Source organism: Balaenoptera ricei, chromosome 2 (genome assembly GCF_028023285.1).
Source record: "Balaenoptera ricei isolate mBalRic1 chromosome 2, mBalRic1.hap2, whole genome shotgun sequence".
NCBI classification, from domain to species: Eukaryota; Metazoa; Chordata; class Mammalia; order Artiodactyla; family Balaenopteridae; genus Balaenoptera; species Balaenoptera ricei.
Window position 1 is genome coordinate 155,634,709 of NC_082640.1, and position 143,265 is coordinate 155,777,973.

At 45.0% G+C, this 143,265-nt stretch overlaps 4 protein-coding genes and 1 long non-coding RNA gene across 7 annotated transcripts; 2 read left to right on the top strand and 3 right to left on the bottom strand.

The window, feature by feature from the left end:
- Positions 1-1,878: 1,878 nt before the first annotated feature.
- Positions 1,879-17,872, bottom strand: ERH (ERH mRNA splicing and mitosis factor). The gene is made up of 4 exons (XM_059915762.1): positions 17,763-17,872; positions 14,058-14,145; positions 8,818-8,938; positions 1,879-2,385 (listed from the first exon to the last, which is right to left on the bottom strand). Exons 1-4 carry the CDS (start codon positions 17,763-17,765, stop codon positions 2,283-2,285), a joined length of 315 nt encoding a protein of 104 aa, XP_059771745.1. The 5' UTR covers positions 17,766-17,872; the 3' UTR covers positions 1,879-2,282.
- A 348-nt stretch (positions 17,873-18,220) lies between these two features.
- Positions 18,221-67,912, top strand: SLC39A9 (solute carrier family 39 member 9). The gene is made up of 7 exons (XM_059914507.1): positions 18,221-19,032; positions 38,808-38,916; positions 51,663-51,857; positions 60,273-60,341; positions 61,441-61,526; positions 62,036-62,170; positions 63,893-67,912. Exons 1-7 carry the CDS (start codon positions 18,937-18,939, stop codon positions 64,121-64,123), a joined length of 921 nt encoding a protein of 306 aa, XP_059770490.1. The 5' UTR covers positions 18,221-18,936; the 3' UTR covers positions 64,124-67,912.
- A 6,874-nt stretch (positions 67,913-74,786) lies between these two features.
- On the bottom strand, positions 74,787-78,049 carry LOC132359824 (uncharacterized). Of its 2 annotated transcripts, none has more exons than XR_009500955.1 (3): positions 77,785-78,049; positions 76,185-76,311; positions 74,787-75,543 (listed from the first exon to the last, which is right to left on the bottom strand). It is a non-coding gene; the product is annotated as an uncharacterized LOC132359824 (long non-coding RNA). The 2 variants fall into 2 exon arrangements; XR_009500954.1 differs by having other exon boundaries at positions 77,718-78,049.
- A 188-nt stretch (positions 78,050-78,237) lies between these two features.
- Positions 78,238-107,787, top strand: PLEKHD1 (pleckstrin homology and coiled-coil domain containing D1). 2 transcript variants are annotated; one of them, XM_059914510.1, is made up of 14 exons: positions 78,551-78,635; positions 87,206-87,802; positions 91,569-91,662; positions 91,985-92,074; positions 92,305-92,381; positions 93,237-93,328; positions 94,324-94,376; positions 99,441-99,535; positions 101,939-102,032; positions 103,538-103,716; positions 104,223-104,355; positions 104,735-104,879; positions 105,210-105,359; positions 105,650-107,787. In XM_059914510.1, the coding sequence occupies exons 2-14, from the start codon at positions 87,744-87,746 to the stop codon at positions 105,817-105,819; spliced, it is 1,431 nt and encodes a 476-aa protein (XP_059770493.1). In that variant the 5' UTR covers positions 78,551-78,635; positions 87,206-87,743; the 3' UTR covers positions 105,820-107,787. The 2 variants fall into 2 exon arrangements, with proteins under 2 accessions (XP_059770491.1, XP_059770493.1); XM_059914508.1 differs by lacking the exon at positions 87,206-87,802 and having other exon boundaries at positions 78,238-78,635.
- Positions 107,788-139,527: 31,740 nt separating this feature from the next.
- Positions 139,528-141,624, bottom strand: CCDC177 (coiled-coil domain containing 177). The gene has a single exon (XM_059915763.1). The coding sequence runs from the start codon at positions 141,622-141,624 to the stop codon at positions 139,528-139,530; it is 2,097 nt and encodes a 698-aa protein (XP_059771746.1).
- Between the last annotated feature and the right edge of the window lie 1,641 nt (positions 141,625-143,265).

Below are 143,265 nucleotides of genomic sequence, written 5' to 3' on the forward strand. Positions count from 1 at the left end.
ATTCTTTGTTCATTTTTGTAGTCAACTATGTACTTCCCAATGTTTAGTCAGATTCATTATTTACTGTACATCTAATACACACCAGGCACTTTCCTATGTTATCTCCTGGAAAGCAGTGTGGTGTAGGATATCTTGCCTCTCAACGTGTAGGCACCTGGAAGTTTGTTAAAAATGCAGAATGTCAAAGTCCACTGACCTAAATCTGCATTTTAGGTGCAGATTTAGGTGCAAGAGGTATGCAACATTCAGAATGAGAGGTAGTGCTAGCACATCAGAATCTCCCGAAGTTTTTCACTCCATATATTTTGAGTTCCATTATTGAGTGGCATATTTAAGATTATGTCTCTTAGTAAATTTACCCTTTTATGATTATACAACATCCCTCTTTATCCCTGGTAACGTTCCTCATTATGAAGTCTGCTTTTGTCTGATACTGACTATATCTGTCAGTTTCTTAAGCTTAGTGTTTGCATGGCATATTTTTTCCCCATCTTTTTACTTTTAACCTGTTTTTATATTTTTATATTTAAAGTGGGTTTAGCATATAGTTGTGTCTTGCTTTATTCATCTAGTCTGACATTCCCAATCTTTTAATTTAAGGGTTAAGACCATTTACATTTAATGTAATTACCAGTATGATGGGATCTAAATCTACCATTTTGCTATTTGTTATCTATTTGACCACCTGTTGTTTGTTCTGGGGGTCCTGGAACAGAGTAGATACTCCACAACAAATGCATGTGGGTGAGAGGGAGTTAGCTTTACCATGGCAACCCCTCCAACTCCAGGCTTCCACATTATCCTGCCTTCTTTTGAATTGAGGGTGGTTTTTTTTTAAGTGATTGCACTCAGGTTTACAGTATCTTTCACTTTTCACAGTACATCTTCAATTATACTACTTCATGTCGGTGTTAAAAATCTCTCAAGCATGTATTTCCATTTCGCCCTACTGTCCTTTACACAATTGTTATTTAATTCTAGATGTTATAAACACACAGTACATCTTTAAACAGTAAGTTATCTACTAGAAAATTTAAAAACGAGAGGAAAGTCTATTGTATTTGCCCACATATTTACCATTTCTGGTGCTTCTCATGTTGTTGTGTAGATCCAAGTTTCTGTTTTTATTTTCCTTCTGCCTGAGGAACTTCCTTTAACATTTCTTGTAGTACAAGTATGCTAGCAACCAATTATCTCAGATTCTGTTTGTCTGAAGAATCTTTTATTTTGCCTTTATTTTTGAATGATATGTCCAATGAATATACAATTTTAGGTTGACAGTTTTTTCTCTTAGCATCAAAAAAATGTCATTCCATTCTTTTGGCTTGTATAGTTTCAGATATTACTAGCTATTGGTGAAGTGTGATAATAGTAGAATCAGGGAATGTTCTCATATATGACTGGAGGTACAATGTAGTGTATGTTCAAGTCACAATGTGACCACAATCTTTACACTAAAACCAAGATTATCTTGTACTTTTCTGTGGTCTTTCCCTCATCCTCATAGCTTCTATACAGGGGTGGTAATCAGCATTCAACTGCTGAAGGCTATGAGAAGGCACAAGGACCTTCCAGAAGAAGTACATCACCAAAGCTAAGGAATTAACCTGGCTGCTGTTGTAGATAAGCTATGTCCCCAGAAAGAGCTTCATAATGTTTGCATCAACAGTAGGTACAAACCTTGGAGATACAACTGAGATTCACTTACAGCTCTTTAGCTTCATATAAGCCACAGCAAAACATATTCAGCACATATATAGGTTTTCTTCAAATTCACTGTGTAGCAGGCTACTGGTTTAGAAACTGATAATGTTTTGGCAAGAAAATCCAACTCAGTTCAGAGACCAAAAAAAAAAAAAGAAATCACTCAGGGGAAAATATAACTAAAGGACATTTATTTGTTTTTCACTACGACTTCGTCTTGATGACATAAGTAAAGCGCGTCACCACCCCCACCCTGATTTGAAGAAGGGTTAGTACAGTGAATGTTGTAAAGCAGATATGAACAGTCTGAAGGACTGGAACCAACATTAACCGACAAAAACCAACTTCCATCTAAATCATCATAAAAATGTTTAAGTAAAAAAAAAAGGAGTGGAGAGAAGGGGGCAAAGGGGGTTTCAGATTGAACAAGATCCTCATATTTATCTAATACATTCAATCCTGGCTAGAGTGTACCAAAATGGAAACAGGATTACTATAATACAAAACTTCTACTACAGCACACTGTACACACCTGTGTTCCAAGCCCACCCCCATCCCCCTAACGCTTCCAAACTCAACTATTTCCCGGCCTGTTGGGCCTGTCGACGAAGGAGCACGTAGATCTTCTCTTTAATCCAGTCTTTGTTATAAGGCTGGTATGTCTGGGTATCAGCTCGGTAACTGAGGAACAGAAAGGTAATAAGCAAAGTTACAATGGTCAATTACTGTCACGTTTTTAAAACCTGAAATCATAACTGCCCAATGATCGCACAGATGTGCACATGTTCATACATGAACTTAATGAAAACATAAAAGAGCTGATTACATAACTGTTGAATTTTAAGCGATATGAAGTTTAGATCACCTAGTACCATCTTACAGCAGAAAAAGAAACCAAGGCCTAGAGATCTTAAGTTAAATGTGTAATGTTACACATCTACTTCTTGACAAAGTATGACCAGAAACCATGTGTTCTTTCTCCTACATAGTTACTATTTTTATGGTTCTTTTAGTGATTAAAAAACAAAAATTGAACACTAATTCAAATTTGCTAAATTTACTTTGAATCAACTTAAAAAAAAACCTTTAATACGTTACTGCCACAAAGATTTCTTCCCTGAAAAGTATCAACAGAAGGAAATACTTTTATACACATCCAATATTTTAGGATTTGCTTTTTAATATAAACAATGCTAGAGGCTGGGAGGGGTCTGGAGTACAAGGAGTAGCATTAGCAATGAAGCTCCAATAGGATTCCAGGGTTTTGGGAGTACAAGGCATCAACTTAATAGCCAAATCACTCAAGGTATCTTTAGAGGACTCAAAAAATAGAAACATTCCAGCTGACCTACAACTGAAATCTAGCTGGTTAAGCAATAAATTCATTTTTTTGGAGTTAAAAAAAACTAAAGCTATAGTATAAAAAAAGCAGACAATAAGTAAGCAGAGATTGCACAAATACAAGGCACATCACAGTGTTTCAAAGCCATGTGCACCATCTGGTGGAAACATTGCATGGCATTCAAGAGAGGCAAAGGACGCAACTTGCCTGAAAAAACAACAACAACAAACCCTTAGGGATGCCCTAGAAAAATGAAATATCTAATTTATCAATTATTGTTTCATTTTACCCAGAAGTCTCATTTTTTAGCTTCTCAGCAAAAAATTATATACATATAAATACAAATGATAGTAAATACCTATTAAGAAGTTGCCAACTGCTAGGTATTGCTTTAGGCACTCATCTGAATCAACTCACTTAATCCTGTTTACATTACCACCCTGTGAGTAGATAAAATTATTATCCTTGTTTTATAAAGGAGGAAACCAAGGCTCAAAAAAGTTCAGTAACTTATTAGCTAAGTGACTTCAGGCAAGGAGTGAAAGCTTAAACACTCCTGACCAGAGTCCTTACTGTGAACCACTAAGGTAGAAACCTACGACCCAATTTTTGAAGAGAAACAAACTCCAAAGAAGGAATGCTTTACACCATTATCATATTCTTCCCCTGAATGGTAAGGTCAGAATCTGGTTTATTAAAAATGCATAAGCTTTCTACTTTTACAAAACATTTGGCTTTTTACTAATATCCTTTTGTTACAATGAGAAATACTCTAAAAAGTAAACCAATTTTCTTTGACTATCCTCTGTTCACACGTCCTGATTAAATAAGTGCTAATCTAGTCTACTCCAAGGTAGGGCAGAATAGACTACAATATTTATATTAACACTGGAACAGAAATAAAAAAGGAAAAGAATTTTTCAGAACTATAATATCTGGGTGGGACAGCCTTATTTAGATCATTCCCCCCACCAAGATCACTTCAGAATCCATCAACTTGCATGCTATTTTCCAACTTAAGAAATAGTTAATAATGCCTTCTTTATGGAAAGCTGTATGTTGATGGCTGTTAACTGACACTTGAAAATGAGACAATTAAATGTTAAGTACATTAATAAAATCCCTAGCTGTTGGCACAGATAAATCTTTTTAGCCTACTGTTATGGTCAGTAAGTGCAGGTTTAGGGACTTCCCTGGCAGTCCAGTGGTTAAGACTCCACGCTCCCAATGCAGGGGGTGCGAGTCTGATCCCTGGTCAGGGAACTAAGATCCCACATGCCCTACAGCGTGGCCAAAAAAGAATAAAAATAAGTGCAGGTTTATGCAAGAACAGAAGCTGTGGATCTGAGCAGGGAAATCAGCTGGGGTCTTCACTGATATCAAGCTCTCTTCCTGATTAGGAAGGAGTACCTTCCTTATTACAATAACTAAGGATAAAAATGTCCCTCTGTCTCTAAGCAAACAAGAAAAGTCCTCATCTTTGAAAGGCCAAAAGGCTGTTATCTTAATCTTAAAAAAAGCCTATTTAAAGAAGAAACAACAAAAAACAAAAAAACCCACCTAACAGATCACAGAACTGTGAAGAAATTTGTACTCTGATTTCAAATATATGAAATACAAATCCTTCATGAATAAATTTTACTATTAATGCATGGTTAGTTTGTTTTGGGTTTAATTATGTCAACAAAGTATCTTACTTATTCCATTCTTCCTCTACCGGTTTAAGGATAAATAATAAAAAATGTCTTGCCATTTAAACTTAATACAAGCAACGAGTACACAACAATTACAAACCAAAAATGAACTCAATTCTTGGTCTGAGGAATAACAGGCCAAGTCACAATCCCTGATTAAGGAGAGGGGCAGGATGTGCTGTCACAGGAAATGCCATGGCAATAGGTGACCTCTTCAGAAGCAATTTTGGAAATCTTATTTCTCTGGAACATTCAAATAACAAAGTCATATGGGCAAAATGGTTCTAAATCCAAATTTGATTCTGAAAGTTTTCAAAGGCCAAAAGTTCAACATTAGAGATAGAAACATAAATAGCTACAGTTTACAGTTTTTCAGACAAGTAAAAACTATAGATTACCATTAATCTCTCTTTTATACTATCTGAACTACTACAACATAGAAAGAATTACCTATAATAATTAAATAATTATTGTAATATATATAATTGTATATAATATATATAATTAAAGATGTCTTTTCTCTGTTTTGCTTTAATAATGCAAGTATTAGAAATCATTTTAGCATGCTAGACGTAGTTTCTGGTTTACACTTAACGCCACAAAGTTAGAAATGTTATGTTCTATCACTAATGACATACCCGTAGTATGTCCCTATAAAAGCTACTATTTTACTCTGTGTAACTTTCACTGTCAAAAAACCAACATAATACCTCTTTATTCGTTAACAGTACAATTTAACTCACTTGTGATATTTGAAACTATCATTCTACTTGTGGCAAATTTTAAAGAACCAACCTACTCACTATAATTAAAAATAAAACCCTGCCTGATGTCAACCTAGTTAAAAAGGGAGTTCCTGCCATACACCTGATACTGTTGTGCTAAGTAAGCACTGCATCCTCACCAGTAGTCCTGTGAGGCAGATGTATCTAAATTTTACAATTTACAATTGTAAATTTTACAAATAAGCAATCTGAGGTTTAGCAGTATTAAGCTAACTTGCCCAAGGGAGCTAGCAAATGACAGAGTCAGGATTCAAACTCAGCTATGTCTAATCCTAAAACTCCAGTTAGATCTTAACCATAACCTCCCAAGGTTGTAAGTAATTCCCCATCTGTTGCGAATAAGTGCCACATCCTAAACCATCAGGATTAGATACCCAATGTCTCAATAAGTGATTTTTATAGAATCAGAAAGACAGCCATTAATTTTTAAAATAAAATCAACAATTCATTTAAAGAATGAAATGAGAATATGCACACTAGCTCTGTTAAAATTTTAAGTTCCAACTGAAACATCCAATGTTTAAGTTCAAGTGTGAATATTTCCCCAAATACACCTAGAACAAAGATATATTAAAAAACAAAACAAACAAACAAACAAAACCCTCCATCATAGTGTAAAAATAAAATAAAATAAAATACCCACAGCTTAATCAGATAAATAACTTCCAAGATTTCTGAGAATATAAGACACTGCAAAATTTAGCATGAAAGAAGTCATATTAGATTCTTTCACTTTTATTTAGACCATCCTATCATTTCCGACTATAGCTCTGTAATGCAGATGAGAGAAAAGGAAGATTGCCAATAATTTTAAAAAGCTATGCCTCAAATCATATTATATTGGTGACATGTATTTTAACAACCAATATTTACTCAATATCAACTATGTGCCAAATACTATTCTAGGCACTGGGGATACAGCAGTGAACAAAAACAAAGCTCCCTGTTCTCAAATTCTAGAAAGTAAATAAACACATTATTGGTGATTTCATATCCACTAGATGATCCTGCCAACATCTGGGCCTCTCAGTTCCTTGAACTCCTCTCCTCCAATGATCTCATCTCCTGCCCTTCCTTGGCCAGATCCCTATACCTTCTCATTACCAGCAACTTCAATCTCCCAATTTCAAGCACCTTGTTCTCTGATCACTACTTCCCAATAACCCACCTTCAACAATCCTTTGACCCCACTGTGACCCGTAATTAATTGATCCTATCTGTCCCCACCCCATCCCAACCCCTACATGGTCATTCAGTCCCTTGCATTAATACTCCCTTGCATACATCCTCAACTGTTCGCAAAATCTCTGCTGATTCTCTACCTGTAGAGACTCACCTGTAACCACTCAGGTTAAGAGTGACTAGGAAAAAACTATTATCACATGATTAATTTAACTTTAAATTCATTATCAAGTACCTCTTAAACCACACATTCCCTAATCCCTTCACCCTCATAGATAATTTCTTACCTCTTTTCACAAGCCTCCTACACCTCCTCCCTCACCCTTAATTTCAAATGGTGTCCTTCTTCCTATTTTCCTGAGGTAACTAAAGCAATTAGAGAACAACTTCCCCAAGCTTCCACCATATCTGCCCATCCTTCCTACTTTACTATTAATGTACTGTCCAAGATCCTACCTAAAGCCATCAATTTTTCCCTCTACTACATCATCCCAACAGCCTGCAAACTTACCATTATTTCTCTCAGCTTAAAAACAAAATTAAAGCGAAAAAAAAAGTATTCCTTTCTCTAGCTATAACCCCATTTCTCTGCTCTCCTTCTGAGCTAAATTCTTCAAAAAAGTTGTCTGTGTTGGCTGCCTACAATTTCTCTCCTCATTAACTTAAACTCACTGGAATATATAAAGATTTTACTCCTGTCACACTACCAAAACTGCTCTGGAAGTCACCAAAGACTTCCACACGTCTAAACCAAGAGTCAGTTCTCAGTCCTCATTAATTTGATCTACCAATAATATGAAGTACTTTTGAATTGGCTTCTAGGATATCACCCTCTCTGCCCCACCAAATTCATCTCCCTCTACTCTCCCCCTCACTTATTCTTCTGCAGCTTCACAGGGTTCCTTTTAACCTAATTTATTCACTGCTCAATCCCCAGTGCCTAGAACACACATGGTACATAGTTGGCACTTAATAAATATTTGTTAAATGAATATGTATATGTCTCTTTCTGTGTGCGTCAGGCAATAAACAGATCAACTATAGTCATTACAAACCAACATAGCATAATGTATATAGCTCTATTGGCCTCAACAGTTTTCTGAGTTTTTATATTAAAATAATAAAATTATAAACACATTTCATTAAAGACCAGAACTGGATCACTTGAATGTTCTGAGTGAACAAAATGAAATGGCTATAACTGAAACACAATGAAGAGATGCAGAAAACAAAACTCAAAAATTGCAAGGAGATGCTTATTTTCACCAGCAATCTTTGGTGAGAAAGCAAGTCCAGGCTTGGCTCCAGTGGTGATCCAGGAAGTGCCTCAGAGTAGGACCTGTATGTTTTTCACCATTGAAAAATATTTTTTTCTTCTAGCACAGTGTCTGGCATGTAATAAACATTAAGGCATCTGGTGACTGAAGATCTCATTGTAAGGTACTTCCATTTTCCTCTTTAAAATTAGCTGTACTTATCCTCAGGCTCTTGTCCAAAAATGCTGAGACTGAGTTAAGCATTACAGACTCACTTGCTCCTTAGTAATAGTGGTGATAAGTAATTATTGAAATAAATTATAACAAGAATATGTTAGGAAAAAATTTTTAATTTGACAAACCTCTGAGAATAGAAAACATAAGGGTCTATAAAAAAAAAATCTCATTCTAACATGCCGAAATATACTTGATTAACACTGGGTGGAATTAAAATTAAATTCCATTTCAGTCCTACATATATTTACATTCTAAAAATAATGTCATGAAAACAGAATAATCTTAGTTTTAATCCAAAGCCAACCGCTTTAGGATAAAGACTATAACGGGGGGAAAAAAAAAACTAAGAAAAAGATTATTAAGTTTAAGGAACAAAGTTCTCAGTTCAAAGTTGATGCATACTAACTGCATCAATTAGCAAAGTTGTTAAGATTTTCCTGTGCCTTTAGCTTTATGTTGACAACTTAATTTATGAGCCACATGCAGAAAAAATATTAATACATAGTAAGCAAAACACAACGATCAGTGTCAGGCAGAGTGAGTTCCCAATACCATAAATCGCCTCAAACAAACAAACAGAAAAATACAATTTAAAAGATATGGCGGCTAATACTTACACAAGGCAGCTGAGGTCTGCCAGGTCATCAATGAAGTCAAATAACTGACTGATATCATATGTGATAGAGGGGCTGTTGGGATTCATTCTCTTCAGATGTTCTTCATACATTTTACAAACACCTAAGAGAGAGGGGAAAACCAAGATCTTACAATTGTATGAACTTTAGATATGAGTAGCGTTATATGCTAATATCATAATATTTATTTTTACAAAATTGGGCTGGGAAAAGAACAGTAAGTTGATCACTTTTGTTTTCACTGTTGCCACTAGCAAATTTTTAAAAATTTTATAAATTCACCAGAATGTTGGTATCTTGTGCCTTAATAATAAAACTTTTTTTTTTTTTGGCTGCACCGTGCACAGCTTGTGGCACTTAGTTCCCTGACCAGGGATTGAACCTGGGTCCCCTGCCGTGGAAGCGCAGTGTCCTAACCACTGGATCGCCGGGGAATTCCGACAGTGTGTGTCTTAGCAGGTTTTTCAATAAATAAATATGTTCTATCCTGTACATACAGGTCTTCATGTACCTCTAAATTGACTTCATAAATTTCCTAAGAAAAAGTAATATTCAACCACAGAGTTGTCAAAAGCCATCTTAGTAAGGGTTTTTGATTGGTACTGGTACACACACTGTGATCAGAAACATCACTCATAAGTTCCTTCATAGAAAGGGTGAAATGGAAAGGAAGTAAAAACCTTTTACAATGACGGAAATTTCATTGTAGCACTGACCCACAGTTACCATCATACTTAGCGGTGAAAGACTGAATGCTTTCCCACTCAGATTAGAAGAACACTAGAATATCCGCTCTTGCCTCTCTTATTCAACATTGTATTGGAGGTTCTAGTCAGGTTGATTTGGCAAGGAAAAGAAATAACAAGCATTCAGATTGGAAAGGAAGAAGTGTACCTATCTCTATTCACAAATGACATGATCTTATATACAGAATATCTTAAGGAAACTACAAAACACAAACTATTAGAACTAATAAATGAGTGCAGCAAGATTGCATGATATAAGATCAATATACAAAAATCAATACTTCTATATCCCAACAATAATCTGAAAATGAAATAAATAGCATCAAAAAAGAATTCTTATGAATAAATTTAATAAAAAAGATGCAAGACACACACTGAAAACTATAAAATGTCACTGAAAGTAAAGATTTAAATAAATGGAATGCTATCTCATGTTCATGGAATGGGTGACTCAATATCAAGATGGTCATACTCCCCCAAATGATCTATAAATTTAATGCAATCCATATCAAAATCTGAAGTACTTCTGCAGAAACTGAGAAGTTGATCCTAAATTTGATACAGAAATACAGGGGTCTAGGATAGTCAAAACAATATTGAAAAAGAACAAAGTTGGAAGACTCACACTTCCTGATTCCAAAACTTATTCCAAAACTACAGTAATCAAGACAGTGTGGTACTGCTTATGCATAAAGACAGGCACACAGATTAATGGAATAGAAGCAAGAGTCCACAAATAAACCCTCACATCTATGGTCAACTGCTTTTTGACAAAGAGACCAAGACAATCCAATGGACAAAGAGTAGTTTTATTAACAAACGGTGCTACAACAACTGTACATTCACATGCAAAAGAAAGAACTTGGATCCATCTCACGCCATGTATAAATATTTACTCAAAATGGCCCCGAGACTTAAATGTAAGAGTCAAAACTATAAAACCCTTGGAAGAAAATACAGACACAAATCTTTTTGACTTTGGATAAGGCAATGGCTTCTTAGATAAGTTGGACTTCATCAAAATTTAAACCTTTTGTGAGAATCTGCCTGCCAATGCAGGGGACACGGGTTCGAGCCCTGGTCTGGGAAGATCTCACATGCCGTGGAGCAACTAGGCCCGTGAGCCACAATTGCTGAGCCTGCGCGTCTGGAGCTTCTGCTCCACAACGAGAGGCCGCGATAGTGAGAGGCCCGCGCACCGCGATGAAGAGTGGCCCCCGCTTGCCACAACTAGAGAAAGCCCTCGCACAGAAACGAAGACCCAACACAGCCATAAATAAAAATAAATTAATTAAAAAAAAAATTTAAACCTTTTGTACGTCAAAGGACACTATCAAGAAAGTGAAAAGACATACCACAGACTAGGAGAAAATCTTTGCAAAACATATATCTGATAAAGGACTGTTATCAAAAATATACAAAGAACTCCTAAAATTCAACAATAGGAAAACAAACAACTCAATTAAAAAAATGGGCAAAAGATCTGAATAGACACCTCACCAGAGAAGATATACAGAAGGAAAATAAGTGTTATGAAAAGATGCCCAACATCACGACATGAGGAGATTGCAAATTAAAATAATGAGGTATCACTATACATCTATTAGAATGGCAAAAAAATCCCAAACACTGACAATACCAAATGCTGCCACAGGAGCTCTCATTCAATGCTGGTGAGAATGCAAAATGATATAGCCACATCTGAAGACAGATTGTCAGTTTCTTACAAAGCTAAATACAGCCTTACTATAGGATCCAACAATCATACTCCTCAGTATTTACCCAAAGGAGTTGAAAGCTCAGGTCCACACAAAAACCTACACAGTAATGTTTATAGCAGCTTTATTCATTGCCAAAGCTTGGAAACAACCAAGATATCCTTCAATAGGTGATGGATAACCAAACTGTGGTATATCCATACAATGGACTATTATTCAGCAATAAAATGAAACGAGCTATCAGGCCACGAAAAGCATGGAGAAACCTTAAAAACACATTGCTAGGTGAAAGAGCTGATCTGAAAAAGCTACATATTATAATTCCAACCATACAACATTCTGGAAAAGGTGAAACTATGGAGATATTATAAAGATCAGTGGTTGTCAGAGGTTTGGGGGGAGAGATGGATGAGTAGGTGGAGCACAGGGGATTTTTTAGGTAGTAAATGGTCATTACACATGTCAAAATCCACAGAATGTTCAACGCAAACATTAATGTAACTACAGACTTTAGTTAATAATGTATCAGTATTAATTCTACAATTGTAATAAACGTGTCAAACTAATACAGGATGTAAATAATAGGGAAAACTGGGAGGGCATGGGAAGGAAGCACGGGTATGATAGAACTGTACTTTCTTAACCAATTTTCCTGTAAACCTGAAACTACTCTAAAAAAAACTAAATCTATTAATTTTGTTTGTTTTTTTGTTTTTGTTTTTGGCTGCGGTGGGTCTTCGTTGCCGCACGCGGGCTTTCTCTAGTTGCGGCGAGCAGGGGCCACTCCTCGTTGCGGTGCGCGGGCCTCTCACTGTGGTGGCCTCTCTTGTTGCGGAGCACGGGCTCTAGGTGCGCAGGCTCAGTAGTTGTGGCGCACGAGCTTAGTTGCTCCACGGCATGTGGGATCTTCCCGGACCAGGGCTCGAACCCGTGTCCCCTGCATTGGCAGGCGGACTCCCAACGACTGTGCCACCAGGAAAGCCCAAATCTATTAATTTTAAAAAAGGAATGCGGGGAGGGAAAGCTCTGTATTCGAGAGGAATATTAACTACTATAACGAAGAAAATTACCATTTGGCAACCACCATGTGAGAACTGATTCCAGTATTTCCATTTTAACTTTTAAAATGGAAAATAAACCACCATTTCTAATTTTAAAAGAAAGAAAGAAAAAAAAGAGCTATCAAGCCACAAAAAGACATGGAAGAACCTTAAATACATACTAAGTGAAAAAAGCCAGTCTGAAAGGGCTACATATGGCAATGATTCCAATTCTATGACAAGGCAAAAACAATGGAGGCAGCAAGGAGACCAGTGGTTGCCAGGCAGCAGGGATGCGGTGAAGAGGGATGAACAGGTGGAGCACAGGGGATTTTTAGGACAGTGAGCCTATTTTATATGATACTGTAATGGTAGATACATGACATTATGCATTTGGCAAAACCCACAGAACTGCACAACACAAAGAATGAACCCTAATGTAAACTATGGACTTTAATAATAATGTATCAATACTGGTTCATCAACTGTAACCAATGTACCATACCAATGCAAGATTTATTAATAGGGGAAACTGGGGTTAGGGAGAAGTATATGGGAACTCTCTGTACTTGCTGTTCAATTTTTCTTTAAACCTAAAACTGCTCTAGAAATAAAGTGTATTCATTAAAAAGACAGTGTATGTACAAAGTCTACCTTAATGGCAAGTAAGGATATCAGCAGAGGAAGGGACCTGAGAAAAGAACAAGAGCCTTGCTCTTCTAGAGCAGAATCTGATGGCAGGATCAGGAAAGCTTAGAAGCTGTCTCTAATTACTACAAGTAGCTTTTTTCCCCCCACAGGTCTACCCATTGTTGGTTTTAAATGAAGAGATTTTAAGTCTAACCCTGTTAGTTTCAGATAATCAACAAATTCAGGGACATGCCCGCAGCAAAAACACCGACTATAAAATCTTTATAGGAAGAAGTGAAGAATGTGCAATTTGCTAGACAGGGTGCAGGGTGGTTTACTTGATGTAATGATTAAATGTAAAGATGAATCCAATTTGCAATGATCCAATCTATGTGCTCTCATCTAATGGTTTACTGAGGGCTAACACTTCCCTTCAGGGTGGTGCCAGCTTATCAAATGTACAGGAAAGTATACTGATTTGGTTCCATCTGCCTTTATTCACTGAGGTAATTTTTTACTTTTTAACATTCTGATGGACTAGCTTTTAACATTTATTTGTTTAATAAGCAGACCATTAGGTTCTGTAGGCACTATTAGGTTCCTCGGGCCTGCCTTAACAACTCTATGGTGCTTGAGTTTAACCACAATATATAAGGAATACCTGTAAAATATTTACATAACACAGTAACAAAATAACATAACAAATAACAGAACATTTACATAACAATCAGAGGCTTGGGAAAGTCATTATATAATGAGCTTGATTAAAAAAAAGTAAAGTAATATTTGCAACAGAAAAAGACAATATATATAATTTATATTTCAAATATTCAACAAATACGGTCCTAAATATCTACTTTCCTTGCTCAAATTAACAATGCAAGAAATCTGGAGAAAAAAACAAACCCAAGACACCTGAGAGTTGCAGCACCTACCACTCTCACCCCGGGCCAGCATCAACAAGCCGGTGTGGACGCTAGCGTGGGAGTGGGGAGTCTCTACAGCCCGGCCCCCCCTACCCCCCAACACCTCCCCACCCCCGAAACAAACTCAAAGATTTCTACCCCTCGACTAGTGTTTAAACTTACCTTCCATGCATTCATTCACAGATTCATAGTCAGCATAAGTTCTGCCTTCTGGTCTCTTGGTAGGCTGTACCAGCAAAATGGTGTGAGACTGTGGAGGGAAAAGTGATTTCAATATAAGTTTCCAACTCATATTTGATAAATTCGTAGTATGAGATAGAATCTCCATTCATGACAAATGATCATTGGTTATTAAAACACTATTAATCAGGGTGCTCCTTCTACAATACTTATGCCTTTGCCCAAGTGTAGCACCAGAAGCTGGGTTACCTTCTGTAAGGTCTCTCTTAGCCTCCCAGTCCTTAATGAGTGCTTTCTCAAACTTTTACTGCACTTACTGACAGCAAGTACTCAGCATAAGCTAACCTGTACTGTTTTTTCTCTTTTGCACCTATCTTCCTAGCCTGATTATAAACCTGCTTAGGTGTTCTATCTCCATTGGTCACTTTCTAGCTCTAGCCCTACTAAGTCCCTAGTAAAAACAGATATGGGCTGATGAAAGGAGAGAAAAAGGAAGACACTATAATGACTGCAAGCACTGCATCAATCTATGTTCTTTTTCTAACTTTAGCGCAACAGTGAAGTCACATCTTATCCAGGGATTAGATTCAAGCATTAAGGCGTAAGATAAATTGGCAATATAAAATTAGTATATATAGTTAACATTACCCTAGAAGATCCATTAAATTATTCACCTAGTAGATGACTCACCTTAAGGGGCTATGTTGTACCAAAATAATGTATTTTTAAACTCTAGAATCACACAAAATAGCTAGAGGATCACATTGTAGGAGATGTGAACAGGTCTAAAGAACAGCAGATAGACTTTTATCTTCCATCTCACCCTCACTGGGGAGCACGTTTTTGTTAGTGGGTCTATTTCAGGGTTTCTCAACCTTGGCACTATTACATTTGGGGCTGGTAGATTCCTTGTTGCAGAGGCTGTCCTGTGCATTGCAGGATGTTCGGCAGTATCCCTGGTCTATTCCCACTAAATACCAGTCGTATCTGCACTCCCCTCTCCTGGCCAAGGTGTGACAACCAAAAATGCCTCCAGAACACTGGTCTGTTGAGGGTACAACCCCTTCTAATTTTTTGCCAAGTGTGTTAAGGCTTATTAATTAAATTCAAGTATGATGTAACCTCACTGTAAACCCAATCCTAAATCAAACTATTCATATTTTTCTCTTCTGCTGTACTATTATTTTTGGGTAAAAAACAAACAAAATCTCCTAATTACAGGAAGCAAACTGTTTTGAAATGATCCGAATTTTTAACCACCAACAATCTGCAACTGAAATAGCTGATGCCTAGACTTTCTGAACAAATCACCCCCAAAATAGTACTTTGAACAAAATATGAAAAACAAAGGAATTTATCGTACTCCTCCCTCCCCATCAAGAGCTGAGTCATTCTGATTAAAAGTTTGAGGATTTGAAATAAAACAGAACTTGATGACAAGAGATGAAAAGTAATTCTCACCTATAACGACCTGAACACAATCAAGGCCTTTCTAAAATAGTGAGTAAAAGCTAAAGAAAGCAGTATATTAGATTACTTGTTATTTATAAGTTTTTATAAGTCACCAGTAGTTTCAATAGGTCATATGTTGAGAAGAAAATTAATTTATAAACTACATTAGCATTCCTGCAAAAGGGCCTGCCCCATACACTAGCCATACCAGTTGCTACTATATTACTTTTGTTCTTATTCTAATGCAAAATAAAGGATTAAGTCACTTAAGAGAGTAAAGATATGGAAATGCCTATACAGTATGCTTTTTATATCTACCCTTAAAGTGAACCTGAGCGAAGTTTACTGTTTTCAGTACTTACTGCCCAAAGACAAGGCTTAAAAATTAAGAACAAGAAATGACTAAATTTACAGAACTGTAGTCAAAAATGGTTATTATTCTTAAGTGGCAGTGCCTTTCTGTCACCAGTTTAAGATCATAATACCTCTCAAACCAATTCTGGTCACTTTCTTCTTATTGGAGCCATTTTTGGAACTCTTTCGTTTTACTAAAAATCCAAATATATTTGCCCTATCAATTTTTTCCTTCTTCTGGACAGATTTGGTCCTGGCTTTCCTTAGGGTACTCTTTCTCAGGGGAATGACCAGTTCCATATATATATATATGTATATACACACACACAGACACACACATACAAAACATAAGTACATACAGTTAAACATATATATTTATATTTGCCACAATAGGAAGATAACATTGTGAAACCTAAATCAGAAAAATAAAATTTATGCAGAATTACCTTAATAAAATCCTTATTCTGATTACCAAGTGGTTTTGACTCACTCTAATGAATAGTTAATCCGGCTTTGTTAACTTTTTTAAAGTCTCACAAACATGAACCCTAAGAATAGTCATTCTACTGCTGCAGAAATACTACAGTGCATAACATTGGCTCTTTAGCTTCAAATGCTTCTCCCCAACTACCAAAAAGAAAAAAAAAAAGAAAGTGAAGCTGGTATCTTCAGTAAAGCAAAAGTACTTAAGACTTTTGAACCAACAATTGTTCACTTTAAATACAAATTCCAATTTTTAATTCTATTTGAAATGATAAGGAATTATCACTGATATTTGTTCAACGAGAATGGGTTGTTGATATTAACTTCTGTCATTTTCCCAGATTTTGATCTAAGCATTTTAATACAATACCAAATAGTGACATAAAAGGCAGAGAAAGAAGGAAACTCAGAGATGAAACGACTTGCCCAAGGTCACATTGCTAGTTATAACAAAACGGAAACTGGAAACCCAGTCTTCTAATTCCTAGTCCTCTTTGGGAGATTATGTTGGGTCAAACATTGAAATTCAGAAAAGGACAACCTGAAGAAAGTTCCTTGTTAACAATAGCTGCATAATCTGTTAATAACTGCAGCAACCAGAAAACGAAAATTGAAGTGTGGAAGTATCCATGACTCCTCAGAATCCCTGTGAGCGTCTCCTTTTTGCGGATTACAAAATACACACACACAAGCAAAAACCAAAAAAACCACCAACAACCCTTCCCACCCACTCCACTACCAACCCGGTCAGATTCTAAAGAACCTGGACCTTCAGCTGAACCTATCTTTTCAGCCTCCAGCCCCAAGAGAATATAAATAACGATAAGCACAGGATTAAGGGCTGAAAAAACAAAAAAAACCCCCAAAAAACCCACACCAAACCAGGCCTCTGGAGATCTTAGAGAAAAGGAAAAATATTACATATTTTTCCAAAAAGGCAGAGCACAGAAAAACAAAAGCGAATAGCTGAGAGAGCACGCTACAAAGCAAAGACGACCCCTCCTGGCCCACACGCTGGGTGCAGTAGACTCAATCTGTCAGCTTCGGGACAGGATTGTCATACATCCCTCGGCCATTGTTCACACAGGAAGCTAGAGAGTTTGGAGGGAAAGGGCAGCCTCCCCACGCCTGCCTCTACCAAGCAGCAATCGGGAGAAAGAGCATCCTCCGCACCGCACGCTTTGCCCGAGCCAGCCGGCGGGCGCGCAACCGCAGGGCGGACCCTGGCTCCGGGGCCTACCGCCAGGCCCAGCGTCTCCGCGGCGGGAAGGGGAAGGGTCGACCCACATGCCGGAGGGCCGAGCAGCAGCATGCTCGAGCCGGACTGGGTGGGGAGATGTATGGGCTGGGGTCACCCTGGAGGTTGGGGGCTCGGGGAGCCGGTTAGGCCTTTCTCACCATCGCGCCAAACTGTCGCTGCAGCCGTTGCCGACTCCTCTGCCGACTCCGCCGCAGCCCACGAGTTTGGCCGCAACGCAGCCAACAGCCAATGCCCGCGAGATGAGCCGCCGGAAGTCGTCAGAAAGACACCGCGAAAGACCCTTTCGGACCATAGAGACTAACATATTTCCGGCAGCTAGAGCAGACACTGACTCTGTTTCAGCCATCTTGGAAAAGGGCGACGAGACCCACGGAGAATGTATCGGAACTTGAAAAAGAATCTTTTTTTTTTTCAAGACACTGTCTTCCGTACTCTCGTTATTATGCATGCGGCTAAAGTGATCACTGGTATAGAGAGTGATACAAGTCATCTTTCAATGGCCCCACTCAAAAATGGCGGCAGTATAAGAATTCCCGGGGCATAGGTCAGTTGTAACCCGGAAGTACCCTTCTAAAGGAGGGGGTGGTAAGGCAATCCGGAAGTGGAGTAATGAAGAGGTGCCACTTGGCGGCCATGGCAGCTGTAGTATCGGTGGCTCCGGGTCAAGGCCCAGCGGAGTGGAGTAACATGGGCAGCACTGGGTATAGGGCAGAGACAGCTTTGTATCAGCTTCGCTGCTGAACCCCTAAGGCCCATCGTTAGAAATCTGCAGGACTCCTCTTTCCTCATTCTAGACTCGGAAGAGAGTTTGCCGGGATTGGTGGGCTGGTCCCAGACCTGGGAGGATCACAGGCGGGGCGGCTCCAGGGAGATAGGGCCGCTGGAAGAACGAATAAGTTCGCTTGGGTTTTCATCCTTTTCTGCTGCCGTCTGGAACGCTGTTCGTGGAGGAAGTAGGCCCATTGTGCCACCCTTATTCCGACGACTGAAGAAATCGCTCACTCGCATATTTTCCCATTGACTTTTCTCATCTGTTAACCCACGGGAATCCAGTGACTGGTATCGGAAAATTTACGGGCAGGGACCTAAAATTGTTGAAAGTTCTCTCTGGTGCTAGTATCAGCAAAAAGGGGCTGTTTCCAGGTACGTTCAAGAGAAAAGTGCCTCGTGAACACATCTGCCGGTGGGGAGGACCAAAGAACTGAAAGTCCACTTGTTATCTTTGAACAACCACACGCGTTTAAGAACCTAAGCACCCCTCGAAGCCTCGAGAATTTGTAGTCTGGTGGTGGGTGAATAAAGGAGGGCAGGATGGATGATTTCATCTCCATTAGTCTGCTGTCTCTGGCTATGTTGGTGGGATGTTACGTGGCTGGAATCATTCCTTTGGCTGTTAATTTCTCGGAGGTAAGAAGTTCTCAATTTTCTGTTAGCTGTCAGGATGGCAGCTGGGAAGTAGTGACAGTTGTAAAGGGAAGCTGCTTCCCCAGTTAATATCAGAGCTAAAGGTCTTATTAAGGAAGACTATCTTTTCGAAAGATGCATAATATGTAATAATAGAAACAAACCTCCTCTTCATCACTAGAGTTCTTAACGGGGGTGGGTGGATCCACTGAAGATTCTGGAATACTCTGAACTCGCTGAAATTGCATACCAAAATTTGAGACTGTGCATTTTACGGGAGAGAGGCACCATAATGTTCTTTTGATACCCAGAAGTTCCAAAGAATCAAGATTCTAGATTGCAATCAAAATATAAATGGAGTATGTTGTTTGTCCATACGAGTTGAAATCAATATAACTTCTCTTTTTGAGAAAATCAAGCATAGCTTTTTGGGAAAAGGTATTTTTTTGGATACCTGTAATAAGAATGAAGTAAGAAAAACACTAAATTAGATTGTTCTTAAGTCACATTTCCTTTTAAAGAAGGAGAACATTGAATGGGTTTTTGAAGTTGTTTTCAAATGTTTGTTTAGAAATGAATTTTTTTGTTAATATGGTTTGACATTTTGTTTAATTTCTTTGATTCTTTATCATTACTTGGACAAACATTAACAGGGAAGAATGATGAAAGCATTGTTCAATGAAAGTGCAGATAGGTTCTTCAGGTTGTCATAAGGAGTTCACAACATGCATAGCGCTCAAAGATTGAGGGAGAAAAACTACTACATTCAGGATTTCTTGAGTATACCTTGGGGTTCAGCAGTAAGATAGTTTCACTGCCAGTCCTGAAAGTGCTTTCAAAGAAAAGGGGAGTGGAGAATGGCCTGAAGTATTGATATAAAGGGAAGGTATAGGTGAGGTGTGAGGTAGGCCTTGAGGAAACCTGAAGAAAGAGGAGGCATTTATTGCTGGTAAAGAAAATAACCTGTGGGTGAGAAAGAAGGTGGAACTAGGCATTATGAGTTTGAGAAATAAAGCCCATAGCCAGATAGGGGGACTTGAATTGCTGCTGCTCCTTTTCTGTTTCCTTTTTTTATCCGTTCCTTTCAGCATCTAATGATTGAGCATATACATTACCTAATTTCATTTTAAAAACCCAGTGAGGTACAGATGAGTAGACTAACACTTAGATCATGTAACTTGGACGAGTTCATGAAGTGTGTTAGAGTCAGAGCTGTTTTTTCAATCTCAGTTTTTCTGACTCAGAGCAGTTCTTAGCCACTGTGTCCCTTGTGGCAGAGGTAGCAAACTGGTAGCCCATGTACCAAATCTAGCCCACAGACTTACTTTATTAGATTAGCAGAATGTTAATTTTATTGTTATTGGTATTTGTCTTTATTCCTCAAGGTAACAGTTGGCTAGAGCTGAGTAGTGGTAGATTGTCATGGTCCTTCTTGGCCGTGAAGCCTACTTCACTCATTTGGGCTACCTGCCTGCCCAGTCCTTTGTGAGCCTGCTATCTCTCCTCTGGCATAAATCATATTTTCTTATAACTACAGTAGAATTGAGTTGATATTATTAGGGCTGACATTTGTGAAGTTTAAGTTGGTTTGTATATTTTAAAACTTATTGAGATAACATTTATCAAGAATTATAATTAATTCAAATGAAGAACTGGTAGAACTTTTTATTTCTATAAAATTCTTAGACCTTTTCCAGTTTCAGTATTTTCTCAAACTGTCTTGAGTGATTTTTGCAATATGCAGGTATATGCTATCTTCTTTTCTTACTGAAGGAAATGTGTACGTGAGTGGTGTAATTAACTAGGCTATTAATAAAGATAATTAGTATGATATGTCACTTATGGCTTTCTAAATGGATGATCGAATGGTCTTTTTCCAGATGCAGGTCTTGAAATGCTATAAATCATCATTCATAATATCTGTTCATTATTACAGCAGTAACTGCATTTTGAGCTGTTAGGACAAAAATAAAAGTTATGTATAACTTAGTTAAAGACATTTTAGAATTCAACTGGTGATTTTTATCTCCAAGGAATTAGCATTTTTTTCTAGACAAATTATACTATTATTATAGATCAATGTATTGTGAAACTAGTGAGATGATAAATGTGTAAAAAATAAACTTTATTCATGGAGACTAGGAAGCACAGTTTCTACCCTTAGAGAATAGCTCCCCAAACTCCTACATTGGCTAAACAACTTTTCTTTTTAAGGAAGTCTAGCTTTTCTTGGGGACTGGAGTTATTATAAATAAAAGGACCAATAAACCTAATTAATTTTGCAGTTCACTTTCATTTATATGAAAAGATAACGCTTTTTATTCATGTTCTTAATCTGTCTGCTGCTTTGTCATGCAAAACTTTTTTCTTCAGAATTTCTCAGAGCAGGAATAAAAGATCAATAAAGCCATTAATTATGGCAGGATTAGTATTTGGAAATGAGTTAAAATCAAGTAGTCTGAAATTGCTGTAGCAGTGGTGTCTAGCTGCCATATCTGACCATCAAGAGGTATGTGTGGCATTGATATTTTTGTCACTTTCTCCACTGCCTTGCCCCCCAACCAACTTTCTTGACGCTTCTGTAACTTCCTTATGCCTAAATGACTTCTAAAACAAAGGAACAAAATCTCTGATTCTCAAATGCATTTATAAGTGACTGATAATCAAGATGCTTTCTTCTTCAGCATACGGGCAGGAGAAAAATTAAACTTGTAAAGGCAGCCAAAACATACTTTACACAAATGAGGTTTTGTCGGAAAAAAGAGTTGGACACACTAGTTTAGCACTATATTGTGTTTTTAAGATTCAGTTGTTAATGAGCAGTTTTCTTTGACTCTAAATGAAAATGCTACATAAGTAGGTTGAGAGCCTGCAACTTAACATTACCTAGGATAAACCCAGCTTATCAGGTGCTCTGACTGAGGAATGAAGTTCAGATATAAATGATGGCCAGTGTGAGATTTTATATTGATGGTCTGAGGATTGTCATTTACCTGAGCACATCTCCTCTTTGTCACAGAGCTGGGAAAGCAGTGTTTGCACCAGAGCTCTAGGGCAGCACTCCTCAGATTCTCTGGTGCATGCCAGTTTTTGTTTAACTTCCATTCCATTGCAGAGCAATATACATGTGGAAATGAAATACTAAGAAAATGAAGTGGAAAAAAGGCATACAGGGCTTCCCTGGTGGCGCAGTGGTTAAGAATCTGCCTGCCAATGCAGGGGACACGGGTTCGAGCCCTGGTCTGGGAAGATCCCACACGCCCAGAGCAGCTAAGCCTGTGAGCCACAACTACTGAGCCTGTGTGCCACAACTACTGAAGCCCACATGCCTAGAGCCCGTGCTCTGCAACAAGAGAAGCCACCGCAGTGAGAAGCCCGTGCACCACAACGAAGAGTGACCCCTGCTCGCCGCAACTAGAGAAAGCCCGCGCACAGCAACGAAGACCCAACACAGCCAAAAATAAAACAAATAATTTAAAAAAAAAAGCATACAAAATACAAGCCCAAATGCAGTATTGTGAGATTTAACAGACATACAATTACTCCTATAATTGTAAATATCATATTGCTATAAAACTTTTTGAAGGCTTTCTCTCATTTTGTACTTTTCTTATTACAGACCAGTTTGGATTATAATGCCACATTTTTCATGTGTTGAAACAGTATAGATCCATAGATACGCAGATGAAAGTAGTGCTATTCTTACTTCAATAAAGTTTTTTTTTTTTTAGAAGTTTATTTATTTTTGGCTGCATTGGGCTTTGGCTGCATTCCTGCGTGTGGGCTTTCTCTAGTTGTGGTGAGTGGGGGCTACTCTTCGTTGCGGTGCGCGGGCTTCTCATTTCGGTGGCTTCTCTTGTTGCGGAGCACGGGCTCTAGGCACACGGGCTTCAGTAGTTGCAGAGCGTGGGCTCAGTAGTTGTGGCTCATGGGCTCTAGAGTGCAGCCTCAGTAGTTGTGGCACACGGGCTTAGTTGCTCCGCGGCATGTGGGATCTTTCTGGACCAGGGATGGAACCCGTGTCCCCTGCATTGGCAGGCGGATTCTTAACCACTGGGCCACCAGGGAAGTCCCTATAAAATTTTTAAGGCAATTAGTAATGCACTAATTTCAAAAGGAACTGTCTGAGATGGGTAGTGTAGGTCAAAATCAGTGTCACTGCTTGAGCAAGCTGTTGAACATCCAACTCTTCTTGTCTTAAATGACTTTATAGGATTGTTGTGAGGATGTAAGGAAATAACATAAGCACAGGGCCTAACACTGTATCTAGAACATAATAAGAACTTTAAAAAACACTGAGGATTATTCTCAGTACTGATTGTGAAAACTTTTTTAAGATTTTCATTTTTATAACTTTGTTCTAAATTATAGTTTTTAAACCTTTTATTTTGGAACAGACCTCTATTAAACTCCCCGCCTCCCCCAATCATGAAACTTCTCAGCAATTTGGAATCCAAAAAGTCTTGTTTAGGGGTTGGCATTCCTGTTCACCATGAATGTTTCATTTGGAGAGGCCAGGGCTTTTCCTTTGGTCTCCCTGCTTTATAGTATTTTTCTTAGTAGTTAACTTTCTCTTCTTCATTATACTTATTCTCATTTTAAGCTTTGTTTTGTTTTTCATGTGTTAAAGTTTTTATTTTGTGTCTAATGATAATAACTGACTCATTCATAATAAATCTCTTTGGCGCTTTGAGTTACCACCAAATCAAAGGTTTGTGTCTAAAGAACGAATTTGTTCAGTATGTTTTTTCTCTGACAATTGATTATTTTTAAAATAGATTTGACAAAGTTGCATTTTTAAGGACTTTTGCATTTTCTGGTGTATTAACCTTTTATTCTTTTATGGTAATACAATAGATTTTACAGTTGTTTGGAATTTCATTTCTAAATTTTAGACTTTGAAACTTTGAATTCTCTGTAGTTTATTCGTATCTGGAAAGCAATCAGTAACTTTGTCTTCCCTCAGATTATTGTCTTATAATGTTATTGTCTCATAAGTATCTTTGCTTGATAAAGCTAAGTTTGAATCAAAGTCTAGATGCAATCTGATTCAATATTATTTTCCTGAAAAAGTTATATGGATAAACATCATTGAAATTTATCTGCATAATAATATTAATAATAGTTAATGCGTATTGAGCTCCTTCTATGTACCAGGCAATGATGTGCATTATCTTATTTAATCCTCAGGATGAGACTATGAGATAGATACTCAGGCTTGAAGACATCACGTACCTGGTAGAGGTGGGATTTGAACTAAGTCAGTTTGATTACCAGTCCAAAGCACTTGACCATTAGATGATATTTTCTTTCCTAATGAACACTGTAAAGAAGGAATGAAAATATTATGGATCTAAATCGGCACCTTTAGCTCCCCCAACTAGGAATATCTTTTGCATCACTAACATTTTACCTTCCAGAGTACATCTCATGCCTTGTGCTTACTCAGTGTAGCAGAATTAAAACTACTGAGGTAAACAATCTCTGAATACCATTGAAACCTATAAGAAAGACTGAATATGTCTTAGATGCCCTTTAAATTAGCACCTGCCAAGTTGGAATGTGAAGCAGTTCTCATTTTAAACTATTCAAGATTAACTTCACACTCTATATCTCGATATCTTCATAGTTTAGTCAATTCTAAATTGTGCTCTTCAAGAATTGACATCCTTTTTGAGGGAAGAAGACCTGAAATGGATTCAGAATGCTTCTGTATGACAGTCTTAACCTCTCCTCTCATTGAAGAATTTAGATGTGAGACTTTGTTGAATGACAGTGAAGTTTAAGAGCCTCTGTAGCTCAGTTTGGAATTCCAAGTAATAAGTAGTAATGCTAACCATGAGTACAGGTATTTCTTAAAACTTATGATGGAATTATAAAAATCTCAATTCTCCTTTAATACTAATATTCAATATCCAACTTCATTGCAATAGAAGCAGGTAATAGTTGGTTTGCAAATTCCTCTGCCCTGATTATATGGATTTTTAAGGGGCAGGGTCTTGGGGTTAACTACTAGATAATTACATTAAACAATCGCTTGTGAACCCTGTATTTATGTGGAGGTCAATTTTCTATTAACCAAACAATTATGCCCTAGCTTCTGCACCTTGTTGTATATGTTCCTTTCTTTAATTCTTTATACATTTGACAAAGGCAAGTTGGGGAAAGAAGACAGGTGCTAAAAGCAAAAGATGAAACAATGAAATAGGTTTTATAGAGAAGCAGTTTAGCATGGTGCTTAAGAGTATAGATTCTGGAGCTAGACTGTGTAGGTTCAGATCATGGCTCTGCCATTTGCTGGCTTTGTGAGCCTGGACAAATTACTTGAACTTTCGCTGCCTCTGTTGTACAAAGTGGGGATAATAGAAGTATCTACCTTATAGGATTATTGTGAGGATTAAATGAGTTAATATATGTAAGGTGATTATAATTGAATGTGCCTGGCTTAGTAAGTACTTAGTGGATGTTATTATTAATAGAGGTGAAGGAAAAGAATATTGATAGCACCTCTGTTATGTAGAACTTGTCCATCCAGAAGCCTCAGCAATCTAAAGGACCAGAAAAGTCTCTGATTAACTAAATAGATAGCCTTAAGAGCAAGCATTTTACTTGCTCTCTACTGTTCTTGGCTCTCACTTGGCTCCTGTGTATCTTTTTATGTAATTTTAGTAAGCTGGTGTGCCAGTTATCAATTTATTGCCTCTCAGCTCCAAATTCACTCTTCATTAGCTACGCTGCAAAAATGGATGTGGGCCCTTTAAATATTTTTCCTTTGCCAGCTGGCACAATGTTAAGCTTTGTCAGTAGAGGATACTGGAGAGAAGTTGTAAGAAGAAGGGGTTTTCCCTCTTGGTTCTGGCAGGCTTGCTCAGCAGGCCTTCTAGGCGACTTGATTCCTGTAGCACAGCTAGCCTCACCAGTGTCCAGCTTCTGCACTGCAGGTGGCTTTCAAAGCCCCAGACTCCTGCTGAACACACAGCTTCTCCAGCACCCAGCAGTCAGTAGTTCCCACTGGCAACCCCGTCTTGGGTGGTTTTATAGGAGAGTCTCTCTGGTGAGACCCTTTCCCATGAACAGTTTGCCCAACACCCTAGAGTGCAGATTTCCAGTGAGTTAACACCAGTGTGGCACCACAGAAACTTCTCTGCTTGTGATATTGTGATTTATAATAAGAAGTATGTATTTGCTTTTCCTCCTTTTCCTGGCACAGAGTTCCTAAAACCCTTGGAATTTCCTAAATGATAAGAGCCATAAAGGTGTCTTACTATGTGAATGAGATGACTTTTGGAAAGCCACTGGGTAACCTAAGGATGGGGGCTTGTCACCTGGAGAACCAACCACATGATTCCAAGGGTTGGAACTTAACAGTCCCACCAGCGAGGGGAAAGGGGATGGAGGTTGAATCAATCGTCAGTGGCCAGTGATTTAATCAATCATGCCTATGTAATGAAGCCTCCATAAAACCCCAAAGGATAGGGTTTGGAGATCTGGTTTGGTGAACACATGGCGGTGCTGGGAGAGTTGCATGCTCAGAGAGCATGGAAGCTCCGTGACCTTTCCCCATACCTTGCCTATGAATCTCTTATATCTGGCTGTTCTTGAGTTATATTCTTTTATAATAAACAGGTAATCTAGTAGGTAAAATGTTTTTCTGAGTTCTGTTCAATTAATTGAACCCAAGGAACCTCTGATCTATAGCTAGTTGGTCAGAAGCACTGGTAACAACCTGGACTTGGAACTGGCATCTGAAATGGCAGGGGGCCCGTCTTGTAGGACCTGATGCTATTTCCGGGTAGTGTTAGAATTGAACTGAATTGTGGGACACCCTACTGGTGTCCAAGCATTGCTTGGTCTAGGGAAACCCCACCACCACACATATACCTCAGAATTGGTCCCAGACCTTTTACTGCTGTTCATTGAGCCCCAGCCATGCCCTCTCCAGCAGAGTTTGGATCTCAGCCCTTATGAGACCTCTTCTTTGAGCAGATCTTATTTTGGTCCTAGGTAGTCACTGCTCCTTTTAGCTGCAGTTCTTATGTTCTTTAGAGTTCTTTCTTACTGGCTAATTTCTCATTATTCCAGTCCCCTTTTATAGTTACTCTTTGTATTAAATTTTTCTGGTTCAAATTACTTTGTGATTTCCATTTCTTGACTGAACCCTGACTAATACAGCTAGGTAATGGGTCATAAATCATATAAGTATTGAGGCTGAGCAGTGAATCAGGCCTGGAGGAAGATAAAATGGTCCAAGTGTCATGATGTGTGGCAGCTAACCTCCAGTGTCAGTGCCTGGGAGTCTAAGGGAGTCGTGAGAACCGTGGTCAACTGTGGCACAGAAGAGCATGTGCCATTTGATGACACCAGCCCTGCTGTTGCCAAATCTTCCTACTTTTCAGAAGTTGGAAATCTGGATTTTTATATGAATCTTCTAAATTTTATTCTTTGGCTACTAATTCAAATATTATTGCGTCGCTGTGTGGATCAAAAAACCTGTGTTTTGGACTTCCCTGGTGGCGCAGTGGTTAAGAATCCGCCTGCCAATGCAGGGGACATGGGTTCGATCCCTGGTCCGGGAAGATCCCACATGCCACGGAGCAACTAAGCCCGTGCGCCACAACTACTGAGCCTGTGCTCTACGGCGCACGTGCCACAACTACTGAGCCCATGTGCTGCAACTACTGAAGCCCGTGTGCCTAGAGCCCGTGCTCCACAACAAGAGAAGCCACCGCAATGAGAAGCCTGTGCACTGCAATGAAGAGTAGCCCCCGCTCTCTGCAACTAGAGAAAGCCCACGTGCAGTAACAAAAACCCAACACCGCCAAAAACGAAACACAACAAAACCAAAAAAACCCCTATGTTTTGAAATGCCAGTCTCAATCCTCTGGGCTGGACTGTCTGATTTCTAAGCTCTCTGTAAAGTAGAAAGAGCAAACTAGAAGGGGTGGGGCAACAAGTAGAGGAAATAAGTCACAGTATGACAACAAGGGGGGAGACTGAAAAACATTTCAAATTACTACAAAACCTAAGTGTTCTGTAGTAATTTGGAGTGTTACTACGTGTTTAGAACTGCTTGGTAAAGGGGAAAACGTCTCTACGTGCGTATTAAGGGCACTGTGCTCTCTACTCCCACCACAGTATAATAATTAATAATAACAGTAGCTACAGTATCAACTCATGTGTCAAGTTCTGCACTGATTTTAACAGTAACATTGAAAGGGAAGAATTCTTATCCTGTTTATAGATGAGGAAACTGAGCCTCAAGGTTTACTAAGTTCAAAGCCACTGTTTATATAGCCTCTAATTAAATGAACAAAAAAACCGTTTTAAGCCTGGCTATATAATAGGGATTCTTTGTGGCAAATTTAAAAAATATGATAATGTGTAAAAGGAAAATAAAATCATCCACTGTCCAGTGAGAATCACTAGTAACATTTTTGTTTCTTTTCATTCTTTTTTTTTTCTATTTGTTTGCATTTTTAAATGGTGGATTATGTGGTATATGTATAAATTTACATTTCCTGTTCTTTTACCTGGTAATTATAAACATTTTCCTTTATTATTAAAAACATGTTCTAAGCACTTTTTTGGGGCGGGGGGCATGCTGCGTGGCTTGTGGGATCCAGGGATTGAACCTGGGCCCTTGGCAATGAAAGTGCCAAGTCCTAACCACTGGACCACCAGGGAATTCCCTATAGGCACTTTTTTTTTTTTGGCTGTATTGGGTCTTCGTTGCTGCGTGCAGGCTTTCTCTAGTTGCCGCAAGTGGGGGCTACTCTTAGTTGCGGTGCGCAGGCTTCTCATTGCGGTGGCTTCTCTGTTGTGGAGCACAGGATCTAGGCGCGGCGGGCTTCAGTAGTTGTGGCACGTGGGCTCAGTAGTTGTGGCTCGCGGGCTGTAGAGTGCAGGCTCCGTAGTTGTGGCGCACAGGCTTCGTTGCTCCGCGGCATGTGGGATCTTCCCGGACCAGGGCTCGAACCCGTGTCCCCTGCCTTGGCAGGCAGATTCTTAACCACTGCGCCACCAGGGAAGTCCCCTATAGGCACTTTTTAATGTTTTCATTACGTTCAGTTATTTTATATACAGAAATTCTTACTATGCATTTAATTTGTTTTCAAGTTTTTTCTATGATAATAGTGTTGAATGAATATTTTTGTGTCCAATGCTATGACCATATTTCAGATTATTTCCTCAGGGGTAGAATGACAAGATTAAAGAGCGTAAACACCTTCAAGAAGGTTCTCAATCTATATTACCAGTTTTTTTAAATGCATTTTTTTTCAACAAATGCAAATGACACTGTGTTCTCACAAACACTGAGTACTATCATCTTTAATTTTTAAAACTTTGCTAATTTGATAGAGAAAATGTAGTTTATTATTTTAATTTTCTCAGTTCAATCAAACTTCTTATGTATTAATAATATAATATTTCATTGCCAGTGTTTTCGCAGGTCTTTCCCATGCATCAACGGGTTTTTGTTTGTTTTTGTAGTCACATCAAACAATCTTATGGGATTTCCTTTTATTTTCAGAAAGGACTCTTATACAAAAAGACAAGTTAGTCTTGTTTTCCAAGATTGAAGGAAGTGGCATCAATAAAGTATTGCTTGTTCTTACCTCTATGTCAAATGAATTAGGAAAGGGGAAGCCTATATGCCACTGGCATAATGGCAACTGTGGTAGCATTGTTCACTTGAACTTCTGTCCAAGTATCTGGGTTTTGTTTTGTGATTCTTGTGGAGGAGGGGCTTAGAAGCATTTATTGCATGCTACTGATGAGGCTGAAGATAAGTAATAATGACAGCTACTCTGTGCTAAATGTGCTAACATCATACTCCTACATGATCGCAGTAGTAGTGGCAGCCCTGAAGGATATTGAACTTGCTCAGTATCACAGAGCCACTACTTAGAGGCAGGAAACTTTTTGGCATCTTGCCTCAGTTGTAAGGACTTGAAGAATTGAGTTCATATTTGAGTTTTCTTCGTTATCTGTTACTGACACTTAGCAGCAGATAATGTAGTAGTTAAATTGACATTAGGAAGTATCTCCTTGAAGCAGGCTTATTTGTAAGAATATGGAGAAAGCCTTTGTTGCTTGAACAAGAGTTACTTTGTGCCCTGTGATATTTGATCTCTTCAGTGCCTGGAGCTTTGAAGGGATCAGTCTCATAACATGAGATGCATCTTTGATTTTTTAGGAAACTATAGTTGATGCTTTCAGAACTAACATGAACATGGTATAAGGGAGATTGAAATAAACAATCTTCAGTATTAAAAGCTTTTAAAATTATCAACATGTGTTTAGTTGAACCAAACAATTTGACTGTTTCTATGAGCAAGGAAAGAGAAACCATTTAACTACCTTGGTGTCTGTGAAGAAAACTAAACTGACTTCAAAGCTTTGCACTGCACTGATAGCTAATGGCATTGAATACAAACTGTTGTTTTAGTTAATACTTCTGGTCAATCCTTTGGCTTAGTCAGGCTACAGATGTGAAATTGTAAAATGAGATATCATAAAATGAATGGCATTGCACAGTTCATGCCTCTCTTGAGCAAATATTTCATTTCTCCACCAGAAACTATTGCTTTGGGAACTCTTTTCATCTTGGACCAACACTTGGAATTTGTAGTTCTTCATTTAAATACACCCTTTTAGTGATTTACCATAAGCAAAGGAGGGAACCATAAGCAAAATGTCAGCATTTTAACTTTGACATGTACATAGTTTTGAGATTAAATAACAATTTGTGAAGTTGTGTGAAAGAATACAGCTGTACAAATAACATGGAGCCACATCTCAAGTGCTTGAAATAAATAAGATTGAGTCTAAAATGATTTAGGTAGTTAAAAAAATTTTTTTAAGAAAAATTGAAACTATAACCCATGACAATTATGCTTATTTTTTTGACTATTGATTTTTTTTTTCAATCACAAGTGTTGCCTCTATAATTAGGTTGCTGTAAGAAAGTTAGTACACATTTATCAAGCTGATGAAAGTTATGTAGAATAAATAATCTTTATATTGCTTTGCTGAAGATTGAAACAGTGACTGAACAGTAATTGAAACAGTGCTGAAGATTGAAACAAGGTTTTGAGCTCCTTGGAAATAAAACAGTTGTCATTTAAGGTATTTGCATGAATGAGACAGATGACAGCATTGCCTCACATTTACTATGATGGAATCCTATTATGGTTCTTCATTATATGTACTTTAATACCCCTTGAGCCAAAGGAGAAATTCTGAATCAAATAACCACTGAAAATTCTAGATATGGTTATGCTTTTAAGGGACTTGTTAGGCCTATTTCCCAGCACAAGTATTCTAAAGAGGTTCCAGTGCATTCGTATATTTGTTGATATTAAAGGCCAGTGGAGTGGCAGGTACCAAGTCCCCAGTGCCTTGCATGATGCTGGGCATTTAATTCATTCTCTTAGTATATGTTTAGGGGAGAATCTGTTATGTGCCAGATACTGTTCTATAAACTGAGTATTCAGCAGGAAATTAAAAACAAAAGTTTCTGGGCTTCCCTGGTGGTGCAGTGGTTGAGAGTCTGCCTGCCAATGCAGGGGACGCAGGTTCACGCCCTGGTCTGGGAGGATCCCATATGCCGCGGAGCAACTAGGTCCGTGAGCCACAGCTACTGAGCCTGCGCGTCTGGAGCCTGTGCTCCACAACAAGGGAGGCCGCGATAGTGAGAGGCCCGCGCACCGCGATGAAGAGTGGCCCCCGCTCGCTGCAACTAGAGAAAGCCCTCGCACAGAAACGAAGACCCAACACAGCCAAAAATAAATAAATAAATAAAATGCTGGCTTAACTCCTAGAGAGTTTCATAAAAAAAAAAAAAAAAAGGGGGCTTCCCTGGTGGCGCAGTGGTTGAGAATCTGCCTGCCAATGCAGGGGACACGGGTTCGAGCCCTGGTCTGGGAAGATCCCACATGCCACGGAGCAACTAGGCCCGTGAGCCACAGTTGCTGAGCCTGCGCGTCTGGAGCCTGTGCTCTGCAACAAGAGAGGCCGCGATAGTGAGAGGCCCGCGCACTGCAATGAAGAGTGGCCCCCGCTCGCGGCAACTAGAGAAAGCCCTCACACAGAAACGAGGGCCCAACACAGCCATAAATAAATAAATAAAAATTAAAAAAAAAAAAAAGTTTCTGCCTTCATAGAGCTTAAAGTTTTGGGGTAAGGAGTTCCAGGAACAAACATAGGTTTGCTTAATTTAGTTAACTTAGTTTAACTTCATTTGGTAAATAAATGTGCTTTAATTTCAAAATAGACTGAAAACATAATACAGTAATTTTAGCTCACACTGCCTTTCCTCAGAGGAAATATTACAAAGCTAGATGATTTACTCAAGTTTACCTCAATGATCTCTTTTTTACAAATTCTCAAATTCTTTTTTTTCTGACTTTTTTAATGGTATTGTAATACAGATCTCATGCTTACACTGTTGTAGATCAGGGTTTTCCAGGCGTTTGGATTTCACAGGTCAGTAATATATTTGAAATTCAGGAGAATTGATAAAGGATTGCCTGCTTTAATTTTGCCAAGTAAGGACACTAAAAAACAAAAACTATTGTCACCATCATTTCTTAAAAGAAAGGACATTTTAACATAAAAGAGTATGTAGGACATAATCTTAGAGTACAGAATAGTCCTCTACATTGAAGAAATAAAATGTTATGAAAAGCTCATTACATTGTCCTTATTTCTCATTTTGCCACAGACCTTTAGAAAATGTCAACAGAGAACAATTATAACTAATTGTAATTTTGGTTTTCCCCTTGATGTTGCTAAGGGATTTTTCTGACACACTATTTAAAGAGGTTGTGTGATTGGATTTTATCTTTTTTTTTAGAGGTAAATTTTATATAATGGATTTATGTCTTGTGCCATATGAGGGACATTGTCTTGGAATGCACAGGGCAGCAGAGTACGATGTCAAATCTAATCATGCCTCTACACTAACTAGCCTAGCTGTGTGATCTCGGTCAAATCATCCCTCATTTTTGGCTTTTGATTCTCCATCTTCGTAGAGCGAGGATCATTTCTTACATTTCTTGCAGTTCTTAAACTTGGATTCCATGTTGATAACTTTGGTAGCTAGTATCACACTTCCAAAAGTATGTGTCTAAAGATTAATAAAAATTTTTAGTGTCTTTCTAAAAATTTGGACCAGGCTCCTGTTCACATTCCTTCAGCTGAGAGCATTTAATTGTTCATACATGATTAACAAAGAAGTGTAATTTCATGACTATGTACTTTAAAGATTTACCATAATTTTGTTGTAATGATATTAGCTACACATGGAGATTTGACTGTTTTCTAGCTTGGGCCTTTGGGAAATTCTTATAAAATCTGTTGTGATAGATAATGTTCAGAAATCTGGTCTGTGTAAATAAGTGAATGGAATTATAAGTAATTTCATCTTGGAAACAAGAGTATCTAAAAATATTAGATTATTTTAAATTACTTAAAATTTAAAAGGCAGCATTTTAGGAGAATTATTTTTTACTTTATAGATTTGAAGTTTTTGTTTTTGTTTTTTTTGTGGTGTCCATAGTTATTCTGGATGGTATGTACCCCTCAGTTCTCTTAAATGGTGCTATTTCAGCACCCTAATTTTGTGGTATGCAAGCCTCAAAAACTCTTCTGCTCCTGCTTTTAAAACTTGTCTCAATCTAGTGCTTCATGTGACTCCAGTGTAGAATATAATGAAGCACCTGGTAAGTGCCTTGTGAATTTGTGGATTGATCCACAGTTGTAAACACCACTGGTTTCTGCATGCAGTTTTTTACATAAAATTCTGGTGAATGATTTTTAAGGACTATCTGAATGACAAATTAGATTAAGAAAAAAAGAATTTCTTTTTCAGCCGCAGCACGTAGCTTGAAGGATCTCAGTTCCCCAACCAGGGATTGAACCCAGGCTATGACAGTGAAAGCCCAGAATCCTAACCACTAGGCCACCAGGGAATTCCCCAAGAAAACATTTTGAAAGTGGTTTTTGGTATTCTTCATAGACCTCTGACCTTGATTTCGAAAAACTGCCATGAAGACGCCTTGTTAAAATTGAATAGTTCTGAAATGAATCCTTTCAGAGGTCCTGGCTGAGTAAATTACTCTCCAGATAATTTTATAGAGTAAAAGGTACAGATCTTAATACAGTTGGCTGAAATGTGACAAATGTATATAAATGTAACTCACATCCCAATCAAGATTTAGAACACTTCCATCATCCTAAAGAAATAACCTGGTGCCATTTTCCAGTTAGTCTTTTCTGCCACTGTGTAACCCTCCTGCCAGAAGCAGCCGCTGTTCTGATTTCTATTGCCATAGATAGTTTGGCCTGCTTTTAAGCTTTATATAAATGGACTCAGTACATGCTCTCTTTGTATAAGGCCTTTCAAACATCGGGCTGATGTTTTTGAGATTCATGTTGCTGTATGAAGCAGTCATTTTTTCCTTTTTGTTACTGATTAGTATTCCATTGTGTAAGTATACCACAGTTTGTTTATCCATTCTGCTGTTGCTGTACATCTGATTCAGATTATGGCTATTATGGATAAAGCTTCTATGAGCATTCTTATACAAATTTTGGTGGGGACATATGCTTTCATTTCTCTTGGTAAATACCCAAAAGTGGAATTGCTGGTTTAACCTTATAGGAGATGACCAGTTCTCCAAAGTGGTTGTACCATTTTATGCTCTCACCAACAATGTATGAGAGTTCCAGTTGCTCTATATCCTTGCCATCATTTAGTGTTGTCAGTCTTTTTAATTTTAGCCGTTCTAGTGGGTGTGAAGAGGTATCTCACTGTGGTTTCAATTTGCACTTTCATGATGCTTAAATGATGTTGAGCACCTTTTCATGGGCTTCCTGGCCATTCATATATCTTTTGTGAAGTATCTGTTCAGTGTTTTACCCGTTTTTATTTTTTAATTTTAATTTTGTCTCTTATTGAGTTGTATTCATTCTTTATATTTCAAATACAAGAGCTTTGTCAGTGTCTTAGGTTGGGTTCCCCAGAAAACAGACTCTGAGAAGATTTGCATGCAGGAAGTTTATTGGGGAGTGCTCTTGGGAGTAACACCTGTAACTGGGTTACAGGTGTAACATGGGTTACTGGTAACCCAAGTAATTCTTGAGAGCAATTAGCTCTTTCTCTTTTCGGTACATACATCCCTTTCCTCTCTTCTCATCTTCCCTTAATTTGCAAATCTGGGGTATCTTTCATTTCCATTTCCCAGAGTAGAGCATAGTCAAAATGCTGACAGGACAATCTTCTTTCCTAGTAATTTATTCATTAGTTTGAATTGTGGAGTTCTGAAACCAAGGCCTTCAAATGAAACGGTATGCTCAGTCCAGTTCAGTTTTACCCTCGTTTTTGTCCTTCCTTAGCAGTAAAACTTGACATTCATGATTTTTTTTAAACAAAGGTGACTTTTATGAATTGTTTAGAGAGAATGATGAGAAGACTAATTACCATGTCACCTTCTACACAGAATAGAGCTGTTTTTCCATCTTGTGTTCTCCATGCTCTGACAGTTTGTCTCAAATGAATGCTGTGATTAGCAGTACTTTGGTGAGTTTAGTAACTTGGAAAAGACAAAGACTCTTAGAATAGCTCAGTATTGAGCATTAAAATAGTAACACCAGTTGTCTGGTGTCATTTTTCCAAAATGCTTTGGCCACTTTCTCCTATTGACTCCTCTATCTTCACAAGACATGTAGAAATATTATTTTACAGAAGAAAAGTTGAGGGACTTCCCTGGTGGTGCAGTGGTTAAGAATCCGCCTGTCAATGCAGAGGACACGGGTTCAAGCCCTGGTCCAGGGAGATCCCACATGCCACAGAGCAACTAAGCCTGTGCGCCACAACTACTAAGCCTGCGCTCTAGAGCCAGTGAGCCACAACTACTGAGCCCACGTGCCACAACTACTGAAGCCTGCACGCCTAGAGCCCGTGCTCCCCAACAGGAGAAGCCACTGCAATGAGAAGCCTGCGCACTGCAACAAAGAGTAGTCCCTGCTCACTGCAACTAGAGAAAGCCTGCGTACAGCAACGAAGACCCAACGCAGCCGAAAAATTAATTGATTAATTAATTAATTAAAAAATAAGAAGAGTTGAGGTGCTAACTTGTTAACTAATTTGAACATGGAGTCAGTTCTGCCTCCCAAGCCAGTGCCCCAACCACTGGAGGCATTCAGAACACTCTCAGTTTATAAGTAGTTAATGGCTATCCTGAATGTATGAAGGGGTGACCTGGCCTAGGTGCTAAGGGGATTTCCCTCTTGCTATAGGGCAAGTATTAGCTGGTGCTGACATTGCAACTGTAGTTCCCCCATTTTCAATAGATACACAATAGGTATAGATCCCTTCTTTGTTCCCAAACAAGAAGGGGGTAATGTTTCAACCAGCCTTTCAGCTAAAAACCCATTTTCCTATAGAGGCAGTACTTGTACATATATATTCCCACAGCTTCACAGTTGCAAGTTCAGTAGTATATTAACTAATACAACCATTGTTATTTTTGCTAACCTCATAAAAGAAACTAAAACAGAAAAGTTAAGTACATGATATACTACTAAATTATTAAAACTTTTCCCTAAGCAACATAAATGCCCTCTTGTAGGTTTTTTTTTTTTTTTTTTTTTTAAATTTTATTTTTGGCTGCGTTGGGTCTTTGTTTCTGCGCACAAGCTTTCTCTAGTTGTGGCGAACAGGGGGTACTCTTCGTTGTGGTGTGCGGACTTCTCATTGCGGTGTCTTCTCTTGCTGTGGAGCAGGGGCTCTAGGTGCGCGGACCTCAGTAGTTGTGGCTCAACGGGCTTAGTTGCTCCATGGCATGTGAGATCTTCCCGGACCAGGGCTAGAACCTGTGTCCCCTGCATTGGCAGGCAGATTCCCAACCACTGCGCCACCAGGGAAGTCCACCCTCCTGTAGTTTTAAAGATCATTTTTCATACTGCTAAGACTTCAGGAAGCCATATAGGATACATCACCGCTTCAAGAAATTTTGAAACTTAATCTTTTGTATCTTGTATGTCAGGATACTATCTCTTAAAGAAATCTGAGTGTAAAGAAAAAACTGGGATTAAGTGGATTAAAACCATAGATCATTTATGGCATTGATTGTGATGATGGTTTCACAGATGTATACTTATTTCCAAACACATAAAGTTGTATGCATTAAATATCTATAGCTCTAGTATGTCAACCTTAGTCAAGCGTTTTTTAAAAAGCTATAGGACATTTTAGCATCAAACTGAATATGGGGACTTCACTGGTGGTGCAGTGGTTAACAATCCGCCTGCCAATGCAGGGGACACGGGTTCGATCCCTGGTCTGGGAAGATCCCACATGCCGCGGAGCAACTAAGCCCGTGCACCACAACTACTGAGCCTGTGCTCTAGAGCCCGCGAGCCACAACTACTGAGCCTGTGTGCCACAACTACTGAAGCCCGTGCGCCTAGAGCCCATGCTCTGCAACAAGAGAAGCCACTGCAATGAGAAGCATGCGCACCACAACGAAGAGTAGCCCTCAGTCGCTGCAGATAGAGAAAGCCCGTGTGCAGCAAGGAAGACCCAACGCAGCCAAAAATAAAATAAATAAATAAATAAAATAAATTTAAACTGAATACGTTTTTCATTGTATGAGTAATACGTGTTCATTGCAGATAAATTTAAAATGTGTTGTAGGGACTTCCCTGGTGGCACAGTGGTTAAGAATCCGCCTGCCAATGCAGGGGACATGGGTTCGAGCCCTGGTCCGGGAAGATCCCACATGCCACGGAGCAACTAAGCCCGTGTGCCACAACTACTGAGCCTGCGCTCTAGAGCCCACGAGCCACAACTACTGAGCCCGCGTGCTGCAACTACTGAAGCCCACATGCCTAGAGCCCATGCTCTGCAACAAGAGAAGCCACCGCAGTGAGAAGCCCGCGCACTGCAACAAAGAGTAGCCCCCACTTGCTGCAACTAGAGAAAGCCTGCATGCAGCAACCAAGACCCAACACAGCAAAAAAAAATAATAATAAATAAATTTTTAAAATGTGTTGTAAATTATATATTACACATTATGTTTATAATCTATAAAGTAAAAAATTTGTTAAGGGTAATTTATACTTGTTCTACTTGTATGTATACCTTTTCAAAAGAATTATGAGATTATCAATGCATATTGTTGGCCACCAGCTTTTTCCTCATAACAGTACACCATGACTTTCTATATCCATGAATAGACCTGTATCATAATTCTTAATTGTTGAGTCTTGTGCTACTGTGATGAAGTATTAAAGTTTATTAGCTAGTCTCCTTTCTTGGACATTTAGGTTATTTTCAGGTTTGCATTCTTAATATGTGCAGTGGTCATCTTTGCATAGTTCTTTCTTTCTTAGGATAAATTTCTAGAAGTGAAATCGCTGGATCAAAGAATTCACATTTTTGAGGCTTTAACTCTAAATTGCCAAATTGGGGTCCAGGTAGGTTGCAGCAATTCACATTTCTTCCAGTGTTAGACAAGTATGCTCATTTCTCCCTATTGTGGGTAGTAGACAAGTGTTCCCACATCATTGCCAATCTGGTAAACTTAAAAATGGCATCTCCTTGTTTTAATTGGCATTATTATTCGTGAAGCTGACGCTTTTTCATGTTCAGTGGCCATTGTAGATTTTGGCCTCACAGATAAGCAGCTCACAGCCTTCATTGCAGATACTTCAGAAACTTTACCCTGTTCATTCATCAATCTTTTCAACAGCTTATGTTTTCTTTCCAGGAGCGACTAAAGCTGGTGACTGTTTTGGGTGCTGGCCTTCTCTGTGGAACTGCCCTTGCTGTCATCGTGCCTGAAGGAGTACATGCACTTTATGAAGATTTTCTTGAGGGTGAGAAAGAGAGACAGGCCTTTGAGATACGTTATTGATGTGGAGGGCTGAAAGGAGAAGCTTAGTGTTATTTTTTTCTGAACACGGTTCATGTTTGCCATAGAATATATGCCAAAACATATCTTTTGACGTCTTTGACAATAAACACATCAATAGCAGTTTGTGATTGAATGCCTCAATCCATGAATACCACTTAAGATTTATTTGCAATAATGCATGAATTCTGGGCTTTATAAGTATGAGTCATTTTTTAATGTCCATGCAAAAACTTCCAAGATCCTACATGATAATGATTGTATTTTTAGTGTTTTTTAATTGAAAAAAATATATAGATAAACACATTTGGATTCAAGGACCCTTTATAGTAAACTTTGTAGTGAGGACCTCTGTAGTAAAGGATAACTAAAAAATTAAAGAGACCTTTCCTGACAAGCAGAGAACAGTATAGCTGTATAAGAGAAAATGCTGAGCAGTGTCAGCTTGGTTCACTCATCTGCTAAATGATTTGGTCCTTCACACCAGCTGGAAGGCATACTTGATGCAAATTTGTGATTCAGCAAAATCAGATTCCTACTTGTCATGAAACTTCACAGATACCTGTGAAGGACTGAAACCACAAATGTTAAATTGGTGAACTGAATCTTCAAATGCCAAGAGTCTGTTGGACTTTAAGAATAGTATAAAGAGGTAAACACCTTCCAGATTTCTTACTAGTTACAGTATAATAAATAGTCTTTCAGGTCTCAGTAGAGGAAAAGAACTGTGTCTTTTATCCAGATTGATGATGCTCTTATGCCCAGGGTATGAATATGGGCATAATGGTAAAGAGTGAGGATTGTGGAGGTTTCATTGCAAAACAGGACAGAAGCTGAGGATTGGTCAGCCTTAGGGGAAAAAAATAATAAATCAGGAGCCTTAGAGCAGTGGTTTTCACCCTGTTTTGATCGTATATTCTATTGGGGAAAAAGATATACATGTGCTATTGTACTGATTTACTCTGTACATTATAAAACACGCTCCTTAAATAGAAAATTTTGGAATATGAGATTTAAAGTCCTTTCATATTCTAGTGGATCATCTTGGATTTTTCTGGATGTGATCATTACTATCCTGATATCCTAGGAAACATTCAGACTATGATTAAATAGACAATTAAAATTTGTTTTGCTTGTCTTTGTGCTAAGAATTATGGGTGGCAGTTATTTCCTAAACTTGTCTGATAATAAAAGTTCCTTGAGGGAGGGGTGCATTTTAAAATTGTAGTTTCCTGGCCCCCAACCTAGACTACTGAATCAGAATTTCCAGGGAAGGGACCTGGGAATGTCTAATTTTAACAAGTTGTCAAATGATTCTTATTAGACAAGTTTGGGAAACACTGGGGTAGAGGAAAGAACTGCTTCAGGTTTAGTTTTTGTTTGTTTGTGTTTTAATAACAGTTTTATGAGATAATTTACATACCATATTTCAGGTATAGTTTTAAAGTTAAATGTAGCTACTATGTGTTGGGTTGCTTTCCTTTATTTTAATAGTTTTCCTGGTTTTGTCCTAAAATAATTTTGTGGATTCATTTGAAAATGAATGTGCTGTATAAACCTGTTTTTTCAAAAATAAGCATTCTGGTCTCTTTAACCTTTTCACCATAGATTATTCTCCTGCCCTAAGCCATCATTAAAAAAATCTTTTAAGGGGCTTCCCTGGCGGTCCAGTGGTTAAGACTCCGTGCTTTCACTGCAGGGGGTGGGGGTTCGATCCCTGGTCGGGGAACTAAGATCCCACAAGCCGCCCAGCCTTGCCAAAAAACAGAAAAAAAAAAACTTTAAAAATTATTTTCATTTATATATTTTACATTCACTCTTTTTGGCGTGAATGACTGCATTTTGCCAAACGCATAAAGTCAAAATGCAGAACAGTCCCGTCACCCTCATCCCCTTTTGTAGTCAAACCTTTCCCCCAACCTGGGGCAACCTCTGATCTCTTCTCTCTCTCTCTATAGTTTTGCCTTTTCTGAATGTCATATACATGTAATCTTGTAGCCTTTGGATCTGACTTCTTTCAGTTAGCATAATGAGGTTGAGAGTCATCATGTTGTTCTGTGTATCAATGGTTTGTACCTTTTTATTTCTGAGTAGTGTGCCATTGTTTGGATGAACCATTGTTTGGATGAACCATAGTTTGTTTATTCCTTCACCAGTTGAAAGACATATGGGTTGTTTCCAGTGTTGGTGATTATCAGTAAAGTAACTATAAACATTTGTGTACAGCTCTTTGTGCGAACATGAATTTTTATTTCTTTTGACAGGTGGAATTGCTGGGTTATATGGTAAGTGTGTGTTTACCTTCATAAGAAATTGCCAAACTTGTTTGCAAAGTGCCGGTACCATTTTATATTCCCCTCAGTAATGTGTGAGAGTTCCAGTTGATTCCCTTCCCAACACTTGATGTTGTCTATTTTGTTTTAGTTTTTTATTTTAGTCACTCTAATAGGTGGGTAGTGGTATCTCAATGTGGTTTTGATTTGCAATTTCCTAATGGCAAATGACGTTGAACATCTTTTCATTAGTCACTCTATTAGGTGGATAGTGGTATCTCAATGTGGTTTTAATTTGCAATTTCCTAATGGCAAATGACGTTGAACATCTTTTCATGTGCTTGATTGCCATTGCTGTATCTTCTTTGATGGTATCCAATCATTTGTCCATATTTTAAATTGAGTTTTCTTATTATTGAGTTTGGAGAGTTCTTCATGTATTCTGGATACAAGTCCTTTACTGAGATACATGATTTGCAAATATTTTCTCCTAGTCTGTGGCTTCATTCTCTTAACAGTATCTTTCCCAGCGTAGTTTTTAATTTTGATGAAGTGAATTTATCAGTTCTTTCTTTCATGAATTGGGCTTTTGGTGTCATATTTAAAAAACCTTTTGCTAAACCCAAGTTCACAAAGATTTTCTCTTTTGTTTTCCTCTAGAAGTTTTATAATTTTAGGTTTTATACTTAGGTCTATGATCCATTTTGAGTTAATTTTGAACACAATGTAAAGGTTCATTTTTTTTTAATAAATGTATTTATTTATTTATATTTTTAATTTTTGGCTGCATTGGGTCTTTGTTGCTGCACGCGGGCTTTCTCTAGTTGCGTGAGCGGGGTCTACTCTGTTGCGGTGCATGGGCTTCTCATTGCGGTGGCTTCTCTTGTTGAGGAGCACGGGCTCTAGGTGCACGGGCTTCAGCAGTTGTGGCTCGTGAGCGCTAGAGCGCAGGCTCAGTAGTTGTGGCACACAGGCTTAGTTGCTCTGCGGCATGTGGGATCTTCCTGGGCCAGGGCTCGAACCCGTGTCCCCTGCATTGGCAGGCGGATTCTTAACTACTGCACCACCAGGGAAGTCCTTCATTTTTTGCATATGGATGGATGTCCAATAGTTCCAACATCGTTTGTTGAAAAGACTATCTATTGAATTGTCTTTGCACCTTTGTCAAAAATCAATTGACCATGTTTGTGTTGGTCTATTTCTGGATTCTCTGTTCTGTTCCATTGATCTGTTTGTCTATCCTTTGCCAATACTACATTTGTCTTGATGACTATATCTTTATAGCAGATTTTGAAATTAGATTGTGGAGTCCTTCTAACTTTGTTCTTATTTTTCAAAATTGTTTTGGTTAAACTAGTTCCTTTGCCTTTCTATAAAAATTTAGAGTCAGCTTGTCAGTATCTACAAAAAAAATCATGCTGGAATCCTGATTGATATCGAATTGAATCTATAGATTAATTTGGGGAGAATTGACATCTTAAGAATATTGTGCCTTCCAATCCATGAACACAATATATCTCTCCATTTATTTAGGTCTTCTTTGATTTCTTTCATCAGTATTATAGTTTTTAGCATACAGATCTGCAAATATTTTGTTAGATTTATACCTAAATATTTCATATCTTTGTGCAGTTGTAAATGTTACTTTTAAAATGTCAATTTCCGATACTCTAGTATTTAGAAATTTGATAAGCTCCATGTAACTTGAGCTGCTGTCAGGGCAAAGTGGCAGGAGAAAAGAGAGAACAGAATAACCTGTTTTCCCCCCATACTCTTCAGACCACTGGGGCCCTTTTCCTAGATACTGTGGCCAGAAAGATGGTGTATTTCTTGGGGTTTTAACTGCTGTTGTTACTGCCATGAAGTTCTGCAGCTGGGGCTGCCTTCAAGGTAGGGCTGGGAAAGAAAAGAGAGGGAGGGTAAAAGGAAAAAAAAGGGGAGGGCTTCCCTCCACACCAACACCTCTCAGCAGTCCCTCTTCCTGGTCCTCTGCTAGAAGGACAGGGTTTCTTTTGAAGTTTTTGCTGCCCTATCTCCTCTTGCTATTGTTTACTCTTTATAGTCTTCAGGTAGTTGTATTTTGTCCAGAGTTTTTGTCGTAATCAGTGTGTGATTGAGACTATAGTGGGTTTACTCCACCTTGGCCAGCACCAGAAGTCCCCATCATTCTTTTTAAAAAGTAAAATGTTAATATTCCACTTTATTAAATTTTGAGGTAGCTCGACCATGATGTTAGTTTTAAACTAAGCTATCTCCAAATTTTCCTCATCTCTCTCTATACTGATAAGTCACATCACTTTAGTTTCTGCTACTTTATCTTTTTCTCCCTCCACCCTTTTCCACTCTTTCTTTATTGTACATCAAACCAACTTTTCTCCAAACTTTGAAAAAGGAGTTTATTTACATGTAACTACAGCCTATGGTTTAGTTCTTCTGTGAACCTTATAATTATGATAATTAACATTTTTTCAGAGCTCAGTGTACCATGTTAACTAAGTGCTCTGACACTTTAATAAGCATTAATAAGCATTATTAAATACGAATTAATGTAAAAAGGAGCCTCTCACATACTCTTCTGTATTTATAGCTCTAAAATCACTGACCTTAAATGATTATCAGCGTTCATGTGAGAAAACCATCTTTCTATAGAAACAGAAGTTTTGAGAACATAGTTTATTGAGTACTGCAGTGCTTGTTTACTGTGGAGCTAATGTTTGAAACCACCATAATTCTTTGGAACATGAGAATTGATATGTTTAGGAAGGCAGACTGTTGGTCAAAGACCTAAATATAAATGTGATGTGGTCAGAAACTGTTGTGGTCAGAAATGGTTCAGTATAGATTATCCCACTTATTTCTCCAAGAATGCCATGTGTCAGATTCTTTAGAGAGATACAGTTATCATTTTATGGCTTTCTCTGTCATTTTGCTCTACATTTAAAGTAGAGGGTTAAATCTGCTATTATATTTAATTAACTTTTATCCTATCATTCATTAATAAAAATGGAGCTCTTTAAGGCTCTTGTTATACTTTACTTTCAGGATTCTGAAACATGGATGATCCTGGACTAATACAACCTATCTCATCTACCTCTTATTCTGTCTGCTAAAATGTCTAGTCTCTGCTTTTTCCCTGCCCCTTCCTCTCCCTTCCCCCCCAGCATTGTTTTATTGTTCAGTATTGTATCTGACCAGATAATCAGGCCAACTATTTCATATAAGATGTTTAAAAATAAATCTCCCAAATTAATTCCATTAAATGTGCAACTGTGTTCCTAAATATTCAGTGAGCACTTAACCGCATACAAGGTTTTGTGTGAATATATTGCCTGATCATCACAGCAACCCTCTGAGGTGGATACTATTTTGTAGATGAGGCTTTTGAGCCACAAAGAGGTTAAATAATTTGCCCAAGGAACTCAGCCAGTAAGCGTCAGGACCAGGATTTGAACACAGGCTGTCTTACTTGGAAGACTACACTTTTTTTTTTTTTTTAACATCTTTATTGGAGTATAATTGCTTTACAATGGTGTGTTAGTTTCTGTGAAGCCTACACTTTTAATGACACTCTGCTACATGGTGGACTTTGTAAGGAATTTCACATTACCAAAACACTGTTTATCTGCTAAAGAAATCTAAGTTTCCTACCTTGTAATGAGATTCTTGTCTTTCAGAAACACAGTATTTTGACAAGAGATTCACTAACATCCCTTTAAAACGTCAGCTTTATACATTTGACTATGGTCAGTTTTCTGTTTTACATGAGAAACAGAATGCATCATTATTAAAAGCTACACCACCCTATTACTGAAAACACGTCAAGTGTAGAGAACTGTCTGTCTTTGCCAGAAAAAGAAAAGTATATAGTAAAAATCTGTGAAGGTTATAAGGTGTGAGTAGAAGTTAAGAAATTTAAAACAACGAGTAAAGGCCAAAAATATAAAAAATCAAAACTGGGGATCACCTCAAAAAAAAAAAAAAAACAAAAAAAAACCCCAAATTACCTGAAGGTTTGATTCTTAGAATGCTTTGTCCTTTGTACATGTTAATCTGAAGAAGGAGTTCCAACAAATCTGTTCAGAGGGTAAATTGGTTCTAGTATATTTAATTTAACGTATGTGTCTGTGTCATAGAAAGGCTACATACTATACTGATGGAACTTACTGGAAGGATTCCTATGTGAGTATCTAGGGAAAGAATTAAGCCCATAATGATTTGCTGAACACTCTGTTAGTGGTACGAGAAATATATGTCTGATGAGCAATATCCAATGATAATACTGGGTTTATATACTTTGCAGTGGGATGAATGTGACGTGGAACATGTCTCAGCTAATGAATTACCAACCAGTGCCCTGAGTAAAACAGACACAACGATAACAACCTGAAAGTTCTTTCAAGAATGAGTAACACATGTCCACAACATAATGTATTTTAATTAAATAGCTTGGTTTTTAAAAAATTTTTATTTTATTGAAGTATAGTTGATTTACAATGTGATGTTAATTTCTGCTCTGTGGCAAAGTGATCAGTTATACATAGATATACATTCTTTTTCATATTCTTTCCCATTATAATTTATTATAGGATATTGAATATAGTTCCCTGTGCTATGCAGTAGGACCTTGTTGTTTATCCATTCTATATATAATAGTTTGCATCTGCTAATCCCAAACTCCCAATCCATCCCTTGCCCACTGCCCTCCCCCTTGGCAACGACAAGTCTGTTCTCTATGTCTGTGAGTCTGTTTCTGTTTCATAGATAAGTTCATTTGTGTCATATTTTAGATTCCACATGTAAGTGATATCATATGGTATTGATATTTGTCTTTCACTTTCTGACTCACTTCACTTAGTATGATACTCTCTAGGCCATCCTTGTTGCTACAAATGGCATTATTTCATTCTTTTTTATGGCTGAGTAGTATTCCATTGTATATATACACTACATCTTCCTTATCCATTCATCTGTTGATGGACATGTAGGTTGTTTCCATGTCTTGGCTATTGTAAATAGTAAATAGCTGGGTTTTGAGATCTCAGTTTTTGCTAGGTTGAGTTTCATGTCCCAGAGTAGAAGGAAGGAGGGATGTGTTAATACTGAATATCTGGATCCCATTACTAATCTGTTTATGTACTAATAAGATCATGGGATTATCACTCACTTTAAAAAGTTTTTTTTGTTTTGTTTTGGCTAATGCTTGCAAATAAAACCAATAATGCCTACCATTCATTGTATATAATCCAGTAAATATTTCATGTTTTTATATAAAGTTAAATTCCACTTAAGTATAAGTATTCAGATCTTTTATGGAAAGCTTCAATCAACAGCACACTTATTTCAAGCCATATATATATATGTATGTGAATATATATATATATATATATATATATAGAATAATGTTGCTGACATTTTACTTATTTGCCACAATTTTACATAAAATTAGGTGTTAACGACTTCAAAATGGGAACGTCAGGAAATTATGTACTTGTATCAGTGAATGCTCAAAAAATGTTGGAACTCTTTCTTTAATTTACCTCCAGAGTACGCAGCACACTTAGATGAGAATCATCAGTGGCAGCAGAATTTTCCTTGAAAGTAGTTTAGGTTCGGAGAAATATACAACTTATTCAATGCCAATCTGTTTGATAAGATAGGTGACCTGTTTATTCAATATTATTTTAGATCAAAAGCTGGTGATACTAGAAAGTATGACAGTTTTATTGTGATTCATAAACTTGACTCTGAATGCTATACCAAGAGTTCCAAAATTATTTAGATAAAGAAAGCATTGTTAGGATAAGATATAGAAGGATCTTATACTTATCTAAATTTAAAAATTCTGATATACTTATACTTTATGAAGGGAAATAATTTTGGCCACCCTTTGAAAGTTGTAATTAGGCTTGACATTTAGTTTCAGAACTGTGGACACCCCAAAAGTAATTATCTTTAAAAATTGTTATGCAACTGTTCACAAATAATAGTATGACTAACACCCTTTAATAAGGTGTTAACCCACCTTTGTACCTAAGCTCGCTTTAGCATAACCTTTCACCTAATTTAGCATGTCCATCCGTTACCTATTAAGTCTGGATTTATAAAGAAGCATGTGCATAATTATCTTAAAACATACAACTAAAAGATTGTATTTTATTTCCATTTAAAAAAATCTTTTTGCTTAGGAAGTAATTAATTGCATAACTTTTGAGATGAAATGCCACATTAAAAAAATACAGAAGTGAAGGCCATTTTTTTGCCTTCAACATCAATTTGTTGAGTATCTACTCAATTTATGGCCTTATATTGATTGTTATCCGTTCATAGATATACAATATAGCCCCTGCCTTCAAGAATTCACAGCCGATGGAAAATGAATAAATTAACAGTCAGTGACAGCAGGGGCTGGCAAACTTTTTCTGTAAAGGGCCAGATAGTAAAGATTTTAGGCTTTGTGGGCCATATGGTTTCTGTTGCAGTTACTCAGCTCTGCTGTCATAGCATGAAAGCAACCACAGACAATCATGAACAAATGAGCATGGCTGTGTTCAGTGCAAATTTTATTTACAAAGCTAGGCATGAGCCTTTGTCCTGCAGTTTGCTGCTGTCTGAATTATGGTATAGTGATATAAAACCTGTGGTAGACACATACTACTGTGCTGTGTATACGTGACTAGAGGAGGACACAGAAAATCTCAGGGAGGAAGGGACTTATGAGCTGAGTCTTGAAAGACAAGGTGTTATCCAGGAGAAGCAGCATGGAAGGCCCATGGATTCATTAACTCCTGCAGAGTCTAAGCAAAGGCAGAGACAGGAGCCCATTTTGTTAAATATTTAGTGGGTACCTTATGAAAAGATAATCATTCACATCCTTTCCAATAGCATCTTTCTAAATAGTGTTGAAAATTGTAGTTACCAAAATTCTATGACTGACTTCACATGTGTAGTTTCTTTACATCTATAAATATGAAGAATTGGTTTGTATATTAAAACAGAAGCATACCAAAAATTGCCTTGTCTTTAGAGAAAGTCAAGTGTTTTACTTCGTTTATTTATTTTACATTCTTGAGGCCATGCTAAGCTATTCTCCCAGCGCACAGAGACCTACTTGAAAAGTAATGAGTTCTGTCATCTCAGTATTGGTCATCAGGGTACTGCATTTTGAGTTTATTAATTTTTTATTGAAATATTGCATACAAAAAAGTATATGTCATACACACAAGAAAGTACACATATTGGCAGTATATAGCTCAATGATTTTTCACAAACTGAACACCCTCCTTTTACCATGAGGCTACATTTTAATTGTCCAACACTACTGATCAAAATTCTTAGACTGCTTCTCTCATAAACTTAATTATTTTTCATCTCTGAGCTTTCAGTAAGTTCTCTGGCTTAAAATCCTTACTGCTAACAATAATTTTGCTTGCATGAAGGACAGGGTAGGCACATTCTGTCTGCCCACCTTTTCCTCCTAGACCTGTCTAGCGTTCAGTCCTCTTTAATTGATCACTGCAGCGTAGGCTTCTGATTTCCAGGAAATACCTTTTATTCCAAAATCATCCATTTCTTCCTCTGAAAGTCTCTCTTTACCTCCAGCAGTGCTTCCAAACTGAAGGTAGCAACTCTGGATCTTGAAATAAATTTAGTAAGTTGGACTTGTGACTGGCATTTAAGAAGAGCACAAAGGAGGGACAAGACAGATGAAGAAATAGAATAGTGCATTGTAACCATTGTAAGGCTAAGTATTATTTTTTGCAACTTTTTATTTAGTTTTTCATCTATGTGTGTGTTTACTAGATCATGATGTAAAATTTATTTTTTACTAGGGATCATATCCTTAAAAGTTTAAAAAACATTGTCATAAGTCTCATGTCAGCAATATCAAAAACTGCTTAACATTAGCACCATTAACATTAACTGCTGATACTCGTAGAACTTGTTTAAATTAATAAAATGGAAATTTGGGGGCTGGAGGAAGTTTTTTTCTGCCTGTCTCTTGGAGGAGCACTCCATCTCATTTTAAGATGCCAGTGTAACTCAAACAGAGACGTTACAAGAAAAAATGTTGCAGACAGATATCCCTCATGAATGTAGATGGCACAGTGCTTTACCAAATATTAGCAAATTGAATCCAGCAATATATAGACAGGATAATACATTTTGACCAATTGGAGTCTGTCCTAGGAATGCAAATCAGGGGTTGGATTAATATCCAAAAACCATTTTAATTTATTATCTTAATCGAACATAGTAGAAAAACCATTTGATCATCCTTAACAGGTAGAGAAAAGGATAAACATTTGACAAAATTAAACTCCTATTTATATAAAAAAAAAAATTCTCAGCAAACTAGGAAAGAACTTCCTTACGGAGAAAGGGTGTATTTGAAAAACCTACAGATAAGATGCCTAACACTGGGAACAAAACATGGCTGTCTCCTCTCAACCACTTGTACTTAACATTCATTGTACTTGGGGTCTTGGCCAGATGCTAGTCTGCAGTAAGGCCAGAAAAAGAAAGAAAAGGCATAAAGATTGGCAAGAAGTAGAACTATCTGTTTGCAGATGACATGATCACCTATGTAAAAATGGTTAAAAATTTAAAGCCTCACAATATCAAATGTTGACAATGGAATGGAGCAACTAGTACTCTCAGACATTGCTGTTGGATATGTAAAATGGTACAACCACTTCGGAGAACAGTTTGACAGTTTTTTTTTATAACGTTAAACATACATACACCCATCAGTTCTGATCCTAGGTATTTACCCAAGGGAAAAGAAAATGTGTATCCACAGAAAGACTTGTACCTGAATGCTCATAGCAGCTTTATTTATAATGGGCCAAAATTGGAAATTACCTAAATGTCTATCAACAGCTGAATGGATAAACAAGTTATGATATGTCCATACAATGGAACACTACTCAACAAAAAAAGGGGACCAAACTACTGATATGTGCAAAGCTTAGATAAATCTCAAAATGTTATACTGAACAAAAGAATCCTTATGCAAAAGAGTATATATTGCATAATTCCATTTATATGAAATCCTAGATCAGGGAAAACTCTGGGGACAAAAAGCTCTTCAGTGCCTGCTTGGGACCAAGAGTGACATATTGACTCCAGGGACGCACAAGAGAACTTTTCTGATATTTTAAAGTACTGTTCCATATCTTGACCTTGGTGGTAGTTGCTAGAGTTTTTACATTTGTGAGTTATACCTCAATAAAGTTGATTTAAAAAAAAAAAAAAGAGAGATTTAGACATTTTAAAACAAGTAAATGAAATCACTATTTGGGAAAAAAATCTTAAGATTAAAAAATTCCTTTGGGAAGATGAAAAAGTTTTAGAGGTGGATGATGGTTGTACAATGATGTGAGTGTACTTAAAGCCACAGAATTGTATGCTTAAATGTGGTTAAAGTGGTAAGTAAATTTTATGTAATGTGTATTTTACCACATTTTTTAAAAAGGTTAAAAAAAAAAAGAAAAAGCTGTGTAAACAAACAAAAAATCTTTCAAGAATTAGAAAAATACATGAGTTTTTATTATCTTAAGATGGTATGTGCTTTGTGCTTCTCAAAAATGACTTTTAAAGAATTAAGGCAGGCTCTAAAATATTGCAACAGACTTATGTAATTTCTTTGGTCAAAGATTAAAATGCTTAATCTAATTATAAACAATAAATGTGTTTAGTATGTTAGCCTGTATTTGTGAAACACAGCAAAGATCAGGATTCTGGCCTTGAAGTGTTTATGTTTTGAGTGTCAAATACGTGAGTATAATAAACTAGCAGTATTACTTAGCCAGGTGTCATTTACTGTAATTCAGAGTATCCCAACAATCATATTTCTAGAACAATCGTCTTTCTAGAAGGAAATGTCTCTTTTAAACTGCTCTGCCCTTTTGGTTTCTAATTAGTGATTGTCCCCTGAGATTTTTAAAGCTAAAAGTGTTTTATACTCAGTTTGCCCTTTATTTGCAATTTTTATATCAACCTAAGTGTAAAACTAGATAAATTTGATTGTAATTATTTTCACTGTTACTGTTCTTCATTTGCCTATTTTCATCAAAATAAACCTTACTGTGGTTTCTGGTGAGATTGGTATGAATTTCTCTAGCCTGAAAGGAAGATTTGGGGATGATATCCCTTGGGAATGACTGCTTTCTTGCTTGGTGATTTGCTTCCACTTCCTAGGTTTTGGGAATAATAGGCAGTTAAAAGCTCTGCATGCCAAAAGCAGAGGACCCTTGGGAATTTTTTCATCATGAACTTTAAGTTAAGGGAGTTTATGATTGGCTAGATTATAATATAGGAAGTGAATGTCTTTGCAGTAAAATCTGTAGAGCTTGAAATACAAAAGAATGGAAGCTTCTACATGAAGATGTTTTGAGGGGGAAAACACATTTTCTCTTTACGGTTCATTCTGCTCTAGGGAAACACCACCAAGCGAGTCAAACACAGAATGTGATTGCATCAGACAAAGCAGAAATACCGGTTGCCCATGAACAGGAGCACAGCCATGACCACACACAGCTGCATGCCTACATCGGTGTTTCCCTCGTACTGGGCTTTGTTTTCATGTTGCTGGTGGACCAGATTGGCAGCTCCCATGTGCATTCTACTGATGGTAAGTAGCTCCAGGGTTTTCTGGGCAGTGCAAAACATTTGCATTTTAGGTGATCACAAGTGATTGAATAATTCAATATGTATCAGTGGTCTTATTTAGTGCTAAAACTTTCTCAGGTTCTGGTGAACATTTCATTCATTTGAGAAAGCTAGTGGGTTGTGCCATTTGGCACAAGGGAGTGTTTATTGGATTATTACCCTGGTTATTTTAAAGCTCATTTGATGGAGGTCTAGGGCAGAAGTTCTTAACCCTTTTAGTGCCATGGAGCCTTTCAGCAGTCTAAAGCCTGTGGACCTTTTATTGGAATAATGTTTTAAAATGCATAAAGCACAGTATAGGATTACAGAGAAAATCAATTTAATACAGTTACTAAAACATTAAAACAAATTTGTGATATAGTAATGTATGTCTTCTTTATCAGCGCATTAAATAATGAGATAATATATTTAAATCATAAGCAAGTTAGAGTTAAATTTAATTGTTTAGGACATCAGTATAACAGCTATTGTTGAGTAGCTTGACTAAGAACATTAAATTCTGAGATGGGCTTTAACAAGGCAACAGAGTGTCAAGTTGAACATCCAGTTGATTTGGCTTTTTGTTTTGATGGTTACTAGTGTAGAAGAGCCTGATTCACAAAGATATTTTATTACAAATGTACTTGAACACATTTGTAGCTTGCTTTCCAGGGAAAGATAAGCTTCTTTCAAGGACAACTAGAATTCTCCAAGACTTTTAAAGTTAATTCCAGTCATAGTAACTTTTTTGTCTTGAGATCAATGAATTCATCTTCGGTTAGATCAATATCTTTGATATGGTTTATATTAAATAAAAAAGGATTCTGATCCATGATACAACTTTGATGCCATCGTGATATAAACTTTTTTGATATAAATACATATGAAAAGGTTATAATGGACATAAGGGTTTACAGATATTTCTTTTCAAATACATTGACAGAGAATTTTGCAGATAGGAACTGCTAGAAAGCAGCATAGATATCTTGGTCACCAGCAAGAGATCCCACGACTTCTACTGTTTTGTGGCTGATGACTGTTAGGTGTAGAGTTGCCTGTTAGTTGCCCAGCTCTGTCACATGAGCATCTACAAACAGGAAGACTGCAATCAATGCAACGTGGCAGCACTTCTGTAAGCCCTTAATTTATTTTTTTATTTTTATTTTTTTTCACACACACACACTGTATTTTATTTTTACAAGAGATAAGTAGACTGACACCAAGCATTGTACATGGATGACCACAACAAAAGCAACAATGATTGCAATTACCAAACATGAAACACACTCATACTATGTCATAATATTGACATTCAGTCCAGTAATCCTCCACTGTAACAGCTCCTTTACTTTGCAGTGAAAATTGATTTGTATATTCTTTGCCTCTGAGTCCTTGTGGGATTTTTTTTTTAATTCAGACAGAAAGTCACAAAAATTATACTCATCCTCATCAGTTCACTCAGTCCCATGTAATTAATTTTTTTTTTCATCTTGATCTTTTGTTAGCACTTTTATGAGTTCATCAGTTTTTCATTAGAGTTCTGAAAATGCTTATTCATTCAGTTCAGCAGTACAGTCAGTTACCAGAAACCTGTACTTGTCAGTCTTTTCCATGAATTTCTTGAAGATGAAAGCCTTTTATAGGAACATATTTGCAAAAGCATCAGAGTACACCCAGAACTGTCTGTAAATGACAAAAGACTTAAAAATGACCACTGTTAAAGATTTGATGAAAGTTCATAATAATGCAGTTGACAAGAACATTAGTTATTTCTGAGATATACATTTTAAAGTAATAACTAGGATTATTACTTATAACATTATACCAGAACATATAAGATTTTTAGAAATTTCATGTAATGTCTGAAACATTTATATTAACATATTTCCATACATATTTCCATACAAATACAAATATAAGATTTTTAGAAATTTCATATAATGTCTGAAACCTTTATATTAACATATTTCCATACATATTTCCATACAAATACAAATATAAGATTTTTAGAAATTTCATGTAATGTCTGAAACATTTATATTAACATATTTCCATACAAATAACCCAATGAAAGTTTAGTATTAGTTGTTTTGTTTGTTGTTTTATACTGCAGGTTCTTATTAGGCATCAATTTTATACACATCAGTGTATACATGTCAATCCCAATCGCCCAATTCAGCACACCACCATCCCCACCCCACCGCAGTTTTCCCCCCTTGGTGTCCATATGTCCATTCTCTACAACTGTGTCTCAACTTCTGCCCTGCAAACTGACTCATCTGTACCATTTTTCTAGGTTCCACATACATTCATTAATATACGATATTTGTTTTTCTCTTTCTGACTTACTTCACTCTGTATGACAGTCTCTAGATCCATCCACTTCTCAACAAATGACTCAATTTCGTTCCTTTTTATGGCTGAGTAATATTCCATTGTATATATGTACCACAACTTCTTTATCGATTCGTCTGTTGATGGTGTAAGCCCTTAATTTAAAGTAGTGATGAAAGAGAGTGATAAATGTTTAAGTTTACTTCATTTTGTTCTACAGCGTCAATACGTTATACTCATTTATGCAGTTAAAATTTTCCTTTATATAGTTTGCAGCGTAAAGGACATTGTAAGGGCCTTACCAAGTACTGAGTTTTAAATATAGTGAAATCTGTATCTATAAAAAAAATAATAATAAATAAATAAAGTAGTGATGAGTGAAAGTGATAATATGATATCTTATAACTATAAAATAATATGAAATTATCTGATTTCTATTGGTAAAGGTAGTGCTACTATTACTTGTGGTTTATTGTCTATATTTATAATTAAAGGAAATGCTAAAGTTCAGTTAGAGGTTAGTACAAGTAAAAATACACTTTTTTTTTAAGTTAAGGTCACAGACACCCCCTGCATTCTCCCTGTGTTCTCCTATTAGACCCCAGGTTAACAGTCCCTGGTCTACCAAAAAAATCTGTAGAAAAGCAGGCAAAAGACATGAACAAATAGTTCATAAAAAGATATAAAAATGGTCTTTAAACATATGAAAAGATGTTCCTTGCACTTAAAATAAGAAGACTGCAAATCAAAATTCCACTGAGAAGCCATTTCTCACCTGTCAGATAGGCAAAAATTCAAAACCTTGACAGTATACTCTGTTGGCAAAGCTGTGATGAAACAGACACTCTCATCTATTGCTGTGGGTGTGCCTAGTGGTACAGCCCCTGTAGTGGAGAATTTACCCTTCAACCCCAAAATCCCACTTCTAGGAATCTGTTCTGATGAATCGGCTCCAATATGAAAATACACACGCACAAGACTAATCAGTGCAGCGTTGTTTATCATTGTAAAAACGCTTCAATGTCCAGTCATGCAGATTGGTTGAGTGTAGTGTGGTGTGTCCATGTACTGGAGTTCTCTGTAGCCATGAAATAGCATAAGGAATCAGATCTCTGTGAGCCAATAAGGAGAGATTTCCAGGAAATACTGTTAAGTGGAAAAAAAAAAAAAGCAAAAATAAATTATTATACATCATATATTATGTTTTGTGTAAAAAAGAAGGGGAAACAAGTATACGTGTATATATTTGCTTATCTTTACAAAAAAGAAACATAAGAAGGATCAGCTAGAAAACAAAGTTGATTACTTGTAGGAGTGAGGGCATGGGTGGGATAAGGTAGAACGTTTTGGGGAGGGCATGACACTTCCCCGGGCATGCCTTTTTGATATAGTTTTGACTTTGGGAAATATGTTAATATTTTCCATATTCAAAAAATAAAATGAAATCAACAAAGGATGGGGGAGCTAACTGAAACAGATGAACTGTACTTCAAATGAATAACACAGTTACACTGAAGGGGATGTAGAAAAAACTAATTCAAGTAACTTATGAATGTAGTATTTGACTATATACCTTTAGTGGTGAGTAGAGTTGGGGAAGAAGCATAAACAGTACTGAACTCTTTTTAGTAGGCTTTGCTTTTTGTAATGGTGTGGGCAAAACAGTTCTGAAACTAGCTTAGATATGTTACAAGATTGAGCAAATGAGTAAATGTGTTGCTGTTGGTGGAACCAGAGTCCTCACTGAGGAAGAAGGGACATGCAAATAGGGAATGAGGGAAAGCAAGAAAGAACCGCTACAGGGATGGGTTGGAATCGGAGCTATTGGAATCATGATTTCTAAAACTTGTATGTGTATGTGTGCATATATACATGTGTCTATGTATACATGTATGTATGTCATAGTTCTGTGTGCAGAGAGGGCCTAGAAGTAAAGACACCCCACTAGCAATGAGCATATCAGGACTCTTCAGAGAAATGGCTGATTCTAGGGCAGGACAGGGTAAGGATAAAATGAGCTTGGAACATCTAGTGCTCAAAGAAGATGGAAACATGTTACAGGATATAGGAACCAGCTTGAAGGGGCTTCCAGATCTCAGACAGTTTGTGCACCAAGATAATTAAGAACAGCAATAAAGCGTAAGTCATTGAAAAAATGGGAATCAATGGGCACATCCACGTGGGAGAAAGATAAAAGGAGAAGGGAGGGCATTTGCTTCCAGCAGAATGCTAAATGCCAGTTGGTAAATGTGGAAGCAGTTGGAGTTGGACAATCATCTTTGCAACCTTCATAGTAAAAATTGGCTCAGGCCAGAATCATCAATGAATGTTAAATCTAGGGGGTATATTTTGATTTGCTTATTAGTTGCAAGGGAAAAAAAAGTAACTAAATGAAGAAATCGGACAATACCTTGATCAGATGATCAAAATTAATGTCACTGGTATTCTGCTTTCAGTGTGGGCAGAAAGTTCCTACCAGACCAGCCTCTGTACAGATAACTGTAAACTTTGGACAGAATTTTGAAAACCACTATCTGAAGACATTGGAGAGTGAGTGACCTAAAGGAGGCAAATTCTGGAAGGGAGTCTACACTTGGAACTTATTTTTACTACTTTTAGTTCCTGTTTTTACTGCTTTTAGCGGTCAGTGCCTGTGGGGTAACTAACTGATAGAAGGCACAGTCTTTCTGGCCTAAGGAACTGGAGGACAGAGTTCAAGGTACCCAGCCCCTGGAAAGTGAGGGGAGAATCTTAGGAAGGAGAGAGACAGAGAAACTCAGCCCCAAATTCTATGTATAAACTGCCCAAGTCTCTGGCTAAGCCCTGAACCATGCTTTCTTGGGCAGACTCTAGACAGCTCAGCTAAACGTAAAAGAACTAAACTGAGATTTAGGCAGCTGCCCAGAAGACAGAGTTTGCAGTTTGAGCCAAATCAAGTTATGTAAGGCAAAGCAAAAAATCAACACTCTTTGGAGGAATATAATAGAATCCATAGTATCCACAAGATAACATTTACAATATCCAATATATAATCCAGAATTCACACCACCAGTGAGCAGCAGATGAACATCCTGTGCCTCTAGATGCGATAGCCTGAGGAGGATCACCTATGCAGCATTCCATCCAAGAATGCATCATCTAAGGACACATCAGACAAATCCAAAAGGAAGGACCACTCTGTTAAAAAACAAGAAAGGCGCAGGGAAGGAAATGTATTCTTCAGAGATATCAATGTCACGAAAGTCAAAGGCAGAGAAAATGTCTCAGATTAAAGGAGACTAAAGAGATACAACTAGGTGCAACATATGATCTTAGGCTGGATCCTTCCCAGAAAAGGAAAAATGCCCTGAAATACATTCTTGGGCAATTGACAAATTAGAATATGCAAGAGAGAGTAGAAAAAAATTATCAATGTTAAATTTACTGAAGTTGATAACTTTACTGTGATTATGTAAGAAAATATCCTTTATCATCAGAAATACACACTGAAGTATCTAAGTATAAAGAGTTACGATGTATGCAATTTACTCTTAAATGGTACAGAAAAAAAGATACACACAAATATATGTATTTGTGTAGTGTAGATAGAGAACAAGAGAGCATAAGCCCAAATGATAAAGCAAATGGGGCAGAATGTTAGACAATTAGTCATTCTGGGAAAAGGGTATATGATTGCTTTTTGAACTATTCTTGCAACTTTTTTTTTTTTTTTAACTAACCAAGTCTTATTTTAGGAAATAGATTTTGGAGTAAAAGGTTTTACTTATGTGCTTTATTCCAAACAGCAAATGAGAAGCACCCTCTGTTGGATGGAATCTGACTCCAGCTACATTACATAGTTGTCCACAGTGGCCTTTATGACATTTTTCTTGCGATTCTTGTCAGTTTAAATTTAAAATGCATTTATAGGCGCATTAATGTCCTGTAGCCCCATACAAAGAATTAAATGTAGTATGTGTTTATTTTTCCTCCTGTTTTGTCTTAGAGGTCACTGTTTTTGCTGGTTTTCATGTATCTGATGACCTCGCGTTACCTATTACCTGCAGGGTTTTATGTATTATTATCAGTAAAAGTTAATTCGTTTATTAAATTTATTCTGAAGCAGAGTCTTTTCCTATAGATTTATAGAAATTGTGTTTTAATTTTAAAACCTCTAATTTTTTTTAAGATGCTACTTATAATTAGACCACAAGACTGTGTAAAGAAAAACCAAAACAAGCTTGTCACACAGTGTAATATGATCATTCTTCCGAGTTTGGGGTGATACTGAAATATGTGTTGTCTCAGAGTGATCAGGGGCTTTAGCTTCCCTTCTTGAAGTGTTTTAATTAGAAGATAAATTTTGTTAGTAAAAAGATAAAGATACTTTACTTGTGCATGCTTTTTCCATTGTAAACCATTCCTTCAGTGGGCTAGACCCCTCAAAAGATTAAATTCCTTGCAATTTACTTGACTAATGTCCATCTGTCATTTCACCTGGCATTTTGATATCCATGTCTTTGAACTTTACATTGTTTGGACATTATTTACTTGTTTAAATATTTCTTATAATACCTGTAATACAGATAAATACTTTTTTTAATCTCCAACAAGGATTTATTAAGCAACTGTTGGGTGACCAGTGCTATGCTGCATTCTATAAGACAAATAAAAAAATGGAAAGAAGTATAAAATTTAATTCTGTATAGTTCACAGTCAATTGGGAGGGACATATTTAAGTGAAAACGGTTTTGTATATCTAAGGTGGAATACAGAAGAAACCTTGAAGTAGCATGTAGAGACTGTGCATAGAGCTGTACATTTCTAGACAAGGGGACAGTTGTTCTAAGCTGGAATTAATCTTTGATTCCTTCTCATAGTAAGCGGTCCTAGAATTAAGACTTTGAACAACGTCTTGGTTTTGGATTGATGAGCTGGGCAATTTAGTACATGCCAAGAATTAGGGGTGAGGAGATTTGGGGAGAGGAGAATGAGACAGTTTTGTTAGAGGGTGTTAAAGAAACTGGTTTAACTGGACTGGACAGTAAGAAATAAGATGATACCAGTTGAGGACTTGCCTGGTGGCGCAGTGGTTAAGAATCTGCCTGCCAATGCAGGGGACACGGGTTCGAGCCCTGGTCTGGGAAGATCCCACATGCCACAGAGCAACTAAACCCGTGCGCCACAGCTACTGAGCCTGCACTCTAGAGCCCACGAGCCACAACTACTGAGCCTGCGAGCCACAACTACTGAAACCCTCATGCCTAGAGCCTGTGCTTTGCAACAAAGAGAAGCCACCACAGTGAGAAGCCTGCACACTGCAATGAAGAGTAGTCCCCGCTCTCGCAACTAGAGAAAGCCCGTGAGCAGCAACAAAGACCCAATGCAGCCAAAAATAAATACATAAGTTTATTTTAAAAAAAAAAGATGATACCAGTTGATAGAGGGCTCAAGACCTACTTAATAGAGCAGTTTGGACTGAATTTGAAAAGCAGCAGATTCTTAACTGACCCATCACAAGGGTGGTGATTCAGAAAGATGAATCCGACAAGGATGTGTAAGATGAATTAGGTTAGGGAGAAATGAGAGTAAGGGGAGACAACCGGATGGGAGCCTACTGCTAATTTAGGTTTGAGTTGATGAAAATTTAGGTTAGGATGGTGGCAATAAAATGGAGAAAGGCACATGTGAACGACGTTTTGATGTTAGAATACAGATAAAGTTGCAGGAGGCTGGGGAAGGGGAGGGGGTAGGCGATGACAATGAGATTGGTCTAGAGAGAAGCGGTCAGACGCCACAGAGCACTTTCCTTGGAGAGGTGAAGCGTTTAGAGGTGTGAGGCGGTTTGGGGTGACATCTTGTCCATTCAGGGAAGGCTGGGTCAAATGAAGAGTTTCCACCCGCCCACCTCTTCAGGACAGGGGAAGCTTCCAAGTGTTTGAAGCAGAAGAAAAAAGACAGTAGTGAGGAAAATAATAATCTTCTACTTTAAGAGCTTTCAAAGACTTCTTGCACCCGCAGGTGAATGTTCTAATAGTTTCTGTTGCACGTTGCTTCATGGCTGACTTGCTTATTTTTACTTCAGATCCAGAAGCAGCAAGGCCTAGCAATTCCAAAATCACCACCACGCTGGGTCTGGTCGTCCATGCTGCAGGTAGGGTCAGATTGCAGTGGAACCCCTTTCTTTTCTGTCACACAGGGACCATCCACATGAAATACTCTAGGGCTGGCCTTCTGGGGAAAGGGTTGCTTAATGAAGTCCTCCAACAGAAGCATGAACCCTGGCATACTCAGTGTTGGGTTGCAATAAGAATGGTTCTGTATTTCTTAATGGATGAAAATAATTTGTGGTACATGAAAAATACATGAAATTCAAATTTCAGTGTCCATAGTAAAGTTGTATTGGAACACAGCCATGGCCACTTGTTTACGTGTTATCTGTGGCTGCCTTCACACAATGGTAGAGTTGAGTAGTTGCAAGAGACCAAATGGCTCACGAAGGCTAAAATACTTCCTATCTATCCCTTTAACAAAAAATTTGCTGACCTCTGCCGTAGGATCTCATCTGCATAAGAGCCTACTCACTTCTGTACTCAGTAGCCCTGGTGCTGGGTATCTACCCAAGTGCCAGGTGAGGCAGAGGTAGGCTGTAGAGTGTTGAAGTCTCAGCATTGCTGACAGGGCATGCCTTCGAATCATAACCAAAACTAGTCCCAGTGGTAGGGCTCTGTAAATGACAAAAGCATGTGAAAGGTGACACACTCTTATCTGGACTTTCTAGTAAAACATACTTTTCTAACAAAAAATTCATCCATTTCAACCACTATTTACTCATTACGTATAAATCATCTATGCCAAGTCGCGGTGTCTTTATTTTGTTTCTTCATCTGCAAGATGCAGAGACGCTTCCTTTGAAATTCTTTGATATTTCTGTTATTACAGTTTGATTGATTAATCAGTAGATTTTTGAGCATCATACTTTTCCAACAACAGCAACAATAACTGACAAATTGAATATTGAATAGCACCTATGCTAAGCTCTTCACATATGTTACCTCATGAAAACCCTAGGAATACATACTTTATTGAACCCATTGTAGAAATGAGAAGGCTAAGGTTCAGAAAGGTTAAGTAACCATCCCAGAGTCCAGTCCAGCTCTATCTGACTCTAAAGCCCACACAGCCACTCACCACACTATTATAGTTGTTATTTATAGTTATAGTGTTTTATGTTTCACTTTTTCCAAATTCAGCTGACGGTGTTGCTTTGGGAGCAGCAGCTTCTACTTCACAAACTAGTGTCCAGTTAATTGTGTTTGTGGCAATAATGCTACATAAGGTAAGCAAAATTTTGGTGTAAGATTTGGTATTGACTACATTTATAATTAAAATTTCTCTTTGGTCATTCTGTTTTTCTGGAATGGAAAGTATTTTTAGTTATTTTTGTAATTGCTGTTCATTTTAGAGAATTGAATAAATCTGTTCATAGCTGGGTCTTTTGCTACCATTTTCTTAACCTTATACTTGAAGGGGTTTTATTTTTTTATGGTCATATACACAAACTGTTAAGTCCTCTACAGATTTCTACATTTCATAGTAATTTTTGTTCATAAATATTCTTCCTTTCTTTATACTCTTTTCTTAACTGTTACACAGACACACACACACGCACACACACACGGAAATGGGATATTTTCTAGCTTAGAACATTAATTCCTAAAAGGCAAAGCCCAGACTTACTATTATGCCTAGTTTTCTTGTATGAGAATTCAGTCAAATTATATGTACTTCCTAATGTAGAAGCAATCCAAACTTCCAGAGTAATAAGGGATAGTTTTTCTTTTCCAGGCACCAGCTGCTTTTGGGCTGGTTTCCTTCTTAATGCATGCAGGCCTCGAGCGGAATCGAATCAGAAAGCACTTACTGGTCTTTGCACTGGCAGCACCAGTTATGGCCATGGTGACATACTTAGGACTAAGTAAGGTAAGTCTGACTCATTCCTAGCTTATCTCGACAAGTATCTAATTCTTTGCGATCTACTAGAAGGTATAGTCTCTTATATTGAATTTTTCAGTTAAATTATCCCCTCAAAATAAAGATAAAATTCGAATTAAAAACCTATACAAAGTGTACATCTTAATTCCAAGTCAATCCTCTTCATAAATTTAGAGCATTTCCTTATTCATTTAATTCGAAAACTTCTTCCCCATCAGTTCCAAAAATACTTGCACAAATATATGATCTTTAAAATAATACAACTTAAACCTTACCAGACATGCTAATTTTATTTGACAGATACATAATAAGTCACAACAGAATGTATTTAATGTTTTCAGTAGGCACAGGAAGTGTGAGGGACAAGCTTGCAGCAGCTTTGAGAGCAGTAAGGGATGAGCAGAGATCTCTGTATTCAGCTAAGACTCAGATTCTTCTACTGCCAGCTCTCATATCACTGCATGTTACGTACCCAGGTCTTCGTCATTGCACTGAACGTAGCTCCAGACCCGAAGTGGCATGTGTCGCTTGTCACCTCAGAGCCCGGGCATTCTGCTCTGTTGCTCCAGTTGGACCTTTCCATGCTTTATAATTTTGTCCACTAGGACTGCAGTTCTTAGCAGCAGCCTTACCCATTTTACTTGAATATCAATTGGCAGGCAACAGGAGGAAAATCTTAGAACCAAACCAACTCAGGGCTACTTCCTGGAAACCACTTTCCCCCACTGTCTCTGAAGGTCACTGATTCTTCTGAGCGTCATTCAATTCGTATTTGATATAGTAAAATTTGTATTGAAAGGAACATATGAGAAATGAGATGGTTAAAGAATGGTTAAGTTCCTGTTAATCAAGGGTTAGTTGATCTGGATTGCTAACACCTGATTGTGAGCTTTATCTTCTTTTAGTCAATGAGCAATACATAGTTCCCTTTTAAATATTACCCTATTGGGACTTCCCTGGTGGTCCAGTGAGTAAGACTCCACACTGGCAATGCAGGGGGCCTGGGGTCGATCCCTGGTCGGGGGACTAGATCCTGCATGCATGCCGCAACTAAAAGATCTCGCATGCTGCAACTAAGACCCAGTGCAGCCTAAACAAATAAATATTACCCTATTTATTACTGCATTGATCAATATAAGTTTTTAGAACTTTTGAGAGGAAGGTATGATAATTTTGGAGGCATGGAGTTACATATTACATTTAGGGCATGTTCTTAAATTTTCAATTAATTGTCTTAGTAGGTCCACTTTTTTCATTAAAATAATTGAAATGAATTGTATAAAGATTAGCTTATGAGGTATTTCTAGGCTCTGTGAAGGCAGGTACTGTGTCTCGATTACCACTGTATCTCAGGCACTGGCCTAGAGCCTGGTGCATATGGCATATTTGTTAATATTAGTAGAATAAATGAATGAGTGTATGAACTTTGATATCTGCATTAATGCTGTTGATTCCATCTTAATAATATAGGCCAAACCTGTTCAACCAGACTTGAAGTTTGTTTGAAAAAGTAATTGTATACATCACCAATAGTCTTAAACCCTTATTTGGAAGCTTCCCATAAATAACAAGATCGTTCTGATCTCAGGACATCCCCAGTGCCCCAGATAACACGAGTTATGAATATTGGGTATTTTTTTATTGGGACTTCTTCCTGCCTCTGAATTTTACTTGACTTAATTTTTCTTCTCTCTTTATCTTACTTCACAGAGCAGTAAAGAAGCCCTTTCAGAGGTCAATGCCACTGGAGTGGCCATGCTTTTCTCTGCTGGGACATTTCTTTATGTTGCCACAGTACATGTCCTCCCTGAGGTGGGCGGAACGGGGCACAGCCACAAACCTGACCCCGCTGGAGGGAGAGGCCTCAGCCGCCTGGAGGTGGCAGCCCTGGTTCTGGGTTGCCTCATCCCGCTCATTCTGTCAGTAGGACACCAGCATTAACTGTTGAGGGTCCAGCCTCAAGCCATGGCCGTTTTCCATCCAGTGAGAACAGCCGGCACGTGACAGCTGCTCACTTCCTCAGTCTCTTGTCTCGCCTTGCCCATCTCCACCCGTAACCCTAAAGACTCTGGAGGGAGGTGAGATGAAAACCTGGAGTAATGGAAAGCTTTTCGAGTAGAAACAACACACTGCGAAGGATACAGACATTCCGTTGTGTTGTCTTTTCAAGGGCCCTTGGCATTTTGAGTTTTGTTGTTTCCCTTAACCCTATTCTCAGGGAAGATGGAATTTAGTTTTAAGGAAAAGTGGAGAACTTCATACTCATAATGAAATAATTTTGAAAGTACAGTATTCTGTAATTAAGCTAAATCTCTTTCCTAGTTTAGAGGCTCTGCCACTTTAATCCATTGATTTTTAACATGGTTCTCACCGTGTATGACTGGTGCTTTAGCATCTATGCCACATCTATGCCTTGAATGAAGGTCATAATGCCCACTGTCTTAGATGCTAAAGATAAGTAGTTCATTTGGGGCTAGAGTCAGGAAAAGGACGGCAAGACACATGGAAAGCTGACTTTATACTTGAGAGAGAGATCCACTGAAGAGGGTATGTCTAGAGAGTCTTTTAAACACCTCCTTCTGCACTTGTCTCTTTAAAGAGAGCCTGCCATTCCATCAAATGGAGGAACAGAGGTGGACTAGCTTTTAAAGAGGCAACTAGTGTTTTATAAAACATTTCTTTTCAAGTTCCCCTTTGTGTAGAGTAGCTGCCTGTACAGCACATTCTTTATAGAGGAGCCAAGTTCTATTAGGTAGGCTTTCCTTAGGCATAGGCTTTCCTTCAGGAACAGTCAGATCCCAAAGTATCTTTGGAAATTAAGGGGTGTTAAATTTTAAGTGAATTCGGATAGTTACTGACATCTTTGTAGTAACCTTTTTAAAAGTAAGATTACCAAAACCTATGTTGTCCTTATTTTGTCTCTTTAAGTATTTATCTTAGCAGACCAGCAGTCCCTCTGGCAAAATACTTGGTGCCCCTTGGGGACTGCTAGGTCAGCGTCACATAAGCACCTGTAGCAGTGAAGAAAGTCAAGATGTATCATAAATGGGAAGTGTTTGCCTGTTGATTTAAAGCTTATTAAAATCATGTCTTTTGTCTCTTCATCTTTTCCATGCTTTTCTCCTAACTTTTCCCTCCAGCCCTTCCTCCCTACAATTTGCTGCTTACTGCTGGTGGTGATGTTAATATTTGTGAGTTGAGTTCTCTCATCAGGACAACCACTTCTTGAACTGTGATGATGAAGACAGTATCGTGTCTGTTCTTTATTCCTTTTAGTGAAGTTACCTTTGTGTCAAATGCAGCTTTATTAAGCCCTTAAAATATCACTTCCTCATATGTGAGATGACACAATCACTAATATTCTGGTAATTTAAACAATTGAGATAGTAAAAGTGTTAAGCAAACTAGGATAATTTTTCCGTATTTGCCAAAATCCCTGTAAACCTTGTGTTATCAAATAAGTATATAATATATTGTTAATTTATTTTGATTTTCTGTACCATTTCAAAACACGTTACAGAAAGGGGGAACCAAGACTATTTTCGTCAGGGCATTGGATTTAGGAGTTTGTAAAACATTTTATATGACACGTAAGCCAGCACGCCCAGGATATCTTTATTTCCTTCCTAGATTTGTTACTGGGTCAGCAGCTGGGGAAAAAGAACTTGAGAGCCCTCTGCTGGCTGTAGACCAAAGTAGCATAAACAGGATCTGGTTCTGGATAGTGGCTGGCAGCCATTGTGTACAACATTAAAACCAACAGAAGGTACAGTATGAAAGTCTAAGTGACTTTCCTGATAACAACTCTGACTTAGGAGAGTCATAGGGTTTCATCTGGTCCTTCAAAGTGACATGGTTGCCTTGATTCTCCCTGGAAATTTACTTTGTTAAGTAAATAGCTAATTTTAGTGTCTGGTTCGGTTTGGATAGTGGCACTTTCTATCATATTGTTGTGTGCAATGATCAGAAATTTGTTCTGCTGGCCAAAGCCTCTTTCAGCAGTGCCTTGCCATCACACTGAAAAGTTTGGCTAGAATATCTTGCTGGGTAGGGCCTTGAACTCTGGCAAGGATCAGACCATCTAACTTCCAAATTTGCCTTCCCCTCTGGACCTCACATTAACAAGCAAACCTTTCACGGCCTATCAGCTCTCAAGAGCTATGGGCTTTCCCAGATTTTAAAGCTGCTGCCTCGGAACCACTTAATTCCCTCCTGGTCAGCAGGCAGAAATAGCCATACTAATCTTAACAGGGCTCAAATGCATCTCCAGGCAGCAAGGAACTGAGCAGCGTGGCAGAAGCCTCCTTCACGGGGGAAGAACTTGCTCATGGTGGGCAGTGTCCCAGGAGAGGTCACACTGATGGTCACTGTTGGCACATTTCAGTTCCATTTTCCTCTTGTTTAAAACTGCCTCCTTCGATGTGGATGCCTTAATGCTCTCACACATTTGGAAACCTTGGCAATACTTAAGTTGCTGCCGTGATTACAGATGGAATTATTGGCTACCAAAGAGATGCAATTGATGATGAAAAGCATGGTCCTTCCTTCCTCATAACCAAAGTTAATCTGAATTGCAATTTGACTCCCTTTCCTCGGTAGGGATAGACTTTCTTCAGATCTCAAGTGCGCTCTTAAATGGCAAATTAAGTTGAAAAACACTACTGATGCATTCCCATCACTTGTTCGCCAGCAAATTGCTTGTCAGTTCCCATATCCCCAAAGTAACGATGTTCCAGGTCTGATGGCTTTCCTGTGCATGCTATTGCCAGATTTCATTTTTTTAGGCAAAGGTTCTGCACTGGAGTGTAGAGAGTTGGAAACAGTACCACCTACAGAGGCTATGTGTTCTCTCTTCCCCTCGTCACCTTTTTATTTCCCTATTCAAAACAGCCAAGTCTGTTCCTGTATTTTGAATCATTAGAAAAATGAGAGAGGCGGCTGTTTTGAGTGGTCAGTTCTGTGTAGAAAGGAGAAAATGTAATTGTGTTTTTTACCGGCCTATTTCTAAGTGTTACTGCCTGGTTTTTCTCTTTTTCAAGGATTAGAACTCGGAGGACATGCCAGCCTCTCAGACACACGGTAGCTAGGTACTGAACATGGGAACTGTATGTATGTCAACAGCACAAGCCCCTAAAGAACGTTCCTGTCTATGGGGCCCCCAAGCTCCTTGGGAGACTGAGAATAATGACCGGATTCATCCAAAACTGCTGTAGGGCAAGGCAAGAACTCTCTATAGGTGTTCCACAGGGGTACCTTCCTTACATTACAAAACTTCTGCTCAATACAGAATGGTCCACATAACCCAAAGAGCACTGTTGGAGATGCTATGAAATTAAAAGCAGTGATGTAGCTCCTTTGTACCTGAGACATCTAGATTCACCTGAGGAGACCTGAGGGAAATGTATGACTTGCATGAAAGGGCTAGAGAACCATTAGGAATTTTCTAGATATGCCCAGCCTAACACAAGGAGATTGACTTTGATCTGTTTTCTCATAGCATCTGCTACCAAGTTGGAAGTCTCGTGGGACAATATTGCAGTTCCCCTGGTTCAGTAGCCTGAACAGTGATTTTAAATGTCCCCTTTTCTGGATCCTTTGTAAACATGAAATCATTCCATGGATGGCTGCCTTATAATTTTGTCTCTTTCCACTTTAATTGTGAATGGTTTAAAAAAATGTTTTTGCTGTTTTCTGATTTATTTTATGATATTAAATTTTTATTAGTGCATACCTTATGTGAGTGGTTCATTACTTATCCTCTCGGCAGTTTTCTTTTTCTGTTTGATGACCAGACTGGACCCACATTCGAACATCAGAAAAGGTAATGAAAAGTTTTGAGGGGCAGTGGAAAGATGTGTCTATATGTACATCCTTTAGGGAAGGAGGGAAGGAAAGGAGGAGGGGAGATTAAGCACTCAATACACTATCTGCCCCAAAAGATAGCAATTTATTGACAGTTTTTTTCCATGGCCATTGTTGTTAGCAAATATTATTTATGAAGGTAGCCATCTAATCCCAGAAAAGAGAAGCAGGCCAATAGATCTGTCACAGTGGGTGCATTTCAAAGGGCACAGTTACTAATATGAGTGTGTAGACGCTATGAACAACTGACTCTGGAAATAGAGATTTCAATAGAAGTGCAATTTGTGAATTTTATAGGTGTTTTCTCCCTCTGTAGACTTTAGTACTAGATCTCATTTTTTAACTGATATACCGATAAACGCTCTATATAGCAATGTATCATTTAACTGTATAGCTTATGTTTGTTCATTAGATTTCATTATTACTGGTCTACTTTGTGCTGACTTTCTATACGTATCACGTGTGCTACAGCTAGTTACAAAGATTGTGCCCAGAGTGTTACATGTTGCCTGAAAACCTTTCCTCATAAATAAGAAAATAGGCCAAAAGGACATGGTATTTATGATTCCTGCTATCTCTTATGGAAGCTTTCAGGTGAAGTGCCTCATCCCTCTTTTGCCTTAAGCAGTGGTTGTGAAATCTTAGGAAGCCAGCATTATTAAGTAACAGCCCTTTCATCCTACTGCCCTGAGATCAAAATGTATATAGATATATGTATATATATATATACATATTTATACATATGTCTATATACAGTTTTAGCCAAAATAGCCAACAATCCTTATTCTGTTTAATTTCTAATTCTTACAAGCTAGAGCTGCATCCTGCAGTGTAGTTTTTGTGATGTAGGAAATGAGCCTGCTTTGTGTCCCACTCGGGTCGCTCCATGTCGAGAATGCCCCTCCTCCAGCTCCCTCACCTCCTCCAGGTCTTGGTCCAGAGTCTCCTTCAATTAGGCCTCCTGTGACCACCGTATTTAAAACTGTAATCTGCTCGCCCCCGCCCCAGTGTTCTTTACCCTGCTATTTCTTTTTCTGTAGCACTGATCACCTTTTAATCTGCTTTATAATATATGTCTTTGCTTTGTCCCTCTTCCCTGCTGAAATATAAGCTCCAGGGAGCTAGGTTCTCAAAAAATATGTTGTTAAATGAATTGGTCTGCCCTGAGGGGGCACTTTTTTCCTGATCTGTGCTCTCCCCTCCTTTTCCCCCACCAGCTTCTGCCCTGATTCGTGGCAGAATCAGCTGCTGGCCTTATGTGTAGCTCCGCCTTTGTCTCACACTGAAGCCAGGGCTGCTTGGGAGTTAGCAAAGGGGCGGGGAGTCAGGGCAGGAGACTGAGCATATAGGTGGGCAATTAACTGGGTTCAGGTTACTAATCCAGTACTAACTAATGTTAGTAAGGTACTATGTGACTGATTTAGGGATCAGAAAACCTGGATCTCCTTTCTGGCTTAGCTACTGATTTCTTTTGCAATGATAGCCATTGCCCATTTCTGTAAATTTTGGATAAGGACGTGAGTGAAAGCATGTGTCCCAGTCTGGTTGCCTCATTCATAAAGGGATCCTGACAAATTCTAGAGCCATCAGAGGAGGGAGCCCAGTGGAGAGGGGATGGGAAGCCAGGGCCTTGGAGGCGGTGTAGAAGGGACTGGATTGTTTACTTATGGCTGGAATGCTCTTGGGGACAGAATTTGATAACCATCACCAGATACTTCAAGGGCTGTCAGGTGCAGGATGGTATAGATACCATATTCTCCAGTGGGTGGAACAGGAAGTAGACTGAGCCCCCCACCTCTCCTCCCCTAACCCACCTCTTCCTTCAGCAGGGTTAACAGCCCTTCCTATGGACCAGGCACTCCTCAGAGCTGAGTGTACAGAAGGCAATAAGGGTCAGTTCCAGTCCTTAAAGAGCTCATGCTTCAGTGAGGCATTCGAACAAGGAAACAGTTGCCAAGGCAATGCTGGGCCCTCAGAGAACACCTGGGGGCAAGGAGCCCAGGGTGGGCTTCAGGGAGAACATCAGAGGGAGACAGCACCTGCGCTGAACTCAAAGGCGGAGCAGAATGAGCTAGTGAAGGTGGGGAAGAGAGGACCCACGAGGGCAGAGGCCTGGTGGCACAAGAAGCTGGACTCTGCCTAGGAGGGGCCACGGCTGGAGGACAGGGGAGGTGAGAGCTGGTGTGCAAGACATGCTGGCTCCCTAGATGACTTCGAAGCTTCCAGATTTGAAATCCTACAGGTAACTGGGCCCAGCCAGGGTCTTTGTACTTCCTGCCTCAACTGCCACTCCCGGGTGCAGTCCGGCTGGCCTCAGCTCCTGTCACAACACGATGCCTTGTGGAGGTAGAAGTCTGCACTCTGGTGGCTCTGCTGGCACCTCAAGGTGGGGCTTGGTGACTTTCCCTCCCTCATCCCTGCTTGTCTTCCCCACTTCCTGCCTGGGGCCCAAGGACTCCCTCCTTCCACTTCTGAACATCGGTGTTGGTTGTATTCAGAGGACCTGACCCGGGCTGGGAGGGGTGCCCCATCTTCCTTCTCTCTTCGCTTCTCCCTCCCCAACTCTCTGGTTTACTTAAGGAGACTTGCCCTGGATCAGGAAGCGTCCTGCCCACCATCTTCCTTTGTTACCACTGTCTCAGCAGAGCCTCCACCCTCCACCTCTTGTTTCCTCCACCCCTCCAGCCCGTGTGAAATGGGTCTTCCCCTGCACTGACGGTGGGGTGGGACTGGGAATGTGAGTAGAACTGTGTTACCTTCTCCTCTTCTGTCTCTGCCTTTCCCCTGCTCAGTACTTTGAGAAATCAGAAAAGAACATGCTACTGGACCTAGAAGAAAGAGTCCAAGGATAACGTGATGCTGAGAGTTGGAAGGGCCCCTTTTGATATATGAAGGGGCCCTTCATGTATCAAATAATCATATATGATATATATGAAGTCACAAACGTTTCAAAGTAACTTGCCCAAGGTCTTTTCATTGAGTCAAGATGGAGCTACCACTGGTACCCAAGCCTCTGGCACCTGGTCCCATGAACTGCTGGCTCTGTTCTAGAGGAGGAACCAGCATCCTGGCTCTCCCTCAGACGTTCTGGGAGTGTGTGAGATTGTGACAACAAATGGCTATGGGCTTTTTGGTCAGATTGAACACCGCCCCCCGCCCCCTAATAAAATATTATATTCAATACTTGTTCTTAGAAGCCAATTAATGTTTACATTTGAATCCACACATCACCCACGAGGGGGAGCCCTTTGTACCTTCGGTGTTTCTGAGCAGCGTGCTGTCCTCAGCAATGCCGTTGGGTACCAAGAGCCCGCGTCAGTGCAGTGAAAAGGCTGGCAGGGCAGGAGATCCTTGGCCACCCCCAGAAATACATCACATTGGCAACCTTGAGTGTGAGCAGTTGTTTGGCAGAGAGGGTAGAAGCCTAGCAAGAGGCTGACCCTGCTGACGAGAACAGAACTGTCTAGTTTAGTGCAGTGGCCTCTCGGTCTCAAGACGTTTAGAATGGGGATTTGCCGGGGGACAGGGCAGTCGGTCTGCGCCCACACATGCTCTCCTTTGGCTCCCCCATCCCCTTCGTCCTTCGGCTGCTGGCTTTGACCTTACCCGTGGTGCCATTTACCCCCCTCCCTTCCCCCTCGGGTTCCCCTGCAGGCAGCCAAGCCCTGCCCCTTAGTATAGGCGTCTGAGACCTACCCCTGCTCATCGGAAATGCAGTCCAAGTGGAATACAATTCGATAAAAAGAGGTAAGTGTTTCAGTACTCAGAAGGGATGGCATCAGAGAGGGCTTCACAAAAGAAGAGTCATTTGAGCTGAATCTTGAAGTAGGATTTGGGGAAGTTAAGAAAAACATTCTAGACTGAGAGAACAAGTGAAAAGAAGATGTGAAAGAGCATGGTAGCTCCTCAGAATATTAGAACTGGTGTGGCTGGAGCAGAGAATGTGGGATAAGGTGACAGGGGGTGACCCTGACAATAAGTTGGGACCAGATTGTGGAGGGTATTAGTCAAAGGTCAGGAGCTGGCAGCTGAAGTTGAAGGAATGGAGACCCATTCAAGAGTTTTAAACAAGAAGCTCACATGGTCACCTTTGAGTCTTGAGAAGATCATGTGAGTGACGGTGACAAGCTGAGATTCCTTCGGGGATCCTACTGCAGGTGGGGAGTCATTTGAAAAGGCTTTTCAGTGGTACAAGTGGAAGAGGACTGACTACATGAAGCAAGCTGGGAAGCCCAGAGAAGTCCACTGACTGTCCTCAGTTCACGCAGCTAATGGCAGGACCTGGAATGAAACCCACTTTAAAGCTAAAAGCAGGCGACAAGCCTGCCATCTAAAGATTGTTTCATGGCCATTCTCAGCCACCCCGCAGATTCTGTTCTGTAGATGAGGGTCAGCTGAGGGCCTGAGAAGTCAGTCTCCACTCAGTTGGCAAATTGAAACAAGAAACTGCGGCATCTGAACAGGGGCCAAGTGAAGACAAATGAGTTCAGTAAGCATTTGCTGAGCGCCCACTATACGCCCTGGACGCTCTCTTCAAGGAGCTCACAGTCTGGAAGGGACATACACAGAGAGAAAACTCCAAACAAGGCAGACAGACACGTGCTAGGATGGAAGGATGGGCAAAGGTCCACAGGAACCAAGAGGAGAGTGTAGTTTCAGCTGAATTGGTTCCATACCCTGTGGAATCCAGGGCAGGAGCCTGAATGATGGAATTAGGGTTGGAGGAGGAAAAGAGCTTCTATGGAAGAGATTTGATACTATAGCAAGGCCTGGCCTGGAGCCCAGATCTTTTCTGTTTCTTCTGCTTCTTGGCCCTATAGGCATACTTGTGCTGGGCCCAGCCATCAGACTGACATGGGCACCGGGACAGCTCAGGGGACCTGGAGTAGAAGTGTTCCTGGGTCCTTCACTTGGCATCAGCCTGGCCTGCTTGCCTGAGGGTGGGGTCAGGGACAGAGAGGGCTGGGGGCTGAGGAGATGGCACTATGGGAAGAGCTACTTTTGTCCAGGTTGCTGGGAGCTTTTGAGGCCCAATCAGGATGTGGCTCCAGGGAGACCCTTGTCACTGTTTACTGTCTGAGGATGTCTTCCTGCCCATCCCTGACTGGAGTGGGTTAAGTAAGACTCTGTGTCTGGCTCGCTCTGGCTGAAGTGTAAGATCAGAGAGCTGGATTCATGTTGGTACTCACACATTTAACTACCATGGGCTGGTCAATACAACAGCCATGCTAATACCTGTTTCATGGAACAGTGGTGACCATCACATGAGCCTGAAGATTATGGATAAAAGCAACATCATGAAAATGTATGTTCTTTTTCACAGTAAAGGAAACAATCAACAAAATGGAAAAATAAAAAAAAACTATGGAATGGGGGAAACGATTTGCAAACCATTTATCTGATAAAGGGTTAACATCCAAAATATGTAAGGAACTCATACAACTCAATAGCAAAAAAGCAACCTGATTAAAAAATGGGCAAGGGACCTGAATAGACATATTTCTAAAGAAGAAATACAGATGGCCAACAGGTACATGAAAAGGTGTTCAGCATCACTAATCATCAGGGAAATGCAAATCAAAACCACAATGAGATAGCGCTTCACACCTGTTAGGATGGCTATTTTCATTCAGACAAGAGATGAGTATTTGTGAGGATGTAGAGAAAAGGGAACCCTTGTACACTGTTGGTGGGAATGTAAATTGGTACAGTCACTATGGAATACAGTATGGAGGTTCCTCAAAAAATTAAAAATAGAACTACCATATGATCCAGCAATTCCACTTCTGGAATATATATCCAAAGGAAATGAAATCAGTGTATTAAAGAGCTATCTGCATTCCCACGTTCATTGCAGCATTATTTACAATAGCCAAGATATGGAAACAACTGAAAGTGTCTGTTGATGGCTGAATGGAAAAAGAACATTTCATACACACATACACACACACACACACACTGGAATATTATTTTACCATAAAAAAGCAGGAAATTCTGCCATTTGCAGCAATGTGGATGAACCTGGAGGACATTATGCTAAGTGAAATAAGTCAGACACAGAAAGACAAATACTGTATGATTTCACTTATCTGTGGAATCTAAAAAAGTCAAATTCATAGAACCAGACAGTAGAACAGTGGTTGCCAAGGGCTGGAAGGTGGGAGAAATGGGGAGATGTTGGTCAAAGGGTAGAAACTTTCAGTTATAAGATGAATAAGTCCTGGAGATCTACTGTACACTTAATAATACTGTATTGTATACTTGAAATTTGTCAACAGAGTAGATCTTTTTAAAAATATTTATTTTATTGACATATAGTTGATTTACAATGTTGTGTTAATTTCTGCTGTACAGCAAAGTGATTCAGTTATACATATATGTACATTCTTTTTCATATTCTTCTCCATTATGGTTTATCACAGGATATTGAATATAGTTCCCTGCGCTATACAGTAGGACCTTGTTGTTTACACATCCTACATATAATAGTTTGCATCTGCTAATCCCAAACTCCCAATCCACCCCTCTCTCATCCCCCACCCTTGGCAACCATAAGTCTGTTCTCTGTGTCTGTGAGTCTGTTTCCAACAGAGTAGATCTTAAGTGTTCTCACCACACACACACAAAAACAGTAACTCTGTGAGCTGATGGATGTATTAACTAACTTGATTGTGGTAAGCATTTCCCAATGCATGTGTATATTAAACCATCATATTGTACATCTTTAAAAAATCATACTGTATACTAAATATATACAATTTTTATTTGTCAATCATATCTTAGGAAAGCTGGCGAAAAAATAGAAACTATCAGAAAATGTGTGTTCATTATTAGGAGTCTATCCCTGAACACAGCTGAGAGGCTGGAATTTTACAGTGTAAGAGGAGTTTTCTCTTCAATTCTGCGGGAACTTGGAGCCTTAGGTGAGTTGGCAATTGAGAGAAAGTTACTAGAAAAAAGGGGAGAGACTGAAAAAAAGGTCCAGCACTTTCCCAGACTGCACCTCACTCGGCAGTGTGCTGCGGTGTGACAGGTGTGGGCTTAGGATTCAGACCAAATCAAGTATCTCCATCCTGGCTTTCCCTCATTCAACACGTATCTGAGGGTCTATCATGTTGCAGGAAATGACTAGCTGGGTGACCTTAGGTAGACAATTTTTTTGAACTGCATTTTTTTCATCTGGAAAACTAAAAGTAACACACACCTCATCGGGGCTGTTTCAAAAATGAAATGAAATAGATAAGATGTAAATCATATATTCAGAACACCATCTCTGTATTTGAGCCTGTAGAGCACTAGGTCCCTGAGTTTCCACCCCGACTTACTTCCCGATAAGACTGGGCAGCCCCGGCCCACACCTGGGCTGGGGCAGTGGATTGGCACCCAGCTTGCTTTGTCTTCTGCAGAACTATCTGCCAGGCGTTCAGCACTCCCACCAGCTGGAGCGGAGAATGGAAGCAGAAACGGCGTCTCCCAAGGCTGACTTCGCATGATCTGGACTGGTTAGTTGAGGGAAGCAGAAGCCACTTAAGTACCTAGTGGACCATCAAACTCATGCTGTTTGTCTCAGGGCAGTCTTTCCACCTCTCCTTAACTACCAGTAGCTAAGCTCTGTTCAGATGTCCTGTCTGCAGAGGGAATGGGCAAAGATGGCTTTCTCTTTGCTGCTGAAGGTTCAGCACTTGTGCTCTATTTCTTCCACGGAAGAAACAGAATGAAGATGGTTCTTTCCCAGGAACCACCTGGGCTCACCCAGCCCTTCTCCTTGGGAAGGACTTCCTTAACAATGATCCCAGGTATCCTGCCTTTCTCCCACCTATGGCTCATCCCCAGTCCTTCATCACAAGCAGCTAAAACTGGTACTGACCTGATTAAGCAGAAGAGGAATTAATTTATTAAAAGGACATTGGCAGGGCTAAAGAACCAGGGCTGACCTGGGGTGAAGCTTCCGGGAATGGCATCCAGAACCATGCGGCAGAAGCAGCCTGACGGGGAGGCTGTTGGTGCTGCCATGTGTGTGCTGCCAGGAGCCCAGCTGCCTGTGACTGTCCGTGCGGCCAAATGCTGCTCGCTGCGTTGGGCACGCAACCTTACCGCCACAGCTGACCCCCAAAGCAAGTCAGATGCCTCCGGTACTTACCCTTGAGAAACTGGTGGCTGTGCATTCTCTTTCCTCAAGTTTGTCACCTGCAACTTAGTCCTGTCCTGGTGCCCCAACCAGTGAGCTCCACACCACAAGCTTGTGACCCAAGTTTTCTAGCTTCCATCTGGAAAAAAACAAAACTCCTCAAGTGGGAAGTTTTCCAAGCATGAAAACATGTGTCAAAAATAACCCCCCAAAGTGTGAAATGTCCACTTTGTAGGCTCTCCACGGGCTCTCATCATCTTCCTAGTCCTGTCTCTTCCCAGCTGGTGGACCCAGGCCCTGGCCCCTGTGTTAAAGCTGTGCCTGAGATGTTCTGCAGGGAAACATGAGCCACGAGGGGCACAAGGGAATTCAGATGGGCCCCTTTGGACAGTGAGAAACAAGAGGATGTTGCCTGGGCTTGGGAACCCAAGACTTGGTTATGGGAAGGGTGCCAGGGTGTGGAAGCCCTTTATTAAGCCCCTTCTTAACTAGACTCATAACGTGTTAGGCCTGGGAAGGCCTTGGAGGAGCATCTAGTGAGGATCACAAATTCAAACGCCTGAAAGGAGAAGCCAGGCAGGTAATAATGAGCGAAGCAGGCTTAGCAAAGGACTACAGGGGATGGTTGCTCTGTAGAGAATGCCATTTTAGACATTAAAATTTTAAACTTTTAAAAAGGCGTGCCAATGTTGATAAGAGTCTGAGGGTGGTTTGCCTGGGTCAGAGTGAGGATGGGAAGTTGACTAGCAGCAGCATGAGGGAACTTTCTGGGGCGATGGAGATGTTCTGCATCTTGCTTTGGGTGGTGGTGACTTGGTGTATACATTCATCAAATTAACTTCATCAAATAAATACCTGAGATCTGTGCGTTTTGTCATATTTTAATTACACCTCAATTTTTTACTTTTACTTGGGCAAATTAATAACGTCTGCCTATAAAGTGATTTGGCACTCAGGCTACCTATTTGCAAACTTCTGCTCCAGTCTGACTTCTTTATCTTACAGCTGAGGCATCAGAGCCCCTGAGGGGGTAAGTGGTTTTCCCAAGTGCGCGGAAGAATCCTGACTGTTCAGAGATAGCCTGCAACTCCGCGGCCAAGAGTAGGATGACTGCAGCGTGGTCCAGCCGGCTGCCTCTCCGAGCAGACTCACTTCCCTGCCTTTGGAGCGGTGCCTGCACGCAGCGATGCTAACAGAGCCTCTCCGCGGGCGGTCCCCAGGGGCAGGACAGACGTCTGCACCCGCCGGAAAGTGAGACGGTCACCTAGAGGCCCCGAGAGGAGCGGAAGTGGATGGAGCGCCAGGCCCCAGGGAGCACGGGCCAGGCGTGCAGATAAATCACGGACACTAGCTGCACTGACCGTTCGGGATTGGCACTGAGTGCCAAATGCCGACGCAGGCAGCCAAGTTCTGGGAAAAGAAATCCGATCCGGGCGCGGCAGCGGTGGTACAAAGCGAGACCCAGCAGAGCAGGCGGGGAGAGGCTGACAGCCCCGACGGAGCCTCCTCTCGGGGCGGGCGCTCGGGCAGCGGCTGAAGTCTTACCTGGCCCCCGCCCTGCCCGAGAAGGGACAGGCGTCTCCGCTCTACAGGAGAGAAAACTGAGGCTCACCGCAGCTTCACGGAGTCATGTAAGGACTGAGGCGGGATTCCAAGCCCGATCATCTGCTCTCCCCCACCCAGAGCGAGCAGGGATCTGCAGGGGTGACTCCAAGCCCGTCACAAAGCAGACGTGTTCCCGGTTTTGATGTGGGCGCTGCAACCGAGCGGGAACCCGGGGGAGAAAAGGGCACGCGGGGTGGGGGCGGGGAAGTGCTGGGGCCTCGTCTCGGGGCCGGGCAACCCGCCGGGACCTTCCGGACGCACGGAGCCCGGCCCTCCCGCCGGCGCCCGCACTGATTGGCGCTCGCGGCCGGCCTCCAGCCAACTCACCTGCCCCTCCCAGCCAATCGGGGCCACCAGAATTGGGGCTGTCTCAGGGAGGGGGGTGGGCGATGCTGCTGGCTGGAGGCTGAGCCTCCCTCCCCGCCGAGTTCCCGCCTGGCCCGGCGCAGCCCGCAGCCCGAGCTGCAGGCTGCGCGCCCCTCGCCAGTTGCCGCGGCGCTCGGGGCCCGGCGCGCTTTAACGCAGCAGCCCTCGGTCGGGGCCGCCCCGCGTCTCCGCCGGCTGCGACGCGCCCCGACGACGCCCGGAGGCGCCCGCCGACGCCGACGCCCCGCAGCCTCCCGCCGCGCCCGCCCTCTCCCGGAGCCCCGCGCCCGTGCCGACCCCAGGGAGCGGGTGGGCCCGGCTGGGGCGGCCCCGCTGAAGCAGGATGTTCACGTCCAAGTCCAACTCGGTGTCGCCCTCGCCGTCTCTGGAGCAGGCTGACTCGGACGCGCTGGACATCAGCACCAAAGTGCAGCTCTATGGTGTGCTGTGGAAGCGGCCCTTCGGGAGGCCGTCGGCCAAGTGGTCCCGACGGTGAGTGCCCGTGAGTGCCCCTGCCGCGCCCGGTGAGGGCCGCCGGGGGAGGGAGCCAGGGCCGAAGGACCCCCTACCAAACCCTTCATTACCGTCCTACCTCTGCCTTCCTTTGTGACCTTGGCCTCGCCCCATTTCACTCCACGCTGGCTCCTCCTGGAAGATGTGGATCCCAGCCTGGGCTGGGTCATCTCAGCCCGAGGCTGGTCGAGCTGGGGTGGGACCACTGAGTTCTCTGCGGAATGGATTTAAGTCGGGTTGGGGAGAGTGGGTGTGGGCTGAAGAGATCGTGGCCGTGGTAGGAGCCCAGCTGGGTCAGATTGGGCCATACACTGCTGCGGAGGAAGAAGCCCTGTCTCCAGCCAAAGATAGCCTCCTGGGAGCCCCACTGCGGTTCCAACATCTTCACAACTCCCCTGCTCCAGGCTTCTAGAAGTGCACTTAAGCTGGGACGTAGGTGTCCTACATCCCACCCCCCACTTCCGCCTGCCCCCAACTGGTACATACACTGAGAGAGCTTCTGAAAGGCACCGGCCAGGAGAAGGAAGAAGGGCCTAGAAGGTCTGTGCCCACCCCTGGAGGAGTGATGCTGGGAACCCCTCCAACTGTCCCTTGAAATGCATATATTTCAAGGGAGATGGTGCAGAGACTGAGGAAAGTGGGGGAAAGGATGGACTGGTCCTGTTAGAAGGATGGATCCCTTGGAAGGGGTGGTTGGCAAGGTCAGAGCAGCCTGGGTCTTTCAGCATCAGCTTCCTGGTCCCAACTCAGAGGCCACACTCCCCAGACATCAGTAGCTACTTTCCACTCATAAATGAACCTGGAAGGTATTGGAGGAAGGGAGAGTTCACAGCCCTGAATTTGCAGGAAGCTCCCAATGCTGGTTTCAGGAGCAATGGGACACCTTCTGGACAGCTTTCACCTTCAAGGCCATCTCAGTTCTGAGGTTTGCTATGGAATGGCCTAGTGAACTCAGACCCTGATCGGCCCCTCCCTGGAGGCATGATCCTGCCCAGGAAACTAGGATTGTATCTAGATGCCCCTTCCCAACCCACACTATGAGTCTGCCCCTGAGCAGGGCGGGGGGGACTTCATATGTTCCCAGGGACACAGTTCACGGAGACATGGTAGTGGTTGGTTCTGATGAATAATTTAATATGTCTGCAAGACCACAGAACAAATGGAGCTGTAGATGGTGTTTCACATTTTACGTACCTGGTTTCGCATACTTTTGTTAGTTCTGCTGTATTTCACTCTAGGGTTTAATGGAATGTAGGCTCCTTGAGTTCCTCCAAAGTTCAACTTATCTCTGATCCCCTGAAAGGAGGCCTGGGGCAGCATGGAGAGCATCTTGTGAGGGGTTTCCAAGGCTGTGCTGTCTGAGCTGCAGTTCCCGAGCGCCAGGAGCAACCTTGTCTCTACCAGGGCACCCGAGTGGTGGTGGGAAGGCTGCTTATAAATTTAAGAACCATTAGCAGAGTGCCCCATCACCACTTCTACCTCAGCTGCTCCAGGCAGCCCACACTCCTCCACTGCGTCTGGCTGCTGTCCTTGGTATTACCTCCGGACATCCAAGATGTCTCTTTCCAGGCATTTTCACCTGGTTGCATCCCTAGTAAATGCTAGGGGTCTGCAACCCTCAGGTTCTGTCCCCTAGCCCCCCTCACCCACAGGTGTGGGGACCTGGCCCCTACAGCTACAGTTGATTCCAGGGCTGGGAGGTGTTGGGGACAAAAGCTCCCAGCTAAAAGCACAGTGATGGAGCCAAGGGGGCCTTGGAGAGCTGTAGTGCCCCCACCCCAAGAATCTCCACCAGTAACCCCTACAGCCACTCAGAAACCATCCAATCCAAGTCAGAACAGCATACATGCCCTGCAAAGTCAGGCCCTCCAGCCCCCTTCCAAGGAGACTGTCACTTCTGTTCCCTTCCTTTGTGGGAATTCTGGAGTTGCCACTGTGAAAAGACTCCCCTTCCCCTGGGACTCAGGAAAGAACTAACATTCCCCCTGCCCACCCTAGGCCTCTGTCCATGTTCACAGTTCTGAGAACACACCAGATACACACACACACACACACACACACACACACACACATGATTTCGCCTTGGATCAGCAACAGTCAGCCAGAGAGGGTCTGGGATGGGGGAGGCATGATGCTAAGCTTAGCTCCCTTTCAATGCCCAGCAGGGGCCCCTGGGTCCCAGTTCCCCATTTGTGAAGTGGAGTCTCTGGCCTCCAGCTAATTAGCAGCCGCAGAAAGGCCTGGGAAGGGGCAGCTCAGGCCCGCCACTGCAGAGCCTTGCCATTAGGGCGATCGATGCCCTGGGAGGGGGACAGCTAAGAGGAGGGGCCCTGGAAAGGCTCCCGAGCCACATAAATAACGAACGGGCAGGATGAAAGCGGCTGTAGCCAGCTGGGTTCTGTAAAACCTCTTCCGCTCAGGGTCTGTTTCAGGGCTGTGCCTCCAGCTCCTGGTGCCCCAGCAGTCCTGCCCTTCCCAGGGTGGGAAGGTGCCTTTGAGTTGAAGGGTCAGCTTTTTTCCCATGAACAACAAAAAGAGAAAGGGATCAAAAACATTCCTTAGCAGAGATAAGAGGATCTGGAAGAGGTGTCTAGAGGGCAAGGTGGATGATTCTGTCCTCCCCGTAACCTGTGAGCAGTGGAGATGCGGGTGCTGAGAGACAAGGAGGAAGGGAGTAGAGCATCTCTGCCTTGGCTGGTGTCAGCCCCGTGGTAGGCCTGGTCCAGCAGACAGGCCAGCTCTCTCTCAGGGCTTCATACCTTCCCTGGCATTCCAGTCCCTCTCCCAAATCCCCCCCAACACCTCCCAAGGCTGGAGCCCCTGATGAGGCGGGCCCAGCCCATTCCTTCCTGCAGCAGAAGCGTCTACACTCCCGTCCCTCCTCCGCCAGCCCCCCAGGTGTAAGGTGACCAGTGGGCCCTGAGCTCAGCCCAGCAGCAGCTCACTCTTGTGGAACATTGGCGGGTCCTGCCTCAGGGAGCTGAGACTCGGGGTGTCCACTAAGTGCCAGGGAAACCATGGAGACAGTGGCCTAATTTCCCAAATCTCAGGCCACAACCTGCGCAGGTGTGGAAAGATGATCTGTGCAGTTGGTGGTCATCATACCAAAAAGACTTGGGGAGACTTTCTTCACACAGAAATTTGGGTTCGGGAGTTTCATCTTTGGCTCTGAGCACCGCTTCCTAAAGGTGACACTGCGATACTGAGCTGTCGCAAAGGGCTGAGGGGAAGAGCTAGCATATCACCTCCATGCACTAGGCTGTGCCTCACGCTAGTGACACTGGGATTTGGTCTCACTTTCTGGCTCACGTAGCGTTTCTCACAGCTGACTGGGAGGTGTCCCCCCCAGCACAGCTGCAGCATTTCTGCTTGTTCTATCCCAGCTGGGGGGTGCCTGCAGGCCCCTCTTTTTATAATCAACTTGTGTTCTCCAAACTTCTTTTAGAAGGACAGCATTTGGTGGTAGGCAGTGGCTAGGTGGCGGCTGAGGGATCTCCGCAGATCCCTCTGTCCATCGCACCCTGCCCCTTCTGAGGTGGTGGCATCGAGGTTACACTGAGTCCTTAGCTTAAGGAGATGGGTACACTCTCCGGATCGCAGCACAGCTGTAAAATGAAATTAACACCCATTATTTCAGGCTTCACTGCGGTCCTGTGATGATTTGCCTGCACCAAAGTTAAATGAGTTGGTTGTGCAAACAAGGCACACTTCTTCCTTTCCCCGTGCTCCCAAGGAGCTGGCGTTAGAGGCTGTTGATGGCCTGTTTGAAAATGGGGGCCAGAACTCAAGCAAGAACCCTTTCAGGCAATTCAACTTCCTTATGTCCAAGACTTGGAAATATAAAGCTGTTTCTTTTGAGAGCAGCTGTGGCCATGGTGGCAGGTGAACCCATGCTTAGAGGCAGGACCTCTGACTTCCAGTCCCAGCTCTGCCGGTGACCAGCCACATGACTCAGGCCGAGGCATGGCTGTGTCACATCTCACTGGCTGGCAGTGTCTCATCCACAGAATGGAAATGGATCAAATTGTGGCTTTTAACCTCTGTTCCATGATGATTCTACAAGTGCCTCGACTCCACCACAGGGGGGTGGGGAGAGAAGGCGGGGCTCCAAGGCCCCCTCCCACTTCACCCAGTGCCTCTGCACTGTTATCTGCTTGACCTAGTAAGCTTGTCTTTGCTATGTTGTTTGAAGAATCCTGCTCACATTTTTTGGAGCCCCTTGGACTTGATGATCTCTGCATAAACCCTAACTTGTCATCACCCATGTATCAGTACTTCACAGGCAGGATTCCTCCTGTCCTGTCATCTCAGACCTAGAGCCAGGCAAGTGGCAGAGGCCAGGATGAGCATCCCCTGAGCATACAAGGCCACCCGGACAGAATGAAAAGGGACACGCACTGAGGGCTGTGTCATTTCTACCTTCCTTCTGCCACTTCTGAAAGGGACACTTCTGATAAGCTGTCCTTCCCCGGCTCTAGGGTTTACCTGGCTTCAAACCCCACACCCCCGTTCTCAGTGCCTGAGGGGCTCAGGGACGGGGGAGCCTGTGTGCTGGTTCTGTTCTGGACGTTTGTGCCCAGGGAAGAAGGGACAGCCAGGCTGGGTATCCCGCCTTCCCGTGAAATGTAACCCATGGGCAGCTCGCATGTCCGCTGGGCTCTGGCTGCCCTCTTGAGAGGGAGATGTTTGGCGCAAGGTCTCATCCCACAGGAAGACTTGAGGAAGTGTAAAGCCTGCACAGGGTTTCTGCTAATCCCCGAGGGTCTCTAAACTCTTGTTTCCTTGTTTGTGTATGAATTGGCTGCCCAGTGTAGATGCTTCTTGCACTAGCAGATATGGACCCCGGCTCATTCCTCCGTCTTCGCGCCCATCCCCCTGCCACACAGTTGCACCAGCCTCCACACAAGGTCTTTGGGGGTCTAGTAGACTGTGCTGAGGGGAAGGTTTGGCAAAGAGCAGGGTGGAGGAGGCATTTAAATCCCAGAGGTGCAAGCACCTAGTTGAGGGTCAGCTCCCTAGTTTCTCGAGCTTTCCAGGCACCGCATCTCACTACCATCAGAGCTGGGATTGTTCACTGCTATCTCTTGACCCTGTAGGACCCGGGCTCTTGCATCTTCCCTGCATCATCTCTCCTCTACATTCTCCCATCACCCCTCCTCCCCACCGCCCTCCAGGATTTCCCCCAACTCCAAGTTTCTCTCACTCTGTGATGCAAAGCCCTTTCCAGCCCGTATGCCCACACTTGGCTTTTGCATCTCCAAACATTAAGGAGCTCGCTCTGCAGAGTAGATGGGCCTTTCTTTGCGAGGACCCACCCAGCCTAGAAGGTACCTGTGGGTCTAAGTAACATTTTTCCCCTCACTTTCAGCTGGATTGACTTACAGTGAGGCCTATGTTAGCTATCAAGCTCTGCTTGAGCCCTTGTCACCTTCAGAGCACTGAGAAGGGGAGTAAAGGTGGAGGCATAGCTTAGGAAGTTTCGCTAGTTCAGCTTGGATTGCACCTGTGTCCACCCTGTCACCTAAGCTAGTGTCCTGGCTCTCATGTCATCCCAGACTCTGCTCTCCCAACTCTTGTCTATTCAACAAGCCCTGCTGATTCCTATCAGCAATAACCAATAACTCTGTTATAACGAATAACTCTAATCTGTGCCTTTGCCCGGGTGTGGAGCCCTCAAAGCCACCGTCTCCATGTCTACAACTGCAATTTGACCTCACAAGTGCCCTGTTTGAAACCCACTGGCAGCTCCCCTCATCTGCAAGAAGCAGCCCCACCTTCTCACAAGGACCACACGCCCCACCCTGGTCTGGTCCCCACTTCTCTCTTTGACCTCGACTCACCCCGTACTCTCCCTCCCCCCACACCACTGCCCACCCCTTTGGCACTTACCTGCCAGTAATGCCAGACATATTCCGATAACCTCGAACACACTATTCGTTGCATCTGCTGTTCCTTCTGTCTGGAATGCATCTCCCCTTTCCTCTTCCTCTCAGTTTCCTAGATACTCCTATTCATTCTTCCAAACCCTGCTCAGTTGTCACCTCCTCTCACTTGCCACTCCCTTGGCTGGACACCCAAACCATTTGTTCCTCACTGGTCTGTACTCTTCCGGTGTCTCATACAAACTTACAATGTCACAGGGTACCCTGGTGCTTTGTAATGATCCCAGCTCCCCACTTACCAGCTGTGTAACCTGGGGCATGTTACTTAACCTCTCTCTTCTCCACTTACCTCATCTAGCTCACGTGAAGAGTGAGTAGTTAACAAACATTCTGATGTTACTAAAACAGTGCCTGGCACAAACGAGGAGCTTGATAAGCATTGAGTAGTTCTCAAATTATTGATTTATACAACTCTTGCTCCTGCATTTGCTCCCTGAGGGCAGGAAATCATCAAGCCCCAGGGCCCAGGCTGTACCAGGTGATTCATTCACGCTGACCTTAGCCGGCCAGGAGCTTACAGTCACTTTGCAGAGAGAAGCTCTAAGAAGACAAACAACAATGCCAGGTCTGAAGCGATGAGGAGAGACAAGTGCAGTGATGAGGAGGTCAGGCATCAGGGAGCACAGCAGTTGAGAACCTGAGCTCTGTCAGCATGTTGTTACCCAACCAGGTTTGTTTGCCCGACGCACAGCAAGCCAAGCACTGAGCCACCCAGGTTTACAGCAGAGAAAAGTTTTATTCACAAGGCAGCCAAGTGAGGAGACGGGAGAATAAATCTCAAATTCGTCTCCCCGAAGGCGAGGAGCTTGGGGTATTTATGGTATAAACAAGCAGGGTGGTGTGAGGCGTGGGGAGAGGTGATTGGAGGGAAGGAGGTGAGGGAATTGGTGTTCTGCGCAGGCGTATCTGAGTTACAGACTTCTTCATGGGACGCATGTGCAAATTCCAGGTGAGTTTGGTATGAACCGTGGGGGAATTTGGGGCTGTGACGTCAAAAGGTCACCTATGGGACAAACAAGTCTATTCTGTGCAGACTGGGATCCGCAGGGTTGGGTCCCTCCGGTTTCAGCAGGTTTCGTTGTGTTACAAGCAGAGGGGTTTTAAAGAAGCCGTTCCCTTATCTGCTGTTCTGTAAGACAGGCTCAAGAGTTTGTTAGTCACCAGTTTCTGTTATGGGTTTTTAACCCTATGGGGCACAGTTTCAGTTCTCCCTATCTTTTGATCCAGTTCCTCAATCTTGAGGGAAGAGGCCTACTTTCTGCTGTTAAGGGGCGAAGGCCTACAGAGGATTTGAGGAATGGAATTGTTTTGCATTTGATTGCAAATATGGGACCAAGGCTTTGGGTCTGGGTCTTTTTTTTTTTTTGGCGGGGGTCGGGGGGGTGGTGGTCTGGGTCTTTATGTTGAATGATCATCCTATGGATTAGAACTTGGGGCTTAAGGATGCGTGGCAAAGAGCAAGTACAGAGTTTTACCAAGAAGGAGTATAAGTCCTGGCAAGCACACAAAAAAGGACGGTTTAAGTAATCCCTCAAATATAGACCTTATTCCTGATGGGATCCATAAGAAGATATTTCCCAAGAGATCGAATCCAGGTCCTCGTGATGACCCTTGTTGGAGCCAAGTTGTCTAATTTTCTCTCAGTAGGTTTTAACTTCCAATGTGGTATTAATATATACATAGCAGGAGCTACCGGCCACTACACATATGCCCCTTTCTCTGCTGCAAACCTCGGCCTCTGCGCGTCAGGCAAACGAACCTGGTTCAGTAACAGGCAGACAGAGCTGAGTTCCCAGTTTGCCCTTTGCTAGTTGCTGAATCTTTCTGTGCCTCAGTTTCCTGACCAGTGAAATGGAAAAACAAACACCCCCATCTCTTAGAATTGTTATGAGAGATTTAAATGAGATAATGTCAATAAAACACTTAGAAAAATGAGTGTCTTGGTACCTCATAAATGCTCCTTAATCTAGAGGTGAAAATACTTAAATTCCTTAAAACCAGAGAGAAGAGGCAGCCAGGGTAGACGCTGACCCCCCCAGACACAGACTCACGCACGCTCTCTGGGCTTCACCACAGCACAGTGGGCTGGACGGGGAGGCCCTGAGGGCTAGGACTGGAGACGGAGCTTCGCCCAGGACTGAAGTTGGCCTGGATAGAGGGGTGGGCCTTGGACAGGAGGGAGGGGCAAATGCAGGAGAGTGCTGTGTGTTTGGAGGACAGCGAGCTGGCCAGCTGGGCTGGAGCCAAGAGCTCCCGCCAGTAGGAGCTTTTGTGAACACAAATGGGAAAGGAGGTCAGGGGAGGCTGCGGCAGACATTGAACCTAATAATAATAAATAAAATAGTAGTAATAAAAGTAAACACTTAAGGAATATTTACCATGTGTCTCACAATGTTTGAAGTCTTTATGTGAACAAACTCATTTCATTATCCTGACAACCCTAAGAGATGTACGTACTATTATTATCCTCAAGTTACTCCTGGGGACCTGAGACCTAGAGAGATCAGGGGACTTGCCCTGGTCACACTGCTGGTAAGTGACAGAGCTCTGACCCTTGGCTACCCCAGCCTTAACACCTACTGCCTTTGGCCCATGTTTCCTGCCCAGGTGCTGGCACGAAGACCAGAGCAGCTCCCAAGACAGTGTGGTGTGGGTGTAGAAGCAGGGGCTGTTGTCTTTGGGTTCCAGTCCCAGCTCCACCTCTGCCTTGGCTGTGTGACCTTGCATGTGTTACTTCACCTCTAAGCCTCAGTTTCCTCATCTGTAAAATGGGAACAAAAAGCCCTACCTTCCAGGATCGTTCCATGGATCAAATACTGATACGTACGTTCTGCATGGAAGCCAGTACATGAGAACAGCTAAGTAATCAGTGACTATCTCCGGCCCTTACTCAGCCAGCCCAACTCTGCAGGGCCCAGAAGGAGGCGGCCTCTGGCTTGCAGTCAGAATGAGAGGCCTGGAAGTAAGGGGACTTCGGAGAAAGGGGCAGGAAGAGGAAGTGTCCTTCTGTGCAGGGGCACTCAGGCCCTGGGCCCCCACCTGCTGAGGTGAAGCTGAGAGTCATCAGCTGGAGCAGCGGGCAGGCACTGAGGCGGGGTTATAAGCAAAGCCAGCCCTTTGGGTCCTCGAAGGGTGCTTGCCAAATATGCCCTTTCTTGGGCCATCCTCTTCCTTGCCAGCCAGGGAGTCGCCCTCCTCTTCCAGGTCCGTGCCGGCTCCCCTCCCTGTGACCCTCACCCCTACTCAAACCAAACCGAAAGGCAGCTGCAACAGGGCCAGTCTTGGCATGCATGGCTCATGGGCCCTTCACAACCCCTGCAGCCATGGGGGCCCTGAGGCCTGCTGAAGTCTGGCTGGCGTGGAACAAAGGCTACCCTGGACATCTGTCTTCCCCTGCCTCTCTATGCCCTCCTTCAGAGGGCAAGGGGAGGAGGGCCGTGACATCTGGGGACACATCCTGTGTGGCAGACAAGTGCAGAGGACTTTATGTGCCTTTATCCACCGGATCCTTTCTTGCCCCTCTTGTGGCCACTAATGGATCCCCGTGCCTCCCCCCCTCCCCGAAACTCCCCACCAACAATCTGTTCTCAGCCCAGCAGCCAGGCTGAACCTTTTGCAGTGTGAGTCAGATCATGTCACCCCTCTCAAAACCCTCAGTGGCTGTCCCTCTTAGAGGAAAAACCAGCCTCTAACAACTAGCAGTCTGACTTTCAGCAGGTTGTGTCACCTTTCTGCTTCATTTCTGCCCATAGAAATACAGACACCTGCCTCATAGGATAATAGTGAGTATTAAATGAATTAACAGCGGTAACTGCTTGGAATAAGGCATGGCTTGGGATAAGTGCTAAGTAAACATTAGATTTATCATTAATGTTATTACAGTAGCCAACAGGCTCTTACACAATCTGCTTTCTACCTAGCTCCCTCTGCTGCAGCCATGCTGCAGCCTCAGTTCCTTCCAGAGCCAGGCACACTTCCAACCCCAGGGCCTTTGCACCTGCAGTTCCTCTGCCTGGAACACTAACCTCTCCACAAATATTACCTTCAGGCTCTTCCTGACCATTCTGTTTAATATCAAAACCTCCCCGACTCACCCCTCACCCCATGACTTACCCTGCTTTATTTTCCTCCATAGCATTTATCGACGTCTAGTACATGGCATTTCTTTCTTACTTATTTACCATCTGCCTTCCCACTACACACACTCACTCAAGTATAATCTCTATGGGGACAGATATTTGCATGTCTCTTGTCCACAACTCTATCCCCAACACCCAGAACATTGCCTGGCATAGGTGGGAGTGCAGCGATTCTTTGCTGAATCAATGAATGTATCTTCCTGGCAGCCCCAAGAGACAGATATTTGCACCCTCATTTTATAGAGGAGCTTTGAAGGACAGACTCAGTGAGGCTGGGAGCTTGCTTGAGGCTGTGGCTTGAGGGATGGAGATTGGTTGCCTCCAGAGCCCCATTCTCTCCCTGCCCGTGTGTCTAGTGACCTTCAGCCTGCCACCCGCACTCGTCCCTGACACAGTGCTTTGCTCTGAGTGAAGAGGGTGCTCCAGAAGTATCGGGGAGGCACGAAGCTATTTATCTTACTCAGCTCAGGCAGATACCACAGACTGAGTGAACAGTCAAACTGTTAAACCCTTCTGCTAAACAACAGAAATTTATTTTCTCACTGTTCTTGGAGGCTGGAAGTCTGAGATCGGGTGCTGACATAGGCAGGTTCTGGTAAGGACCCTCTTCCTGGCTTGCAGACGGCTGCCTTCTCACTTTGTTCTCAAGTGGCAGAGTGGGAGAGCACATGCTTCCTCCTGGAAGGCCACAGTCACGTTGGATTATGGCCCTATTTCTCGACCTCATTTAACCTTAATTACCGCCCAAAGACCCTGTCTCCAGATACAGTCACATTGGGGGTTAGGGCTTCAACATATGAATCTGGGGGAACACAGTTCAGTCCATAGCAGTATTTCAGAAGCCATTGAAAAGGGAGGAGAAGGGTCCCCAGGAGGCGGCTGCCTCCCGTTTTCCTGTGGGTAATGGGACCATGGGAATGCGTCACTCAGCCCTGTCCCGGGTCTTCTGTGAATTGGCGGAGTGATGAGCACAATCTCATTTGATCCTCATGATAACCAGACGAGGTCGGCGTTATCACCCTCATCCTGCAGGTGAATACACTGACGCTCAGAGAGGTGAGCTTACTCGCCCAAGGCCCCGCAGCTGAGAAGTGGCAGGTCTGTGTTCTTAACTACTCTGTGAATTTCCCTTGCAACTGTCTGGGGACATCTCTCTCATCCCACAGGACTGAGGGACCATGGCCCGCCCTCTAGGAGCCCAGTGTCCCCTCCAGACAAGATGAGCACACAGAGTGTGGCTATGGAGTGCCAAGTGCCAAGTGCATGGCCAGTCAGGAGGTGCAGGGGGAGCTCCGACGGCAGTGTGGGCTGGGCTGGGCTGGTCACCAAGGGTGAGGCAGTTTCAGCCAGATGGAGAGAGAGGGTGGGCACTCCTGGGAGAGCTGCACAATCTCCTTCGCAGGATCATGCAAAACATAGTAAGGCAATGAGCTCAGTGCTCGCCTGGAGCAGAGAGGCTGAAGGGCAGAAGTGGTGGGAAAGCCAGGAAGGTGGGCAGGGGTCAGGTGTTGGGGGGCTCAGGAGGTGCCTGCAGTTCTGAAGAGGGTGGTATTCGTGTGTTCTTCGTCCACTGGGGGAAGAGTTGGCATTAGCAGGATGTCACCTCTGAGGTCCACAGCTCCCCTCAGTATCTGGCTGGGCAGAGAGGGTCGGTGCAAATAAAGAACATGGCTGGGGTGAGGCGCACAGCAGAGGACAGAGCTGAGCTCCTTTCCTAGGGGAGGTGAGACGGCAGCTGTCAGCCATCCCAGCGACCCTCCCGCTGTAGCTGTGGCCTCAGGAAGGGTCCCATGGCTGGTGGCACCTTCAGAGATTCGCCAGCAACTTTTCAAGCCCCTCCCAAGAGGGTGTGCCCAACCAGTGATGTGCTGATAAATATTTAACAACTGGCTCTCTTGGGAGTGGCGTGGGGTGGAGCACTGCTTTGTAGCATTTGGTGATTTTCATGGTGTAAATACTCACAGTATGACTGATATCAGCTACCAATACAGTGTCACTGAACACAGAGCCGGCGAGAGTTGCGCTGTTGGCTGTCATGAGCCCATCTGAGCACTGTTTCTGGCTCCCCCACAAGTCCCATGGCTCCAACAGTGACATTAGCAGGGGCCCTGGGAGGAAGGAGCCAGCCACTCTGAGTGTCCCAGAGCCTCGGGGCTCTCAGTTCCAACTGGATCTTCCCCAGGAGGGCACCTGGTGTCTTATCCTAGTCAGCTCCAAGCACTAGTCCTGTGAGAGTCCCCAGGGTGGGTCCAGTGCTCCACCTGTGGGCATCAAAGTCAGAAAGCACCAAGGGCCCAGAGATGCTAAGTTAGACCCAAATCCCAGAAGGAGGCTGTGGGGCAGCTGAGCCCAAAGGCAACACAGGTGTCACATGTAGGCGGCAGGCCTGGCCTCACCAGCCTGGTACCCACATCCCATCTGATTGCCAGTCTTCAGGACCACTTGTCAAAAGACCCACCTTGGGATCCTGTGTCTTCTTGCCCTCCTTCTGCCTCTCCTGGGGTAGACCCTAAGGGACCAAGGTGATGGCTCACGGGGCTGAAAGTACCTGAGGGGAAGGACCACAGATACCCTGGAGCCAGTTGTGGAAGCCAGTGAAGGCCACTTGTGCCCACTTCCACTGGTGCAAGGGTTGGGCTGCCTGGTGGTGGGTGACTGACCAGCTGAGGCCTTTGCCCGGATGTGGCACATGAGTTAGTGATGATGAGTCTGAGCTGGTGTCCCCAAGGGCTCCCCATGTGAGTGTGGGACCCTCAAGGTCACTCTTGTCGTCCCGAGAAACCTCACCCTTTCTCTCCTGGTTGCCCCTCCTTCCCCACCACCTGCTATAGGTTTTTCATCATCAAAGAGAGCTTTCTTCTTTACTACTCTGAGAGTGAAAAAAAGAGCTTTGAAACCAATAAATACTTCAATATACATCCTAAGGTGAGGGGGCCTCTCCCCAGGGCCACAGCGGGGGAGGGCCCAGTGGGGACAATGGGGGCTGGTATCCTCTGAGGGTAGGGTACCATCTGTTGTCCTGCTGTGGTCTAACAGGGAGTCTGGAAAACAAGTCCTTCTGGGGGCACAAGCCACCCTGGCCCCCTCCTGGCCTGGGTCCCCGCCCTCCAGTGCCCCCTCTGGGAAAGTTCTGGTCTGGCTTCCTCTCAGGCCCTGGGCAACACCTGGCTATGGCTGAGGGCTCCCAGAGGCCTTGAGTGACCTGGGCTGGGCGGGGGGGTGGGCGCCTCTTCTGATTCTTTCTCAGGGTGTCATCCCTCTGGGGGGCTGCCTGGTGGAGGCTAAGGAAGAGCCCAGCATGCCCTACGCCATGAAAATCTCCCACCAGGATTTCCACGTGAGTAAGGCTCTCCCCTTGGCCTGGGCTCAGCAGGGGCAGAGCAGCTTCTCTGGGACCCCAGGCTCCCTAGGGGCAACCCCTCCAGTGGGCTGGCCTGGGAAGAGTGTCAGTGACTTGGGGATGTCGGGTGGGAGAGCAGAACAGGGCCTGCAGAGGCCTGGCCGTGGCCTCCGTGGTCCTCAAGGCGGCCTCCTCTCAGGCACAGCCATGGCTCCTCTTCCTGGCAGGGGAACATCTTGCTGGCTGCCGAGTCGGAGTTTGAGCAGACCCAGTGGCTGGAGATGCTGCAGGAGTCTGGGAAGGTGTAAGTGCGCACGAGCAGGAGGGGTCAGCCTGAGGGTCCAGAAGGGGAAAGGGTGTGGGCTGTGCTGACCCTGGTCTCCCTGCCTCTCTGCTGGGATCCCGGTGGGCACTGAGCACCCTAGGAGAGGGCAGGGTGGGGAGGACAAGGGCTGTGGGAGCTGGTTATTTTGGGGAGAGGAGACAGACCAGGTTTCGAGCATCTTCGGGGGGTCTCCTAAGTGAGCTTTGACCAAAGTGAGTTTGCTTGTCTAGCGTCACAGGTGGCAGACGTGGACACCGTTTGTCTCCAACTCTCAGGAGCAAATCCAGCATCGCTAGGAGGATTTGGCTGCCTCCTGACACCCGTCTCACCTCCCCAGGCCCATAATTAACCCTAGCTCAGACCAGAGCTGGTGCTTTGTACATCAGAGTCCAGATCACAGAAACCTCCAGCCCAGCACTATCCATTTGCGCACGAACCCCTGTCCCAGCACCTGCCTATTCATGCTGGGTCGTGCTTTTACTTCCACAAATAATGCTGAGTGCCTGCCCTGTGCCAGGCCTTGTGCCAGGTGGCGGGCATTCAATGGTGTAGAAAGCAGCCCAGGAAGCAATCTCTTCCCTGCTCCCAAAGTTCTGTTGGCCCAGCGCACGGTGGCCCACTTTGCAGCCTGGGCCGGCCTCCGGGGACTGTAGCTGATCGATGCTGGTGGCGTGCCCAGAGCCGCAGGTGCCGCGGTGAATGCGAGCTGGGATTCTGGAGGAGAAAGAATGGCGCGTACACGCCATGCACATTCTCTTTCTCCTCCACCCTTCTGTTTTAACGATTTTGTGTTTCTTCCTCTTCTCTCCTGTCCCATCTGCCCTCCCGCCCCAGGACTTGGAAGAATGCCCAGCTGGGAGAAGCCATGATCAAAAGCCTAGAGGCCCAGGGGCTGCAGCTGGCCAAGGAGAAGCAGGAGTATTTAGGTTGGCTGAGGGATGGGCTGGAAACTGAGGCTCCCTGACGGTAGCATTTCAGGGCCGGGGGCTGCAGCCCAGGGCTTGATGCAGGACTGAGAGAGCGTGTCTTGGGTGGGGCTTAGCAGGCTATGAAGAGCCAGAGACTGGCTCGGAGCCTGGAGGGCTCTATGGCGTGATACATGTCCTCTGGGCCAGCAGGACAGGAGGCAGGAGAGCATGGTGGTTAGGAGCCTGGCCTCTGGACCCAGCTTTGTCATTTATCCATCAGCTGTGTGTATCTTTAGGCAGCTCAGCCTAAGTTTCAGTTTTTTCATCCTTAAAATGGAGACATTTTTGTTCCTAGCTTTTAGAGGTGGTATGAGAGTCAGGTTAAATAAGAAAATGCCTGGAATCACTTGTGTCAGGCATGCAGTAAGGGTCCCACAAGTGGAGTTGATGTTATCCTGCCCAGGGCCCCAAAGGTCTGGACTTGGTCCCAGTTCTGACCCCCAGCCCACTTTAAGGTTCTAGGCCCCTGTGTTCCTGACTGGCTGGTAGGCACGCTCTGTTTGAGAAAGAAGAAGGTGAGCCTGGGAGGTCGTTCCTTTACCTGGGACCCTCTCCCCTGCTTAGACAAGTGGGGCCCCAGCACTGGTCCCCCTCTGCCTGCTCCAGACACCCTCTGCCCCCAGGACCTACCCCGCCTCACTAGCCAGACACCAGCACAGAGGTTAACAGCACCCCGGGGGTGCAGAGACCCACTTGAGCTTCCAAAGCTGAGCTGCCATTGTCTTATGAATGCACAAAGCAGAGACAGTGCCGGGACAGGAGTGTAGCAGCTCAGGCCAGCATGGGGCTTCCATTCCTGGGAGCTGCCCCACCCCCTCTGTCTGGCCTGGGCACGGCAGTGCCGACCTCTTCCGTGGGGGGAGCTGGGGGTGATGGAGGTGATCGCAGGCACTGACCCCTCAGGACTGGATCTGGAGTGAGCTTTTCGTGAGTGTGTGTGCTTGCTTTGGCAGACAAACTGATGGAAGAGACTGAAGAACTCTGCCTTCAGAGGGAGCAGAGAGAGGTAGGGGCACGTCGAGGCTGCTCCCCGCCGCCTCCCGCTCTGTGGGCCCTTTCACAGCCACAGTGTACCGGCTTGTGTTCCTGGCATTAGGGAGTGGTGTAGGGGAGATGGGCACCCAGACAACTTGCTGGGAAATCAGACAGGCGGGGCAGGGAGGCCAACGAGATGACAGTGCTCGGGACTTGCTGTTGCTTCTTGGCAAGAAGTGTATTTCTCCTTGCCAGTCCCGGGGGAGGAAAATAAAAAGGGTGGGTGATCACTTTCTAGAGAAAGAGCCATTCAAAAATTTTATAAGCTGTGTCAGGAGGTAATGAGCTGCTGGTCACTGGTGATATTCACAGGAGGCCGCGGTGGCCTTTCTCATCCATAGCGGGGCTTCTGGCACCATAAAGTGATTGATTGGGTTGGATGATATCAGAGGTTCCTTCATCCTCTAAATGTCAACATACAAGTTCTAAGGAGGCCAAGCATTGGCTGGGGGCAGGCTGTGGCGTGGAGACCCTTGCCTCATTTGAAGACGGGGGCTGTTGAAGTCCATGCCGTTTGGGATCTCCATGCAGCATTGGGCCTTGCCTGTTCTGAGAAATCATGACCACCCCTGAAGGGCAGGGTAGGGTAGTGGTTAGCGGTGCTGACTTGGAGTCAGGCTGCCTGTGTCTGGAATGGACCTTCACTGCTTCTGGCTGTGTGACCTTGGGCAAGTTACCTAACATCTCTGAACATTAATAGTCTCATGTGAAAAATGGGGATAATAATAGAACCCATCTTATCAGGGATGTTTTGAGGATTCAGTGAGGTGTTACATAGAAAGTGCTTAGCACATAGTACGTGCTTAATGAACATCTACGTTTGTTAGTGTTACGAACATTAATTAGCCCATCCTGCACTTGAACTGCCTGAGCCCCAAGCCCCAGAGTGGCATACCCTGAGGTGCCTGCAGAGGGAGGGCCTGATTTGGTCCACTTCTCTTTGCCTGGTGCCTGTTCCTTGTCTCTCCCAGGCAAGTCCAGGGCTGGGCCCATCAGCCTGGGCTCAGTGCCTGCCTCTCTGACTTGACTCTTGCAAACTCCTCACCCTTTCCAACCACCCGTCATTGGGCTCGGAAACGGGCCCGACAGTCAAGAAGCATCATGGCCCTGTAGCACCGCAAACACTCCCGGGGCCTGGCAGAGCCCCTGGCTCAGGATGGGTGCATGATAAATGTTGTGGAATGACTCGATGAATGAATATTTTTGATTCTTTTAATTTTACATTACATCTTGATTTTAATCCAGTAGGACAATCCACCCTCATTTTTCTTCTTCCAAAAATTTATCAGATATTCTTGTCCAATTTTTCTTCCAGCTGGACTTCAGTATTATTTTGTCAATTACAAAACAAACAAACAAACAACCCAAACCCAAACAAACAAAAAAGAAAATCTATTGAGGATTTGTATTAGGATTGCATGGATCTGAGGATTGGCATCATGACGGCATTGAGCCTTCTCCCCCCCAGCAGTGTGTGGGCCTCTGGGTCCGGGCTGTCATCTGGGTTCTTCCCACATTAGAATTTTGGCATTTTCTTCCTGCAGTTCTGTACATTTTGAAAAGTGAGACTTCTGGTGGATTGTCAGCAACTTAAAAGCAGTTAATTTAGGAAGCCAGGGGATGGGATGGAGTGACAGACACAGCCGCTGGCAGAGAGAGACAGACTTATCCATCAGAGAGACTAAATCTGGGACAGCAGTCAGCCCGAGGAAAATTTAGACACTCTATGTAGGTCTTTAGCCAGGAAATGAGGCCAGCAGAGACCCACTGCTCACAGACATTGCTTAAAGCCATAGCACGCTGAAGGAAGGAGACCTGCCAGCTGTGAACTTCCTGGGTTTTGGGTACAAAACATGAGCAAGACTCACTTGGGTCCAGCTTGGGTCCACCTTGGTGAAGGCTGCTCTGGGCTGGCAGGAGGGAGAGGATGCGCTCAGGTTCTCATTCCAGTGTCAGCTGTGTGCTCTAGATTGGGAATAGAACTCACTGAGTCATTCTGTCAAGGGTTTTCCTTCCTTAACTTGTTCATCTACATTATGGATCCACCTGCCCCCTTCACCTTTCCCATCTCCACTCCAGGTCACAGAGATGGTCTTGGAGTACCTTGCTTGGGCCACTTAGAAAGGCATTTGGTACAACGGCCCAGTGAGAAGTTGAAGATTCTCTGGTCTCTAAGAGGCAGTCTGCTTTAAAAGGAGACTCAGGGTCTGGTACCAATCTATCACTGACTGTGTGACCTTGGACAAATTCGGCTCTGTGATGCTCCAGTAAGAGCGATGGCTGTGCCTGGCTAGCTCCCAGGTTGCTGAGGGGCTCAGTGAAATAGAAGGCAGGGAGTGCTTTGTGGACCGGTAAGGCCTGTGCAGATACGCACTGTGTGATGGTGCAGCTCTGACACCCTCCACTTGGCAGAAAGGGCGGGGAACTCTTGGGGTACGAGCTGAGAGTTCAAAGGGAGCCATCCTGGGCTCTTCTGCCCTGGGGTCAGAAGACAATGCCGTTCCTTGGGTGCAGGTCCCTCAGGTGTCCCTGGCTCCCTTATCATCGCTCTTATCCCCTGGAGGAGGGCAGCCTGCCTACCTTCCCTTTTCTGGTTGAACTGTGAGAGCTCAGCCTTACATGTGGGCAGGCACACGGGAAATCAGAAATGCCCAGGGCCAGTCAGGCAGGGTTCCTGCCATGCGGGGTGCTCCCAGTCAGAGGTCAGACTCTTGGAGCTGGAAAGGACTGCCCCTTTCAAGGTGAGGCTCTCTGCCGACCTCCCTGATGGATGCTGATCCTGATTCTGGCATGGGCAGCTCACTACCTCCGGAGGTATCCTTTGCATTATTGCTCCACTATTTGGAAGCTCTTCCTTCCATGGAGCTGGAATTTGCCATCTAGTGCCTTCTTTCCAACCTCATACTTTGGCAACTTAAGTCAGGTGCAAGAGCCAGAAGCACAAGCATGATGTGGTGGAGAAAGTCTTCAGCTGCAGGGGGCCTTAGCTGACCTCAGTCATGGCAGCGGTGCCTCAAACACTCATGCCGTCTTGGGCTGCATGAACAGAAAGTTCTGGCTGCTTCAGCTTTACAGATTGTGTGTTCCACTCCAATCAGCATTCTTAGGCTCCACCTGGACATCAGCTTCATTTAAGAATCATCCAGATGAAATGGAAGGTGGAAAGGAAGGGGGCAACCAGGAAGGAGATTTTCTTTCTTTTTCCTCTTTAATATAGAATTTTAACCCCTAATGGTAGAAATCGTGCTCTTTGTGGAAAATTTGGAAAACATGAAGAAGAAAACATATTTTATCCTTAACCCCACAACTGATAGGTAATTACTGTCAACTTTTTTTCTTTTTAAAATTTATTTTATTTATTTAGTTTTGGCTGTGTTGGGCCTTCGTTGCTGCACACGGGCTTCCTCTAGTTGCGTCGAGCGGGGGCTGCTCTTTGTTGCGGTGCGCGGGCTTCTCACTGTGGTGGCTTCCCTTGTTGCGGAGTATGGGCTCTAGGCCCGCGGGCTTCTGTAGTTGTGGCTTGCGGGCTCTAGAGCGCAGGCTCAGTAGTTGTGGCTCGCGGGCTCTAGAGTGCAGGCTCAGTAGTTGTGGCGCACGGGCTTAGTTGCTCCGCAGCATGTGGGCTCTTCCTGGACCAGGGCTCGAACCTGTGTCCCCTGCATTGACAAGTGGATTCCTAACCACTGCGCCACCAGGGAAGCCCCTACTGTCAACTTTTTGGTGTTTTTCCTTGGTCTTTTTTCCTATATAATATTCTTATATATATCTTAAACATAATAGGATCATATCAGATATTCAGTTTTATGGCCTTTTTCATGATACCTTTCATTTTACCTTCATTAACACTGTACCTTCAGCAGTTTTCCATGTCATTGAACATTCTTTGAAAACATTAGTTTTAGTGACCCCAGGGTCACTAATCGGACTCTTCCCTTTCCTTTGGGTTTTATTCCTTCTCTGATTCTCCTCAAAGCCAAGGGCAACTTCGCCCTACAGGCAGCCCCACTCCCTGGTGGGGTTTCCATTATCCTTGAGAACAAAGCCCCTGGGTGAAGAATGAGGGCGTAATTTGGAGCTAGAAGATGAGAGAGAAAGTGGATCTAGAAATAATATCCTCCCACAGCGTAAAATGTGGAAGAACAAAACAGTTGTCACAAAATGCTTCTAACCACCCTTCGCTTGAAGTGCACCCCTCAATACCACCTGCCACCGAACCCCAGGAAAACAGAACCCCGGGGGGCACCTGCTTGCTGGGAAAACACTTGAGCTCGCCGGCAATCCTGAAGGGCCTGGTCTGGTTCCCTGGGCCAGCTTGCCCTGGGCTTTCTGCCTATCCTCTTCCCTCGGGGGTGAGTCAGGGGAGGCTGCAGCCACCTGTGCTCATTGTTTCCCGGATGCCTTGAGGAAAAAGGCTTTACTCTCTGACTCTGGGATTGGGAATAGCTTTCCTTTGCCACTTCTAACAGATGCCACTCCAGGGATCTTTAATGGAAATATACACACACACGTTTCCCTCCAGGGCTTGGGGGCCAGCCAACATGCTTTAGGGTGTGAGTGACTGGAGTTGCCCAGTGGAGCAGACATCTAGAATTATCATCACATCCTGCCGCAGGAAATAATGTTGGGATCATTTCTAAACCCTAGCTCAGCATGCTAAGTGTGTTCTTGTTTTGTTTTGTTTTATTATTTATTTATTTATTTTTGAAATTTTTATTGTAGTATGGTTGATTTACAATGTTATGTTAGTTTCAGGTGTACAGCAAAGTGATTCATTTCTATACACACACACACACACACACACACACGTATGTATATATATTCTAAGTGTGTTTTAAGTGAGCCCAGTTCATCACAGATCTCGGTTTCGCTGAGACTGTGTGTCCCTGAATGGGACCAGGGCTCCTCAGGGCTTAATTCCAAGTCTGGTGCAGACTGTGCTGAACCCCAGAGGGTCCCCTGGGTTAGAGTGGGGCTTCCTGACCTCAGGAGCCCTTTGCTGCCTGTGACTCTTTTCTTCCTCTCTGATTCTCTTTAGGAGCTTGAGCGCCTGAACCAGGTGCTGGAGGCCGAGAAGCAGCAGTTTGAGGAGGTGGTACAGGAGCTGAAGATGGAGCAGGAGCAGATCAAGAGGTGGTGGTGGTGCCTGGGAGCGGGGGGCGGGGGGAAGGTGAACCCAGGCTAGGACACGTGGGACCCATGTTTCCCGTTAGGCTGGAGAGGCCTCCCCCCAGGAGACCATCACTGCTTGATGACTTGGTTTGGATCTGTCCTCCCAATGCTCCGGGCCTTGGGGTGTGCCCAGAAAAAGCTGCAGACCCCACACCAATGGGCCACTTCTGCACCCTGGAGCATGAGGCATGGGCAGGTACAATCAGAAATCCCCACGAGCAACGATCCCCTCCTGCCTCGGTCAAACCTCCCTTACCCGGGGCAGACAGGTCAGACTGGTCTGGAGGTGCCATTGGCCAAAATCCCCAACATTCCCTGTCTTTCCTGCACAGTCTCTTCACATTCTGGCTAATGATGTCTGTCCCTTGGGATCTTTAGTCCGTGTATGGTTTGCAAACCCAGTTGCATATTATAATCATCTAAGAGGATTAGAATCTGCTGAAGGTAGGACCCAGAAATCTATACAGTAAGTCCCCTACACATGAACGAGTTCCATTCCAAGAGCGTGTTCCTAAGTCCAATTTGTTTGTAAGTCCAACAAATTTAGCCTAGGTACCCAACTGACCCAATCGGCTGTATAGTACTGTACTGTAATAGGTTTGTAATACTTTTCACACAAATAATACATAAAAAACAAACAAAAAATAAAGAAAACTTTTTTGATCTTACAGCATAGTACCTTGAAAAGTACAGTAGTACAGTACAACAGCTGGCATACAGGGGCTGGCATCGAGTGAACAGGCAAGAAGAGTTACTGACTGGAGGAGGGAGAGGAGGTGGGAGATGGTAGAGCTGAAGGACCGTCAGCAATAGGAGACGGAGGACAAGCTGCAATTTCTCTCACGCCTGATGTTGATGGCACAGGTTCTGGTTCCTTGCTGGATTCAATTCTATCTACCCTCTTGAAAAAACGATCCAGTGATGTGTGCGTAGTAGCTCTTTCCTGGGCTTGAGATAAAGATACTGTACTCTGTACTCTATACAGTACTGTACAGTAAAGTACACAAAAGCACAACCATTTGTAGAGGATGCACGCATGTGACAATGTACACCAGACACATGATTGGACATGCGAATGCATGTTCACATCTTTGAAAGTTTGCAACTTGAAGGTTCGTATGTAGGGGACTTATTACTGTACTTTAAAAAGTTCTCCAGGTCATTATTTTTTCTTTTCCTTTTTTTTTTTTTCTGCGTTGGTTATTCGTTGCTGCTCGCAGGCTTTCTCTAGTTGTGGCCAGCGGAGGCTACTCTTCATTGCGGTGCACGGGCTTCTCATTGCGGTGGCTTATCTTGTTGAGGAACACGGGCTTAGGTGCTCCACGGCATCTGGGGTCTTCCCGGACCGGGGATCAAACCCGTGTCCCCTGCATTGACAGGCGGGTTCTTAACCACTGCGCCACCAGGGAAGTCCCTCCAGGTCATTCTGTGTAGCCTATCCATGAATCTGGAGACAACTGCTCTGGTTACTGTTGATGGTGCTGGTTGTCACCATCACCATCATCAGCGCCATCATTATCATCACCAGCACCGTCATCACTACTGATTATCAGTGATAGCCCAGAAAGAGTGTTCTTGAAACAACCTTATAAAAGAAAGTCATTAGACATGTGTTTTGGGGAGGGAGAAGCTCAGAGACTCTCATCAACTAATAGCCAAGCACCTGCTCACTTCCAGAATTGTGCCAGACCCTGGAATGGAAGATAAGCCCTCTCCCTTGAGGATCTGGTTGGGAAAACCAGACTCACACCCAGGAAACATCAACAATGTTTACAATAATGTACAAACAGGTGCTCAAGGGCATAGCACAGACCCCCTGTTTTATAGGAATTAAGATATATGTGTGATCCTTGTGGGCTTCAACAGAGGTTAGATTGAGCTGGGCCTTGAAGGATGGTAGGAGCTGGAAAATGGGTGGGAAAAGGAAAAGGCATCACAAGCAGGAGGAAGGGAAGCCGAGTGTAAAGGCCCAAGGGGACCCAGGCTTGTTAAGACAGCAGCAAGGAGTTGCACCCCAGAGAAGGGCCTCAGCCATGTCCCATGTCAGAGTGAGTAGATTGTAGCAAGGGCTGTCCAGGGAAGGCAGGGTGAGGCCTTTGTTTCTCCAGTACTCCTCTTTGCCCTTGGGGTGGCCCTGCATTTATTTTGACAGATTCATGTACACCTGGAGCAAGTGACTTCAGCCCCACTTGGCCGGGATCTCCTCCGTTCAGCCCTGGGCTCCTACAGCTGCTGGCAGCACCCAGCCATGTGAGGGGCTGGCCTTCCAAAGAGCCCTCTGAGCCGTATAGGGAGGTGAAGCAGAAGCCACAAAGGGGCCTGGGAGGGGTGGGCCCTGCCATACCCAGCCCTCTGTCCCTGCAGGGAGCTAGAACTGACTGCAAGATGCCTCAAGGGTGTGGAGCAAGAGAAAAAGGAGCTGAGGCACTTCACGGAGTCCTTACAGCGGACGCTGGAGGTGAGGGGCCACTGGTGGGCTGGCGGCCTGGAGGGAGCCATGGTTGGTTGGGCCACGTGATACAGTTTTTTCCAACAGTGTTGCCCCAGAGAGTTATCTGCAAGGGAAACGGGGCACGAAGGGGAGCTGATCTAAAGGGTTTCTTCTCTGTGGACCATTGGGAACTCCAGCTGACACTTGAGGCTCAAAGCAGGACCCAGAAGGGCAAATTCAAGTTTGCCCTGGCTATGACCGTGGCCTTAGGAAATCCACCTTCTTCAGTGCTTATATTTTTATACTCGATGGAGGATCGATTAGGGTGGGCTGCACGGCCACCCACCACTTCCTTCTTGTGGCTCATTCACTTAACTGTTCCCCGGTGAAACTGAGCGTGAGGGAAAATCCACTGCCAGATCACCTCCATTTGATACCACAGAAACAGCGAGGGAGGAGGAGGAGGTGGCATGTGTCAAGGACAAAGTGCCAACTCTTTAGCATGGCGTCCAGGTGCACACTCTGGCCCCAGCCTCTGCTACCCTCCTGTCCCCTCTCCCTCTGCTGCCCCTCCACACCCAGCACAATGACATCCCCACATCTGCTTCAAACCACTGAGCACATGTGCCCCGAGGAAGCCGTGACCTCCATCCTCCACACCTTTGCCCGAACTGCTCCTTCTACCCAGAATGTGCTCTCACCTCCTCTCTGCCTAGAGAACACTTTCATCCTTCTAAGGCTCAGCTCAAACATCACTGTAGTCAAGCTTCCCCGACTCCTCTAAGGAGGGATTTGCTCTGAGTTCTGGGTCCCCACGGCACTTTGTACATCTGTTAATGCACTTGACACATGAGGTTGTGTTTTCCAAACAGTGAGCTTCACTAGATTGCATCTTAAGTTCTCTCCAAGCCCAGCACCTCAAGTGAGCCTGGCATGTCGAGGGAGATCCGTGATGGTTACCAGATTCATGAACTGCCTTGCAGATTGCAAGGTTTCTATTCTGCCCTTGACTGATTGCGGCTTTGTGGTGCCTTTATTTGTTTATCTTTCTGTGTCTTACCACAGGAGGTCGTTCTCATGGGTAGTTTCAACTCCAGAATTTCTGAGTAGTGCAGGATCCCAGTCTGATAAGTGGGGAGAATGTCTAAGTCTGCTCTTGGGCTGGTTCCTGTCGGGTGTTTTTCACAGAAGCCCAGCACACTCCCTCACTTGTTCCTGGAGGAACAAGGACCCCAGAAGCTCATGATGCCCTTGAGCCTTGGGTCCCCATTGTAGTAGGTGCCCTGTCCACGTCCACTGCCACGAGCTGGGCTCCTCCCTGACTTCCTCAGTGGAGGAGTAGCCTTGCCTCAGTGGGAGGAAGGAGATCCTCACTGGCCTTTTACCTCAGGGAAGAATGAAGACATTTCAGGTGTCCCTCAGAGGACCCAGTGAGGAGGGCCTCACCTCCCGGAATTGAAATCCAGGTGAGGGCAGCCATGGCGGAGAACCTGACTTAGGCTCTTTCTCTTCTTTCCCTCCCTCCATGCCAGGAACTCTCCATAGAGAAGAAGAAAACCCTGGAAATGCTGGAGGAGAATGAGAACCATCTGCAGACACTGGCCAATCAGAGCGAGCAGCCCCCTCCCAGTGGGGGTCTCCATAGCAACCTGAGGCAGATAGAGGAGAAGATGCAGCAGCTCTTAGAGGAGAAGCTCCTGGCGGAGAAGCGGTGAGGGAGCTTCTGAGTCCATAGGGGTAACTCTCCGTGAACTGGACACCTGGGCTCTTGGGTTCTAGTTGGCCTTGATCAAATGGGTCCTCACTTCCTTTTGGCTAGGACTCAGTTTCCCCACCAGGCAAATGGGAAGCAATCCTTCACTATCCTAAGCTGACTTGATAATTGTCTCTTGCAATGGTGTGACCCATACAGACAGTCATTAGGCCTGTCTAACAGAGCTTTGTGACAGGCTGGGCAGGTCCTCTCAGCCCATTTTTACAGTTGAGGAAACTGAGCCTTGGAGGGGTTGGAGGACCTCCCCGAGCTCACAGAACTAACGAGACGTGGACCCAGGACTCCCCTCCCTGACCACATTACCCCCATCACCACCTGGGAGACAGGACCCAGCCAGTTCTGGGGCTCACGAAGCAGGGTCTCAGGTCCCTACGAGGGGCCGCCCTCCCACTGGAAGCCCCGCTGGTGAGTGGGCCCTGAGTGAGCACCTCTCCCCGGGGCAGGATGAAGGAGAACGAGGAGCGCTCGCGGGCCCTGGAGGAGGAGCGGGAGTTCTATTCCAGCCAGTCCCAGGCGCTGCAGAACTCGCTGCAGGAGCTGACAGCGGAGAAGCAGCAGGCCGAGCGCGAGCTCAAGGTGCTGGGCCACTGGGAGCGTGTGGTGCTCAGGGCCCTCCCCTCACCCGGAGACACTTCCCTCACATCCCTGCCCTCACCGGGCAACTTCCTGAATGAGCCCTGCCAACCTGACCAGCCAGGTGCAGGCAGTGCAACCACCACGAGGGGAAGCCCTGAGCCTGACCTGCGGCGGGGCGTCATTGGAGACACCTGTCCCGTGCAGGGGCTGAGTCCCGGCCATCGGGTGGAGGGCATAAGACAAGAAGCAGGATGCGGTAACTTCCACCCAAGTCTGGAGGCGAGAAAGCCCACTGAGCCAGGGGTGATCAGGGAAGGCTTCCAAGGGATGGTAGCTGCCCCGCCAGGACCCATTTCCCTCTCCTCGCCTCTCCCCTCAGGCTGAGGTGAAGGTCCGCGTGGACCTGGAGAGGCGTCTGCGGGAGGCAGAGGGGGCCTTGCGGAGCCTGGAACAAGGGCTCAACTCCAAGGTGCGGAACAAGGAGAAGGAGGAGAGGATGCGGGCTGACGTGAGCCACCTGAAGAGTAAGCCCTGCCCCCGCTGCCGGCCCAGCCCTCGAGCTCTGCCCAGGTGCCCACGCCCTGCAGAGCCCGGCCTGGGGCCGGAGCACCACTCGGGGCCTGGTGTGCACTAGGTGACCCATAGGTGTTGATGGGCATCTCCTGGGCGCGGCTGCCTTTGGCTCTTGGATCCGGGGTGGGGGGAAAGCCTGAAGTTCTGCCCCCTTTGGCAGGTGACTCAGGTCTCCAAAGGGATGGGGGTCAGCGTATTTCCCTCTCGACCCCACCAGGATCCTGGGGAGGGGAGGGGAGGGGCGGGCAGGAGGGGAGGGTGCAATGGAACTGCGGCCGCAGGGTTCTTTGAAGAGTGCATCCGAAATGCGGAGCTGGAGGCCAAGATGCCGGTCATCATGAAGAACTCCGTGTACATCCACAAGGCAGCCACTCGCCGCATCAAGAGCTGCCGCTTCCACCGGCGCCGGTCCAGCACCTCCTGGAATGACGGTGGGTGTGGCTGTCCCCGGGCCCTGGCGGGTGGGACGGTCACTCACGGGCTGTCGGTGACAAGGCAGGAAGAGGGCAGGGTGGGGAGGGAGAGGGGCTGACCCAGCCCTGAGTGTGGCCCGAGCCTGGCTCCCCCAGCCTTGGGCTTCTCCCAGGGTCATGGGAGCCCATGGACCGGGAGGGGCTGGAGGATGGGGTGTGAGGGTGGGGGGCTGGGGTGGGGGACAGGGCTGTGCCCCAGTGGAGGGAGGGCTGTTCACGGCCGGCCCGTGGGGCCACCGTATCCCCAGTGAAGCCGTCCCAGTCCTTCATGACCTCCCAGCTGGAAGCCAACAGCATGGAGGAGCTGAAGGAGGTGGCCCAGCGGCTCAGCCGGGACCAGCGCTTCCGCGAATCCATCTACCACATCATGGCGACCCAGCCTGGAGCCCCCTCCGCGCTTCCCCCGGGGGGAAAGTGATGGGCGCTCCTCCCCGCCCCCCAGGTCCTTCCTCACTGGGGGCAGGAGGGAGTGGGAGGGGGACGCCTGACTCTATGCGGCTCCTCTCTGCCAGCGCTCCACATGGGGGCCAGCCTCACCCTCAAAGGCGCCACCTCCCTCACCCTCACCCCAGACCCTACCCTTGGGTCAGGTCAGGCCCAAGCTGGGTGCCTCCTGGTTGTCATGGTAAAGCAAAGATGGGGCCTGGCGGTACAGAGAGACTTTTCTGGCCGGGGAGTCGGGTGGGCAGGGCCCACCACCTTCTGTCGTGCCCGCTTTACTTCTCTGTGACTCTGCCGCCCTCCCCTCCTTGACACTTGCTTCCCAGGGCTTCCCAACCCTCTTTGCTTCTGAGATCCACAGGCGTCCCTCGGTCAAGGCCGCTCTTCGACCACACCACGGGGCAGGGAAGAAAGGGACCTGGCACGGCCGCTTCTGGGCCCGTGGCCTACCACCCTGGCCAGACACACCGTTCCTGGGGCCGGGCCCTGGCTGTGGGACCACCCGCTCACTGCCCTCCTCAGGGGGACTCCCCCACTGGCAGCCTCCGCGCCCTCCGGGGAAGATGTGGCCCCGACATTCCTCCTCCTGTGCGTGTACCGAGGGCCCTGGGCGGGAGGGAGCTGTGGCCAGCAGCGAAACTGAGGTCTCTGCCAGAAGACAGGCAGCAAGTCAGGGAATGGAAGAAGGCGGCCGGGCTGCTGCATTATCGACTCCTGGCCGGGCGGGGAGGCGGCTCCCTCTGGCTGCCGTGGCCCTGCTGGGCTGCGGGACCCCAGAGGTCTCCCTCGCAGCTGCCCCTCCTTCGGTCACCTTGCTGCCTCCTCTCCTGCGGAGGCTTTACCCAGTGAAACAATGTGACCACGAGCCCTGGAAGATGGGGGGCCACTGGTTGGCCCAGGGTCATCAGAGGCGAAGCTGAAACATCTGTCCGCGGCTTTTGTGGGAGACACTGCCCTCCAGGGTGCTAAGGACTGCGTGTCCCTCACCCATGGACAGACTGTCTGGCTGGCTCCTCTCCCTCCAGGCCTTCCCTCCGAAACCGCCTGAGTCTGTTGGTCTCTCCAGAAAAGGGGTCTCCCTGGGGTCAGGGTGCTCAGGGGCACGGGTAGTATTAAAGGTGCTGATCCTCTGCTGCTTGGACAATGGAGCCCAGTCTGAGAGCTGGACAGATGGCCGCAGGACAGGGGCCCGCAGCCTGTTCTGTGGGAAAAGGAATGTTACTGACTCAAAACATGGGCGTGTCTACGGCTGGGCCAGCCAAGGCCAGGCAGGCTGCCCTGCTCTGCGGTCAGGACTGCCTGGTGAAAATGAGCCTCATCGGTCCCTTCTCAGCGGTGGGCGGACTTGGATGGCCTCAGCCAGTCTCTTACCAGCCTAGGTAGGGAATAGGGGTGGAGGTGCTTCAGAATCAATGCATCTGAAAGGCACGAGTCTAAATGTAAAAGCTTTAAACGTGTAGAAACCTGCATAAACCTGGAACTCATTGATCTAACATGTATGTAGGATGGACTTTAAAATGAGGAAGCTTTAGAAACCAAGATTACTATTTTATTTTCTGTTTTTAAAGAATTAAATTAATAATGGTTTGTTCTTGGAGAGAGATCTTTCTGAAATTTTCAAACGCCCTTCCCCGCCTGGGCAAGCTATTAACCAGAGAGGAAAGTGCTTTCTCATGCACATTCACCAATCTCTAATTTCTTTCCTCCTATTTCACCCTGTACTTTCCACGCCTCAGGCAAGTCTGTGTTATCTTCAACCAACTGATCAATCCATAAGTATTTATTTGTTAAAAACTTACTCTGTACCTAGCACTGTAAATAGAAAAAGAGTAACATCTCTATATGAAAATATGTAGGGGTGAAAATTACTTACTGGAAATATATGGATCTGATTTTTTACAAAAACAAAACCCTATTCCTTGGCCGATTAAAAGTGTTTCCTGCAGTGTCGCTTGCACTGTGGTCATTGCTAGAGAGATGTTGCCCCCTGCAGGCTGAATGTGGAATTATGGAATTGCCTGCTTGTGCTCATTTGCACACACGTTTCCCTCCCTATGAGGAAGTACTCCCCATTGCTGCACCTCCAGGGAGTGGCTTCTCAATAATTAACTGAAAAATCTGTGTTCCCGCCCTGAGGTCCTGGCTGTCCCCTTGTAACAAGGACTACCAGCCAGATTTTCTTCTGATCTGAGCGTGGACCAAAGGGACAGAGCTGACTGCGCCCATGGAAATAGCCTCAGGCAGGCAAAGGGTACCTAGTTTGATGGCTTGCTAGTTTTGGTGTCCCTATTGGAAACTGACAGTTTTACCTGCTCTGAGGAGGAGAGGTTTTTGCTTTTGTTTTGTAATCATGTAAGGGAGGGAGAGAAATGGGGATGACTGGGTTCTCCTCCTATTGGATCTGTTCCTTCACTGGGGAATGGATGATCTATATCGTAACCCTTTATATGTTGTTTCCCAGCATAATTATTAATGACCCCCTTTTGCTATCACAGGGGTCCCAGTTTGGATGGTATTTCCATGGTCATCTTAGCTTTAGTGCTTTTCCCCAGTGAAATGTTAATGGGTGAGGCAAGAGATCTGTAAAGTGTAAAACACTTGTGTTCTGATCTACTCCCCAGCTCCCAGCCCCTGGGAAGGATCCACTGCCTGTATTTGTCCCTGGAGGGATGTAATTCTTGCCCCCATCTATCCTATCTTACCCAGCCCAGCATGACCTGGGCAGCCTGTGGGTGCTTGGGTACCATCCACGTGAGATTTGGAGCCCACAGTGAATGATGAAGGTGAAACTGAAACTTGCTCGAGCCCAGGGTGGGTCAGATTTGGTCTAATTGGAAGGTAGTTATTAAACCCACCAAACAAAGGAGCCCTCGGATAAAGGCCAGCAGTCCCTGGGGACCCTTGTGCTTCTGCGTTAAGCCAGGATGAAGCCACTCAGACCCCCAGGATGCAGCAAGGGCTCTCCAAGATCAGAAACCCTATGGCTTTGACTCTTGGGGGGAAAGATGCTGACTTCTCTTATCTCATCCCACACCTGGGAGCAGAGGTGAAGGGGTGTCCTTTGCAAGGCTTTGGGAGAGGGTACAGTGGTATCCTTTTGTTCTTGCCACTTAGAAATAGAGGTCCAGAGTGGTCCCAGACATCCAAAGCAACTGGGAGAAACTGGTTGTTCAAACATCCATGTGGGTGTAGACAGGTGCAGTGTAGCGCCCCAGGTTTGGTCCTCCTGACTCTTTGCACATCCCATCTCCCTTTCTCTTCCCTTGGGCTTCCACTCATTGCTACCAGCTCCTCTGGCCCAGAAATGAGCTTCCCTCTCCATCCTGCTGGGTTAAAGTTGTTCAGGGGAAGTTCAGGAAGCACTCCAAGCCCAGAAATCCTGGGGGCGGGAGGGTCTTAATAAACTCCATCCCCTTGTGATGAATTCTACCTGCAACTGCCACCAAATGTTTCAATGCTGTCCAGCATTCTGTGTGTCCTTTGGCTTTCCCTCTGTGTGACCCTTGGCAATCAGGCAGCGAAGTTGTTGTGAGTCAGGGCTGCTAAAAGGCCAGTGATCGGCCACAGGGGCTCCAGGAGCTGTCCGGGCAGTTGCAGAGCCAGCTCAGTGAGTTTGGGGCTCAGGTTCTCTGCCTTGCTTGCCCTGGAGGATCTGACACCTACCTCTGGGCCAAGAGTCCTGCTATGAACAGACTCAACCTGCCCTGTTATCCTGGCAAAAACTAGGACCGATGGGCCTTGGAGTGACACTGACCACAGGAGAGCCTTTCCTCTTGCAGGGCAGTGGCCCCATCACAGGGCGCTGAGGGGAGGAACTTGTCCCACATTCTGCCTGCTGCTACCCAGGGGGTGGGGGTCGTTAGTGCTGTCTCACTGCTTCCTGTTCTGGAGCTTTTGATAAGCCACTGTTTTAAGTGTTTTTTATACTTATATATTTTTATTAGATAGGACATAAATCTCACGAGGCTGCTCAGAGCCCTTGCAGTTTTGAAGTTCTATGATCTGAGAACTTGCAGCCATGGAATCAACAAAGACATGGCTGCCACCGACAGCACTGACCAGGAAGATACAGTTCTCAGGGGTGACGTTCCAACTTAGGTTGAACTTGGAGCCATGCTGTTATCAGAAGGGATGAGAAGAGGAAAGTTTAGGGTTGAGATGAGAACAGGAAGGATAACTGATTTATCACCCCAAGGAGAAGGTCACTTGGAAGGCTGTCCTGGGAAAGGGAAGATGTCCGTTCTCATGTTCACCCTGGTGTCTAGATCACCTGTCAGCATCACTTCTTCCTATCTTCCTTCAACAAATATTATGATTCTAGTGCATGAAGTCAAGCACCTACTATGTGCTTATTATCCCTGTCACTTACTGTTTTTTTGTTTTTTATTGTGGTAAAATATACATAACATAAAAGTTTCCATTTTGGGGACTTCCCTAGTGGCGCAGTGGTTAAGAATCCACCTCCCAGTGCAGGGAACACAGGTTCGATCCCTGGTCTGGGAAGATCCCACATGCCGTGGAGCAACTAAGCCCGTGCGCCACAAATACTGAGCCTGCGCTCTAGAGCCTGCGAGCCACAGCTACTGAAGCCCGCGTGCCTAGAGCCCGTGCTCCACAACAAGAGAAGCCACTGTGATGAGAAGCCCGCACGCAGCAACGAAGACACATGCAGCCAAAAATAAATAAATTAATTAAAAAACATATATATATATAAAAGTTACCATTCTAACCATTTTAAGTGTATAGTTCAATAGTGTTAAGTATATTCACATTGTTGTACAACGAATCTCCAGAACTCTCCATCTTGCAAAACTGAAACTCTACACCCCTTTTTTTTTTGGCTGTGCCATGCAGTATGTGGGATCTTAGTTCCCTGACCAGGGATCGAACCTGTGCCCCCCCCAGTGGAAGCCTGGAGTCTTAATCACTGGATTGCCAGGGAAGTCCTCTACACCCACTAAACAACTCTCCATTTCCCCTCCACCCCAGCCTCTGGCAACCACCATTCTACTTCCTGTCTCTATGAATGTGACGACTGTAGTTACCTTGTGTAAGTCAAATAGTACAATATTTGTCTTTTTTTGTGATGGCTTATTTCACTTAGCATAATGTCCTCAAGATTCATCCATGTTGTAGCATGTGTAGGAATTTTCTTCCCTTTTAAGGCTGAATAATATCCTATCACTTACTTTTAAAAAGAAAAATAGGTAGACATCTTATTTTTCTTATAAACTGCTGTCCAGGGGTGAGGGCCCTGCCCTTCTTAAAGGGTAAGAGAGTCACAGCTGAGCGGAAGTTGGGTCCCTATGCTTCCTTTTTTCCAGGTTGCTCCTTGCGGTGGCTTTGTGTTAAGGGATGCTTTGGTGTTCACCTCCTCCTTCTCCCCAGCAGATGGCAGCATGCTCTGAGCTGGGCCAGCAAATTCCAGTGGGAAAGTGAACTGAGGCTCTCAAAGAAAAGGGAGGGCTTTGTGAGAAGGCCGAGGTTCTGCATTATTGGTGTGAGTCTCCCAGCTGTTCTCCCCTTTAAGATATGAAACAAAAGTCTCTGCTACAGTCAACATGTATTCAGTCTATTGTGAACGATGTACTTTCACACTGATTTCTCTTTTTTGTCCTCACAACATCCCTCTCCTTGATTTACAGAAAAATGAACCCCAAGGTCACACAGCTTCTAAGTGGAGTTTCAGGTATTTGAGTTCATGGCCAGTGTTCTTTCTAGCATATGTAAATATTAATGTGGAATATTAGTATGGAAAATATTATGTGTAAAGATGTAAATTGTTACATGTAAATTATTTTCAGTGAGCTTCCTCCCTCCCTTCCTTCCTTCAACAAGCATACTGAGCTCCTCTATGCTCTAGGCCCCGAGTCTCCACACAGATATTTTCTATCAAGGGTTCTTAAGGGATTGATTCAGGGGCTTGGTAACTGACAGTCTCCCTAGAATTCTTCCTTTCTGAAAGCCTGGCTAGTCCAGTATAGGAGGTCCTGAGGGTCAGAGCTTCTCATCCTAAGTGCTTTGCAAAGCAGCGAGGCCTTTTCTTTTTTTTTTTAAATTTATTTATTTATTTATTTACGGCTGTGTTGGGTCTTCGTTTCTGTGCGAGGGCTTTCTCCGCTTGCGGCGAGTGGGCCTCTCACTGTTGCGGCCTCTCCCATTGCGGAGCACGGGCTCCAGACGCGCAGGCTCAGTAGTTGTGGCTCACGGGCCTAGCCGCTCCGCGGCATGTGGGATCTTCCCAGACCAGGGCTCGAACCCGTGTGTCCCCTGCATTGGCAGGCGGATTCTTAACCACTGCGCCACCAGGGAAGCCCGTGAGGCCTTTTCTTGCTGTCTCCAACAACTTCCAGGCTGGCAGTCTCCTGACCTTCACCTTCCTTTGCCCTTCCCTCTCCCCAGCCCAGTGTCCTCCGGAACAGAAGAATCCTCTCAGGGTGGGAGTAAGCAGCCAATGGGAAGGCCCTGGGCTGGGAATCTAGAGGCCCGTGTGTTCCTGTAAAGCCAGTGATTAATCCTGAGAGAGGGGCAAGCCATCTGACCTCCCCTTGATTAAATGAGGATGTGAAATTAGATGCTCTCAAAATCCTTCTTGTGGGAGAGGGATAGATTTAGAGTTTGGGATTGACATGTACACATTGCTATATTCAAAATAGATATCCGGGACTTCCCTGGTGGTGCAGTGGTTAAGAATCCGCCTGCCAATGCAGGGGACACGGGTTCAAGCCCTGGTCCAGGAAGATCCCATATGCCGTGGAGCAACTAAGCCTGCGAGCCACAACTACTGAAGCCCACGTGCCTAAAGTCCATGCTCCACAACAAGAGAAGCCACTGCAATGAGAAGCCCGCGCACCACAATGAAGAGTAGCCCCTGCTCACCGCAGCTAGAGAAAGCCGGCGTGCAGCAACAAAGACCCAAAGCAGCCAAAAATAAATAAATAAATTTATTTTAAAAAAAAATAGGTAGCCAACAAGGACCTACTGCGTAGCACAGGGAACTCTGCTCAATATTCTGTAATAACCTAAATGGGAAAAGAATTTGAAAAAGGAATAGATACTTGTATATGTATAACTGAATCACCTTGCTAACACGACATTGTTAATCAACTATACTCCATTATAAAATAACTAACATGACATTGTTAATCAACTATACTCCATTATAAAATAAAAATTTTTTAAAAACACCCTTCTTGAATTCTGGTGACCACACTTCTCTGCTGGAGACTGCTTTAGGTGTGGGCCAGGCTGGCCAATGAGATGAGAAGTCTGCTGGGGGACAGGTTTTCTCACTTTCAAAGAGAGTCATAGTGAAGATACAGTCCCTTTTCCTCCACTGGGCATTTCATGTCTGGATATGACACCTAGAACTAAGGCAGCCAACTTGTGACCATGGGGGTAGCTGACCTGAGGCCCAAGCCAGTTACCCGTGCCTAGGGTAACTGAGCAGAAAGATGGCAAGGAGCTTTGGTCCCTGCTGAGTTGTCACTGAGTTAACTGACACTAGATCTGCCTATTTCAGGACTCCTCGTTATGTGAACTGATGTATCTTTCCTTATCGTTTAGGTCATTTTGCTTGGGTTTTCTGTTATTTGCAAGAAAAGAACATAATCACCTTAGCTTTATCAGGCTTGTTGTGTGATCCCAAAGTCTGAAGACCTTTTCCTAAGAAAGTCAAGGCATTTTTTCAGTCAGACTGGAAACTAGAATTCATCTACTCATTCATTCAACAAGTATTTATTGAGAGTCTACAATCATATTCTTTAAAACTCTATGACACACGCACCCCAACTCAAAATCTCTGAAATTGGGATGTATCTTAAATCGATGGCAGCTTTTGATTGCTGCTGGCCGTACAGCAGTCTTGATGAGGTTGTCATTGCCTTTGCGGGCATCAGAAGTCCCAGCATCAAAATGTGCTGAATGCGCATCAACGGTTTGGTGAAAAAAAAATCCCGAAATACTCATGGAGGTGCACTTAACAGATAAGAATCAGATGGTTGCCGGAGAGGTGGTGAATCAGACTTGTTTGGCAGTGCTTGAGATAGAGCTGGTCCACACAACTGTAAAACCGGCTTAAGAGCCCAGCACCTATGACACTTAGTTCTTTTACAGATTCTTTTGAGAAATGCTGCATCACTGACACTCTTGATGCCTCAGAAAATGGCATTGTGTGAGAAAAATGTGGTCATCGTCACTCTTAGTCAAAGGGAGAGGAGTCAGATTTGGGATGAGAAGTTCTAGAAATGCCTTAGCTCACTTATTTCACTTCTATTTCCCATTTTATTATGCACAAGAGTGATATGTGATGAAAACCTATGACTAACCAAATCTAAAAAAGCTCTTTCAATAAGTGTAAAATAAAAATTCTGGGGGGACTTCCCTGGTGGCGCAGTGGTTAAGACTCCATGCTCCCGATGCCGGGGGCCTGGGTTCGATCCCTGGTCAGGGAACTAGATCCCACATGCATGACGCAACTAAGAGTTTGCATGCCACAACTAAGACCCAGTGCAACCAAGTAAATAAATTTAATTAAAAAAATTCTGACTGCAAGTATAGTGTCATAGTTTGACAACACCCTTTATTTCTTTTATTTATTTATTTATTTATTTTTGGCTGTGTTGGGTCCTTGTTGCTGCACGCGGGCGTTCTCTAGTTGCAGCAGTGAGCAGGGGCTACTCTTTGTTGCGGTGTGCGGGCTTCTCATTGCGGTGGCTTCTCTCATTGTGGAGCATGGGCTCTAGGCGCGCAGGCTCAGTAGTTGTGGCGCACAGGCTTAGTTGCTCCGCAGCATGTGGGATCTTCCCGGACCAGGGATCAAATTCGTGTCCCCTGCATTAGCAGGTGGATTCTTACCCACTGCACCACCAGGGAAGTCCCCACCCTTTATTTCTTAGTGGTACATAAAATAATGGTGTGCCCTATATTTAATGATGTCTTATGTTGGATGATATGTACTATGTGCCAAGCCCTGCTCTCGTGCTGGGGAGGTGACAGGGAACAAGAGACAAAGCCTGGTTGTTTGTGCAGGTTGACTGTGGAGAGTCTTGTATATGTCATTCAGGAAACTGCATAGCGGCCAATTTTTCTCTATCAACCCGAGGCTTCCAAAGTTGCCCTGGTGTCATAGTCTCCAGCCATCCCTAACGCCTTTTCATTGGGCCTGGAAGTGGCTCAGAGCACCTCTGTCCTCATTTAATTGGCTGAAACTATCACATGGCTACATTCCTCTGCAGGGGAGGCTGGGAAAAGTAGCCTGGCTGAGCACCAGGGAAAAGGTGAATGTGGACGCTGATGAGCAGCCAGTGGTTGGTACCCCTCACTGTGAGCGACACTGTGGAGGTCGGGGAGAGTCCCAGCAGCTCAGAGCCTCCCCAAAGGAGACAAAACAAAACACCAACCTGCTTATCCTACCACATTCTGTCTGGGGACCCTGGTCCTGAATATCAGACCCATTATCAAATAGGAAGGTGTTCATGACTCAGAATATTAACCCCGTGGGTAACCAGCTATAAGCTGATGGGGTTAATGGAGGCTGTGGTGCTTATCCTAAACCATGGATCTCTACTTGAGCTATTTTGGGGCAGATGTTTTTCTGGAGTGTCTGTGAAGCCCCGTCACTTAGCACTGCCCATACCACCACTCTGCCTGCCCAGAGGGCTGGAGGGGAAAGTTTCGCTTGCTCAGTGACGTATATGCTAGTGTCTCGGGGCACAGGGCTCCAGCCTCCAGGATGTAGAACAGAGCAATGGAGTCCCGTGCCAGAGCTGAGGTTTCACCAATTATAAGTTGTGTGACTTGGGCAAATTACTTAATGTTTCTAGGCGCTGGATTCCTCAGTTGTCAGTGTACATTCCTCACTAGTAACTATAGCTGTAATGTCTGCGCTTACTACCTCAGAGGTTGTTCAAAGGATCCAGAGAGCTGAAGTAAGGGAGACCTTTGGGAACTGTAAACCTTTGCAAACAGGTGTTGTGTTGAGGTGAGAGGGCCACCTCCGCACTTAGGAGAGACAGCGTGAACACTCCTTGAGTGAATCGTGATGGTCTTGCGCATGCTCTCTGCCTCGGATTCAGCATTTCTACGCTGCTTGTTTGAAAGTCTCTCCCTGTCCTTCATACACACTCACACACGCAGAGGAACTTGTTCCCTTTGGTATTCAGGGTAAAGCCTCTGGGTCAGGGCTGAGGAACTGAAGCCTAATGTGAGGGGGACATCCTTGGGAAGGTGAGGAAAGCTGCGGGCCGTGCTGTCCTCTCACCCTGTGTGGCAACCGGATGCCTTCTTCGCTGGCAGCAGCCTGGCAGTGGCTGGGATGCCAGGAGCAGCCCACACGCCCAGTGCCAGGCCCACAGTTTTGTCACCCCGCTCAGGCCAGCTTGGCAGGGTTGGGCCCTTTCTGTCCCTCCACCTCTCTTCAGCATGAACCATTTCTGTCATTTCCTGAATCCTGTGACATATTCCTGAGTTTCTGAGCCTTCCAAGGCTTTTCTGTCTCCTCTTGTTCCACTAACAGTTCTTAGAATGAAGGGAGGTTGGGAACAAGATGAATTGTCTCCATTGTAGAGCTATGCAAATTAAGGCACAGAGAGGGAGGGGATTTCTTCAGATGGGGCAAAGAGGTGGATGGGCGGTGACTAAGAAGAATTCACTTGGAAAGAGGGAGGGCCCATCTGGGACAATTCTGGTTCCCGTGACAGAACATATTGGCTTTGGAGGCTGGGAAGGACTCAATCAAAGCATGAGTGACAGGAACCAGGGCTTAGGGCCTAGAACTGGAGACTCTGCCACCGGGATGTGGGTTCTCTTCTCTGCTTATCTTTGTTTCTATTTGTTTGTTGACCTCGCTTTCCCACTGCAAACATCTGGGAGAGGGCATGGCCGCTGCCAGCCCCAGCTTGGCACCCTAGAGGAAGGGGAGCTCCTTTTTTGAGGTCCCCTGTACTCATCCCAAGGAATGAATTGGTCCTGCAGCTCAGGTCACATGCCCACCTCTTGGCTGAATCATTGTTGTAGGTGGGGAGAATTGGATCTGTGATTGGTCAGGAAATCCACCAATACAGAGGTGAGTGGGAAGAATGTGTGCACAGGACAGATGCAGAGGAGTGGGAGGGGGGAGGGGGTTGTGGGGGTGTGTGTGAACTGCAGCCAGCGGGACCGTTGCATCACTGGGCGAGCATTGTTGAGGGGTTGATGAGCAGCGACAGCAGCAGGACCACATCCTCTCGGGACTCCAATAGCTTCCTGAAGGCTGGGTCAGCGATGGTTGCCCTGGCAACAGCCTGATGGGAGTGTTTTAAGGAAAAGACTGAGGCTGGAGTGTTTTGAGCGGTATCTGCCTATAGATAAGTCCCTCTCTTGCTAAGAGCCAAAGAAAGACAGAGCCCGGCTATGTGGGTTGTCTCACTCTGAGTAGAGGGGGTTGGAGTGGGGTTTAGGTTTCCCTCCCTGAGGTCACAAGGGAGGCTTGGCGGTAGCTCTGCCTGTTGTCGGTTAACAAAGACTCGTGTTCTGCACTCAGGGAGTGCAGGGCAGTCCAGCTACTGCCCAAGTGATCTTTCTAGCCAGTAAATCCCATCAGGCTGCTTCTCTGCCTTAAGTCCTATAGCGGTCCCTGATTCCTGACAGAATAAAGCTCAAGTGCCTGAACCTGACATTCCTTGTCCTCATGACCGCGTCTTCTCTGGACTCTCTGCTTTGCTTTCACTCTCCTCCACTCACACTCCTTGTAAATCTGTATTCCCAGACGGCTTCATGCCCCGGTGCCTTTGCACATGCTGTGTGCTTGGACTGTCTTCCTGCTTCCACTGGAGAATGTTGGCTCCTTCTTTAAACAAAGTGGGTGACGGCTCCTCCCATCTGCATGACTCTCAGTCTAGGAGAGCACCAGCCAAGTGGCCGTGCTTGAGCCTTTTGAGCCTCATTTGTCCCTCTGGGTGCCGGAGGCCATGGCCACACCTGCCCAGCACATCTGTGCACGCCACCCACACCCCCGCCCCATGCCCCGCCCTGGCCAGGTTGGGCTGCTTTCCCTTTAGAGACAAGCAAACCCAAGATAAATAAAAAACCCTCTCCTTGGTTCCTTGGTTTCTTTTGCGCCTTCAAAAAAGGTGACTCATCCCTTCATTTGACCAAGACTTGGTGAATATCCCTTATGTACTAGTGAAACAGGAGGGAAGGGGGCAGGTCACAACCTTTAAAAGAATGACTTAGCCTGAGGACATGACATAAACTGGTTAGAACCAACTAGGCCCAAGATGGTGGATGATCGACTTCCACTAGACCTTGAGCAAGCTAAATGACACACCCACAGGTGCCATGACAGTTCCAAGGCTGACTACTAAAGGTCAAAAAGTGGGCGATGGCCCAATTCTTGGAAATCCCCACCCCTTCCCCAAAATAGCTGGGATATTCCTCCCACTCATTAGCCTATGAAATTACCCACCCCTGTAAAAACTGACAACCCCACACCCAGGTCCTGCTCTCGCCTTCTGAGATGGCCCACACTCTGTCTGTGGAGTGTGTTTCTCTCTAAATAAATCCACTTCTTACCTATCACTTTGTCTCCCACTGAATTCTTTCTGTGATGAGACATCAAGAACCTGAGCTTCGGGCTTCCCTGGTGGCGCAGTGGTTGAGAATCTGCCTGCCAATGCAGGGGACACGGGTTCGAGCCCTGGTCTGGGAAGATCCCACATGCCGCGGAGCGACTAGGCCCGTGAGCCACAATTACTGAGCCTGCGCATCTGGAGCCTGTGCTCCGCAACAAGAGAGGCCATGATAGTGAGAGGCCCGCGCACCGCAATGAAGAGTGGCCCCCGCTTGCCGCAACTGGAGAAAGCCCTTGCACAGAAGTGAAGACCCAACACAGCCATAAATAAATAAATAAATAAATAAATAAATATTAAAAAGAACCTGAGCTTCATTAAGTCCTGAGACCAGGTGTATAATCTCAATTAAAAGACCATGGGTTGGGCTTCCCTAGTGGCGCAATGGTTAAGAATCCTCCTGCCAATGCAGGGGACACGGGTTTGAGCCCTGGTCCTGGAAGATCCCACATGCCGTGGAGCAACTAAGCCCGTGTGCCACAACTACTGATCCTGCACTCTAGAGCTCACGAGCCACAACTACTGAAGCCCGCGTGCCACAACTGCTGAAGCCTGAGCACCTAGAGCCTGTGCTCTGTAACAAGAGAAGCCACTGCAATGAGAAGCCCGCGCACCACAACAAGAGTAACCCCCGCTCGCCGCAACTAGAGAAAGCCCGCACACAGCAACGAAGACCTAACACAGCCAAAAATAAATAAATAAATTTATATATATATAAAAAAAAAATTCCTTAGAAGACCATGGGTTCAAGTCCCAATCTGGGTTTTGGCTGGGTCCGAGTCCCTGCCATGGGTTCAAGTCCCAATCTGGGTTTTGGCTGGGTCCGAGTCCCTGCCATGGGTTCAAGTCCCAATCTGAGTTGCACAGTTTTGGTTTCACTAGGCACTATTCCAGACACTTGGATATACTGGTAAACAAAACAGACAAAAATTCCTGCCCTCATGGAGCTTATGCTCTAGCAGGGGAGACAGACAGTAAACAGTAAATATAAGAAAAAAATAAATTATATAATTTATTAAAAGGCACTAAGGGCTATGGTAAATAGGACAAGTAGAACAAGGTAAGGGAGTTTGGGAGCCCCAGGAAGGAAGGGTGGGCAGATTGCAATCGTAATAGAGAAACAGGATCAGTCTGCTAGGGCTGCCATAACAAAATGCCACAGATCAGGTGGCTTAAACCACAGAAATTTATTTCTCACAGCTCTGGACCCTGGGAAGTCCATGATCAAGGTGCAGGCAAGTTAGGTTTCATTCTGAGGCCTCTTCTTTCTCCTTGTAGGTGGCCGCCATCTCTCTGCGTGCTTACATGACCTCTTTGTGTGTGCAAGGAAAGAGAGCTCTGGTGTCTCTGCCTCTTTTTAAAAGGACACCAGCCCTATTGGATTAAGGCCCCACCCTCGTCATGTCACTTAATCTTTAGTACCTCTTTTTTAGGCCTTATCTCTAAATACCATCACATTGGGGGTTAAGGCTTCAACATATGAACTCAGGGACAGGGCGGGGGACACAGTTCAGTCCAAAACAAGCCTTACTGAGAAGGCGAAATTTGAAGATGGGATTGAAGGTGGTGAGGGAATTGGAATATCTTGGGGGAAGCGTTCCAGGCAACAGAATGGCTACTGCAAAGAGCCTGGGGTGGGAATGTGCCCAGGTGTTAGAGGAATCGCAAGGAGGCCAGTGTGGCCGGAGTGGGGTGAGCAAGGGGACAGTAGCAGTAGGAGGTGAAGTTAGAGGAGTGACAGGACCAGATCATGCAGGGCCTTGTGGGCCGTGTGAGAACTTTGGCTTTTCCTGGGAGAGAGATGGGAGCCATCTCAGGAGGCTGAGCTGAGGGGCGGCATGATCAGACTTAACGTTTCAAATGACCACCTGGTACTGTATTGAGACTAGACCATGTAGAAACAGGAAGACCTGTTAGGACGCGCTTACAGAAATCTAGATAAGGAATGACAATGGCTTGGACCAGGATGATGAGAATGGAGGCAGTGAGAAGCGGTCAGATTCTGTATCTATTTGGAAGGGGAAATCCACAGGACTTCCTAACAAATTGGATGTGGAGTGGGAGAGGAAAAGGAGTCAAGATGACGCCAAGATTTTGGCTTGGGCAGTGGGAAGAATGGAGTCACCATTAGTTAAGATGTGGAAGGCTGCAGGTAGAGGAGGTTTAGGGGAAAGGATCAGGTGTTCCCATGTTAGATATATTGAATGTGAGATGTCTGCTAGATATCCAAGTGGATGTATCAGAAAGGTAATTGGATATTTAAGCCTGGTGCTGGGAGAGAGGCTGGGATGGAGACATAAATTTGGGAGTCATCCCATCCTGATGGTATTTAAAACTGTGAAACTAGGTGAGACCATCAAGGGAGTGAGTGAAGGTCAGGACAAAGGTTTGACCCTGGGGCACCCCAACAAGAGGAGGAACCTGCCAGAAAGACTGAGAACAAGGCTGATATGCTCAGAACCAGCATTCCAGGAGAGGACAAAGGGGAGACAGAGAACTAGAGACCACTTCCTGTAGGTTCCCAGGGACAGGTTTCCAATCTCACCAGTGTTAACCTCCTTACAAGGTTGCACCCCAGCCTATCCTCTAAGATTATTATACCATGGCCTAGAGTTTTTTCAATGCTTGCAAATCTCCGACCTTAAAAAAAAAAAGCATAAAAATCTGAGATGAGGGTTGAAAGTTTTTACTTTGATCATCCGCTGATTTCCAGTCTCCAGGAGAGGAAGGAACACCTGTGAGGGTCCCCTACCACCGTGCCCCATTTTGATCCACTCCATGAGGGGCGCTGCCGCCGCTGCCCCTCCCTGTGAGCCCCCTCTGCAGCCTCACCCAACCTCACTCCCTGGTTTCTCTCCTCCCCGTGGCTACTGCCGTGGCACCTGAGGACCTTATCTTCTCACCTACCCGGGCCAGATGAGCGGCAGTCAGCCTTCGCAGCTCCCCACAGCGCACGCTGGTACAGGAGTGTGGCTCCACCCAGGAAAACCACCCATGGGAAAATAGCCTCACTGTTCCCCATGACTCACACAGCGTTGGGGATGCTCACGGCTCATTTTTCTCACTCGCAGCAGAGACAAAGCCTTGGAGGCTTCATGGGATAATTAATAATGAGAAAACTCCTGGAGATGCTCCACCTGCCCTCCCAGCACCGCAGGAAAGAGACCATTAGATCCTCCGCAGGAAACTGGGAAAAAGCCGCTCTTTGCATAGACTGTAGAGGTGGAGCCCAGGAGTGGCCAGGTTGAGTCACCTTTTCCAAGGTGTGAAAGGAACCGAGGAGAGGGGTTTTTATTTATCTTGGGTCACCCCACCCCTCCCTTATCTCTCCGTTTGCAGCACCGCCTGGTCCAGCCAGGTGCACCAGACAGCCTTCTCCAGTATTCCCTCGGCTCCCTGCAGAGGGTCCTTATCTTTCCTTTTACAGCTGAAAAGATCTTCCTACATTCCGTGAGATGCCACCCCTCACCTCCAGATCCACTCTCAGAACTCCAACACAGAAAAAAAAAACAACAACACTCTTTCACTATTGAATTTTGTGCTATTCCATCTGAAACTCTGCCTCTCCCCACCCCCCCGTCCACCCACAAACAGGCTGGTGATACCAGCATAGAGCCTGGCACTCCCAACGCTTGTAGAATTGATTCCTGCAGCACAAGTGAGAAGGTCCATTTGAAGAGGTGACCCCCAGACAGTAATTTACAACAATGTGCGGGGTAGAAGGGATCCTCCTTCTGGGAGGCGGTAGGGTGTCAGCACATGGACTGGGGGCGGCAGAGTTTGAAAATACACCCAATGTTCTAATAGAATTTAAACGTCGTCATCGTCATTGTCATCTTCCAGCATTTTGTCCTTCAAACCACGGATAGTAGTAAAGCTTGCTTGAAGCTTTGTGGATTATGAGTTTAAAAATGTCGAGAATCAGCGCCTAAGAGATTGTTTGCTAGTAAGTTCCTCGTCTGTGGGGATGAAGTCGCTCCTGAAAAATAGAGCTGGTCCTTGGGACAGTGACCGCAGTGCAGCCAATCACGGAAGGAACTGCTGCTCCCTGGGGCTGGCAGCCTGGGAGGTGGGGCAGTTCTTGGGGGTTTGGCTCACCGTGAGTCTTACTAAGGAGGTCCATGTCCAATGTGCGAACAGCACCAGATAAACTGTGATTTAGCTTATTTTCTTGGCAGAACGGTTCATGGAGGACAGAAAAGAAGGAGGCAATGGACTGTCAGGAGAGTGAGGGTTCCCAAGATACCCAGGGAGAAAGAGACTGTGGATGAGAAGGGCATAGGATGCAGTCACCATGCAACTGTGATGGAGTAATAGATGATGCCTCGTGAGGCTGCCCAGTACCCTCTGGTTTCACCCTTTTTATGAGGAAAACTTCCGGTCTCTCACTGGGTCCCTTACGTGGATTTATGCCTTCTCGGAAGGATGTGGGCTCTGTGCAAATGAGGGGCTGCTTCTCCATTGTAAACAATGCACTGACATCTGGACCAGGCTGACGTGAACCTCTTTCCCAGGGTGGATTAGTTTCTGAAAGGGTTTTGGAACTACTGAGTAAAGGACCAGGCTGGGAGTCCTGGTGACTCCACCAAGGTGCGGAGGATGCCAGGAGCCCGATTGGAGGGAGGCCATGGGACTCAGATGCTAGAACAAGCATGCTAACTGCATACAACCATCAATCTGCAGCAAAGACCCTGCACCGGGTTGTCTACCATTGCAGGGCGGTTCCTCAGGGTATTGCAGGAGTATGTTCTGCTCCCGACAAGCATTTAGGCAACTTGCAGGCAGGGACTATATTTCATACACAATGTGCGTCTCTCCAAGGAACCTGCTGCAGCCAGAGTATGCTCATTGTCTATCTCCAGTCCAGCTAGGGCTTCCTGAAATGGGGACTGGCGACCCCACCATGATAGCCAGTATTGTGAGGATCCTTGCTGTTGATACCTTCACCCCCGTTGCCTCAGCCCATGAAGAAACAGGGCTGGTGCTTTTACAGTTTCCATTTTAAAGATGAAGAAACAGAGATCAGAGACTGCTGGCTTCAAGAGAAGCTTGACGTCTCACTCTTCCTAGCCTTGCCCACCCTCTCCTCCCATCCCCAAGGAACAAGATGATATCAGGGGTGATCCAGGGCCTGGGGAAGGAGGCATCACTCTAGGCCCACAAGATGGGGAAGGGTGCCTCTTTGGGCTCTTCTCCACACCTGGGAACTTCCCTCCCTGAGTGAGCCTGAGGTGTGTGGATTGGACCTGCTCTGTCTGGATCTTGGACAGAAATTCTTGCTCACTTTTCCTTGGCATGCTTTTCCTGGGACTCACCTTTCCTTTCTGTGGGAGCGTTAAGTAGTTTGGGGACACAGGAGAAAAAAATAGGCTTCTTAAGTGAGCCCTCAGCCTGCACTAGGGAGTCCCTTACATGGGGCAACCTGGTCCACCAGGGCAAATGAGCTTCAGTAGTAAAGAGTTTGCATTTGTTTGACCTGTGATAGGATAGGATTTAAAAAAAAAAAAAAAATTCTATCCACTTCACCTCCTTGGAGTGGGAGGTGAATAGTAAAAAATGCATTCATTTAAAAAGCAAAAGAATTCCAAGATAGTAAGCTGAGACCCCACCTGTGATGGAAGTGGGAGGGTCTCTGGCCAGATAACGGTCATCCTTAGCTGGATAAAGTTACCCTGATGACACCACACATTAGTGACCCGCCTGAGGTCCCACTGCCATGAAAAGTAGAACCAGGGCTGAAACTCAGCCAAGTCCCCATCTCTTTCCTTCTGTCTCTTCTAGTCTGGAGACAAAGCCAAGACAAAATAGGAGGATGGGGGATGGTCCCACAGGCTTGGGCATTTCAGGGAGGAGCTCTGCACGCTGGTGCCGGGTTCCTACCTGGGTTCAAGTTTGGTTCCATGGTGGACAAGCTCCACACTCAATGGTTACTCTCCTGTAGCTGCTCTCGAGGCAGGTTGGCCTGGCACCACAGCCTGACCACAATTCTTCCCCCAGTGCCTGTTCCCCAACATGAGCTGAAGTCCTTGGGAGCTTCTAAGACTGCTTGAAGAAGGAAATTTGTTTTATATCTAACTTCCCTTCCCCCTTCACTCCCTCCCACCCTCCCTGTCCTCCTTCCTTTTGTCCTTCCTTCCCTCCATCCATTCACTCCAATCTAAGCAGACGCATCCCTGCAGCATCTTATCTACTGTCTCCTGTAGGTTAAGAAGCTTCAGAAACTGAATACTTCCCCTGAGTCGAGAGCCATGCTGAATTATTCATAGGCCAAATCCGTTGCAAATTTCAAAGTGATTTTTCTTCAAGGTTGTGATTGTGAGGCTACGGGTAAAAGGATTAATGAACATGTCTAACATTCATGGAGGTCAGAAAAGCCATCAGAAATCAGATAGTCCAGGATCTCTGTCTCATAAGGCCCTAGGACAAGCATAGTGAAGAGAAATGTCCTGTGTAGAGATTCACATAACCTTGGCCTTGGACTCCCTGAACTCTTCAATCAGTGGACTGATGGATTAAATGCACCAGCAGATAGCTGGGCCTCACCCAACCTCTACAGCTGTGTAGAATCCATCTCCCCCTCAGCTGGACCATTTAGAAGGGGATCAGGGTTTTCTGACAGAGACACTGGCTGGAGGTGGTGAGCTCCCCTGCCCTGAAAGTCTTTGAGTTGCCAATGATGAGCAACCACCAGGCATGCTGCAGGAGGGGCTCCTGCTTTGAGTTGGGTAGGACTGGATGTCTGTGGATGATCATTCAAAACTATCCTGTTGATCAGTTTGAGGAACAAGATCCTCATATCTGAGTGCCTTGAGATTCTAGAATTCAACTACTAGGGATAATTTGATCTCAAAGCAGAATCTAAACACTGATTCTCTTAGACTCAGACATGGTTGGTTTTATCAGATGTGCCTTCCTGGATTCACTTGCCAACTGTTGCCAGTCCCCTCCCTGCCTCCTAGTCTTCACTCATTCCTTGCAGTGCCCCACCATTGGCACCATTCAGCCAGTGACTCCTGGAGTCTCCCAGAGCCTCCTCTACCTTCTAGGTGGCTTCTCAGAGAGGCACTGTAGCCTCATGGAGACACCAGCAGGTCTGGAGCCGGGTGGACCTAGATCAAAATCTTGGCTTCACCTTTACAGCTGTGTGACCTTACGAAAATCACCCAACCTCTCTGACCTTCACTTTCCTCTTCTTTAAAATTAAAATGGTAATACTTTTTATTTGTAGGATTATGAGGTTTAAGTGAAATCATGTAGATAATGTACTTAGTATAGTGTATGGCACATTCCTCCCCAAGTCCACTGTACTCTCTTTTACCTCTTCCCCTTGATAAGGGCATACATGCATAGACCATTCTCTCTCCCACTGTGACAAAGACTTCTAATTGTCCACTAGTGTCCATTCCCCCCTTTTTCCCTCTTAGTTTTAGCTTGAGACATGGCAACTTAGCCAGAGATTATATTCTCCAGCCTCTTTTGTAGCCAAAAAGTGACCATATGACTAAGTTCTGGCCAGTGAGATGGAAGCAAAAGTGATGCATGCAACTCCCACAAGAGGAAATTGTTTGTCTTCCACGTTCTCTCTTTCCCTGGAATATGGAAGCAGTGTTGGTGAGTTAGCTTTGATTATGCAAGCGAGGAAAATGCCATAGAAGATGGCAAAGTAAGATAGAAGGAAGCCAGGCCCTGGACGACCTCGTGCTGTGGGCTGTCTACCCAGTCTGGACCATCTGCCTGCCTATGGAATATCATGCAAGAGAAAAACAAGCCTCTTCTCAGCCTTCTACTCATCCCTCCGGTCTCAGCTTAGACGTCACTTCTCTAGGAAGCCGTCTCTGCTGCTCCCAGGACCAGGACTTCCTGTGAGCTCTCACCCGTGTCCTCACTGGAGCACACACATCACAGGGTCTTATAAAAACTTATTGGCTTGTTTGCAACCTTACCTGACTGGCAGAGTTTTAAGGCAGGGACCACGATCTCACCTGCCCTCTGTTCTCAGGATCTGGAATACAGTCAGAATTAAGTGAATGTTGATTAGATCAATGGTAGTGCCACTCACTTGCAAACTGCCTTGGTTCTTGCTTAAAGGGATCTTAAACACTTCCACTGCTTAATCACAAGCAAAACCTAAAAAACAATCTCCACTCTTCTCTCCCTTCCTCCAAACACACCCAGGGCTTTCTTCCACCTCCAGTCAGCCAGTCTAGGCTCCGGAAAGAAGTGCTCCCCAGGGAGCTTGTTAACTATGGCCTAAGTGCAGCTCAGTGCTGGACCCCAGTCCATGGGGTACATTACCATAAGACCCCTGTTATCAGGAAAGCTCCACCCTAATATGAGACCTGGGAGTATTTTGATTAGGTCTCACAAGATTATTTTTGCCTTGAAAACCTGGGCAAAAATAGTCTCTTGGTAAAAAGGGGAAAAATCCATACATCAAATTTAATTGGAAAAGGTATGCAAACTCTTTTGTAATTTGTTTTCAATTTATAGACAGCTATGAAGGTCTGTTTACAAATCTGGGGCAGGGCAGCCCTGGTGGATTTCTCTGGTCACTGTATGGAGGGAACTAGGAACCATCCAGTGGACCAAGGCCTTGGAAGCTGACTCTGAAAGCTGGGGCTCTGGCCTCCCGCCAGCATTTCCTTGAAGACAGTTCCCAAGAGCACTGGCCTTGGCAGCAGTTAGACGCTGCTGCTTTTTATTAGTGCTTCCTTCTCTTTTGCCAGACTTTCTCTGGGGTGCTTTGCGTGGACCGCGGCTTTCATTGCGACCTGAGGGTTTGGAAGAGCACAGTTGGCCTGCCTCACTGTCCATCAGCCTTGGCTCTGGGGACCAAACGCACAGCATCGTCCATGTTCCCAAACTTCCACACATGCACTACTGTGATCCCGCAGCCCAGGAGGCTCAGAAATAATGTCAGCTTTCCTGACGGCTCCGTGGGTCTAGTGAGCCCCAGCCTGGGGTGTAAGCAAGTCTTTAAGGGGTTGAGTTTGCCCCAGAGCAAACTCTTCTTAGCCTAAAAAAGAGCTTTTGAGAAGAAGGGGAGTACTGCCTCAGAGCGGGGTATTCAGACCCCACATTTGTCTCAGACTTGTTCTTGACCATGACAAGGAGATGATGGTGGTTTAATTGTTCCTGGTGTTTGAGCCAGAATCGCATATGTTTGTGGAGGGATACGAAGGGCTGAGCTTCCTAGGGCTCAGCCCCTGATGGGTCATGCTCAGATTACCTCCCTAGTGGAGCACAGGGTGAGGAGGGGTCGGAGGGGAGGCCACCCTCAAATAAGTCATCAAGCAGGGGAATCCCCTAGGGCCTGGGATTAGTTCACATAAGCTAATGTTGATGCAAGGTCACTGTTCCAAAGTTCATGTTCACCTTACTTAAATATGTTCAGGTGACAAATCATGTGGAAGTCATGAATCTTTGTGGTCTTAAATTTAAAAATACTCACTATACGTTGGTTTTAAACGGTTGCCATTTTAGTCTACATTCTAGTTTAGATATCCAGAAGCACACACCAAAGTCTTAAGAAAAACCTCACAGTGGGGGTGGGAATCTAAAATTAAAGCAGTTTTATGCTTTGACTTAATTTTGTCTGTGAATTGGCAAGAGAACTGCCTTAACTGAGCTTTGGGGGAGAAACCTCAGGAAGTTAGTTGAGGGTCCATGATCCCACCCTAATGGGCTGTTAGGGTAGAACATGGATACCTCCAGCCAGTCTCTCTGTATCCCTTCTAGCACTTTCTCCCTGAGAGTGAGGTTAAGAGAAATAGTTCAGCTCATGGCTACCTCTGTTTCAACAGAACTCATCTTTTAGAAGCACCTACTTAAAAAAAATAATGAGGAGACTTCCCTGGTGGCAAAGTGGATAAGAATCCGCCTGCCAATGCAGGGGACATGGGCTCGATCCCTGGTCCGGGAAGATCCCACATGCTGCGGAGCAACTAAGCCCGTGTGCCACAACTACTGAGCCTGCACGCCTGGAGCCCGTGCTCCGCAACAAGAGAAGCCACCGCTCAACTAGAGAAAGCCCGTGTGCAGCAACAAAGACCCAACGCAGCCAAAAATAAATAAAATTAAATCTTAAAAAAAAAATAATAAAAAAAATAATGATGAGATTAATCATAAAAGCTATTTATTGTACTCATATTACGTGCCAGGCACTGTGCTCTTCTCTCTTCACTTTTTATCTCATTTAGTTCTTATGACCACCTGTGAGGTAGGTACCATTACTGTCTCTACTTTACAGATGAGGAAACTGAGGCTCAGGGAAATTATATAATTTGCTCAAGGTGATCTGAAGGCCATGTTGTCTGACTACAGTTTTAACCACTGCATAATTTTGTAAAAAAGGCTGATTGTTAATGAAATGGGCAGAAACCAGGTTCTTCCACCTTGGCAAAGGCTGTGTCCTACCACCCACGTCTGATGGGCCCAGAAAAACACTCCCTAACCCTTGTACTCATGTGTAGGGAAAGATCTGAATAGGAATTAGATAAAGGAAAACAACAAAATAGGATGTCTGAATTTCTTTTCTCTGAGTCTAGTTTTGCAACTGTCAAAGTCCTTATCATTCTTAAAGTTTAAAACTCCTGAAATGGACTTCCCTGGTGGCACAGTGGCTATGAATCCATCTGCCAATGCAGGGGACACAGGTTCGATCCCTGGTCCGGGAAGATCCCACATGCTGTGGAGCAACTAAGCCTGTGCACCACAACTACTGAAGCCTGTGCGCCCTAGAGCCTGCAAGAGACAACTACTGAGCCCTAGAGCCACAACTACTGAAGCCCACGCTCTCTAGGCCCCGCGTACCACAACAAGAGAAGCCACCAAAATGAGAAGCCCGCGTACTGCAACGAAGGGTAGCCCCCGCTCGCCGCAACTAGAGAAAGCCCACGCGCAGCAGCAAAGACCCAACGCAGCCAAAAATTAAAATAAAATAAAATAAAATAAAACTCCAGAAATGTTATCTCCTGGTGTGTGGCTACAGCTTCTTCTACCAAGGATAAGGATTTGGCAGGCCTGGCTTCATGGGGGTAGATCTTGTGTAGCTCACGGGGCCCTGTAGAAGGGTCCTGTGCTGTGTTGAACGTTCTGCTGTAGCCGTCTGGAAATTGTTAATAATATTTGAATGAAAGACCATGCATTTTCAGTTTGCACTGGGCACTGCGAGTTTTGTTGCCAGACCTGTAACTTAGGAGATAAAAATAACGTACTTAATGACACAGAGTAGCCGTAGCTGTGAACTACCCCAGAGACAAAGTTGACATGCCTGTGGCACCCCCTTGTCAACTCACTCTCTGTGTGGAGAGTAAGTGACCGCAGGAAACAACCCAGAGGAGACGTCCACTCCCCCGCCCTGCAGCGAGGGCTGGTGTTGACCGCAGAGCAGGAGCTCAGCACTGACCCCATCAGAAGAACGGAGGTGGAGGGAGCCCTGACCCTATTTGAAAACCCCAGGAGAATGGGGGTAGGTGGCTCAAGGTTCCCTGAGTTTGGGTTTGCTTGATGCCCTGACTGGTGGCAAATGGTCTGATTTCAATGCCTCTGACATGAGTATGCCCTTCTGAACCCAGATCGGAGTTCAGAGGTTTGGTACCCCTTGTTTTGAAGCCAAACTATTAAACCACCACACCATTGGAGAGGGCTTTGCTTAAACAGGTGGGGTGCAGGCTGGGGAAGGGTGCAGTGTGAGCGTGGCAGGGAAAGCACCTGGCTCCTCACTAAAGGATGCCCTGAGATCTGGAGGTCCTGCCTCTGGTTTAGCCATAAAGAAGCTAGATTGAAGGGCAGAGTTGGGAAGGAGAATCGGTGCCATCTGGTTTGGCTTCTGTCTTCTCCCCTGTTTCCAACTCACACATATGTCCCTGCCTTGCTCCTCTGGCTTTCTCCCTTGTTTGATGACCTCCATACTCCTGACAACAAGCTCCTAGGAAGCTTCTTTGTGGATGCTGGGTCTCGAGGAGCCATCTCTGCTGTGCCTGGCATTCTGCCCCAAGGTTAATGTCATTCAGTAGTGGGGAGGGAAAGTAGAGATTTTGGTTCTTAGGCTCTGGCCACTGTGAGATTGTCTGGGGCTAGGGGTGATTTGGGCAGGTGTGGGGAGGCGACATCTGTGAGACATACCATCTGGATGGCACTTGAGATGTATAAAGAATTTGTACAATCACAAAACACTGGCAACCCATTAAAAAACCCAGGTCCTTCTTTGCTGCATTTCTCTCTTCTTGTTCTGCTGCAAAAGATCTTTCAAGAAGAAAAGACGTCCAAGCTTCCCTGGGCTATTTGGCTTCTGTGCTAACATCAGGGTTTATGAATTACCATTGTTGGGCATCTGGAGACATGGGCTCACTGCTTCCCCAGAAGATGGGGAGTGTTAACCCCAAACTGCAACACTGCTAAGGCAGACTTTTAGCATCCCCAGCTGCCGTGTGCTGTCTTTATGCCGTTGCTCCCAGGGCAGTTCTCTGGCTGCTCGGATCTGGCAGTCTGCTCACGGCCCTGCGTTGTCATGGAGAAGGTTTTAGAAATATATTGCTGGATTGCAGACGTATTTCTGCCACCTGGAAACAAGTGGGCTTGTAGAAAAGCGACAATGGAGGGAGAGAAAGGGCTCCTGGAGGGTGGAGCTTGTGCCGGGGTAGCCGGCTGCAGCAGAGGACTGGGAGCCCTGCACTGCTGTTTGCTGTTTGGTATTCTGAGCAGGCGGCAGTGTGCTGATCAACTTGCTCCCTGCAGGACTCCTGGGAGCGTGCAGTCAGCCAGGAGGCCGCAGCCTCTGCAGAAAAGTTTGCAGATTTTAAGAAAATGAAGGGCCGTGCAGCCCAATCTGTGTGGGGAGACCAAATGGATCCCCATTTAGACGTGCTGATGTAAATTTACGCTTCCTGCAGGCAGAAAAGCTGCCCTTTGCCTATGCAGGCCAGCAGGCTGCCCTTGACCGGCCTGTGCCAGCTCCTTAAGGGACATCTCTCTCTGCATGAGACCTGGATGCCCCAGCCATCTGGACCTCTACCCACACCCACAGCCCCCACCTCCAGTTCCGGTAGGCGCTTCAGACAGCCCTTTTAGGGCACAAGTCATCCCTCTGTTTGTTGCTTCGTAGGGCAAAAAACAGTTGAATATCAATGGTTTCATACTGTTCAGCCAAACTGAAAGCTTCAGGGCAACCTGGCATCTTTCATTGGGATTAGATGATAAGAACATTAAAGAAAATCAATAATAGATTTTCTCTTGCCTAATAAATATGATCTATCGCCTTCTAAATCATTCTACATTCTAGTGCTCTGTGTACATTTCAATTCTTCACTTTCCAAATACTGCTACCCATCATGTCCTCAACGTTACAAAGCATACTGTCTTTGCCTTGAGCTTTGTTTACTTTTTCTGCTACTTGAGGTAGAAACTATATCTGTTCTGGGCCCACATAGAGAAGGGGTATCTCAAAAGTACCTTCGAATGGATTCCAAGGATTTCTTAACTGGCTTAATCACCAGCACAAGAAATTATGTATGTTTTCGTTACTTGTACTTTCTTTTTGCTAGAAGTTTGGCGACTTTTGGAAAGCCCTTTAGAGATGGCTTGCCTAGCCTTATCTTTGTAGATCTGACACATCTAGACTATGAACAATTTTGAACTGGGACCTATAGCGACTATCAGTGTCTAAGGCACCTGCTCTCTCCTTTCTCCTCCCTGAGTCTTGCTTCAGCTGCCTTAAGGCGACTCCAGTCGTGGGCCTGTTGCTCCTCTGTTGAGGCACTGACTTATTTAGCTGTGTTCAGACTCACAAGATATAGATCCCACCTGAATTTTTCTGTCTCTGGCTTCCTCCTAGTATGCCCCAGCCTCTCTCTTTTTTGATTCCCTTCCTTTTTTCCTCCACTCTCACTGCATTTTCTCCTTTCTTGGACATAATGATGCTCTTACTTATTTTAATGACCCTCCATAAATCAGCCCTTTCCTTTCCCAAAGAAGCTCACTTTCCTCCCTCTGTCATTTGTTTCCACTTATTTTAGTGGCTGCAGGAAGTAGGAGCCCAGGTAGAATTCTTGACCCAGATGTGGCAACCGAGGCAGACTATGAAACGTAAGGCCAGGGCTTTTGGCTGAGCCTGGATCAAACAATTAAACTGCTCGACTCCTAATGTCCTTTTGCTGTGAATCTCAAGAGGCAGGAAGGGCTGGTCTAGTAAGTGACATGTGTATCAGCTGAAGTTAAGCCCACTTAAACTCAATTCCCCAAGCCCAGTTCTGCCCAACACTAGCTGTGTGACCTTGGGCAAGTCACTTAAACCCGGTGCCTCAATTTTCTCATTTGTAAAATGGGAATAATAATGTACTTTCCTCCTAAAGCCCTTGTGAGGATTAAGTGCTTAAAAAAAAAAACAAAACCAAAACCAAAAAACAGTCGGCTGCCCAGTATAAGTGCTTAGCATGCGTTAGCTATCATTACCCCTGCAATCACAACATTAGCAAAATTTTTCCTTTGGCTATGTGTTTTGCTCACCCTGTGGGTTCTCTTCAAACAAGCAGATGTTTTGGGGAGGCATGCTCTGCCTACTCTATGATTTTGATGAGGGCTCAGGGGGCCTCTAAGGTCTACTGGGGCCTCCCTCTAGGGTATCCAAGGGCAGAAGAAAGGTGACAATGCAGGAGAGCTCCTAGCAGCTCACCTCACCTGTGGTCCTCACTTCCCAATGCACAGTGAGGGCCAGCACGGGCCAGGAGGCCTGTTCAGCATCTCTGTGCATTGATGTACATCCAGTGTGGGGAATGGACTTCTGCAGATCCAGTCCTGCAGCTAACCTCCACGCAACTGTGTGCAGGGTTGGGGGGCAGGGAAGGACATGGGGGCATTTTCTGTGCCTCATCAGAGAATGTCATTTGTTGAGGATGAAGCAATGCTAATTCACACCCACCTCTCTCCTTCCTGGTCCAACATCGGTTCCCACAGTGAGCCCATCAGCGCTCTCCCGGGTTGGGCTTGTCCCAGACCCTCTTCCTCATGCCCATGGGGCCATAGCAGAGATGGCTGCATATCTCAGAATTCCTGCCAGGTACCACATCCTGCATTACCAGAGCACCCCAGAACAGTGGTTCTCCCACACCCTCTTCTACTTGGTTCTGCTAAAGATGCTACCAAAGCATTTGAGTCTAACCAGGACAGCAGCACACCCTCTTTTCCCCAAGAAAGAGATGTAAATTTAAAAACATTCTGTCATTTTAGTCAAGTCTTAAAATAAAATTTCAAAAATTATCATCATACGTCAATTTTATTGCCAAATATTTGGTAAACATGGTAATCCCGCCCCCCAGCCCCAGACTCTGACACATTACTGGGGACCCATTATTCCAGAGCCCCTTCCTTTGGAATGGTTGAGGGACTGCCACACAGCAAGGGATACATACAACTGCAAAGGGCTGCTATCTGAGCCTGGGGTCCACCAGTACCACCTGGCTAAAGTTCAACCTACCCCATTCCTTCCTTTGCCACCTTCCCAAGTTCAGAATAACGGTATCCACAAATTGAGTGCTATTTGCCCAGGACTGTGCTGCTTTCCAAGCATTAACTCTATTTAGGAACTCTCTACCAAGTAGGATTTATTGTCCTCATTTTACAGATGACAGGAGGGGCCTGTGGAATAGTAGGTAATAGTTTGAATAAGTCAACAAAGCTCGTTCCTTTGCCAAAAACTTTGCCTTGAAGGTATGGTAGCCACACGGACCGGACGTTCAGAATTCTGTAGATATCAATCATTCTGTCACACTGAGATGTTCCAAATGTCAACATTTTGGCATCTAAATTCCATTTCCCAGTCAGTCTCTCACACTAAGTAGGGGGAAGAGGTGTAGTGGCAACATGAAAATCCTTTGTCACCCATGTGGCTCAGTGGTGGAATTGGGAAATATGGATACCATGCTCACAAGCCAGAGGTTGAAGCAGCCTTGGAACTGGAGGTATAGGTGGAATCATTGGACCCCCACCAGGGGGCAGCTCATTGTTCCCAGAGCTTACCCTTCTCTGAAAGAATGAGATGGCTACACGTTCCCTCCCTCTGCAAGAACGCTGATGCTGGGGTGGGTAGGAGCGTGTGTGCGCATGCGCGTGTACACTCCAACACAGGAGTAGAGATGGGTCATCTTTCCGACAGTCCTGTGAATTGTTCAAGTGTCTGACACAAAAAACATGCCATCAATACTGTACTAGTGGAGAGGAAGAAAGGCATGAACACTTCAAAGTGGCAGCTAATTTAAAAATCACTGCAGGCTAGGTTTTTGTGCTCATATACCGACGTGACGGCATTTGATGAATCAGGAAGTAACAATACTGCGAACAGTGATTAGCAGTGTTCCTCAGAAAGAAACCGCCTCCACTTCTATATCCTAACACCAGCTACTAACCGCACCCTCTGTCCCAGCCCCGACCTATGTGAAGCCAAAGCAGCACCAGGGAGAGTATGGGGGGCTGGGAGGAGGTGCGTGTCCAGAGCACCAGAGCTCCGTGGAACAGAGCACGTACGTGAGCAGACGGAGTGCTCTTGCGTAGAGTCACGTAACCGAAGCATGTGATCAGGCGTAATGCTGCAGGTGCTGCATCAGATACCCAAAGCCAGTGTGTCACATCTAAGGCCTAACTAACATTTCTAGAACAGAGACTTGTCTGCTGGGTCTCTGACAGCCCCTTTCCAGGCTGTGTTGAGAAATGCCAGATTTCCCTATGCTCCTGTGCCTAACGTTTTCCTGGGACATGCAGGGTAGAGATGCAGTCAAACAGTGGAAAAAGGCAAGTCTACGGAGCAACCTGGGGGTAAGCTCAATCACCTGGAAGCTTTAAGAAATGGGATATTCTGGTTCACTAAACGTTCTTATCAATTTGGTACTAATCAGAAGTCTCTTTCTGTTGGGACTTTAAAGCTGGAAATGCTTCTGAAGTGTGGAGGTGCTTGTCTCAGCAAGAACAGTCGAATGATGGACGTGGTACCCTGTTTTGGTGATCTGGGACTCTGCACGGCCTGAGGCTTGGTTCTCTATATTGACGATCATTATTTACGCTGCCTCTGTTAAAGGCAACACAGATAATGCCCTTGAAGGTAATTAATCTCTCTTTTTATTGTAATTAAAGCTGATTAAGTACATGACCTTATGAATTTGACCTGATTAATCAAGGCTCCTCTGAGGGAAAGAGAACAACAGTAACTAGATGATGGTTGGTTGGCGGATTGCGTGTCCCCGGGAAACTGAAAAGCCTTGAAATCAGTGCTTGAAGGACCATCAGGTTTGCCTGTGGTTGGATACCAGGATGCGAAGGTAGTTAAGCCCAATGGGGAAACAGAGGTATCTGCTCATCTCATGACATTGCAGCACAGATGTTCTCCAGGGTCAAGGGTCAGAGAGACTCTGTCTCCCCAGCACCAAGAGCAATGCCTGGCGTACAGCTCAATACTAATTTGACAAATGAATCGAGGCCTCCATTCAATCCATTCTACAGAGATGTCCTCTGGTTACCATTCTTTGTCCATCATCCATCCATCGTCTATCCCTCTCTCCATCCAGTATGTATGTGCTTACCGCATACGAGGTGCTAAACCACGGGCTGCAGGGGATTCAATGGTAAATAAGATGCAGGCCCTTATGTAGAGTTGATCACTCCTCTGTTTCAGTGGACTTTTTAAAGGAAGAGGGATGATGAGTGGTAGGCTTTACAGAATGGCCTGAACACAAACGGCATTCTCACGTGCCTTCTCTCCCCTACAGACTCTTTGCCTTAGGAAAATCCTGCTTACTGCTTCCACTGACGACTCACAGTCTGTGTGCTTCTGAAAGGAAACTTCCATCTTCCTGTCCAGATGTGGTGTAGGCACTGGTCATTGCCCGAGCAGGACACTGGGCTAGCTTCACTGATGATTCCATCTGAAATGGTTTTGTCCTGCTTGTTTCCTTGGTAATGAACCAAACTAAAGCTTTTTCCAACCCTTTCCATTCCTCTTCATCCCACTTCACGTTCCCTCTGTTCTGAGCAAGGGGATGTTCCAAGGGGTAAATGTGAAGGCCTGGGGTCATGTCAAGGCTGCATTTTCCTGGATGGTAAGAAGTTCCAGCGTGGTGCATGGAGACAAATTCTGGGCACTTGTGAGAATGTTCACATCAGGAGAAGTAAGACTTTCTCCGTCCATCATCCCCACCGCCCCCACCCCTCTGATTTTCTCTCGCTGCATTTCAGAATAAGAAACACTCCTCCTCTCTGGCATCACTTCAAAGAGAAGACTATAAATAAAGGGCACAAAAAAGGATCCTGGAAATTGCTCCTCCTCAAAGAGCAACATGACCACTTATCCTAGAATACAGAGATGCTCTACATTCTAGAAGATGGTCTGACACTTGGAAGAACCTTTCTTTACTATTACCAAGTTTGGCTTCTGTTTTTGCTTGAATTCTACTTAGCTATATACATATATTTAAAGGATCCAAAGTTTTTTTCCTTTACACTGTGCTTTTCTCTAAGTGCAAACGTCTAATTTGGTGACATTCAGACCTGGGCCTTTGCATCATATGTGGCATTATGATCCACAATGTGCTTTTCCAGAAGATTCCTTTCTGTACTAGGTCACGATGGTACATTACACTCTAGGCATAGTGCAGTCACATGATCCTTCCTGTTTACAGTGATTGCACCTGCCGTTCCAAAGTCTTAGAACTGAGAGCACCACTTTGATTCTGATTCATCCTCACAGTGTTTGTGTGAGGAGGGCAGAAATCATGATCCCCATTCCACAGGTGGGGAAACCGAGGCACACAGAGGTGATCTACCCAAAGTCACTCAGAAGTCAGAAAACAAACTGACTAAAGGGCCGAGGAAGATCACCTACGTACCTTTCAGCGCCTTATCCAAAAAAGCAGATTGTGTCCTTCTCAAATGAATGCATATACTTTGGAAGGAAGTAGTTTTAGGTGGAACTTTCTATTAAGGTCTCAAAGGCCCCTCTATCAAATCAGGAACCACAAGGTAAGAACCAGTATCACATTAACATTTTTAGTTAAATGCACCTGACTCACAGACAAGGCCGATTATTATAGCTCACTGACAACCTGGTTACCGACATGAAAACTTAAGGAAAAATTCACCCATTCAAGAAGTAAGCATTGGCACAGCTCCTTTTCTGGTTTCACATCATCTGAAGTGTAACACCTAAGCACTGCTTCCTTCTACACAATACTCCTGTACCTGCTGGCATTTGATTGTGGGGGGGGGGAGGGGCTAACAGAATGTGTGTGTGTGTGTGTGTGTGTGTGTAACACCAGACACTTTAGGGACAATTCTGCCCAACAGAATATACATGAAATATGTCCAGTAGAGTAGTTCTCTACCCTGATTCTTCTTTTCTTTTTTTTTTTGGTAACTGTTATTTCTTGATCCTGACTTAATGTAAAAAGAAATGTTTTACTTCCCACCTTCCTTGATGAAGGTAGGGTCCTTGGGTAGACATGGCTGGGGGCTGATTTCGGCTTCCTGGAAGGGAAGCACTCTAAAGGTTAAAGTTGCCCGAAGGCAACTGAATGGGACTTTTTGGACCAGAAAGTGGCCTGGTCTTGCGTGCATTTTCCCCCACAGGCTAAATGACCATCTGTCCCTGACGCACTGCCCCTTCCTACGCCAGGAATCCATATTCCCAGAAACAAACTAGGCCAACAGCAGCGCTCCTGCCTCCCAACTCCAGGTCAAGAAAGGCACAAAGAAGACCAACAAATAATACCGAGGCGGTGCTTTGGATCCGGGAGATCTTGAGGTACCAGGAGAAGAGTACTGATGGCCCCATCTGGCCGATAGGAAAGGTGAGGCACAGAGAGATTGACTAAATACTTCCAGTTGTAGGGGAGAGGGACACAGGAATGTCAGAGGGAGATTCTCTTTTTCCTCACGTGGGGAAGGAGAGGAGAGGAAGATACACTGCCAACCGTAGTGAGCACGACCCTCACAGCAAAGAGGCAATTCCAGCTCTTCTGCCACCACAGTAAAGTAATTGCCCTCAGAGCAGTTGTGATGATTCCTTCACAGAGGGAATCCGACACCCCAGACTCTCTGGGGCCCACTCTTGGGACTGCATCCAGGGCTGGAGGTTGAGGCAGAATTGGCCTGGGCAGGCACATAAGGTAGCTCTGCTTCTTAAGGCATGGCTGCTGTCTGCGAGGAGTGGGCTCTACATTGGGAGGTGGCCATCAGACACTGCCTCCCCTAAAACTACCCTGCAGGAAAGCTCAATCGGGGCAAACACTGCTGCCTAAGGAACCCGCCTCCCCCGAGGGGCTGGGGGCTCCCACTAAAGCGAAACAGCATCACCAAACCAACTGATTTCTTGTGTCACTTGGGAGAATGAGGGGGGAAAAAACCCAAATTGATCATTATTTGCAGATGATTGTCTAACTAGAAAACCTAGGGGAATCAAGGGAAAACCTGTCAGAAGTAAGACCAGAATTTGCGCGAGAGGCAGATTAAAAGTCTAGCACACAAAAATCAATAGCTTTTGGGTCACTTGAGTGTGGCCTAATACCTTGGAAGAGCTGTGCTTTTCTGCAAGGCCTCCGAGCTTTGTGCAACTTGCCATATGTTAAAAGAGGAAGGGGAGCCAAGGAGATGCCTCGTCCACTGCAGTTCCCGCAGTCGCCTCAGACACCAGTATGTGAAAGATGCCTGGGGTGACTACTGCAGGAGGGGGCAGTCACCTCTGCACTGTCTCCTTGCCCTCCCCTTCCCCAGCCTCGACCCAGACCCTTTCTCCCAGCACTTTTCTTTTCCAACTCAACAGACACAATGGGAACCTTGGCAAGGACCGGTGCGGGAGCCACCAAGGTTGGATGTGGTCAAAGACTGTGCTATGTCATTTCCAAACGAAGTCAGTTTTTAAAAACAAAGGCGGCGGACTGAAAGGTCTCACACGTCGGTCCTCTCATTGCCTCATGAGTCAGAAGCCTGGCGACGCTGCGGTGCCGCGCCCAGACTGGGGACTCCCACGGTCCGGTCAAAATGGCCAAAAGAGGCCCCGCGGGGCTGAGCGTGGCACTCTGGCCAGCGCACGGCGGCGGTCATTTACGGTCCAGGCTGGCGTGCAGCTGGGCCTCGCGAACCATGCGATCGAAGGAGCGCGTGTTGGTCTCCTGGCGTACCTTCTCGCGCACGTGGAAGGAGGCCCGGGCTGTGGAGCGGGCGCTCTCCAGCGCGCTGCGCCGGTCCCGAGACAGCTGCTCGCTGCGCTCCAGCTTGCGATCGATGGCTTGGAGCAGCTCCCGCCGGCGGCAGTCTTCGTCCCTCTCCACCTTCTCCTTGTTGGCGCGCTGGGCCCGCTCCTTCTCCATCCGGCTCTGGCCCACGCGCCGCGCCTTCTGCTGCACCGCCTCCTCGGCCGCCTGCGCCGCGTGCTGCAGCCGCCGCTCGCCCACCCGGGCCAGAGCCTCCAGGTGTGCCTGATGCTCGCGCTCTTTGCGCTCGGCCGCCTCCTTGGCCCGCCGGCCCTGCAGCTCCTCCCGCCGGGCCCGCTCGCGCAGCTCCCGGGTGCGCTGCTCCACCAACTGCTCGTAGTTCTCCTGCGCGCGGCCCAAGCTGGCCTCCAGGGAGCTCCGCAGGCCCTCGCGCTCCTGGCGCTCCAGCCGGGCCCGGCCTTGCAGCAACGCCTCGTGGCGCGCCCGCTCCGCCCGGCTTAGCTCCCGCTTCTCTCGCTGCAACTGGCCCTCCTGACTCTGCTTGGCGTGGGCCGCGCGCTGAGCGCGCTCCTTGCGCACCTGCTCGGTCCGCTCGCGCACTTCCTGCAGCCCCTCCTCCCGCTGCTTCAGGTTCTGTTCCTGCTGCAGCTTGCGGAGTCGGTCCTCCCGGGCCGTGCGCTCCGCCCGCTCCCGCCGCAGCAGTCCCTGGCGCTCGGCCAGCTCCCGCCGCCGCTCGTCGCTGCGCTCGCACTGCCGCTGCCGCCGCCGCGCCTCCTCGTGCTCTTCGCGGCCCCGGCGGCCGCGCCGCTCCTCCACCTGCGCGGCCCAGGCTCGGCGGCCCTGCTCCAGGGCGCGCTGTTTCTCTCGCTCCTCGCGCTCCCGCCGCTGCTCGGCGCGGACGCGCTGCTGCTCCCACTGGCCGTGGGCCGCGGCGCGCTGCTCCAGCAACAGGCGCTCCTCCTGGTGCCGCGCCAGCATCAGTGCCGCGATCTTCCGGTCGCGCTCCGGCACCGCGCGCAGACCCCTCTCGGCGCGCACTTGGCGCACGATGCGTTCCACGTGCTGAGCCGTCTGTGGCGAGTGGCTCAGGTCGCCGAGGCTGAAGCTGCGGCCGGTGAGGGGAGCCAGGGCCAGGGCGGATGGGCGGCCCAGAGGGTTGGGAGCAGAGGACGCCGACCCCGCCGGGCAGCTGTTCCTGGCCGAGGCCCGCGGCGGCCAGTGCAGCTCCCGCAGGCTCTCACCGCTGTAGGACGACGACGACGCGCCTGACTCGGAGCTCAGGGCGCCCTCCCGCCGGCGGGACAGGGAGTCTAGTGAGTGGCTTTTCCTACCTGCCCGCGACCCCGCCGGCGTAGGTTGGGGCCGGGCCGGGGACGGGCTGGAGGAGGCCTTGCGGGCGGCGCGCGGTGCGGGCGAGGCCGGGAGGCTGGCGCTGCTGCAGCTGCTGCTGCTGCCCGCGCTCGGGGCCGAGGCCGCGGCGGCCGCGGGACCCAAAGGCGTGAAGAGGCGCCGCTTCTCCTCGCGCACGATGCGCTCGCGCTCTGCCCGGCACTGCTGCAGCTTGGCGCTCCGCTCCGCCTCGTAAGCCTCGTACAGGCCAGTGGCCACTCGCATAGAGCGGCCGGGGGCCTCGCGCACCAGGTCCGCCAGGGCCCGTGGCAGCAGCTCCACAGGTTTAACGGCGCAGCGGGCGCAGGCCTCTAGCGAGCGGGGGCTGGTCAGCACGTAGCGGCTGCCCTCGGCCTCCGGACAGTCGAAGTTGAAGAGGTCGAGGTGCAACAGCGGGGACTGCTCCCGCCGCCCGCCTTCTGCTGCGCACGGGACTTCAGCCTTGCGGGGCACCGCGGCGGAGGCCGAGGCCGAAGACGCCGCGGGCTGCGGGGCGCCCTGGGAGTCAGGGGGCACGGTCGCGGCGGCTTCGTCCCCTCCGGAGCCTCCGGGCTCGGCTCCCGCCTTCTCCTCTACAGGCACGGGATCCACCATGGCTGAGCCCTGTCCCTTTGTGGAGGCTCTGCGGATGACAAGGGAGGACATCGAAGAATACATTTGAAAGCGGTTTCCCCCTCCCCGTTCATAGTCACCGCCCCCGCCCAAACTTAATCCGCTTTGGGATTAGGCTCAGAGGCCCGGTGGAATGTAAATCATAATACCGATGCCCTGAAACCCCAGCGGGCGGGAGGGTGCACAGAGAGCAGCCTCAGTCTCCCTCAGCGCCGGAGTGCTGGGCGGAGGCCTGTGGCCAAGCTCCCCTGGGCGTCTGGCCCGTTAGATGCATCTCCTCCCTGTTGCGAGTTAAAATGAAAAGATCGAGGTGCAGAGGCAGTAGCCGACCAGAGAGGCTCTGGAGGATTCCCGGGAGGATTAGCGTATTTGTTTGTAGCTTAGGCGGGCGACCGGGGATGCAGCTTTGCAGGAACAAAAAGGAAGAGGTCTGTTCATCCCCAGAGTGCACTGCTCTGAAGACCCCATTTGCCTAGGGAAGAAGTTTATGGTTGATTTTCATTTGCCAAAGGAGACCCAGGCGCCGGGCCCAGGGGTGATGGAAGGGCGCAGAGAAATACCTCAGTCCGTAAAGACCTCCCTGGGACGGGTGATCGATTCTTGCTCTTGCCTCTTGGACAGGGCTTGCTAGGAGCTGTGCCCGCCTTCCCCCGTCCCCCCCACCGGGTGTTTGCTAGGGACGGTGAAGGAGCTTGGGTCCTCCCAGATGCACCTAATCCTCTCTTAAGTCCATGCTAAAAGCGCGATGCACCTCAGTCTAGGCTCGGACACCCACCTGTCCCCAGATGTCCTCCGAGTCCCCCCACCGTATACAGCTGGGCTACTGGAGCTCAGCGAGCACGTCCGCTCCCGGGTCCCCCGGCCGGTTAGCTTACCGCACGTCCCGCGCGGCGGGCTTTTGTTCGCAGCTTGCCGCTTTCGCTTGCGCCTCTTCAGTCCCTGCGTCGGCGGGGTCGGATTACTGCCGGCCGCAGCCGCGATAGGAGCCCCAGCTGCCACCGCAGCCAACGCCAGCGTCTCTCCATGGGGCCCGCGCACACCCCAGACGCTACCTACCCGCGGGAGGGGGAGTGCGACAAGGTCTCCCTAAAATAACGCAGCTCTGCTCCCTTCCTTCACACTGATTCTTAAAAAAGGAAGCAAGCCGGGTTCCATCGCTGCTGCATCCACCGCCGCCTCTCCAATCGTGAAGGTACCGCAGGTCTTTCGACGGCCCCTCCACGGGCGCCTCCTGGTGGACGCTCAAGGGTGTTGATTTGCTGGCTTATAGGGCAAAGGAGGGGGGGGGGCGGGATGTATATATTCTCTCTCATCAACAAACCCTGTTCTAGCGGCACCTTAACTAGGTAGAATGAAGGAATAGCTCATTCCTTCTCAAGGCGACCCTGAGGAGCAAACAAACTTGAGAGCAATAATTTGGTAGAACTCTGGCTCCTGATCCAAACCATGACTGTATTTTTTTTAAGAAAAACCAACCAAACACATTCAGATAGGTTTGAGGCAAGCAGAAGATGTGTGCCTACTGTTTAATGTAACATTTTAGGACTTCCTGGTTCCAGACAATACAAATTAAAACCAGTCAGTACCAGTTAATGAGTGCTATTTTGAGATACCTCCTCCCCA

What these genes read in the sequence shown, in the direction of transcription:
- ERH (XM_059915762.1), bottom strand. An exon ending in TGTGAATGAATGCATGGAAG is followed by an intron (nt 8,939 to 14,057) that starts GTAAGTTTAAAC and finishes CCTCTCTCTTAG; the next exon opens with GTGTTTGTAAAATGTATGAA. An exon ending in GCAGACCTCAGCTGCCTTGT is followed by an intron (nt 2,386 to 8,817) that starts GTAAGTATTAGC and finishes TCTGTTCCTCAG; the next exon opens with TTACCGAGCTGATACCCAGA.
- SLC39A9 (XM_059914507.1), top strand. Translation starts at nt 18,937, where the DNA reads ATGGATGATTTCATCTCCATTAGTCTGCTGTCTCTGGCTATGTTGGTG. An exon ending in CCATGTGCATTCTACTGATG is followed by an intron (nt 51,858 to 60,272) that starts GTAAGTAGCTCC and finishes TTTTTACTTCAG; the next exon opens with ATCCAGAAGCAGCAAGGCCT. An exon ending in TCTGGTCGTCCATGCTGCAG is followed by an intron (nt 60,342 to 61,440) that starts GTAGGGTCAGAT and finishes TTCCAAATTCAG; the next exon opens with CTGACGGTGTTGCTTTGGGA.
- PLEKHD1 (XM_059914508.1), top strand. Translation starts at nt 78,487, where the DNA reads ATGTTCACGTCCAAGTCCAACTCGGTGTCGCCCTCGCCGTCTCTGGAG. An exon ending in TCGGCCAAGTGGTCCCGACG is followed by an intron (nt 78,636 to 91,568) that starts GTGAGTGCCCGT and finishes CACCTGCTATAG; the next exon opens with GTTTTTCATCATCAAAGAGA. An exon ending in GAGCAGGAGCAGATCAAGAG is followed by an intron (nt 99,536 to 101,938) that starts GTGGTGGTGGTG and finishes CTGTCCCTGCAG; the next exon opens with GGAGCTAGAACTGACTGCAA.
- CCDC177 (XM_059915763.1), bottom strand. Translation starts at nt 141,624, where the DNA reads ATGGTGGATCCCGTGCCTGTAGAGGAGAAGGCGGGAGCCGAGCCCGGA.